The 144,179-nt window shown below is 43.6% G+C and overlaps 1 protein-coding gene across 8 annotated transcripts; it reads left to right on the top strand.

The window, feature by feature from the left end:
- Positions 1-24,458: 24,458 nt before the first annotated feature.
- LOC143930308 (protein transport protein Sec24C-like) lies at positions 24,459-123,028 on the top strand. 8 transcript variants are annotated; one of them, XM_077454544.1, is made up of 26 exons: positions 24,521-24,605; positions 25,650-25,704; positions 33,996-34,182; positions 34,787-34,876; positions 35,579-35,717; positions 42,622-42,791; positions 43,901-44,347; positions 51,176-51,327; positions 52,974-53,039; positions 72,512-72,623; positions 73,987-74,114; positions 79,910-80,048; positions 85,892-86,007; positions 86,275-86,399; positions 93,703-93,894; positions 95,330-95,423; positions 95,510-95,626; positions 96,097-96,267; positions 96,539-96,635; positions 97,230-97,375; positions 107,792-107,930; positions 111,273-111,391; positions 111,482-111,661; positions 111,900-112,091; positions 116,906-116,995; positions 120,575-123,028. In XM_077454544.1, the coding sequence occupies exons 2-26, from the start codon at positions 25,702-25,704 to the stop codon at positions 120,713-120,715; spliced, it is 3,552 nt and encodes a 1,183-aa protein (XP_077310670.1). In that variant the 5' UTR covers positions 24,521-24,605; positions 25,650-25,701; the 3' UTR covers positions 120,716-123,028. The 8 variants fall into 8 exon arrangements, with proteins under 8 accessions (XP_077310671.1, XP_077310670.1, XP_077310669.1 ...); XM_077454543.1 differs by having other exon boundaries at positions 52,971-53,039; XM_077454545.1 differs by lacking the exon at positions 25,650-25,704 and having other exon boundaries at positions 24,459-24,605; positions 52,971-53,039.
- Positions 123,029-144,179: the final 21,151 nt, after the last annotated feature.

Below are 144,179 nucleotides of genomic sequence, written 5' to 3'. Positions count from 1 at the left end.
CCTCTTCTCCTCCTGCTCCCTCTCCTTGCAGATTGTTTTAAATTTGTGGAAAAAGTGCCTTTACGTGCACTGGGTCAGTGGACCGCCCCGTCCCCCAAGCGAAGCCGAGCTGAGCCAAGCCCTTCAGTGGACCACCCCGCCCCCATAGCCAAGCTGAGCCCTTCGGTGAACCACCCAGCCCCCCGAGCCGAGCTGAGCCAAGCCCCTCAGTGGACCGCCCTGCTCCTATAGTAAAGCTGAGTCCTTCTGTGGACCGCCCAGGCCCCCAAGCCGAGTTGGGCTGAGCCCTTTGGTGGACCGCCCCTCTCCCCATGCTAAGCCATGCCCTTTAGTGGACTGCCCCACACCCTGAGCCGAGATGTGTAACAAACCATGCATCCTGGGGAGAGGAGGGAGAGCAGGTGGATTGACATAGGAGGGTGAATGACAGTGGCTGGATCAACACAGGAGCTTGCCTTGTTCCTGCCCATCGAAAATTACGGACCTGATGGGGACAAGAGCAAAGCTCCCTGGGCAAAGACATAGCACTGGACAGGCTGTCACTGAAGTCAGCCCACTGAGCCACCAGGAAACTCCCAGTAGTCCCGATGGCAAGTACATGCTTGGCCTGGACTGACACCTGTCTCAGCCTCTCTGCAAGCCACTGAGAGTCTAAGACAGCCTCTCTGCCCCCTCCACAGCTCAGAGATCCAATAAGAGTGGAGGGAGATGAGCAGAGAGTTGTAACTGACAGTCTACAGCTCTCTGTTCACAGAGCTGTGAAGACAAAGCAATCAGCAATGTTCGATCGCTCAGTTTTCAGGGCAGAGGCGCCAGGGGAAAGATGCTGCATCCACCTAGGTAAGTATGAATAGGGAAAAAAGCCCAAACCCATATTTCTCTTTTAAGAATATTAACCCTTAACTTTGCATATGTTTTGATACAATTGGAATGCATTTAGCTGATTTAAAATAAAAATTAATTTGGAGTTTAATACAACCCCAATTTCAAAAAAGCATCCCAACTTTTTTGAAAGTTGTATCATAGCACGAGGATCATAGCTCCATTTCCAGAACAGCATCAGAACTTGTGTTCATTAGTGTCGCTGAATTATGACTGATAATTTGAAGGGAATTTATGTCACATGTCATGCTATTTCAGGAACTATATCTTAAGAATTCATACTAGTATGCCAAGTGATAACATTTAAAAATCATAGCAGCATAGACTAAAATGGCATGGGTTTCATAATTCTACCTTATGGATGTGTGTTATATTTTCTTGTTCAATCTTTTCATTGTTTTCAATTCTAAAAACATATAGATAATAAACTATTTGGGATGCAAATTAGTGCAATCAGAAAGAGTATAATGGCATGAGACATCAAATTGTCTTTGAAGTATAAAACACCAATATAAAATTGGTAGAATTAAGAATATAAAGCATGTAAGGCAGGGGTCTCAAACTGGCAGCCCTCCAGATGCTGCAAAACTACAAGTCCCATGGGGCATTGCGAGGCTGAATGTTACAAGCATGGCTCCCACAGGCAGAGGCATGATGGGATTTGTAGTTTCGCAACAGCTGGAGGGCCGCCAGTTTGAGACCCCTGGTGTAAGGGATCAAGGAGGGGAGTTTAGGGAACAACATCAGGAGAGTAGTGATGGGAGAAAGGAAAAGTCACAAGTGGGGTGAGTGGCATGAAGTGATATTTAGTGGGTAGGGTAAGGTTGTTAACCAGCCTGCTCATCCCCCATAAAGCCAAGAGGTCTTCATCAAATCCCAGAAAGAGGAAGAAAGATGTCCAGGGAAGAACGGTGAAGAGGAATTTCTCCATTTTATCATTAAGTTTAGCGTCTGTTTTGTTCACGCAAGAGGACTGAATTTATCCTTGATATAATTTCCCCCAAGGAGAGAGTGGTTGTTTTCCTGGTCTTGGCAATTTCTGTTTTCTGCTTTGAGGGTATGCAGTATCAGTTTAAAACTACGTTTGATAATGCCAGGGGGTTTTAGATTCAGAAGAGCATGCTGGTCTAAAAAAGGGACTGGGGAGTTGGAGAATTTAATGATCATCTGGAAGACATCTTTCCAAAATTGGTCTACCCAGTGCCCAGGGACATTTCTGAAAGAAGCTCCCTTGTAGGCTGGAACCAGCAAGCTATTCGGACACATATACTGCATTCTTACACTGTCTTGAAAAAGTATTCATACACGTTGAAAATGTTACACATTTTGTCATGTTGCAACCAAAAAAGTAAATGTATTTTAATGGGATTTTTATGTGACAGACCAACACAAAGTGGCACATAATTGTGAAGTAGAAGGAACATGGTTTTCAAAATATTTTACAAATTAATATTTTAAAAGTGTGGCATGCATTTGTATTCAACTCCCCTGAGTCAATACTTTGTAGAACCACCTCTCTCTGCAATTACAGCTGGAAGTCTTTTGGGGTATGTCTCTATCAGCTTTGCACATCTAGGAAAGTGACATTTTTGCCCATTTTTCTTTGCAAAATAGCTCAAGCTCTGTCAGATTGGATGGAAAGCATTTGTGAACAGTAATTTTCAAGTCTTATCACAGATTCTTAATTGGATTTAGGTCTGGACTTTGACTGGGCCATTCTAACAAATGAATTTGCTTTCATCTAAACCATTCCATTGTAGCTGTATGTTTAGGGTCGTTGTCCTGCTGGAAGGTGAACCTCCACCCCAGTCTCAAGTCTTTTGTAGACTCTAAAGGTTTTCTTATAAGATTGCCCTGTATTTGGCTCCATCCATTTTCCCATCAACTTTGACTAGCTTCCCTGTCCCTGCCGAAGAAAAGCATCCACACAACATATTGCTGCCACCACCATGTTTTATGGTGGGGATGGTGTGTTCAGGGTGATGTGCAGTATTAGTTTTCCTCCAAGCATAGCATTTTGCTTTTAGGCCAAAAAGTTCAACTTTGGCCTCATCTGACCAGAGCACTTTTTTTCCCCGTTTGCTGCACCTGGCATCTCGCAAACGGGACTTCTTATGGCTTTCTTTCAACAATGACTTTCTTCTTGCCACTCTTCCATAAAGGCCAGATTTGTGGAGTGCATGACTAATAGTTGTCCCATGGACAGATTCTCCCACCTGAGCTGTGGACCTCTGCAGCTCCTCCAGAGTTACCATAGGCCTCATGGCTGCTTCTCTGATTAATGTTCTGCTTGTCAGGGCCTGTCAGTTTAGGTGGACGTCCATACTTTTTCCATTTTTGGATGATAGATTGAACAGTGCTCTGTGAGATGTTCAAAGCTTGGGATATTTTTTATAACCTTACCCTGCTTTAAACTTCTCCACAACTTTATCCCTGAACTGTCTGGTGTGTTCCTTGGTCTTCATGATGTTTGTTCACTAAGGTTCTCTAACAAACCTCGGGGAGCTTCACAGAATACCTGTATTTATACTGAGATTAAATTACACACAGGTGGACGCCATTTACTAATTAGTTGACTTCTGAAGGCCATTGATTCCATTACATTTTAGTTAGGGGTATCAGAGCAAAGGGGGCTGAATACAAATGCAAGCCACACTTTTCAGATTTTACTTTGGGGGGGGGGCAGTGGCATATGGCTTCAATGGTGGCAAACAGTACATAGCAAGTCTGTAACAACATAAAAAGTGAGCTCAGGAGATTTGAGGCAAAAGGCCCGTTAACTACAGGAGGAGTGGCCCGTAGTCTCCGCATCCCTCCAAAGGAGTGAGTAGTCATATGTACAAAGGTTCTTCGGCTTCCCTTCCAAGGGGAAGCTACAAGAAGATGGCTTTCCAGCTACACGTTGCTCCAATTCTGGCCCACAAACAGAATGCATCATGCTGTCCCTAAGCATGGGAGTTCTCATGCTTTTCTTGAGACTTCCCACCTACCTCTATATATGTAACTTTTTTCAAAGTGTCCCTTTCCTGGCAGGGGCAGAAGCTCTTCACTCAGTCAGCTCTAAATGGTGAGGCTCCCAAAATTAGCAAAGGGGGCATCTAGTGGGCAAACTGGGAACTTACACTAGGTATCTTACTCTTTGCTTCTAAAGACACTTCACTATAATCTCAGCGTTCTTCAACCTAGGGCTTCTGTGCTCCAAGGTTCATTCTCATCTTCTCAATGTTCTCCGGCCCAAGACCTCTATTTCCCAAGCTTTGTTCTCACCTCTCGCTTCACCCAACACTCACTCCTTCCTGAGACTCCATGGTCTGTCTGCCATGTACACTTTGCAATGGTAACCGTGTCCTCCATGTGGCTTCAGAAGTCCAAGCCTCAATTTCATCTATGGATCCAATTTTTATATACTTGTCTCCTAAACTCCAGAGGAATATTTTACTTTCAGGCATGTAAGCAGTGAAAATAACAAAGGCTGGATCCTGACTATGGCAGAACATATTCAGTGGGGTTTATTTTGAGTCTTGAAGCAATGCTTGGATGAAGCTGTTACTATGTGCTGCTTTAAGGAAAAATTTTTTTTTTTTACAAAAGGCAAATCTACTTTGCACTACAAGTGCACTGCAAGTGCACTTGGAAGTGCAGTTGCTGTAAATCTGAGGGGGACATGCAAGGAGAATAAAAAACAGAATTTTAGCTTGCACATGATTGGATGATAAAATCAGCAGAGCTTCCCCACCTTTCAGATCTACCCCTCACATTTACAGTGACTGCACTTCCAAGAGCACTTGCAGTGCAACAGCGCTGAAAGCTGAAAATTGTCCTGGGCAAGAAGGGGGTGAAAGCGCCCTGTATTGACGTGGTTAAAAAAGGGGGTAAGGAATGACTATTGACCCACCATGGCAGCGGGTCTAAGATAGATCCTCTCACATATAAATCTCAATAGGCATTAAAAGGACTGATGGCCACCAAGTACTATATGGAAAGGAGAAAATGTATAATATATATACTAGTTCAAAACGGGGTACCCCTATATCTTTACCTGAAGCATCCAATCTGTCAAATAAGCATCTACAAGAAGTTCTCCACGTGTGTGCATATGAATACACACACACACACACACACACACACACACACACACACACACACACACACACACATATATATATATATATATATATATATATATATTTCCTTAAAATTATATATGAGTCCACGTCAGGTAGGGCGAAAAACCATTGAATCCTATAAGAGATCATATATAGTGCATGAAGCCCCCAACCATATAGCCATAAGTTATAACCAGTGGTACTAGCATAGGGATTGACAAAGCTCACCTTATAATGAGTATCAATAAAGGCTGAAAGGCTTGTCCTGAAATGACTGCACAGGGGTCCACCAGATCCAAAAAGAGGGATCCCCTTGTTACAAAAAATTAACACGCTCCAAATAATCTATTAGTAGGTAACCAGTTATAGCGCACAACTGGGCATAAACTTACCACGCACAGAAGGGGAAAAAATATACCAAGACCGCAGCAACAGTCTATGTGCTGCACAGCCCCTATATATGTGTGTGGCAGTATCCTGACCGGCGACGCCCATCAGCCAATTGGCGTATGGCGTCACCGGGCCCGGCCCCAAAGGGCGCATGAGCGAAAACATCCAATCAGATCTTAACTGCCAAAATTAAATGTTCACAATAATGGATACCAGTTTGTCATGAAAAGGTCCACCCGTTGGTGGCGCTGTTGGTCTCTTGGATTGCAGTACCAGTGTCCACCAGCGGGTGTCCTCTAACACCCAGGGCCTGTAATAAGAGGACCTACCTCCTGGTGGCACTGTTGGATCCTTGGGCTGTAGTACCGGTGCCCCACCGGTTAATCATTGGTAGTCTTATAAATACCCGACAAGCCCTCACATGCTTGCCTTGGTATCGCTCTCTCCATGTGCCCTGACCTTGTTGTCTTACTTGGACCTTGAGCCTGCATCTACCGGACTTGATCCCTCCCGATCCTGAGCCCATCCTGGACCTGTCCCTCTTGTCTCCTGTTACCTATAGATCCCTGCTCTGCAGCCCATCCATCCATCCTCTCCCTCTTCTGCTGGTTTCCCATCCTTACCCATCTACTGATTCCCCGGTGTATGACCTCGGTCTGGCTTTTGTTTACGACTCTGGTATCTCCCATTTATTGTATATATTACTTGTTGTTTGTGGTTGGTAGTGCACTGTTTGTGGTTGGCAGTGCACTGTTTGTTGTTACTTTCTTGTCACTTATAATAAACACTATTGTTTTCTCACCTACATGCATTTTGGGTTTCCTCTGTGTAGTTCACACAGTCTGGTCTGCTAATTCCCTGATAGTATACCAAGGCCATCCCTGACCAGACGTGGCTGCATTATGGAACCATCCTGACCTGTTAGTCTGCCAATATGGATTTCAATGAAATCACTTATTATTCTTTGCTGGCAGAAGAGGATGGTGAATATTGTCGCCAGCTTCTAAAAAGGTGGACTAGTGACCAGCTGATGGAAACCATCCGATCAGCTCATTCCCTGGTGGATTAGGGCTACATGTCATTTAAGGATGTTCAGCCCTTAACCCAATTAGCCCTGTCATGTTATCCCGAAGGAAGTGATGATTTTTCTCCCCCCTTCAATTATGCCCAAGTGGAATCTCTAGTATGGTTGTTAGAGGATGGTCCAGCCTTTTTCATAGAACGTTATTCCTCTTGTTCACAGCAGGTTTTGTCTGATTGAATCCATTCAGTGCAATCTCTGGTTAGTCAGGCTGTGTGTAAATCAGCGTTTGTTCAACCTGAGCTACAGGCATGGTCACATCTCCTGCATTTAACTAAGCCACAACATTCCAGCCCTGTCATTAATCACCTGCCTTCCCAAGTATCTATCTCCCCATTGCCTATGGCAACCTCAGCTACAACCCAGTTTACTCCACTTCCTACCAAATACTATTATCCTGTCACCAAGTGTAGCACCGATCCTGCCTTCAATCCACCTGCCTCTTCTCCTCCACCTGTAACAATCCCACAAAACCCTCCTCCTGCCACTGTTCCTTGGTCTTCCTTTTGCCCGGATACTTTCTTTTCTTACAGCCCTGCACCTACATACAAAGCTGCAGTGGCTAAGCCAAAAAAGAAATGAAAGTTCTTGTCGACCCACCCAATCCTGCCAGTAACTCAACCCGCCTCCACACCAACCAACCCGTTCCAGCCTGCATGCATGCCAGTTGAACCCGATGGCCCACCTAAGCCTGACGTTCCAGCTACCCAGCCTGATGTCCCAGTTCCAGCTACCCAGCCTGACGTCCCAGTTCCAGCTACCCAGCCTGACGTCCCAGTTCCAGCTACCCAGCCTGACGTCCCAGTTCCAGCTACCCAGCCAGACGTCCCAGTTCCAGCTACCCAGCCAGACGTCCCAGTTCCAGCTACCCAGCCTGACGTCCTAGTGCCTGCCCTCCAGTCCAATATGCCAGCCTTCCATTCTGATGTCCTGCCGCCTGCCTTCCAGTCCAAAGTGCCAGCCTTCCAGTCTGATGTCCTGCTGCCTGCCTTCCAGTCCAACGTGCCAGCCTTCCAGTCTGATGTCCTGCTGCCTGCCTTCCAGTCCAACGTGCCAGCTTTCCAGTCTGATGTCCTGCTGCCTGCCTTTCCAGTCCAACGTGCCAGCCTTCCAGTCTGTTGTCCTGCTGCCTGCCTTCCAGTCCAATGTGTCAGCCTCCCAGCCTGCTGTGCCGGCTTCCCAGTGTGATGTGCCGGCTTCCCAGTGTGATGTGCCGCTTCCCAGTCTGATGTGCCGGCTTCCCAGTCTGATGTGCCGGCTTCCCAGTCTGATGTGTCTGCTTCCCAGCCTGATGTGCCGGCTTTCCCAGTCTAATGTGCCGGCTTCCCAGTCTGATGTGCCCGCTTCCCAGTCTGATGTGCCGGCTTCCAGGTCTAATGTGCCAGCCTTCCAGTTTGATGTCTCTGCTTCCCAGTCTGATGTGCCAGTCTTTCCATCTGATGTGCCAGCTTCTCAGCCTGGTGTGCCAGTCTTTCTGTCTGATGTGCCAGCTTCCCAGTTTGATGTGCCAGCTTCCCAGCCTGATGTGCCAGTCTTTCTGTCTGATGTGCCAGCTTCCCAGTCTGATGTGCCAGCCTTCCAGTTTGATGTCTCTGCTTCCCAGTCTGATGTGCCAGCCTTCCAGTTTGATGTCTCTGCCTCCCAGTCTGATGTGCCGGATTTCCAGTCTGATGTGCCAGCTTCCCAGCCTGATGTTTTGATATTGGTGTTCCAGTCTGAAATGCCGTGTCTCAGCCTGAAGTTTCGGTGCCCATTACCCAGTCTGCGGAGCCGGTGCCCATTACCCAGTCTGCGGAGCCGGTGTCCGTTACCTGGCCTGTAAAGTTTGTGCCCTTTATTCGGCTTGCCGGACCAGTGCCTGGTGTCCAGCTCGCTGAGCTGGGGCTTGTCACCCAGCCCGTTGGGTCGGGGCCTGTTACCCAGCTTGCTGAGCCGGTGCCTGTGATCCAGCTTGCCCTTATGGTACTTGCTGTTCGGCCTAAGGTCCTGGAGATTGCTGCCCAGCCCGACGGCCCGGAGATTGCTGCCCAGCCCGACGGCCCGGAGATTGCTGCCCAGCCCGACGGCCCGGAGATTGCTGCCCAGCCCGACGGCCCGGAGATTGCTGCCCAGCCCGACGGCCCGGAGATTGCTGCCCAGCCCGACGGCCCGGAGATTGCTGTCCAGCCCGACAACCCGGAGATTGCTGCCCACCTCGACGGCCCGGAGCCTCCTGTCTGCCCTGATGTGCACGCTGTCTGCCCTGATGTGCCCGCTGTCTGCCCTGATGTGCCCGCTGTCTGCCCTGATGTGCCCGCTGTCCGGTTTGACGTATCCACTACCCAGCTTGAAGTACCCAGTGCCCAGCTTGACGTGCCCTCATCCGTTGTGCGGTTTGAGGCCATTAACTTTGGACAATTACATCTAGTTTGAGCATCCGGAGGCCGCTCCTTTGAGGGGGGTACTGTCATGAAAAGGTCCACCCGTTCGTGGCGCTGTTGGTCTCTTGGATTGCAGTACCAGTGTCCACCAGTGGGTGTCGTCTAACACCCAGGACCTGTAATAAGAGGACCTACCTCCTGGTGGCACTGTTGGATCCTTGGGCTGTAGTACCGGTGTCCACCTGCGGGTGTACTCTGGCAGTGTGGAGCAGACAGCACCTTCTGCGCTCAGCTGTTATGTGAGGTTAATCATTGGTAGTCTTATAAATGCCCGGCAAGCCCTCACATGCTTGCTTGGTATCGCTCTCTCCATGTGCCCTGACCTTGTTGCCTTACTTGGACCTTGAGCCTGCATCTACCCGACCTGATCCCTCCCGATCCTGAGCCCATCCTGGACCTGTCCCTCTTGTCTCCTGTTACCTATAGATCCCTGCTCTGGAGCCCATCCATCCATCCTCTCCCTCTTCTGCTGGTTTCCCATCCTTACCCATCTACTGATTCCCTGATGTATGACCTCAGCCTGGCTTTTGTTTACGACTCTGGTATCTCCCATTTATTGTATATATTACTTGTTGTTTGTGGTTGGTAGTGCACTGTTGTTACTTTCTTGTCAGTTATAATAAACACTATTGTTTTCTCACCTACATGCGTTTTGGGTTTCCTCTGTGTAGTCCACACAGTCTGGTCTGCTAATTCCCTGATACAGTTGCAGATCAGAAATAGAAATCTGTGATATAATTGTATACCACATACACATCAGGTAGAGACCGTAGAATGGAAGGTGGAGTAAAGAAGTTTAAAGTGATCTCTGCTGGTTCGCTTTATTATAAAGATAAAAGAGCATGGCAGATAAAATGTAAAGGTTTCCTCAAAGAACAGTCTTGAAGACTCTATTATTATTAGTTACTATATTGTATACAGCAAGTAGTACAATTGTGACACGTGAATGGTCAATTTACCTGCAATAATAGGCACATACAGTAGAAATGAATGGTATCCAAACCCCAAAACTTAAAGATAATACAGTATTTTGCTGCAGATGTTCATGTAATGTCAAAAAGCAAGGTGTATCAACAGGCAATTCATTTCTTGGGGTGCCAATGTTTACTCAGTTTAGCTACAGCATTGCCACCCTTAATTGCACACTCATAAACTGGACAACTGTCAGGAAAGGGTTGTCCGCTAGTAAGATCCATTATTTGGCATGCAGTACTAAAGTCCACCAGCAGGTGTCTCTTGGCAGTTTGTAACTGTCAGGGGAGATTTTCCCTGTTGGTGTTATGTCACCATTGGGCCACAGTACTGGCATCTACCAGCGGATGGATCCTGGCAGTATGGAGCAGTAAACACTTTCTGCGCTCAGGTGTTATGTGAGGACAATTACTGGCAGTCTCAAAAATATTCTCACATGCTTGCCTTGGTATCTCTCGCTATGTGTCCTGACCTTGCTGCCTGTGCCTGACCTTGGGCCTGCATCTGACTCAACCCCTCCCAATCCCTGTCCCGAGCCCATCCTGGACCTGTCCCTCCTGCTTACCTTGGATCCCTGCTCTGCAGCCCATTCATCCACCCTCTCCCTGTCCTGTTGGTTTCCCGTCCTTACCCATCTGTTGATCTCCCTGTGTATGACCTCGGCCTGGCTTTTGTTTACGATTCCAGTATTTCCCATTTATTGTACATGTAGCACTGACTCCCGAAGGAGCGGCTGGTTTGATTTGGTACTGCACTCTGGTAATAACACCCCACTAACTTGGCTCTCTATCCCCTTGACACGGCTGTGGTGCAATACAATACAGTACAATATAATACAATGCAAGGTACCTGTATTATAACCTCAGGATTCACTGGCTCCACCTGCTGGGAGAAAACAGTATGTCACACAACTGGATGCTTAAGCAACAGTGTATTTTACTGCGAAAATATTCAAAGAGGTGATTACAGTAATTGCGCTGTCATCCCAACATAGGACGACAGTACAATGGGATTCAATATAAACAATATCAAACAATATACATATAGATAAATACCTGGGAGCTCCCCTTACTTTTTAAGCTATGCGTGAGACCTCACTTAAAGTACTTGGTCGTTGGTCTTCTTGTCTTCGCTAGCTAAAATAATACTTGTGATTTGTTATCCACAGATTAAAGTAGGTTAAGTTGAGGTAAAGGTGCTCCTGATATAACTTCAGTACTTATTCTACAGGATATCAGAGTAGGTAGGCCTCAAGCCTGCTCAGTGTCAGTTGCTCTGCTCCTCCTCCGTGGAACTATAAATCCCAGTGAGGCCTTTGTATGAGTCTAATTGCATATGAAAGTTAATAAACTGTGGGCCATGACCCGCTCACCAACTGGATCAGAGCTCCATGTAGTAGCTTTGGTCCGGTGACTGCAGCTTGCTTCTCCGTCAGCTGGGCCCGTCGCTCCGTTCTGCTCCTGTGGGTGAGCCCGGACCTCTGATGCTCAAACGAGTGTCTTTGGATCTCTCCAATCCGTTCACTGTCTCTTTGGTACCGTCAGATCACTCGCACAAATAAGCAAGATTTGCGTTCTTCAAAGGCTGAGGGCCCTGTGTCCGGGAGGACCTTCACACAGATCCTCACAGGCTGGTCATGTTAACCCAAGAGACCTAAAATGGCCGCTCAGGGTCCTTTTATGTCCTACCCAGCATGCACTGCCAGAGAAAGTGTTCATGGGTAGGTCATCAAGCCTCCTGGGTAAAAGGGTCAACCTTCTGATCAAAACAACAGTCACTTCCTGTATATGTCTTTTGTGTTTTCTTCAAAGCAATAAACATTTAAGTTCAGTACCAGTATTTGGCCACTAGATGGCGCCAAATACTAAGCCATAGAAATGTCCATAGCCTTTTGATTATTACATGGAAACACACATTAATAAACAAGCATGTCAGCGCTATATACAAATTATTGTATACACATTACTGGTCTCGTGGTTGGTAGTGCACTGTTTGTTTTCATTTACTTGTCACCTATCATAATAAACACCATTATTATCCACCTACATGTGTTTTGGGTTTCCACTGTGCATTTCCCTGACAACAACAGCCAGTCATTCCAATGCAATTGTGATGTTCAACTGATTCTGGAGTGCACACTCATCCAAAGGAAGTTCATACAAAGAGTCTACAGCCCTGGTGCCGAACACATGGTCCTTCAGCCTGCCATGTCCTGAACTGGGTCTGCCACCTGTTAGGCACTTGTAGGCAGATTTCAGAGTAAAGCACTGGGCACTGAAAGCATACCTGTGTTACTGTCAGGCAGCATAATCTCTGCCTGATAGTACAAATATTGTCCTGTCCGGATGGGGGAGAAAAAGAGAGCAGTCCAGGAACATGTGATTGGGTAAGAAAGCACTGACCAGTGACCACTAATGAAGGGGAAATGGAAATTAACAGCAGTGCCACTGACCACCATTGAAGGAAGGAGGGGGGTTAACAGCACTTCCATTGACATGCTAGTTTTATTTTTCAGTCACTGACACCAGTCAGTCAGTATTACAGCTGCTGACACCAATGCCGGGGGTTATTATTGTGTCATTGACGCAATCCTTTCGGCCACTGGTGCCAATGCTAAGGGTTATTATTAGTTGACCACCACTAAGTCTACAGGATGTTTTCTTTTGTGCACGTTTAGTTCTACTTTACATCTAAGTTTTTTCTACTTTACAGTGGTTTATAAAGCACCAAAACCAGAGACCTCCAGGTTACTCGACTTTCTAAAAAGGACTTTAGGAATCACCCCTGAGTTTCTCTCATTATAAGTTTGTTTTAAATATTGTAGATTTATATATTGATAGTATTTTTTTTTATTCCATGATTTTCAGAAGTAAACAAGGAAGAAATATTTAAGATGTCATGTGGTTTGTAGCATAAGTAAAATGAAGTGTGTGAAGCTTGAGACTAGGGATGTGCTCAGATGGGTTAGAACTAAAGTCTGAACACATTTGAGCACATCCCTATCCTGCCAGGAAGCTGTCACTGCACGCTGTCAACTGTAAGCAGTTAAGGCATTCCCCGCCCCACACGCATACAAGGTGTGTGTATACATGTGGCTGTGGGCAGGGAAATGCCTTGGCTTCTTATGATTAGCCCAGTACAGTGACAGCTTCCCAGCCAAACAGCACAGGTGGATTCGGACTAGGATGGGAACATGCCCAAGCTCATCACCGCTTGAGACAGGTACCATCTATATTTAAAGAAAAATCAGGGCCAAAGCTCTTCTAGGCCAGAGCAGCAAGCGGTGACTGACAATCACCAGCTCTCTGATCACAGAAGACTGAGAACTGATCAATCTGCGGTCTTTGATTGCTCAGTTCTAGGTCTTAAAAGTGGCCGGGGACATATGCAGCATCAGACTAATGCTGTATCCACATAAGTACGTACGTATGCATACCTCCCAACGTTTGAACTTCAGAATGAGGGACACTCAAGGTGGGGGGGGATACCTGCAGTGGATGTAGCGCGCCATGGCAAAATATGGGTCTGGCCCAAATCTTACCAGTTGGAGGAGCTTAAGGGGCATGGTTAAACAAAACAAAGCTTCCTTTTACCTATACAATATGCAGAGTGCAGGATTTAAGAGTACACTACATACAGAGTGCAGAGCTGAGGGGTACTCTACATACAGAGTGCATGGTTGAAGAGTGAGCTACATACAGAGTGCATGGTTGAAGAGTGAGTTACATACAGAGTATATGGTTGAAAAGTGAGCTACATACAGAGTGCATGGTTGAAGAGTGAGCTACATACAGAGTGTATGGTTGAAGAGTGAGCTACATACAGAGTGCATGATTGAAGAGTGTGTTACATACAGAGTGCAGGATTAAAGAATGTGTTGCATACAGAGTGCAGGATTAAAGAGACTGCTACATACAGAGTGCAGGGTTGAAAAGTGCGCTACATACAGAGCAAGGACACAGAGTCATAAAAAATAAACATAATGAACATAAAAAAAAAAAATAACAAAACAAAAAACTATTAAGCTTCGAGCATCGTAGCTTGGCGACCTGGGGTCACAGAGACCCCAAATTAAGGGGTATATAGGTAGCTGAAGTCCTATCCCACCGCTGCCCATTTGGGTCTCCTACAACCTATGATTCCGGAGAGACAGGGCTTCTTGCACAGCCTGTCATAAGCTACATATAGAGAAGCCAGTTTAAATACAAGCTGGCACACTCTGTTTGCAGTAGACTGAGAGGATGAGCTCACAGCGCCTCTCCTCACTTCCAGTACCATTGGCCCAAGCTGTCAAAAATGCTGCAGTGGAAGCACGCTTCTCACTGCACTGTCATAGAAGGGGGAATGTGTCTAAAAGACAAATGCTCCCTTCCAGCCAAGCCCTCCTAACTACAAGGAAAAAACATGGGTTTATGGGTATAAGATTTACCCACAATCCCATGTTTTTCTCAAACAGTTAAGAGGGAGAATGAGAATCTGCTGCTGTTGAAAAGGTACTGTTTTAATCGAGCTAAATTTTATATTTATATGCTATATGTTATAACATAATAATTTATTAAACAAAAGGAGTGAAACTTGCGCTTGGTAAAAAAATAAAATAATTGATATGGGAAAAATCAATTAAGAAAATAGCAGCTGAGCACAAAAAACCAGATACTAGGTCCAACAAACAGAAATATGAAAAACAGTGCAGCGCTTAATGTATAACACGTGACTGAATATAGTGAAACAATAAATCAGGGAAAGAAACTTTCAAAGATAATGTTTTCAAAAAGTAAAACATCAATGATAAACAATACACATGTGCATATTGTGCAATAAACAAAAAATGGGCTATTGAACCAAAAAAAGGGTAAAAAAAACAACTTTTAGAAGGACAAAAAATAATTGTTTAAACTACAGCTTAGTGCTGTGAAGCACAACCTAGTGATTAAGTGAGAAAAACAAACAACAAAATTGAAAAATAAATCAAAACAAATCCCATGCTTTGGATAAATGAAGTGATTTACAAGGCCCCATAAATGTGAAGATATAAGTTCATTAGATAGAACGTGAATGGAACTTTAAAGTTGAACGTGAATGAAGCTTTAAAATTGGTCCCAGGTGTCAGTGGTATAGGTGCTTGACCACGTAAATTCTTTCACTCTACAGTTTAAGTAAGTAGTAAAGGCTTACCAGAGCCACCTTTAGTGTGCGCAAATACGAACTCCCCAAATGTTGGGATCGGACAAGATCGTTCCTCCGACACTCCTCGTGTGGATGGATGACTCGAATCACCTTTCCGGATAGGAAGGTAAAGAATGACCCACACCTTCGGGTGTTCCTTGAACGTCGTCCGTTCCGGTCCGTTCGAGAAATGTTGGCGTGTCACCAAATGGATGAGAAAGGAAAAAACGCCCAATCGTGTAATAAAGTCTAAAACATATGTACTTTATTTTCCAACCAAATAGGCGTTGAAAGATACAAATGACTCAATGGAGTCGTATAAAATTGAACGAAAAAAATTGCTAGCAAAAATGTAAAATAAAGCAGATAAAATTAGCACGAGGTGTAGACGTATCTACCCGACGATCGTTTCGTCACAGATTGACGTCATCAGGGGTACGCCCACACCCTCGTGCTTAAGGTTTAAATAGCCTATGGGTGAGGTAGGGAGCCCTGCCATAGGTGCAGACCAAAACGTCCGTGCTTAATGGGATTAACCCACAAATGACCAGTCCCTTCGGAATGGTTACCACACATGGAAAAGAGGGAAAAGGGAAAAAACGGTCAACGACCAGTTAATTCAAATGAAGTTTGGGTACCATCATAACTAAATGGTGGGACTCAAATATACAATAGACTAGTAAAGGTGACCACTGAAAAAAGCAAACAATGAGTTCTGTGATAAATCACCTTTGTTTGACAAATGGCCAAATACAATAATGATGGCTGTCTCACTGTGTGTATGTCTCAAAAAGGGTAACCTGGTTCAAAAATATACGAAAAGTATATGTGTGCAATACATGCGTATAAATTACCATACAAAGAGATAGAGGAGAATGACCATAATATTGGGGCGGGGACCTAAACAGCATTAGCTGCCCTCCATCACCCTTAGTCCAGTTAAAGAAATACATGGATGAGACATAACCAACAGGTTTAGAAAGAACATTACAATCACTCTATTATCATAAATATAGTTTACATAAAAAATCATATAAACTACCTAGCAAACATTGCTACAAAAATACAAATAATAATAGTGAAAATGGTGTATGAGACCCAGACTGAATACAAAATCAGTACAGAAAAGGAAAAAGGGAATATTAAATCAACTATTGTTAATAAAACAATTAATGTCCCACTCGACGTTGAGCCCCCCAGGGATATGTGTCCCTAATTTGTGGATCCAGTTTGTTTCTGCCCTAGAAATAGTGCGCTTAGCGTTACTGCCGCGCCAGTGTGGGGTATATTTTTCTAAGGCCAGAAAGGTGGTGCCTCTTGGGTCCCGATTATGTTTAAGATCGTAATGTTTACTAACGTTGTGTTTGTCAAATCCTTTACAAATGTTAGTGATATGTTCCCCCAGGCGCACATGTAACATGCGTACTGTGCGTCCCACATACTCCAAACCACATGGACATCTAAGTAAGTACACAACGCACTTAGTGGTGCATGTGATAAATGTTCTTATGGGGTATGTAAGTCCATTGCTAGACGAGGTGAACTCAGTAAATCTCCTACCTCGTAGAGCATTTAGCTTACAAGCTCTACATTTCCCACAGGGGTAGAAGCCCTTCAAATCACCAAAAAAAGTGGGTCTAGTTGGGGGGTCCGGGACATTTGGAGCAATCATATTTCGCAAGTTAGTTGCACCCCTAAAGATCACATTTGGTCTATCAGGAAGTTCGGGGCCCAAGATTCGGTCATTTTTAATGACCGACCAATGTTTCTGTAAAATTCTTTTCACAGCCCAATGCTGGCTGGAAAACGTTGTAAGTAAAGAAACTCCATAGTTGTCCATGTTATCAATCCTGGGTGGTCTCTCAGCTAACAATGTTTGACGTTCCCTACTGTTGACCTCCATTATAATGGAGTCAAGGGACTCACTGTTGTAACCTTTAGCTAGGAATCTCTCTTTTAAGATTAGTGCCTCCTTAAGAAAATCATCATTAAAAGTGCAATTGCGTTTTAAGCGAAGAAACTGGCCCTTGGGGACCGCTGAGAGCCATGACCTATGATGGCAGGAGTCGAGTGGAATATAGCTATTCCTGTCAGTTTTCTTAAAAAACGTTGTGGTAGTTATATTATTATCCCGGATGGAAATATTCAAATCTAAAAATTGGATATTAATGGGGCTAGAGACATAGCTGAGAACTATCCCACGGTTGTTGTTGTTTAATTGGGACAGGAAGAGCTCTGCCGATGAACTGTCACCATCCCAGATAAACAAGATGTCATCGATGAACCTTTTCCAGGTGACTAGTTCCGGAGGTTTGTCACTAAACACTATATCCTCCTCCCACTTTGCCATGAAGAGATTGGCCATACTAGGAGCAAATTTTGCTCCCATGGCCACTCCCCTCACTTGCAAAAAATGGGTCCCATCGTGCCAAAAGTGGTTGTGCGTCATGGCAAACAAAAGTAATTCAAGAATATAGTTGCGCTGAGTCACCGAAATACTACCATCCTGGGCCAGAAAGTGATGAACCGCTTCATAGCCCAGTTGATGGGAGATAGCGGTGTACAGTGAAGCTACATCTGCGGTAACTAGGAGGTAGGTAGGTTTCCATTCAATCAATTGCAGAATGTTAATAACATGTTTGGTATCCCTCAAAAAGGATGGCGTGCCCATCACCAGTGGTTGCAGATATTTGTCAATGTATTTCCCTATACGCGAGGTTACAGAGTCAATTCCACTGATGATGGGCCGCCCTGGTGGATTTTCTAAAGATTTGTGTATCTTGGGTAGAGAGTACATAACCGGTAAACGCGGCGCCAAAGGTACCAGAAAGTCCCTTTCTTTTTTATTTAAAATACCCATATTGAACCCTTTCTCAACCAACTCCTTTAGTTCACCTTTGAACTGGGTGGTGGGGTCTAAAAGTAATGGAGAGTAGGTCTCAGAGTCTGACAGAATCCTAGTCATCTCGTTGGAATATGCGGTTTTGTCAAGTATTACAATGGCACCGCCTTTGTCCGCCGACCGAACTACTATGTCATTCCTGTTAAGCAATGAGTCTAACCCTGCCTTAAATTCCCGTGTGGGTTGAGCTGGTCTCAATTTCAAACTATTGAGATCCTTTAGTACCAGATCACGGAAAATATTGATGTTAGGTGCTGTATTACCAGGGGGATTGAACAAGGAGGCATTCGATAAACCAGAATGCATGATTGTTGAATCCCTAACTAATTGGCGGGAGGGGTTGCTCATGATATATCTCTTAATGTTCAACTTGCGTGTAAACTTTTGAATATCTATAAATGTCTGGAATTTATTTAGATTCTGAGGGGGCACAAACTTGAGACCCTTTCCGAGGGTCTGCAGTTCTTCATTAGATAACTTTTTATTACTTAAGTTAATAACACCACTAATATCTAAGTCCTTCTTCTTTTTGGTGTGAAGACGTTTCCCCCCTCTACAGCCTCTCTTGTGTCCCCGTTTCTCTTGTGTCCCCCCCGGGTGCCCTCCTGAAAACCCTGTTGGTAAAAGCTGCCAGCTGAGGGTTGACTATATGATGGCCGAAAACCACCCTGACCCCTAGGGGCTTCAGAATGCCCATTTCTGTCATCCCCAAGGGGGCCATATCTGTTAAAGGTCTCAACCCTATAATTAGATCCCAAATCTCTTACATCAGGAGGGGGTCTCCTATCCCTGCTGCCACCTCTACCTTGAGAGAGGGACTTGTTTCCCTGGGAAAAAGGTTTACCACCTCTGGATCGCCAGGGTGGAGGGGGCGCCATTGAAGTGGGATATTGGTGATGATTAAATGGAGTTAGACGATGATGATGATTAAAGTTACGTTTATCAACCCTTCCTCTGAAGGACTGGGGATATGGTTGTGATGATGGACCCATTACTCTTTCAGTGTATACTGGAGAGGCCTGGCTCGTGGGGCCCCAAAAAAGGTTAGAATCACCAACGCCGCCTCCTCTGATTCCCTCAATATGCCCAGGGGGGTGTAGACCTGGATCACCCATAGGGGGTGAGGGGGCCAAGTTCTCAGTAGAGACCTGCCATTTAAAGACAACATTGTCTTTATAATCTTTTTTGTCCCTATTGTATTTTTTCTTTTTCTTAGTTCTTTGTTCAGTTTCCTCTTTAGTCAGGATAGTCTTTAGGGATTCAGATCTTTGCATATACTCAGGATCATTTTTAAAGGGGACAAGCTTAGTTTTAATCAGACCAATCTCATAATCCAATGAGGCAAGTTTCCTCGATTTCTTAGCAATCAGAAATTTTAAAAACTGAACCCCTGCCTCATTGAAGTATTTAAACCATTCGGCTATTTCCGTGTCTTCCTTTTGTGGGTTAACCTCCCATCTCAAACTCCTGGGAACCATATTTTCCCTTACATATTCCTCCAGATAGGCTATATCCCATTTTGTGTGTAGTTCAGAAATGGTTAAATTCTTCAACCTCAAAAAACAACCGGACAGGTCATCCCTGGAATTCTCATTCCCATCAAAGACTCCTGTGGTGTCAATGACAGCTTGGGATCTATATTCAAAAACATCCATTGCGGATGAACCAGCAGCAAATTAGTGTATCGTATAACAGTAAAAAACAAAAGGAGTGAAACTTGCGCTTGGTAAAAAAATAAAATAATTGATATGGGAAAAATCAATTAAGAAAATAGCAGCTGAGCACAAAAAACCAGATACTAGGTCCAACAAACAGAAATATGAAAAACAGTGCAGCGCTTAATGTATAACACGTGACTGAATATAGTGAAACAATAAATCAGGGAAAGAAACTTTCAAAGATAATGGAACAACAAGGATAGTAAATGGATAAGGCAGGGTCAGGGCAACTAGCAGACAGGAACAACAGAGTACACGCCAAAGGTTCAGGGTCACAGGCCGACAGAGATAGTCGGGGACATGCCAAAAGGTCAGGAAACAGGAAGCCAAACACACAGTGAATACATAATGGTTGATCAGCACCACTGGCTTGCGGTGCACAGGTTAATATAGGGTTCCCTGATAGGACCTGGGGTGGAGCCATGCTTAGAGGAGAGGTTATAAAAACCACCAGGTGGAAGTGGCTGGCCTCTTAGTCTGAACACATGAGGAGAGGTAAGCAGAAAAAGGAATATTACTGCATAACCATGACACCCAGTTCATCTCTACCCTCACCATACCAATCGGTACAGTGTGAGAGGAGTGTGGGCTGGAGCTGTAGTGCCCACAGCACTGCGTTGTGCCCAATGCAGCCTCATCCATCCATCCGTACTCAGCCATCCCATCCATACTGACAGCCATCCATGCTCAGTCATGCCATCCATCCATTCTCAGCCATGCCATACATACTCATTCATTCATCCATACTCAGCCATCCATCCATGCTCAGGCATCCCATCCATACTCAGCCATGCCATCCATACTCAGCCACCCATCCACACTCAGCCATCCCATCCATACATAGCCATCCCATTCATACTCATACATCCATCCATGCTCAGCTATGCCATCCATACTCAGCCATCCATCCATGCACAGCCATGCCATCCATACTCAGCCTTCCATCCATGCTCAGCCATCCCATCCGTACTCATCAATGCTCAGCCATGCCATTCATCCTCAGCCATCCCATCCATACTCAGCCATTCAACCATGTTCAGCCATCCATCCATGCTCAGCCATCCCATCCATACTCAGCAATGCCATGCATGCTCAGCCATCCCATTCATACTCAGCCATCCCCATCCATGGGCAGCCATCTCCAGCCATGCGCAGCCCTCCCACCCATGCTCAGCTATCCCCATCCACGGCTGCGCTGTGTGTGTCTAAGGATGCACACAGCCTGGAAAGGGGAGTGTACATGCACGGGTGCCCTCTTTAGCAAGCCAGAAGCTATGGGGGCATCTGTACATTCATGCTCCCCTATCCAGAGGAAGAAGTAGCTGACAGTGCCAGCAGGGGACAGCCAAAGAGAAAGTAAGCAAACGCTAGGCAGGTATAACATCTTTTTTATTTTAAAGGAAAAAAATAACCTGTAATGTCACTTTAATGAGATTTTAACAGCTATAGCAGAATGATGGCTGGGCAGGGGTTTTATTGTTCCAAATGGATGTCATATGACGTCCTTCACAACAGGCTGCTCGTGCATGTGTTCGATGTGTTCCTCAATCTTGCTAAAGAGCCTATGGCATAGGCTCTTTATCGTGTGATCAGTTGTGTCCAATCACAGCTGATCACAGTGTAGATAGGAAATTATGGTTATCGGCATTCCTCTCCTCACACTGACAGCGCATGAGGAGAGGAGAGGAGAGCCCATAAGCAGCTTTCCTCACAGGGGAGATCTTCCCCATCGTAATGCCTGTCAGTGCCCAGCAGTGATGCTTACTAGCGCCCACCAGTGCTGCCAATCAGTGCTCATCAGTACCGCCTCATCAGTGCCGTCTATCAGTGCCAATCAGTGATGCCTTTCAGTGTCCATCAGTGTTGCCTTTTAGTGCCCATCAGTACCTCCTTATCAGTGCCCATCAGTGATGCCTCTGCATGCCCATCAGTACCTCCTACCTCCTCATCAGTACCGTCTATCAATGCCCATCGGTACCTCCTCATCAGTGCCACCTATCAGTGCTGCATAAAAGTGGCTCCTCATCAGTGCAGCCTATCAGTGCTTCATATTAGACTTGTGCACAACGGAAAATTTTGTTTCGTTTTGGTTCGTTATATATTTTTAAATATATATTTTGTTCTGTTATATTCGTTATGTTACATTAATACGTTTTGGGATAATTTCTGTAGTGTCAATATTCGTTATACTGACTCTCAATTCATTTGTTATATGCACTATAATTTCGTTCGTATTCACTGAAATTCGATATTTATGTATGTATATTTATTTGGGATAATGATTCGTAGTTTGGAAAGTCGTTTGTTTATTGATTCTTTTAACACACTCAATGACAATATCTCTTCTCAGCTCAAATTCAATACAACACCCTTCTCACTCAGTTCTCAGGAATGTACTTTGCCAGTAATCCAACCTCCAGCACAAAATGAATCAGCTGATTGGACTGTAAGATTTACTTTGAGTTGACCTTTGTTTCATTTGTTCTTTAACGAATTACCGAATCATGTCAAATTCATTTGTTATATCCGCTATAATTTCTTTCGTATTCATTGAAATTCTTTATTATTTTATTCGGACATTCGGATGCATCCAAATGTCCGAAAGATGCAAAATTTGGCCAAATTTTGATTAGTTACGAAAACGAATTACCCAAGCCTACTGCATATCAGTACCTCCTCATCAGTACCGTCTATCAGTGCCCATTAGTGCTGCCTTTTAGTGCCCATCAGTACCTCCTCATCAGTGCCGTCTATCAGTGCTCATCAGTACCTCCTCATCAGTACCGTCTATCAGTGCCCATCAGTGCTGCCTTTTAGTGCCCGTCAGTACTGCCTCATCAGTGCCCATCAGTGATGCCTCTTAGTGCCCATCAGTACCTCCTCATCAGTACCGTCTATCAGTGCCCATCAGTACCTCCTCATCAGTACCGTCTATCTGTGCCCATCAGTGCTGTCTTTTAGTGCCCATCAGTACCTCCTCATCAGTGCCCATCAGTGATGCCTCTCAGTGCCCATCAGTACCTCCTCATCAGTACCATCTATCAGTGCCCATTGGTACCTCCTCATCAGTGTCACCTATCAGTGCTGCATATCAATGGCTCCTCATTAGTGCAGCCTATCAATGCTGCATGTTACGCTTGTGCACAACGGAAAATTTTGTTTAGTTTCGGTTCGTTGTCATTCATACAATACATAATTTCGTTCTGTTATATGCGTTATGTTACGCTAATACGTTTTTGGATAATTTGTTATTTCTGTAGTGTCGGTATTCATTATACTGAATCTCGAATCATGTTGAATTAATTCGTTATATACGCTATAATTTTGTTCATATTCGCTGAAATTCAATATTTATGTATGCATATATATTTGTAATAATGATTCGTAGTTTGGAAAGTTGTTTGTTTATTGAATCTTTTAACACACTGAATGACAATATCTCTTCTCCTCGGCTCAAATACAATAGAACACCCTTCTCAATCAGTTCTCAGGAATGCACTTTGCCAGTAATCCAACCTCCAGCACAAAGTTAATCAGCTTGGACTGTAAGATTTACTTTGAGTTGACTGTTTCATTAAATCTTTAACAAATTACCAAATCATGTCAAATTCATTCGTTATATCCGCTATAGTTTCTTCCGTATTCATTGAAATTCGTTATTTTTTTATTCGGACATTCGGATACATCTGAATGTCCAAAAGATGCAAAATTTGGCCGAATTTCGATTTGTTATGAAACGAATTGCACAAGCCTACTGCATATCAGTACCTCCTCATCAGTACCGTCTATCAGTGCCCTTCAGTGCTGCCTTTTAGTGCCCATCAGTACATCCTCATCAGTGCCATCTATTAGTGCCCATCAGTGATGCCTCTCAGTGCCCATTGGTACCTCCTCATCAGTACCTCAGTGCCCATCGGTACCTCCTCATCAGTAACTCATCAGTGCCACCTATCAGTGCTACATATCAGTACCTCCTCATCAGTACCATCTATCAGTGCCCATTGGTACCTCCTCATCAGTACCGTCTATCAGTGCCCATCAGTACCTCCTCATCAGTACCGTCTATCAGTGCCCATCAGTACCTCCTCATCAGTAGCATCTATCAGTGGCCATCGGTACCTCCTCATCAGTACCGTCTATCAGTGGCCACCGGTACCTCCTCATCAGTACCGTCTATCAGTGGCCACCGGTACCTCCTCATCAGTACCGTCTATCAGTGGCCACCGGTACCTCCTAATCAGTATCGTCTATCAGTGCCCATCGGTACCTCCTCATCAGTACCGTCTATCAGTGCCCATCGGTACCTCCTCATCAGTACTGTCTAACAGTGCCCATCGGTACCTCCTCATCAGGTCCATCTATCAGTGGCCATCGGTACCTCCTCATCAGTGCCGCCAATCAGTGCCTCCTCATCAGTACAGCCTATCAGTGCTCGTCAATGGAGAAAAATTATTTATTTACAAATTTTGGAACAGAAACTAAGGAAAAATAAAAATAAGAAACTCAGCCGTGATTAAATACCACCAAAAGAAAGCTCTGTCTCAAAAAAATTATACAAATTTCATTAGGGTACAGTGTTGCATGACTGTGCAAATGTCATTCAAAGTGTGACAGCGCTAAAAGCTGAAAATTTGCCTGGGCAGGAGAGGCTAAAAGTGTTGTAGTGGTTGAAGTATTGAAGTGGTTGAAGTCCAAAATGAAAATGTTTATAGTTGCATAGACACTCCATGCCCATGACAAAGATGGCAGCACTTGTTCTCACGTTTCCCAGCTGAGTGCGTCCTCTGCACATGCTCACTGCTGCTCCTGAGGCCGCTCTCCCTGGTTGGGCGGAGTGTGGACGTGGCAGAGCCTGACAAGCCGAAGCTCTCCAGTGGGTGAGACAGAACGTCATTTCCGCTAGGAACTGGAGACGACGCTTGCTGGAAGCGGACAGGGAAGTGTGTGAAGAAGCCGGAACGGGAGGAGGTGAGCGGGGCTGAGAGGTGCAGTGTGGAGGGAGGTGAGGTGAGGGGAGAGGGACTCCGGCCTGGGGCTGGTACAGGAAGGGGGGGAGGGAGAGCGGAGGCCTTCCTAGTGCTTCATGCCATGGGATTGTGTCATTGCTCGAGTAGGGAGGCCACAGACCTACAATACATACAGGCCTGACATGACAGGTGTATGACCTGTGCCCTCATCGCCCGATCACTCCACTGACAAGTTTACTATACTTCGCATGTAACCTTCACCCCCTCCCACATCATCCCTGACAATGAATTACACTAGGGGGAGATGATCACATCGCCTGGTTATCCGGATTGTCGAATAGTCCCCATACATGTTACAATCTGTACCATCATTAGGTCGGGCATCCTATTACATAGTATTGGTAAATCAAAAGTTGATTGTGACATGTATAGTGACCCTTGACCCTATTTGGGATATTTACTAAACCCGGAGAGTGCCAACTCTGCTGCAGCTCTGCATAGAAACCAATCTGTTTCCACGTTTGTTTGTCAACGCTTAACTGAACAAGCTGAAGTTAGAAGCTGATTGGCTCCCAAGCACGGCTGCACTAGATTCTGAGTGCTCCTTGATTAGTAAACTCATCCCTTAGTCCCGGTTCACACTGCGGTGTGAATCTAATGCGATTAAACTGCAATTTCTGTTGTGACAGGTGCAAATCTAATGCGATTTCTGAGGGTACTGGGCATAGCTGGAGATAGCACTGCATCCCGCACTAAACTCGCCCAAAACCTGTTTTTTTTTTTTTTTTTTTATTATTTTAAACCAGATCAGAATCGGTGTGCACAGCCTTCCTCGGAAATAATGTTTTTATAGATGACATGCATATCTATGCTTTTCGGATCGCATCTGATTCACATAGAAATCGCATAAATGTGAACCGGCACTAAGGGTCATTTTGCACCTGACCATATCAACTTTTGATTTACTAAAACAAAACGTACTACAACATACTAAAAATGTCAAATAATGACCTACTCGGGGCTTTTTTTTTCTCTCAAACAATAGGTGCTGGAACTCAACTTCGGAGCCCCCCCCCACGCCCTCCAAATCACATCAAATGGTGGGTGTGGTCATATTTCACAAACAGTAGAAGGGTCTTAAGGCTGGGTTTACACTGCAGCGATGCGGGAATGCCGCGAATTCGCGGCGGGTTCCCGCATCGCTTACCTCCCGGCGGCAGTTCACACTGCCCTATGCGAACTGCTGGGAGTGTCAGTGAAACGTTAATGACACCCCCAGATCAGTTCGCATATCGCAGTGCGATCTGCAAACTCGGACAGGAATCGCATGGTGTGAACACCCATGCGATCCGATTCTGCTTCGGACCAAAAAAAGGGTCCTGTGCGAGTTTGGGGCGGGTGCGATGCAAATTCAGCCATACTATCTGTATGGCTGAACTCACATCACACAGAGATCGGATGTGATTTGCACTGCAGTGCGGTGCGAATCGCATCCGGTTCTCGTAGCCGCAGCAGTCTGAACCCAGCCTAAAGGGGCATTCAATTTCAGGATTGCAGTACACACAGAGTGCAGAGTTCGGGGGGGGGGGGGATTACACACAGAGTGCAGAGCTGTCACTTGTAAACACAGAAACCAGACTTCTGTGTTTACAAGTGATTGTGGTGAGCAGGGGCACCAAAGGGTCTGAGCCAGAGGTGGTGGAACTCAGTTCCACCTGGAAAAAAAAGCCCTGGACCTACCTAATCTATCCAATCAATCTGTGTCCAATTAGACAGAGGTCCTTGCATGACATTTTTGCTAGATCTAAAAGAGATTGTACAATCGGATTGTAATGTGTCTGTGGGGAGGTTTAGGCATAGCTTGCTTTATTGCCATCACCATGTTGTCCTGTCCGGGGGACTGGTTACTCCATTGTATTCTCCTGAGGTGTGATTATATTAACTATTTTGTCTTAGACTGCTTTCACACTGAAAGCACTGTCCAGCACTACAGCGGTGTGTTAGCGCTGTTTAAGCGTCGCTTTTTCGACCGCTAGCAGGCTGCTTTTAACCACAAAAAAGGTTAAAAACTCCCTTTTTGCAGCGCTTTCAAAACGCTTTTCAGGCACTTTGAAAGTGCTGCCCATTCATTTCACTGGGCAGGGTGTTTTGGGAGTGCTAAATACAAGCACCCAACCCACCCAAAGATGCTACTTGCAGGACTTGGTAATGCCCCGCAAATGCACCGCCTCGCCCCAATGTCAAAATTCACACTTCTATGGGAGGAAGTTTTTAGGCGCTCGGCAGAGGCAATTTAAAGTGCTAAAGCGACTGAAAACCGCCCCAGTGTGAAAGGGGTCTAATGCCGAGTACACACGATCAGAATTTTGGTCAGAAAAAGCTCTGATTGTTTTTCCAACGGGATTTCGCTCAAGCTTTCTTGCATACACACGGTCTCACCAAATTCTGACCGTCAAGAACGCGGGGACGTACAACGGGACTAGAAAAAGGAAGTTCAATACCCAGTAGCCATTTGCTTCCGTCTCCAAGTTGAATCTGAGCATGCGTGAGTTTTTGCGTGTCGGAATTGCATACACACGATCGGAATTTCCGATAGTTTTTCCATCAGAAAAATTGAGAACATGCTCTCAAATTTTTGCTGGCGGGAATTTGGCCAGCTAAATTCCGATGGAGCATACACACGGTCGCATTTTCCGATGAAAAGCTCTCATTGGTCTTTTGCTGGCCGAAATTCTGATCGCATGTACGCGGCATTAAAGTAATAACTAAAGGCAAACTATTTTTTTTTTTTCTTGTTTTGGATAGAGTGGAGATGGATTAGATTCCCTGTCAGGCTTCGCCCTCTTGGTCAGTCTTGCTTACCATTATCACTGAAAGGAAAAAAAATCCCAAACTTTGGGTTGTCACCAGAACAAGAATAGTGGGGAACCTTCAAATGGGGACACTAGTTCTGGTGATCCCCAGGGGGGTTTTCCTCACTTTGGAGGGATTTCCTGCCCTCTGTGTTGCATTGCGGTTACATCCCTCCTATTATCCACAATGAAAAAAATAATTCTGCCTTCAGTTCTACTGAATGGGGTGTCTGAGACCAACTTTACCTCAACTGGAGCTCAGCCCCATCAGCTTCTACACTTAACACTTTTAGGCTGTTTGGGGGGAAAAAAATGAAAGGCGGAGGTAGAAGTAGAACTGTTCTTTGTATAGAGTAAGGGAAGGTTATAAACCCCATCAGTGGTTGTTTTTTTAGTTTTTTTCACTTTCTGTCCCATAGCCAAACAGAAAGTGAGGGATTCCCTGGTTGTCACCAGAACTAGTGTCCCTATTGGAAGATTTCCCCACTGTTACTGTTCTGGCGACAACCCAGAATTAGATTTTTTTTTTTTTTCTTTTTCTTTTTTCTTTTACTATCACTTTTGATGATAATGGTAAACAAGACAAATAGAGAGAGTGAATCTCCTCAACAGGAAATCCGACAGCAAAAAATATTGATCTATGTTGTAATCCCTCTTCACTACATTCAAAAGTAAAAAGGATTTGCCTTTAGTTAAACTTTAATGGTTGCTAAGGACGCTGGCAGCGGTTATGATAGAATTAGTCTCAGGTAACTATTTATTTTATTTGGCCCCTTGCAGGCCTCATGCACACTGGACGTTACAATAACGCTATGAAAACGGCAGTAGCTTTGCAGCTTTTAACGTTTTTGCAATAGCGTTTTTTTTAGAGTTTTAGTGTTTAGCTTTTTTTTTTTCTTTTTTTTTTTTTTTTTTCGATAGATCAAAAATGTCAAACCCTGGTGAGCCACTTTTTTGAGCGTTTTTTTGATGTAAGAGCGTTTTTACCCCAGCCCAAAACTACTAATAGCCTATGTGTGCATGGACACATAGGATAACATGATGGGGCAGTTTATTGACTGTAGAAAAAAAATGTCTGAAGCCAAAAACAGCAGCTGTTAAAAACATCCAAAAACATCCAGCGTGCACGAGGCCTCGGTGAGGCGTACTGGAGTGTATGTCCATACAAGTGCCATCATGTTTACCTGCGTCGGGATATACAGGTGTTCTGTGCACCCCCCTGCCAGGTTTGCCTGTACAGGGATGCATGGAACACCTGTACACCCCACGCAGGTAAATATGGCCCTCAGATGAACACTGTAGTACACCCCATGTGAACAAGACCTTATTATGCAGGCTCTCTTGGGCTTACAGGACATTCTGTAGCTGGTAAAGAATAGAAATGTTTGTGTGCACCAGAAATGGTTTTTCTGGGCATTTCATAGGATGGAGAGTTGGCCATGGAGCTGTTGTATTGGCATTGCAATAGATCAGTAGCCAAGGGTACCAGGTAGTACAAAATGTTTTCATTGTCATAGAGCAGTTATGGCACCCCATATGTTTTTAAACTACATTTCCCTTGATGCTCCACTACACTGCAGAGTGCATGAGCATCATGGGAAATGTAGTTGTAAAACATCTGGGGTGCCAAGCTTCACCATCACTGTCATAGAGGGACTTGTGTCTTCCATGTCACAGATAGAATTTAGTTCTTTTCACCCCTTAGGCCTCATGTACACTGCTGTTGGTAAACTGACATTTAGGCGCAGTTGGGCATTTTGTTTTTCAGCTGCCCCTGAACTCTCCTCTATGTTCTGTTATAAGTACATGTACACGGGGTCGTTTCTAGGCAGTTGAGTTTAGAAGCTTTTTTTGGAACGCAAAAAAATGGGTTCAGACAGATGTTCAGAGGCATTTGAAACGCCAAATGCCTGTAACAGTGATTAACTCGCGTTTAGCAGCTTTTTTGTTGACAGATTTTTATTTTATTTTTTCATTTTACCCAAAAAAAATATATATATATATTTATTTATTTTTTATTTTTTTACAAACGCTTCTAGACGCAAACATGGCTAAATGCGTTTTTAGACACCGGTTTCTATCTGTTAAGTTAAATCGTTCAGGAGAGGTTGAACAACATCCCGTGTACATGAAGCCTTTGTCATAGGACTTCTTTGAGGTGTTGGACTCAAAACTATAGTAACGTTAGGCCAAAGCTTGAAGTAAAGAATGCTTTTATTGTAAGTTTTTTTTCTTTTTCTCCTCTTTATTAAACGCTTCATCTCTGGCTGATAGCAAGTTTCTTTTGATTGTGTGCTGATCCATGCATGCACAGCTCTGTGTACAATCACAGGTTACCATGGGTGCTGGGATAAACTATCTCCCATGAGCATGTGAGATTCTCATGGTCCTGGACTAGCCAATCAAGATGGTGGACACTGAATCCAAAAGCAGACTGTCAACAAGGGAGATGGTGGATGTTGTATTTACAGAATTGCAGCATTGAAATCGCGCTACTTCAGCTCGATTTCAAAGCCGCTGATCAGTATGATTTTGATGTGCCATTTCATTGTGACTTCATTTTAACAGAAGTCAATGCAAGTTATGGGCAGCACAGTGGCTAAGTGGTTGGTACTTCTGCAGGAAATCTCTCTAAGTGGATACATACAATATAAAATGTAACTTACAAGGTTTTAGCTATATTTATTTATTTTTTTGATTTTGGGTATTTGTTAATACTTAGAACAGACCTAGAAGTATTTTTTATATTTTTTTATGCTAACTGTATTCTTGCTAAAGCTGGCCATAAATGGATCGATGTTAAACAGGGACTAGCCACATTTCTTTTCTTTTGTACATAAGTCCATCTATCAATCTTGCACAACCAGCAGAAAATTAAAAAATGTTCTCTCGATCAGCGCCGCTGATAAATATATTGACAGCGGGGAAATCCCCCTGCTGTCAAAATAGGCTAAGCGGGAGGATTCCCCATTTCACACTGTAGCATTGGGGGAACCAGTGCGATTCCACGCCGGTTCCCGCATCACATCGCTCCCATAGGAAGTTCACACTGCCTTCCATGAACTGTTGGGGGGATGAATACAATGTTAATGACACCCCCCAGAATGGTTCAACATTTAAAACGTATGTATTCTGCTACATATTTTTGGTTAAAAAAAATCCCAATGCACGTATATTGGTTTGTGCAAAAGTTATTGCGTCTACAACCTATGGCATATTTTTTTTTTTTTTTTTTTTACTAGTAATGGCGATGATCAGCGACTTACTGTGGGAATACTGCGATATTGCGGCAGACTATTTGGAGTCTGACACTTTTTGGAGACCAGTGACAGTGGTCAATGCTAAAAAATATGCACTATCACTGTAGTAATGACACTGGCAGGGAAGGTGTTAAAGGGTTTAATGTGTGTCTAGCCTGTGTTTGTGTACTGTGGGAGGTATTCCCTTCTGACAGAATGGCAATCTGCCTTGTTTACATGGGCAGACTGTCGTTCTGCCTCTCTGCTGAATCATTGGCAGGTGCCGACAGACATAATCCGCTGTACCCACCGCTGGGCTTCCGCAGCGGGAGCAAGCCCATGGCGGCACGCATGTGCACCCTAGCCGAAAGAGCCGGATCATGTATATATGCAATCCGGCACACAGGTGCCACCCTGTAGCAGTAAAATTCTATCTGGTGGACCTGAAGAGGTTAGGCACATTTAGAATTTTTTTCTGCCAGAAAACTCCAATCAAAAACGCCAACCAGAAAGTTTTTTTTTTATAATTTATTTTTATTTTTTTCTGCCTCTTAGGCTCGGTTCACACCAGACGCGGCACGACTTGCCGCGCCGCGACCTGCCGCGACCTCAGCGGCTACTTGCAAAACGACTTCTGTATAGAAGTCAATGCAAGTCGCCCGAGGTCTGGTGCGGTGCGGCAAGTCGTGCGGCGTCTGGTGTGAACCGAGCCTAAGGCTCAGTTTACACTGCTGCAACTTCCTTCTGACTTGGATTCTATTTAGGAGCCTGTACAAATGTTGAAATCAGTCAGGCCTAAGTAGTGCAAGAACCTTTTCTAAAGTTGGAGCGACTTGTGTGGTATCAGTTAAGACAGCTCTCATAGGGAAACCTTGCATTTGACATGTTGCATTAGTGTAAACTGAGCCTAAACCCTGAGCTTAAAAAAATGCCTGTAATCATCCTAATGTGCATGGACACATAGGATAACATTGAGCTGCTTTTACAGGCAAAACACAAAAAAAACTCCTATAAAAGCAGCGTGTGCTTGGACCTTACTTGTGTGGATGGGGGAATTGTCATTGGGGTCAATTCACTAAGCGATAAATACCTTATACATTTTTTAGCTAAAATTCATATTAATAGCACTTAAAAATGTCAGTCTGGTTGCTGCGATTGTTGGGCGAAGCTTGTCGCTTCCGGATCTTTTTGGGCAACAAACACATTTTTCGTTGCCATTAAAAGCAGAACGTTTTGAAATTACGGCCAGAATCGCAGCGCAACTTTAAAAAAAGAAAATTTCCTGGCTGATAGCCTCCTGATTTAAATTCTTTGTAAGTTGGTGAGCCAGAAAAGAAATGTTAGAAGTCCTTATCAATCTATTTACAGTACTTATTGAAAACAGGATCAACATGACGACAACAAAGGAACACGCATTTTTCTAAAACAATGTCATTGTCAGCATTTGTAATTCCCTATTTACTATAGATTTCCTTTAAAATGGTTGTATGCCCCTTTAACACATTTTTACATACAGGTAAGCCTATAATAAGGTTTACCAGTAGGTAAAATGAATATCTTCTAAACCTGTACAGCTTTTAGGAGATATTCATCTTGCGTGCAGCCGCTGACATCAGTGGCGCATGCGCGTATTGTGTCGGAATAGTCATTGCCGCTCCGGCCACTCTCAGCGCTGGAGCCGCAAGCCCCAAAGAATCACTGAGGCAAAATGCCAGCTCCCTCGGTGGTACGGGGGCTTCGTTCTAAGGTAGGTTTTTCATAATGAGCTAGTGTGCGGTTCATATTGGCTCATTATGCCTTTTCCTTATAGGGTTTTTTTTATTTATTTATTTTTTCTTCTGGGTATACAACCTCTTTAAAGATTGATTCAGCTTATCCCCCTTATTTATGTGTAAAACTAAAGTAAGTTATTTTGCAGGAGCCAAAAGAGGGCGCCAAAGACAAAATCACAGAATTCTGGCACTGAAAACCACTGATATGCTTTCTGCAATTATTCCCTTGGTCATATAGGTACTGTGCTAGTAAGGACAGATGATCATGGACAGTTGTGTATCCTGCTAGACTGGTTCAGCCTTGAGTTAGCCAGCATTATGCTGTCAATGAATTGTTTTCACTTGTCTGAAAGCTGGAGTTCATATTTGTTTTTATTGATAAAATAGAGCAATAGTTGTAGTGTTCCAGTTCATAATGACTTTCTTTAGCCTTTGATTTTAGGGATAGGTTAACCTTTGCAAAAACAATTTTAATTATTATTTTTTTTTTCTTTCTTACAGTGACCCTGCAAAGCATTGCATATGCGATCAGCAGATTGTGAGTGCAATGCAGGGTTCTTGCAGACAGTCTGTGTAAATGATCTGCCTGTACATCATAGGAAGGAAGAATCATTGAATTACCACAGCGCTCAACAATGGAAATTAATTGAGAACTACAAACTGACAGCTGTAAAGGCTGTCGGTACTTGTAGTTTTCCCATTCACAGACCTCTGTGACAGAATGGAGGGGGCTGCTGCATATGTAACATGTTAGACCCAGAATATGGATATAGCATGCTATGAAAAGTGAACTTGTCCTGAAACTGGCTAATATATTAGCATTGCTGTGAATGTACATTGAGCATTACCTGGGAAATGGAGCTATCTAATCTGTTGGGAAAATGTCTGGGAGGTCCTAGTGTGTGGATGTATTAAATTACAAGCAGTAAGAAGGAACAAATCTTAGAGGTCTATTTTGAAAACTATTGAACTAAATGTGACTGTTTTCAAATAGATTAAAGTGGTTAAGAGAAATAAGGGATTCTTTTTTTATTTCAGTTTTATACTTGCCTGGTTGGATGCTACATCTATCCCCCGGCGCCTCTGCATGGAAAATTGAGCAATTGCACACTCCGTGAGCTGCAGATTGTCAGTCACAACTCTCTGCTCATCTCCCTCCACACTCATTGGCGCACTTAGCTGTGGAGGGGGGCAGAGAGGACCATCTCAGGCTCTCGGCGGCTTGCTGTGATGGTTGTCAGTCCAGGCACCTGGCGTATCCAGTCTTTATTGACGCGATGAGGTGCCTGGACTGACATCCGTGATGTCAGCAGAGAGCGGACTTCAGTCTGCTCTCTGCTGAAAACCGGTCACAGGAGTGCAAAACAATTTGATGGTTCAGCCATATGTTGACATGTATAATCAGCTTTAGAAGGCATATACGATTCTCATATGATTTTTTGTATTTTTTTTTTTTTTTTTTTTTTTTTTTTTTTAAATGAGCCATTTAAGTCTAAATAATGTCACCACTGCCTTTTTGTTTGTACAGGATCAGTCTGGGGATGTACACAAGATGAACGTAAACCAGCCACCTCATTTAGCTACCCCTTACATGCAGCCTCAGCCTGGAGGGTTTCAACAACCTGTCTATGGGGGTCAACCAATGCCAGGAGGTCCTCAGTACCCAGGATATAATGGGCCTGTACAAGGTTATCCACAACATATTCCTTCACAAGGTACTTCAATTGTGTATTGTTACATTTTTCCTTCTATGTGTATATTTATTTTGTAACGTCAAAATATTATAAATGTTATTCTTGCAGCAATCTGCACCACTTAAGTGGAACTTCACCCTAAAGGGGAAGTTCCGCTCTTCCCTGCACCCCTCCTCCTTTTACATTTTGGGAAGAGGGGAGATGGAACCTGATCTTGACAGGTCCCCACTTCCGGTCAGATTGTGTAGAGGAAGTTTGCCTCCTGGGCTTTGCACACCAGAAAACGCAATATGTTTTCACATGTGTGGAGATGTATTAAAAATGAATGAGCAGCGCATTTTTGCCCGCGAGTCGGAGAATGTGTATGATTTACATCCGTTCTTGGACCCGCTACAGTGTGAACCTAGCCTTATGCCCTGCTTTGTGTTTGCCATTCAGGACTGAATTTTCTGAAATGTTTGTCTGTTTCCTAAACATTTTTAAACAGTTTTTAGCTAAGAAAGTGTGGTATGGAGACAGTAATCAAAATATCCCTTTTTTTTTCCCCCCTAAGCTTTACTTTGTAACTTGTGGTATTTCCTTTCCTTAAGGCCTTTTCTGTCTTTTTTCCTTTTTGCATTTCCAGATTTCCCTTTGCATTCAGGATTCCCTCAAAAAGGGTCTCCTGATTCTTTCACCTCTGGCACTTCTTCTCCTGTTAACTCTCATTATATAGGTAACTGGAATACCTGTATTTGTTGTAGTGTATAGAATTAATCTGTAGAAAATGTATCTAACATATTTTTGCTCTTGGTATGTAATAATAAAGGCAACCTGGTATAAGACACCAGACTGCCATAAAAGTTCTACAAGTAGATTTTAAGTCCTTATGTTTCCATTATTCCATGTCTCCTTGTTACTTGCAAAGGCTGCTACTTCATGTATCTGAGCTTGTAAGGCCTCCTGCACACTGCTCAGTACAGTTTTTAGCTCAGTAAAAAAAAAATGTAACCCATTATTTGTAATGTGCCTATGTACACAGGCACGTAGGCAAGCACTGTGCATTCTTCAGTAAAAAAAAAATAGAAAAAATTGGCAGTAATTTTACATCTCGTGCATGCAAATTTCCATTTACATATTGTGCAGAACAAGAACATGAGAATAAGTTTTAATGCATGTGTGCACAAATTACACACGACCGTATATACACTAAAGTAGATGCTCAAATAGGAGTATCGTGCAAGAGTCCTAAAGGTTTCTTGCTTTGTATTTCTTGTAGAAATGTGTGGTTCTTATGGATCTCTAAAAGCACAGATTACTTTTAATATGAGTACTACTTTGTAGGCTCCAGAGGGATCACTCTCTTATTTTTAGTGTGTTGGTTAGTGTAAGGAACATTGCTTATAACTGACACTTAGCATGTTTTTATGTTTGCTAGGTCCTGTGAGATCTCCACCCACATCAGCGGCTCAGACTACAGCAGGAACATCGCTCCCTCAGGAGCAGCTGCAGTATAGTCATTTTGGTCAGAGTGACATGCAGAATGGACCAGCATCATTAAATAATCAGATGCAGAGGTATGCAAGCAATTTTGTTAGTTTTGTAAGCCAAGTAGAAAAGTGTGTGGGTTTTTTTTTTATTTCTCTAAAAACTTTGTCAAAAATGGTTATTGTTCTAATACTCTTCCGTTAAACCAGCTCTTATATCTGACACATGCTAGTTTGTGGGATCATGTTTGAGGACTAGCATTTCTAGACACTAAATCAACTCAAGGGCACATAGAAAACAATAGTCTTCCGTCTGACCAGTTCACACTGAACTACTGGACTGCAGTAGGTAGTCGAGCATGAAACCAAACGTAAAGTGCTGAGGTGGTAGCTACGGCGCTCGCCTACTTTTAATTGCACACCTGTGCCATATAAAGACCAATCTAAACAAAAATGTGTAACTGAATAAATGTGCCTGTCACCCAAAATGCTGAGGAGTTGTTTGCAAATTGCATGCAAAATACAAATAGAAAAAATGTATACAAATATGCAATATTAAAATATAAACATATATAATCGCTAGAAAATTGCAGTATTAGTGCATATGTGCATTCTGAGGACCAAGGTTTATACTATCAAAAAGTGCTGTGTGCTTATATTAGTGCAAAAAACATATTAATAAAGTACATTATGCTTTAACTTCCATCAAAAGCCTCCCAGAATGTAAAATCGCAAAAATGGAAACCTAAAATGCAAAGGAATTCAAAAAAGGAAAAGTCCAACAGCAGAAATTGGCATCAGAGAGTTCCTGTATAATCAGATCAAAGTGACAATGTGCTCAGTGCTTGGTGTATTCTGGATTGCAACCGGTGCGATTTCCATGCATAGGACAATATTCCGCACTCACCAGCTCCCCTGCTCCAATAGGGGTTAAATCGCCTCCACAGTGTGAGCCCCTGTGTCGCTATATAGAGCTGCTCCGGTTACCCTCCAGTTACTTCTCATTTCCTCATTGTGAATAGAAATAAAACATACATAGTTTAATCCGGTTTAAAATCCGAGATTTTATTGTGTGCAAAAGTTGCTACTCAAATAAATAAGAGAAAAAACAGCGCCTCTGTAATATGCCTTTAAAGCCTGTTTGTATTCACTGCCGCCGAGACGATGTCCAATGACGAAACGCGTAGGGAGTGGCCTATGGAGAACACTCTCTCACAAGGCGGCGGTGAATACAAACAGGCTTTAAAAGCATATTACAGAGGCGCTGTTTTTTCTCTTATTTATGTGAGTAGCAACTTTTGCACACAATAAAATCTCGGATCTTAAACCGGATTACACTATGTATGTTTTATTTCTATTCACAATGAGGAAATGAGAAGTAACTGAAGGGTAACCGGAGCAGCTCTATATAGCGACACGGGCTCACACTGTGGAGACGATTTAACCCCTATTGGGGCAGGGGAGCTGGTGAGTGCGGAATATTGTCCTATGCATGGAAATCGCATCGGTTGCAATCCAGAATACACCAAGCACTGAGCACATTGTCACTTTAATCTGATTATACAGGAACTCTCTGATGCCAATTTCTGCTGTTGGACTTTTCCTTTTTTGAATTCCTTTGCATTTTATGTTTCCATTTTTGCGATTTTACATTCTGGGGAGGCTTTTGATGGAAGTTAAAGCATAATGTACTTTATTAATGTTTTTTGCACTAATATAAGCACGCAGCACTTTTTGATAGTATAAACCTTGGTCCTCAGAATGCACATATGCACTAATACTGCAATTTTCTAGCGATTATATATGTTTATATTTTAATAATGCATATTTGTATACATTTTTTCCTTTTTTATATTTGTAATTTGCAAACAACAACTCAGCATTTTGGGTGACAGGCACATTTATTCAGTTACACATTTTTGTTTAGATTGGTCTTTATATGGCACAGGTGTGCAATTAAAAGTAGGCGAGCGCCGTAGCTACCACCTCAGCACTTTACGTTTTTTTCCAATCTGCCAGGTTGGTCACATATGGTAGTGGCAGCCCCCCTCCATTGTACATGTATATCTTTTCACATTTTTTTTTCATACATTTCTTACATCATTTTTGTTTACCCTTATACACTTTGTAAATATATTATTTCCAGCAATAATTTACCTTCCATGAAACCAAATTTTGATATTTCAATAAAAAAATTTAAAAACTAACCAGAGCCTTACATTGTAAAAATATGAAAGCACAATCCCTCCACTGTTGACAGACACTATAACTTGCGCACATGCTAAAACACATTGTTTTAGTGTGTGGCTGGTGTGAATATAGACGGAGATTACCGCTCCAACCTCCCAGATCCACAATAAAGTGCTCACCCTGATGGACTCGAGATTGAAGAGAAAAATAATTCCTGGATGGCTGCACATCTTGATGTGCGGCCATCCAGGATTTATTGTTCTCCTGGTGTGAATATAGTCTAAAAGACAGACAAAAGTAATCCATTTTCAGATGTTTACTATATTAAATGTTTTTTCTCTGCATACTTGCAGTCCTTTTTAGCAGTAAGGCTAGGTTTCCACTATCGAGCACGAAAGTCACTTTTATAAACTTCTGTTGGACTTTTCGCACATTAATGATTAAGTTTACAGATACCGTATATACTCGAGTATAGGTCGATCCGAATATAAGCCGAGGCCCCTAATTTACCACAAAAAAACTGGGAAAACGTATTGACTCGAGTATAAGCCAGGGGTGGGAAATGCAGCAGCTACTGTAAGTGGCAAAGAGGGTCAACAATGCCCATCTGCAGCTGCATGTCTCACTGTGTCTATTGCATGCCTCCCTGTGTCCTGTGCAGATCTGCCTACCTCACTGTGTCCTGTGCCTACCTCACTGTGTCCTGTGTATGCTTCCCTGTGTCCTGTGCAGATCTGCCTACCTCACTGTGTCCTGTGTATGCCTCCCTGTGTCCTGTGCAGATCTGCCTGCCTCACTGTGTCCTGTGCAGATCTGCCTGCCTCACTGTGTCCTGTGCAGATCTGCCTGCCTCACTGTGTCCTGTGTATGCCTCCCTGTGCTGATCTTCATCCTTTGTGTCCTGTGCATGCCTCCGTGTGCCCATCTGCAGCCACCGATCAGCGTGTCATAAAAACATACGGCGTCCATTCCAGTACTCAAAAGCCGCGCCTCCTCTTCGTCTGTGATAGGCAGAACACTCAATTTCCCAGCAGTCAGTTTTCAGCCTATCACAGACATCCGCTCATCCTCGTCTGAGGTATGAGGATGAGGGGATGTCCGTGATAGGCTGTCCGTGATAGGCTGAAAACTGACTGCTGGGAAATTGAGTGTTCTGCCTATCAGACGAGGAGGAGGCGCGGCTTTTAAATACTGGAATGGCCGCTGTATGTTTTTATGACACTCTGGCCACCGTCTGTCTACATGACATGCCTGATCAGGTAGGCAGACGGCGGTGACTCGAGTATAAGCCGAGGGGGGCACTTTCAGCCTTAAAAAAAAAAAAAAAAAAAGGGCTGAAAATCTCGGCTTATACTCGAGTATATACGGTAAACTTTTCTGCATATAGACTGTTCACATTTTTTGCTTGTTTTGTTTTTGAGCACAATCTAGGTGCTAAGGATTATATTGTTATAAATTTTTATAATTTTTTTAATTATTTTGGATAATGCTTTACAAAAAGGGTTTTCTATGTGCGTCTGCACGTTATTCACTGTATTGTTTGGTTATACTGTACTGTATAGTACTTACACGGTACACATAAGCACGTTTTGATTAGGGATTGAGCACTTTGGCATTTACTTACCGACTGACTCCAGGATTAATTGATCACTTAAAATTGGTATTTATTACCATATAATATTGGAGACAGTCAGTATATGTATTAACATAAACACTAACATATAGCGCACAGCACATGCACTTTTTGCGGATCTAGTGTGTTTCCTTCTCTTTACACCACTGTATGTTTGATACGCTCTAAAATACTTTTTTTTTTTTTTGCAACAGGCACACGCACGCTGTGTATATATTCTGTGTTTCTATTTATATCATTGCGCGTTTAATACCCTTATTCTCTGCAATAGACATACTAGCTCTATGTAGTTTAAATGAAAATACTCAGGGTACAAAAGTAGTATATATGCCCATATAATAGGTAGCACCACTGACCCCAATTTTAGTATAATCTTTTTTTAGGTAAAGCTCTGGTAGGGGAGGCTGCAACCAAGATTGCTGACCTAAGCGTGGCATTTTGCAAATAATTAAAAACATTGCACTTTCATGACATGTAGTGACTTGGCTTTAGGTGTTAATTTAGAACTGTAGGGGAAAAAGGGAAGGGTTATAACCAGTTCCATTGATTCGCATCCTGTCCCATTGCCAAAACAAAGAGGAAATCCCTGGAAATGAAGGGAGTCCATGGTTCCAGTAATCCATGTGCTTAGTCTGCTCTTCTCTTCAGCAAACTGTTTGCAGGCCTTCTTGTGCATCATCTTTAGAAGAGGCTTCCTTTTGGGATGACAGCCATGCAGACTAATTTTGATGCAGTGTGCAGCATATGGTCTGAGCACTGACAGGGTGACACATCCCCTCCCCCCCCAACCACTAGAGCAATGCTGGCAGCACTCGTACGTCTATTTCACAAAGACAACCTCTGGATATGACGCTGAGCATGTGCACTCAACTTCTTTGGGAGGTCTGTTCTGAGTGGAACCTGTTCTGACGTTGTATGGTCTTGGCCACCATGCTGCAACTCGGTTTCAGCGTCTTGGCAATCTTATAGCCTAGGCCATCTATATGTAGAGCAACAGATCCTCAGAGTTCTTTGCATGGGGTGCCATGTTGACCTGCCAGTGACCAGTATGAGAGAGTGAGAGCAATGACACTAAATTTAACACACCTGCTCTCCATTAACACCTGAGACATTGTAACACTAACTAGTCACATCACACCGGGGAGGGAAAATGGGGTGTACTCACTTTAGTTGCCAGCGGTTTAGACATTATTGGCTGTGTAAGTTATTTTGAGGGGACAGCAAATTTACACTGTTATACAAGCTGTACACTCACTACTTTACATTGTAGCAAAGTATCATTTCTTCAGTGTTGTCACAGTTAACGATATAATAAAATATATACAAAACTGTGAGGGGTGTATTCACTTCAGTGAGATACTGTATTTTGCTTTGCTAAAGAGCATTATATTTTATCAAGGTTTTATGGGTAAAGTTTCATTTTAGAATACTATGACCTAAATTTAAAGCGGAACTAAACCCATTAATATTACTGTTTCCTAAAGCAGTTACATTTTAAAGTGGAACTAAAGAGTTTAAACTTACCTTTCCAATAGTCTCTCGCTGGCATCCTCTTCAGTGTGCTGGTTTTCGGCCATCTTCAATGACCAGCATGGGATGATGTCACTCCTGCACATGTGCATGGCCTTGTCATTTTGGCACACAAGGATTGGACTGGCTGATGTGAGCTGCACATGTGCAGCCCAGTTCACATGCTGGGGATCGCTGTGAGCAGACAGGTAGGTGTGTTTCATTGCAGAAGAATCTTTTCCTGTCTCTTCTGCAATGAAAGGTCTACCTGCACACAGTAAATAACAGGAATTTTAATGCGTTTTGTGATTGTCACATTTTGCTTGTGCTTTCAAACCATCAAGTTGCAGGTGTCAAAACTGATCACATTTGAACAGAGGGCAAGATAGCAACTTCCTTGGCTGTAAAGGATATCGGGGCTTAGTTCCACTTTAATGGGGGAATTGGTAAAAGCATGTTGTAGACACTCTTTAGAATTCCCCTGCTCCTTTGCACTGAAATTGTTGTTTGTGTTTCCAACAGATATGTGTACTTAGAGAAGTTGTATCATACACAGCTCACTTCTTCCAGGCTTGTCCACAGTTCATGTAGGGTTCATGTAGTAAATTGGGGGATGGTGCCACCATAAAACCATAGCAAAAATGCATCTTCACCAACACACCTTGGAAAAGTTTATAATCCTGTCTTTTTATTCACATAAAGCAGAGGTCTCAAACTGGCGGCCCTCCAGCTGTTGCAAAACAAGTCCCATCATGCCTCTGCCTGTGGGAGCCATGCTTGTAACTGTCAGCCTTGCAATGCATCATGGGACTTGTAGTTTAGCAACAGCTGGAGGGCCGCCAGTTTGAGACCCCTGACATAAAGCAACAGGCATTACAGGTCAACATTTTGGAATCTTGCATGGTCCCCCCCTTTTTTTTTTTTTTTCAATCACGCTGCCATGGAAAGGGTATCCTATGAGGTCCTGAAAAGTTGACCTGTGATGCCTGTTGCTTTATGCGATGGTTGTTGCTTTGAACCCATGAGGTCTATCTTACTTTTGATTGACTGACAGCGCACAGCAGTTGGGTGGATGGAGACAGGTTCCCCTTCAGGTTTGCCTACAGTTTTGACTTTTTATTGCCCAAATATGGACAGTTTCCTAGTAGCCATGAGGCCCTGTGCCATGAAGCTGTCTAATTCGTGAGAGCTATATACGGTAGCACAAAATGCTCCATTCTGAGCACTGGTGTCTCTATGCGCATATCAGCTAATACTGCTAATATTTGTGGTGTTTATCAATCTGAGTAACTCTAAACCACGCCTCCAAACACATTTCATTACTTGGACTCCAGGGGTGCCAACTACTGACTCCAATTAGTTTATGTTGAAGAAATTGGTCTATGGGTTCACTTACTTTTTCCTCTGACATTGTGAATGTTTAATGGGTGCTTTCAGTAAAGACACAAGACATCCAGAATTGTGTGTTATCGACTTAATCACATTGTGTTTGTCTATTGTTGTGACTTAGATGAGGATCAGTTCACATTTTAAGAAATTTACAAATTACTGCAGAATTCCAGTTAATATCAAGGTGTTCACTTACGTATTCTTACTACTGTATGTTAGGAACTTATTTTAAGGTTATTGAAAATAAAACTTTGTGGTGTTTGTGATTTGCAGACCACCTATGACCCAAGCATACATGCAACAAGCAGGAGATCCACGACAAGCAGCTAGTGTTCAGCAATACCCTCCAACCTCCACTAATGCACAGCAACTAACCAACCAAATGATGGGAATGCACATTGGTGGGGTGCCAGCATCGGGTCCACAGCAATCAATACCATTTGGTAAGGCAGCTAATGGGAGTTGTTAATGTAATCTTATACGAATTGTGCAGTGGCATTTAATAGAATATACTAAAGGAAAAGTATAGTGTGTTTTCTAAATATGTATTTGCTTGTCATTGTAATAGTGACTTTTATAAGTTTTAATTATGAGTATATTACATTTTATATTTAGCATTATTCATTCTGCCACTACTGGTTTATCACTGATGTCTAAAGTGTTAGGCACTCTCACTTAAAGGAATTGTGTTGGCCGCCATTGTTGATCCTAACCCGAGAAGGCATGGTGTCCGACTGTCATGTTAATCCCCTGGCCTCACTGTGTTGACTCACTGACCTAGGACGAGGAGGTGTATCAGGAGCTTTGACCCATCATAATAGAAGTTTGGCAGCTGCCATTCTTTTTCTACTGAGCGTGCTTTTTGCTTCTGTAGGTCAACCCTCCTGACCTAGAATAAGCATGTGGGTGATTAGTGACTTAAAATATGGATTGAACCTTGAGAATAACTTTATATCTCGTCTTTCCTGTAGACGGGAAAGAATACAGGATTTATGTGCAATATATTACAGAAAGTATGTTGAACCAGAAGGTTTGGCTGTTTATTAAATTTTTTTTCCTAAAATGTTACTGCATAATTAGAGGAAGTAAACTTCCCTCTGTACCTATAGGTAAGCTGCCTTATAGGCTCATCTATAGGTACTGTAAATATCTCCTATGCTTGCACCGTTTAGGAGATATTTACTGTATACCACGCCGACTCCATCATTGGCGCATGCGCTCTGGAGGAAAGGCCACCCGTCTCATGACTGGCAGGTCCTGCGGCTCGGCCAGTCACACAGCCGAAGTCCGCAGACCCGGAAGGAAGACTGGTGAAGATGGATGCGGCCTCCAGCGGGGATGACGTGGGCTCTGTTTGCAGGTAAGTTGCACATTATGCCTTTTACTTTGCAGGTAAGAAAAAAAAATGGGCGGGAAGGAAGAGTTTACTTGCTCTTTAAGCAGTTGAAAAGTTGCAACAGTAAACCTTTTATATGCATTGCTTTAAAGAATGCTCATGATTACATTTTGTGTGCGTTTGTCCTAACTTTTGCAACCTGTTTTATTCCTATAGGCACGCAAAGTCCTCTTCCTCCACCCTCAGGATCGGGGAGTTATAACATGTATTCCAACAATCAGGTCCCCTCAGCTTTGAATTTGTCACAAGGAATGCCTCCCACCAGTATGCCACAAGCTCAGCCACCCCCTTCCCAACAATTTACTGGACCACCGTCTCAAGCACGCCTTTCTTCTCCACATGGTTTTCATCCTCAACCAACTGCTCCACCTTCAAATTATCCTCCCCCTGTTTCAAGCGCTCCACCACAAACCACATTGCAAGGTCCCCCGATACCAGGACAGCCACTTACTGGACCTCATTTAGCTCAACCAAATCATATATCTTTTAATCAGTCCCAGTCTGCTGTTCCTGGGGTTATGACAGGTCCTCCAATGTCTGGTCACCAGGGGCCCCCACCTGCAATGCCTACAGGCCAGGGAGGATTTCCGCTTCAGCAGAATGGTAAGAAGTTGTATATGTGGTAAAATAATGCTCTATTAATTTTAAGTGCATGAATGATTTGCCCCTGGCTTCCCCTCCTGTGCAGTTGGAATGAAAAACACATCAGACTCTAATATTGCTGGATTGCCAATCTTACAGTTTAAATGGCCGTACTGGAAAATGCAGCTTAGACAAGTTGCACAAGATATTTGCACACCTTTCAGTCCCTTTTCTAGTATCTGTTGTCTGTTTGTTTAGTACTTCATGAAAAGTGGTGTTTGAGCCTATTTGGTTTTTAACCAAAGCTCACTGGCTGTAAGGCAGAGAACGATGGCTATGCAATGCTGTCCGTATTCATTAAATTATGTTAAAGTAATTTCAGTAATTTGGTCTTGCATTTCCTTGTACAGTATGAGAAACAAAAACGTACCCAGTTTATATTCATTAATCTCACAGTTCAAGAAGGCTGTAGATGTCCTTTTGGTTACATAACTGAAAAGATTTGATCCATAAGTGTGCTTTATAGATATTTTATATATAGTTTGCTCTGCTAGAGGACTCAACCTTTAAGGCTCTATCAGTATGTTCTTTCCTTATTCCCTGCTAGATCTTCTAACACCTAGAGGGAAGCAGGGAGACTTGTTTATTGTATTGGCCTTCTCTAATTTATCTAAGGGAGCCTGTGAGAATATGTGGGAGTTTGCTTGGTCATTAAAGATGCAGCCACTGAGGCTGCCATCCATCTCCTAGATTTACTCGCAAATTAAACTACAGCCAAAGCACGTTTGGCTGTACTTCTCCTATGGATCACTCCTTTTTCTGTGACCACTCCTGCGACCCATTTTTTCTGCTGACAGCAGGCTGAAGCCTGTTGTCAGCTGATGTCCTAGAGCCAGTGCAGGTTGGGAAAAGGGCGTGACCATATGGTTGGGATCTCCTGCCCAGTGCTCCAGTGAGTGCAGGGGAGGACCAGCAGACAGTGGTGACTGACAACCAGCTCTCTGCTCATGGAGCACTGAAAACTGAGCAATCATCGGTGTTCGTTTGCTCAGTTCTCACACTTGGAGCCCGTGGGGGATAGATGCTGCCTTCATCTAGGAAAGTATGATTCCAGAAAAAAAAAGTATTTCTCTTAATCTAACCTTGACCCATCAGGTAAGCGTAAATTTTAACTCTTTGCTTTTTAAACCTTGTTTGCTATGACAGTCCCACATTACTATCCTTAAAGTGTTAACCTAAAAAATTGGATCCTGTCCCCTATAAGCATGCTATACAGCACAGTGCTGTGTAATTTGGCTCCTTCTAGCACCTAAAATACCTGACTGATCCTGCCTGGTTCTGCTCTCCCCCTGCAAACTGAACATTGTATAGCATGGCTGCTGAGCCCTGACACCGTGGTCCGTTTCACTAACCTCCATCATCCGCAGCCCTGCTCTCTGCTCTCCTGTGTCGTCCTTCCCCCCCCCCCCCCTCCCTGCCTGTCAGCTCTGTCCACTCCACGATCCTCCCCTCCCCCCTGTTCTCATAATACAACAACCTTTAAACAACCCTCCCTCTACTATGTTAAACAGTATCCCCAGTGTATTTGTTTTTTTGTTTTTAAATGCCGCACTCATGACTGGCTGTCTCTCTCTTCTTCTTGTCCTGGCTCACATCAGTGGGGGTTTCCCAGCCCAGCCCACTGGAGCCGTCGGCTCAAGAGAGGAGAGAGGCTGCCGTTCAAGTGAGTGCCGATTGGTGCTATAAAATAAGTTCTACAGCGACAGTTTAAAAAATAAAAATACACTTGGACATTGTTTACCATAGCAGAGGGGATTGTTGAAAGGTTTTTGCATGGCTTAACAACCTCTTTAGCTGTTCTCTTTTGAGAATGTTATTGAAAATACTCTTTATTTTTCAACCTGTACTTTCTCTACAGAACGTTAGGACTTTAAAGGCTAACTTTGCTTTTAAAGTGCATTCCTTTTTTAGGGATACAAAGCAACTTTGCAAATCTAGCCCATGATTCCTATGCTGAATTACTCTCATGTACTCGTCGGGGATCACAAACTGTTGGAAGTAGACAGCCCTTTTGTGCGCTTTTATGCATGTCTTCAGATAGAAGTGCATCAGAGTTCTGTGCTTTCCAGATTTGTCTCTCTAAAATCACACAATGTGGGATGGCATCCAGTAGTGAAGAGACTGAATTAGGCTTCATGTACACAGGACGTTTTTACAACCTCTCCTGAACGATTTAACTTGACAGATGGTAACCCACATTTAAAATGTCCATTTTGCTGTGCTTACTTGCCTCGTTTGCGTTTAGAAGTGTTTGGGGAAAAAAAAAAAGAATAATCATTTTTTTTGTTTAAATAGCCAAAAATGAAAAATTGCTGTAAACAAAACACGGCTAAACGCAAGTTACTGCATTTAGCCACGTTTAGAAGTGTTTGGTGCTTGAAATGGTTCTAAACTCAGCTACTTAACCCCCTTTTTTTTTTTTTTTTTTGCGTTTATTCTAAACTCAATTGCCTAGCCACTTGCCTACTGGGCACTTAAACCCCCCTCAGTCCCAGACCAATTTTCAGCTTTCAGCGCTGATGCACTTTGAATGACAATTGCGCGGGCATACAACACTGTACCCAAATGAAATTTTTATCATTTTTTTCCCACAAATAGAGCTTTCTTTTGGTGGTATTTAGTTACAGCTCGGAGTTTTATTTTTTGCTAAACAAACAAAAAAATAAATTAAATAAATCATGTTTTAATAGTTTGTTATAAAATTTTGCAAACGGGTCATTTTTCTCCTTCATTGAAGTGCGCTGATTAGGCGGCACTGATGGCTGCATTGGTGGGCACTGATGGCTGCATTGGTGGGCACTGATGGGCTGCATTGGTGGGCACTGATGGGCTGCATTGGTGGGCACTGATGGGCTGCATTGGTGGGCACTGATGGGCTGCATTGGTGGGCACTGATGGGCTGCATTGGTGGGCACTGATGGGCTGCATTGGTGGGCACTGATGGGCTGCATTGGTGGGCACTGATGGGCTGCATTGGTGGGCACTGATGGGCTGCATTGGTGGGCACTGATGGGCTGCATTGGTGGGCACTGATGGGCTGCATTGGTGGGCACTGCTGGGCTGCATTGGTGGGCACTGATGGGCTGCATTGGTGGGCACTGATGGGCTGCATTGGTGGGCACTGATGGGCTGCACTGGTGGGCACTGATGGGCTGCACTGGTGGGCACTGATGGGCTGCACTGGTGGGCACTGATGGGCTGCACTGGTGGGCACTGATGGGCTGCACTGGTGGGCACTGATGGGCTGCACTGGTGGGCACTGATGGGCTGCACTGATGGGCTGCACTGGTGGGCACTGCTGGGCTGCATTGGTGGGCACTGCTGGGCTGCATTGGTGGGCACTGCTGGGCTGCATTGGTGGGCACTGCTGGGCTGCATTGGTGGGCACTGCTGGGCTGCATTGGTGGGCACTGCTGGGCTGCATTGGTGGGCACTGCTGGGCTGCATTGGTGGGCACTGCTGGGCTGCATTGGTGGGCACTGATGGGCTGCATTGGTGGGCACTGATGGGCTGCATTGGTGGGCACTGATGGGCTGCATTGGTGGGCACTGATGGGCTGCATTGGTGGGCACTGATGGGCTGCACTGGTGGGCACTGATGGGCTGCACTGATGGGCTGCACTGGTGGGCACTGATAGGCATAGTTAAGGCGGCACCGATGGGCACAGATAAGGCGGCACTGATGGGCAAAGATGGGCACAGATAAGATGGCATGGATGGGTGGCACGGATGGGTGGCACGGATGGGTGGCACGGATGGGTGGCACGGATGGGTGGCACGGATGGGTGGCACGGATGGGTGGCACGGATGGGTGGCACGGATGGGTGGCACGGATGGGTGGCACGGATGGGTGGCACGGATGGGTGGCACGGATGGGTGGCACTGATAGGCGGCACTGATGGGCGGCACTGGGTCGCAGCACCTTTGAGGCAGATTGTGGGCACTGTGGGTGGCACTGCTGGATGGCACTGTGGGTGGCATTGTGGGTGGCACTGTAGGTGGCACTATGGGCACTGATGGGGGGCACTTTTATTCAGGATGGCACGGCGGTGGGCAGGTGGGCACTGGCAGGGGGCAGGTGGTCAGCTTTATTGCTGGCCGTGATCGGGACTGATGTCCCGATCACGGCCGCCGGTGATCGGCTTTTTTTTTCTCTCCTCGCGCTGTCAGCGCGAGGAGGAATAATAGCCGATTACCGGCTCCGTTCTATCACATGATCAGCTGTCATTGGCTGACAGCTGATCACGTGATAAGGGGTCGGGATCGACCCCTTGCACGGATCGGTGATCAGGCGAGTCTCACGGACTCGCCGATCACAGAGCGCGCCGCGCGCGCCCCTCAGGGGGCGCACAGGCCGCTCGTATCCGGGACGACGTCAATAGACGTAGTCCCGGAAATGTAGGTCCGCGCTAATGCCGTCATTTGGCAATAGCGCGGATCTGTAGTGGCTAGAAACGACTGGAAACGACTCTGCATAAATGTACTGATAAGATAACATAGAGGAGAGCTCAGGAGCAGTTGGAAAAAAAATGCCCAACTGCTCCTAAACGTCCGTTTAGAAGCAGCAATGTAAATGCAGACTTAAAGAGTTTATGCTTCTAAATCTAAAGTGTTTTTAGGTTTGACCTCGTATATGGTTTTGGAAAATTGCACAAGGTAATTTGTATAATGTATTGCCAGCCTTTATTTCACTCATTACACTTGCAGTGCAAATGCAGACAATTATTATATAACTAGAGCAGTCTTTGCATAAAGATTTTTTAATTTTTTTTTTTTGTTTTTTTTTCAAACCATCACAATAAAACAATATAACACTTGGAAGAAGAGTAAGAAGTCGCCAGCAAAGATGTTTCCACGATTTATTGTAACTATGTCCGTGTCACATTGGTCAATCGGCCATCAATTCAGGGCCTCACTGGTTCCTATTCTTTGGGTAGACTCAGGTGACAAGTAGTCCTTGTGTTGTCCTGAGCAAGGGGATCCTTTTGACACCTGGGTGATATAGGGCATCGTCTGTTGTTTTTCATTACAAGCACCCCTGAAGTTATTTGCAAAGGAAAGAATCCAAATAAAGTTCATCTTGTCATGTAAAAAGCAAAAATATCCAGCAACCAGACACAAGGGGGATAAGAAAAGAGATCATGGCTAAAATAGCCACAATTCAATAAAAGCCCAGCTGCAGACGGTCATTCTTGATACTTCCCTATACAAAGATACAAGTGATTTCACTGTTTACAAACATTATAAAACCACCACAAACCAAAAACTCCATAACATAAAATCTTAAAATTTCCCACGTTAATGTGAACAGATGGTAGGGAATACCTCCTAATTCTCTCTCCCACCCTCACAGGTAATGTGAGTAGGTGGTAGGGAATACCTCATAATTATCATAGGGATATACAACCACACACACCCAGCATATGGATATTGTAGAGAAGCCCCATAATAGCATGCTCCATCTCGGCATCCAGATGGAAACAACAAAAATGTACTCCGAGGTGTCACCTCAGTATAACTTGCCATTCCATTATATCACTCGTCAGTGAGGCCATTCACCGGGTATCTGGAAAGGACACATCATATCCACACAGAGGACATAAGTTGCATGACCCATCCCGGCATAATCTACCATTTCATAACTCATTTTATAAAGCCGCTCGCTGGCTATCGGGTAAAGCAATGTTTCTCAACTCCAGTCCAAGTACCCCAACAGGTCATGTTTTCAGGCTTTCCAATATTTTGCACAGTTGATTTGATCAGTTTCACTGCCATTGGGTTAAGGACACACTCCACATATAGGCAATCTCGCTCATAAAACTGAGTGAAAGTTCCCACTCAAAATTAACGCCATTTGGTATACGTTTTGTAGATAAAAAAAAAAATCTAATAGACCCAATCCATTTAACTATTGACGTTATGCTTTGTGCAGACATTGCCATCAGGACTGTGTAGCTCAATCTGTGACTTTAAAAAAAAATAAAAAAATCTTAGAACACTTCAATCCCCCGCAGTATAGCAGCTAGCATATCTAGCTAATCTTCTTGGCATAAGGGCAGGGAGGAATGGAGCAGGATTGTTGTGAGCAACTCTGTTACTATATAAAAGCATGTAGGATACTACATTGATGCTCAGTGTGTTATGCCTTGACTCTAAATGTCAGAGTTGGCCTGTCTGGAACTTAAAACTGTAAATTTTTTGTACTAAGACAGTCAGACTCTGCTCACTGAAGACTGAGATATGTGCGATCAGTGGTCTTTGATCGCTCATTTCTTTGTGTTGGATTCAGCAGAGGTCAGATGCAGTATTGGACCGATGCTACCTAGGTGAGTAAGTTAGTTTTTTTTTTTTTTTTTTTCCCATACCCGCTTCTTCAAAAAAATGTCAGACTCCACTTTTAGAAGTAGCAAGATTACATACAAAGAACAAATAGTTGTCACAAATGGGTGTTTTGATGAATATCATGTGACTTTTTTTTTTTTTTTTGTCAGGATTTTGAATTGTTTTTTTACTTTAAGTTAATTTTTGTTTAGGTTAGATTCATAACATATTGTGACAAACTGATTTTGTTCTTCTATTCTCTACATAGTTCCGTAATACAAACTTAATGTTCAAATCTTACGTAATTCATTGCTTATAGTACATAGTGGGCATCTGCATTTCTCAATGTTGGCTGCATGCATTGATTTAAATAAGTAAGCATTTGGCATTTCATGTTTGCATTATGCAGTTGTGATAGGATCGTACACACTTTATTAGTTGAAACCTAAACAGTGTGCCACTTTCACAGGTTCCTTTGGACAAGTTAGGGCTCCCCAGCCTGGATATCCAGCAACTTATCCTCAAGCTCCAAATTATGGAAGCCAGCCTGGTCCTCAGGGTCCTCCAGGTCCTCCCCCTCCTGCGCAGAAGAGGCTGGACCCAGATTCCATCCCTAGTCCTGTAAGTGTTCATTCCCATTTTTGAGACTTTGCACAGTAGATGCCAGCCATGAGTTTTGTATGACCTAATCACACAAATACAGCTATATACACTGATGAGTCGTTGCAATTATATGAAAAAGTAATGTGGTGTGAATTGTAATATAATTTGAACATTATTTTAAAGCAGAACATTTTTTTATATGCTTATACATAAACTGCATGCATGCTCACTTCCAAAACGTTGTGGCTTATCCAAAAAGTCTCCCAGATGCTGTGTAGGAGCTGGGATTCTCTTTGACCTATTTGCATTAGCTTTGCAAGCTTTGTAATCTAGAGGTCATAGCATTTCTACACCTCTCTCTTTGTATTTAAGTATGCTTCTATAATTGCATAAGAGGCCACTGCACAGAATGGTATAGTCCCCCTCCCAGTCTTGTCCTCTCTTCTCCCTTTGTCATTTGTTGACAACTGCATTTTTTTCTTAAAACGACTAACAAATGGCTTAACAAAAGAGCAGGAGAGAGGCATTTTAGAGTGAGGATGGATCTGCCCTGTTACGCATCCAATTCCTGGCAAAAATAATTATTAAAAAATTGTTCCTACAGAGAACTTCCTGTGAGGGAATGGTTACATAATTTCCCACAGATGGTAGCACCTCTTCATCACCTCCCATACTTGGCAAGATGACATATGAATAATAGGAAATATGGATTTTGCAAAAGATAATGCACATTTGCAGGTGTGCGTGCATGCACAATTTTAAAATTGCAATATCGGAATGTTTCTATAAAAAAAATATTTTTTTTAATTATGAGATTTATTTTGTGACAAATACAGAATAGATTTTTGTATTGAACTGTTGCTATCGATGTAAGGCTTCTTTTACATCATGTCTCCAAAATCACAAAGATATCAAGTGTGACTTTGGAGCATGACTTTAATCTGACTTTGCATTCACGAGACCAAAGTCGCATCAAAAGTCGGACCAAAGTAGTGCAGGAAGCTTTTCTGAAGTCGCAGCGACTTCTGTAGTGTCCGTAGGAACGGTTCTCATTGAATTTAACTTCCTGCAGCTTGGGGTCTCACACGTCGGATCCCAGGTTATAGAAATGTAAAAGGAGCTTTAGTCTTCCTTGAGTAAAGGAAAGGTGGAAATAAGTGAAGAACGTTTTATTGTTATACAGGATTTATATAGCGCCAACAGTTTTTGTGCAGAGCTTTACAACGTGAAGGCAGACAATACAGTTGCAATACAGTTCAATACAGGAGGCATCAGAGGGCCTTGCTCATTAGAGCTTACAATCTAAAATACAGTGTTTCATTTTCAGTGGTTGATCGCTCTGAATAGGTGAAATTTAGTTGCAGTGCATTTGATTCAGTGTGTGAACCAACTGCATTGCTCTTGCCTCTATACTGGTTTCTTTTTCCTGTGTTCTAGCCTCCCCTGATTGCACTGTAATTATTTTCCAAATTCTGTTACTATTCCTTTTGTGAGACAATTAAATGCATGCAATGCTTTTTTTTCTTCCTAGTTTAATAATAGAGGGTGGGGAATATAACACTGTACCCATTTTTTTTTTTTTCTAATTTGTTTTTCTAAAACATTCTCTTTTTGCTGTTTTGCGGCATTGCTTCTTGTTCTCAACTTTTTAAACAATAAAGCAGCTTAATGAACTGCCACCCCAGCAGAAATCGAGGCACAGGATAGACCCCGATGCAATTCCTAGTCCAGTAAGTGAATAGTGTGTCCTTTTTCCTTTCCTTATTCTGTATGTGATTGTGCTCTGCGCATGCTAATCACCTCACCAGTGCATGTAGCCTACCATTATCCTAATGACACTCATTCCACTATTCCCTTAGTGTGGTTATCTAGCTAGTAGTAAATAACCTGATCACTTTTCATGTCTGTGTACTACAAGTGGTGGGCAGGATGTTTTTTACTTTTTTTTTTTTTTTTTTTTCTCATCCTATTCTGGCAGCCAGTGATTTTAAGTCTGGTCTAGCTGTGTTGTGTTATAATGCTACCAATCTAAGACTGTCTGTCAGTGTATGGAAACTTTCTGGCACCCCCACATTTAAAACATTTTGTTATTGTCCATTAAGGGACACAGCAATTCTCTTAGCTGAGTTATACTGCTACGTGCAAGATGTTTGGGATACTATCAAAAGAAAAGTTGTTGTAAGCCAGCCTCCATATATACTTATCATGCCTCCCATTTTTTGCTAGTATCCTAGGGGGTTCAACGCCTTTTTTTTTTTTTTTTTCTTGGCGACTTCAAGTGAGACTTCTTGCTATTTCACGCCTTGAGCTGGTCTCTACATATAAAATACCCAGATTGGCAGCGCATCAGCACTAGCTTTGGAGGCCATACCCAGACCCTGTTGGCATGGAAGTGTGGGGCTAGCCTGAAACATGGGCTTTGCATTGTGGTGCTTTCCAGATGTGAGTGTATACTGTGTTCTTTAGCCACCAAGCACTTTCCAGGCACAGAGCAACAGCACAGCTCTAGGTTTAATCCCGTCTCTGAAGACTCAGTGTGTAGGGCCAGTCAGGCTGAAGTCCAAGGAGCAACCTTACTGTTGAACCATTTTATGCCTTTGAAATTTCCTGCCACTGTCAGTTTACCACAGCAAGGGTTTAGGCTGAGGATCTAGTGACCACCATCAGCACCTGTCGCCTGAGTTTGTGAATATTGAGTCCTTGCCTCACTTTGGGCCTAGATACAGTATTGCTTTGCAAATGCAACATGTCATTGCTAAGACACAAAGTGGATAGTTTAACTACTATGGGTGACCATACTTCCCTAGAGGTTCTGGGGGCATTTATCTGATATTCCTAGAAGAAACTGATGCTTACAGTCTAGAACCTGAGACCCTCTGGGCGAAACCGAGGTCTACATTATTCCTGTAGGGATCTCCATGTCCACTTTGGACTTCCTGTCTTGTCTGTGCTCAGTTACTGAAAAAAACTGTCTGCAGAGGCTCTAAGGATGCCCTGACACCATTCCTGAGTCTGCTTCTGAGACGCCTGAGCTCGAAAATAAAGTTGAGCCTGAGGGTCAAATCTTTATCTCTGATTCAGAATATGAGTCCCAACCATTCCTTAGAAATGACTGCTATACTGCGCAAACCTGCTGATGATTCTGATTCACAAGGGCTTGTCTAAAACTTTCTTGATGCAATGTATACTACCCTCCATCTGAGGGATAACTACATTTCCACTGGGACCCCTTTAGGGTTTGGGGCCCCCCTGACAGTGGGTCAGAGCTCTTATCTCCCCCCAAGAGAGACTTATAAATCAGTGGGGCTAGTTCTTGGGTTAGTGCAAATGTCGGGAGCCTTGTGCTTTAGTTGTGATGGCTTATTGCCTGTCTGCAAACTTGTCTCAAATGGGACTAATGTCCATACACCTGCATAGGGCACGCTGATTCTATGCCTGGAATGTCAATACTATGTTAAGGGAACATGGGGTTTGGGTGCACTTTGAGGGGCATTGTCTCATGGAACCCACTGTTGACAAAGTTCCTAGCAACGCCACCAAGCCCCAGCTTTTTCACTTTAGGGAGAGTTGGGAGTACAGGGAAGCAAAGTCATTTAGAGGAGTGAAAGTCTGAATTAAACTCTTCATTTAGCTGCTGCCCATCAGTCTTCTGATGAAGCAATTCCTTTAAAGGTGTATCTGTTCAAACCTATTTGAGTTCCCTGCACTTCTGGACCTCTGGTTCCTCTCTGGACAGGGACTTGCTTTCAAGGGTGATACCCCTCTCATTTCTCTCTCTAAAGGGGGGTGTTCTAGCCTTGAGTACTCTTGATCCCTTTTGTGGTATCTGCTACCCGCCAGTCCTTTTACTTTTTTTATGAGGTATCACCTAACCTATAAGGTCGACGAGACTGTCAATTCAGCATCCTTTAGAAGTACCTTCTCTAAGTTGTGGACCTTACGTACACCCTAGTGCCTTTTCTTGGCATTCCCCTCCTGGAACACTCGGGAAACCCTCCCTAAGGAGGGTCTGTTTTCTGGACCCTAGCAATCTGTGTCATTCTGCTGGATCTTGCACTAGCATGCCTCCTTTGGCGGTGGCATCTCTGAGATCTAATTTTGGTTTACCGATGTGCAAAGGGCTTTGGTGTAGGTGCTCACTGGATAAATCCCCCTTTTGCTCTTTACCTGTTACCCCTTTCTCCCCCTTGTGGCTGTCTAAGGATTGGTGTTACTATCATTTCCCCTTCTCTCGTTGAAATTTGGTTACCTTTTTTAGCCTTCCCTTTTGGTGTTGGGGTTCCTGGAGACATCCAGATGATCCTTTTGGATCAAGACATCCCAGATGCTACTTTGTAGTCTGACTGGGAACAAGGGGGTCTTTTCCATCTCACTGAGAATGCTTCTCTGATGTCTCCACACCCTGTAGGGGAATAGTGTAAATTCTGAGTTCTCCATGGGACTTGATAATCAGAAGTTGATCCTTTTGTCTGTGGCTGTTTTGCAACCATCTGGAACAATTCCTTTTTGGCTCCTTCCTAGTTTCCTACTCATTCTGGTGAAAGCTCCTGGAAATGAGTTGTAGATGCCAGGATGCAACGTGATTTCTTTCAAGGTGACTGATTCCTTGCAACTAGTTAGGCAGGTGTGCAATGTTATCAGCCAGTCCTTGGGTACATTCTAGATTTTTGGGAAAAATTTCTGCTTATCCTTTAAGTAGTATGTTTTGTGCACCAGCTGGGTTGTGAAACACCCTTGACCTGCCTTTCTTTGCATCTTTTTTTACAGGTTCCACTTGCTATTTTTACTTCCCCCCTTCAGGATGATTTTAAGTCTGATTCCCCTGCAGTTATATTCAGATTCAGTCTTGGTGGGTGGGGGTTTCTTTGTCCATCCATTTGGGTTATCTTATTTTTTCGGGGCACTACAACTTTGCTATCCTGCTGCAAGATTTTGTGTTTTGTTTTGTTTTCTTCCCGGCTGTAATTGCTGATTGGCCCTCAAGTGTTTGCTTGCAGGAGCTCATTTGCTCCTTCAGTCCAGTTTCCCCTTGGTGGTGGTTATCTTGCTCTGAAACATCAGGTGGATTTTCTGCTCTGTAGGAGGTTCTCCCCAGCTATCCTTGATTTGGGAGTTGCGCCTTCAGATACCTGACATTTTGGGTGTCCTGACTGTAATAGAATCCCGGTATCCCTTAATGGATGGTAAAAAGTTTATTTTAATTGTACAGGACACATGCATATGATATTCATAGGCCCTGTATGAACATCAAGCCTGTGGCCTGTATGGTAATCCAAGATAATGAATTTACAGGTAAGTCAAAATTTCTGCTTTCTTTTACTTACCATAAAATCTTTTTCTGGTAGTCTGAGGGACACTGGTGCCACCTCTGTTTTTGCTTTCTCACAAAACTGAGGCTTGCTAGGTAGAGTAGGAGATTGTACAAGGCCTAACTTTAAAACCTTTTTCTGTTTGCTAGTGTCCCAACCTCCTTTAAGAGTCAGTATAACTTGTAAATGAATTCTCTCAATGGATTACAAGAAAAAACTACAAAACGTGCAAGTGTGTTTTTTGAGTCAGCTGTTGCTGGTCTTTTTGGTCTAGGTTATTGTCTATTCATGTATTGTTTTCCTGCACATTTGATATGCACATCAGCAGATTCTCACTGATTTTAGTGCAATAGCATAGAGACTGACCGGCTTTGCGATGCTTTTCTTATTATGCAGCTGGTCCTGTTGCGGTGCATCTGATTTTGTATTGCAGGTGAAAAAGCAATACATGTTATGTTCGAAAGCGATGCAGATGAGCAGCACTCCTTTAAGGCTAGGTTCACATTGCAGCCATGCGGGAACGCCGCAAATCCGCGGCGGGTTCCCGCATCGCATACCTCCCGGCGGCAGTTCACACTGCCCTATGCGAACTGCTGGGAGTGTCAGTGAAACGTTAATGACACCCCCAGATCAGTTTGCATATTGCAGTGCAATCTGCAAACTCGGACAGGAATCGGATTGCATGGTGTGAACACCCATGCGATTCGATTCTGCTGTGGACCAAAAAAAGGGTCCTGTGCGAGTTTGGGCCCTGTGCGTTGCGAGTTCAGCCATACAGATAGTATGGCTGAACTCGCATCGCACAGAGATCAGATGTGATTTGCACTGCAGTGCGGTGCGAATCACATCCGATCTCGTACACCACAACAGTGTGAACCCAGCCTCAAATGGAAAAGGTTGGCTTTGACATGAATACGTGTCTACAAAATCCAATGTCTGATTCTTGTTTTTGTAGAATAATTTGCCTACCTCCTTGTAATGCATCCATTAAACTTTTTTAGGTTTCCAAAGTCTTGGCTGTTACCTTGCAGAATTTCTGCTTTATCAATAGTGAAGCAACACTTACATAGGGATGTTTGTTTTAGTTCTTACGTTGGTGCTTAAAGTGATTGTAAAGGTTATCATAAAAAAAAAAAAAAAAAAGTTTTTTACTTGTCTGCTCTGTGCAATGGTTTTGCACACAGCAGCCCTGGACCTCTTCTTTTTGCACCCCCCCCCCCCCCCGCTATTTTAGCACTCGAGCAAGCTCCTGTGAATGGACATTGTCCCAACTTGCCCCAGCCCCCCCCCCCCCACGCTTTCTCTCATCATTGGCTCACTGCCTGTAATTGGCACCAGTGGCTGCTTTCATGCACATTGCTGGTTCGAGATAGGGCTCAGGTAAGTGGAGGGGGAAGCTGCACCCAGAGCGTTTTTTACCTTATTGCAAAGAATGCATTAAAGTAACAAACCACCTGCTTTTAGAACCCCTTTAACCATGTGTAATATACAGGTGCACAATTAATAGATATAAAAAATATAAAAATTGCAATATGATTCAATACCCCCATCTTGATCTTAATCCAGCATTTCCACAATTTCATGTAAGGGTCCTTTCACACGGGGCGGATCAGTTCTGATCCGCCCCGTGGATGTCCGTTTGCTCAGCGGGGATCACTCCGCCGATCCCCGCTGAGCAGGGAGATGACAGCTCCGTCTCTGCACACTGCGCAGGGACGGACCTGTCACAGCGCCGCTCTGCCCTATGGGAGATCGGATGACGACGGACCGCAGTGCCCGTCGTCATCCGATCCGCAGACGGATGGAAAAATAGCTTTTTCCTCCGTCACACTTTTTCGGATCGGAGCGGGTCGGATGTCAGCGGACATGTCACCGCTGACATCCGACGCTCCATAGAGCTCTATGGAGCACCCGTTCAGGTCCGCCTGAAAAACTGACAGGCGGGCCTGAACGGGTCGTCAGTGTGAAAGGGGCCTAACAAGGGCAGAGCTGTCCAGCAAAGTTTATCACAACATTGCTCAGTGCTGAGATAAAAATAAACATTGTATCATTGTTTATTGTCTTTCGGTCTGCAAGTTAGGTCAGTTTAACCACTTAAAGTGGTTGTAAACCCTTACAAACCACTTTGACCTACAGGTAAGCCTAGATTAAGGCTTACCTGTAGGTCCAAGCAATATCTCCTAAACCTATATGGTTTAGGAGATATTTGCCCGAAAACGGGCACCGCTGTCTACGGCGCATGCGCCGTAGACAGCGGCGCGCAGGCACACTGAGCGCGGCAGTTCCAAGAATGGAGCTGCCGCATTTGTCGACTCCCGTGCGCATGCGCGGGAGTGACGGCTTCGCCGAATGACAGCGGCGGAGCTGCGAGACGCCACTCCCGTGCGCATGCGCGGGAGTGATGTCATCGCGGCTTCGCCGAATGACAGCGGCGGAGCTGCGAGATGGCACCAGCAAGATGGATGCGGCGGACTACAGGGGACAGCAGCGACTTCGCTGGCTCCTGTGTCAGGTAAGTGACACATAATGGGCTACTATGCGATGCATAGTAGTCCATTATGCTTTACCTTTGCAGGGAAAAAAAGAGGAAGTAAACTCATCAGGGTTTACTTCCTCTTTAAAGACAGTCTTTTTCTGAAACTTGTTGGTTACAAGGTAAAGTCAGTATTTTTTGCTAGTAAATTGGTTGAACTGGATGGACTTGTGTCTTTTTTCAACCTGACTAACTATGTACTATGTAAATTATGTAGAATATATATATTTTATGTCACATTGTATTTGTGCAGCGGTCTTAAAAACATAATTTTTGGGGGGGAATACATGTCGATGAATAAAAAAAAAAAACTAGACCAGCAAAATTAACCCAATTCTTAGATAATCGTGATCATCTGAGCAAACCGTGATTCTCATTTTATCCATAATTGTGCAGCTCTAGTGTGTGACAATCTTTACTGGAGACAAATAACACTATTTAGAGACAGAAACCCAAGCATTCACCCACTAATTCATGTTTTTGAATTTTGACCATATTTTACCCAATACATTATTTCTTATGATCATCTCTTCCATCTATTGGCCATTTTGCTAATTTGAGGTATTTCAGGAAAAATAGTGCATTATGGCAGTGGTCATCAACCCCTGTCCTCGGGACCCACTAACAGGCCAGGTTTGCAAGATAACTGAAATACATCACAGGTGATATCATTTTCTGCTCAGTGATTGCAGTATTCTAGTCTGCATCTCCCCAAGGTAATACATAAAACCTGGTCTGTTAGTGGGTCCTGAGGACAGGGTTGATGATCACAGCATTACGGCCATTAGATGGAGCTGACATTCGTAGGAAATCGTTGTATTAAGCAACATTTTGGTCAATATTTTGTGAGGACTGAATGAATGCTTGTGACATTCATCCAGGGATTTCTTTTTTGACGTAGACCCCAGTATGTTCAGCCTGTGCATGCAGCATCTGCCGGTCTAGCCTAGCGCTTTGACCAGAGTATTGCTATCTGCAACAGCTATCGCTATGGTAGAGACTTGTACACGCTGGCCAAACGTCCATAAAGAAGCGCATAGTAAGCCAGGTCCAAAATAAGTTAGTTACTAGCTTATTTTAGGATATTACAGGTTGCCAGTAGTTCAGCTTCATTTATGTATGCTCTGCTTTGGAAGGTTACTTAGTAGGTATTAGGAAAGCATGCTGAGCGCTCCCCTTCTCCTTTTATTTAGGTAAGGCTTAATGTACACGGGACAATTTAACCACTTCAGCCCCAGGCCATTTTGCTGGTCAAAGACCAGACCACTTTTTGCGGTTCGGCACTGCGTCTCTTTAACGGACAATTGCGTGGTCATGCGATGTGGCTCCTAAAGAAAATTGGCGTCCTTTTTTTCCCACAAATAGAGCTTTCTTTTGGTGGTATTTGATCGCCTCTGCGGTTTTTATTTTTTGCGCTATAAACAAAAATAGAGCAACAATTTTGAAAAGAAAGCATTATTTTTTACTTTTTGTTATAATATCCCCCAAAAATATATTAAAAAAACATTTTTTTTCCCTCAGTTTAGGCCGATACGTATTCTTCTACATATTTTTGGTTAAAAAAAAATCGCAATAAACGATTATTGATTTGGTTTGCGCAAAAGTTATAGCGTTTACAAAATAGGGGCGTTTTATGGCATTTTTATTTATTTTTTACTAGTAATGCCGGCGATCAGCGATTTATTTATTTTTATTGTGACTGCGACATTATGGCGGACACATCGGACATTTTTTACACGTTTTTGGGACCATTGTCATTTATACAGCAATCACTGCTACATAAATGCAGTGATTCCTGTATAAATGACACTGGCAGTGAAGGGGTTAACCAGTGGGTGGCAGTGTAGGGGTTAAGTGTTCCTAGGGGTGTGTTACTAACTGTGGGTTGCTGGGCTTTCATTTAGTGAACACTGATCTCTGCTCCAATCACATGGAGCAGAGATCAGCGTCACTAGTTGCCAGGCAGAATGGGGAAATGCGGTTAACAACGCATTTCTCCGTTTCAGCCGCCCCGCGAGACGATCACGGGTATGCCCGCGCCCCTCTCGCGATGGCAGGGCGGCAATAAAGATTGGACGTACCTGTACGCCAATATGCCTGCCCGTGCCATTCTGCCGACGTACATCGGCGTGCGCCGGTCGGGAACCGGTTAAAACCTCTCCTGAATGTTTACATGACGTGTTTGCGTTTTAGAAGCACATTTTTGACTATTTGGGGGGGGGGGATCTTAAAACCTCCTGTAAACGAAACGCTGCTAAACGCCAGTTTCTGTTTTTTACGCACGTTTACAAGCATTTAGCATTTCAAATGCCTCTGAACATCCATCCTGAACACATTTTCTTGCTTTTCAAAAAATACTTCTAACCTCAGCTGCCTGGAAACTACTATAAATGAACCTGTGTTAATGTACTGATAAGATAACATAAAGGAGTGTTAGGGGGGCAGCTGAAAAAAAAATCAACTGCTCTGAAACATCCATTTACCAGCAGCAGTGTACATGAAGCCCTTACAAGTAGAGGTCGACCGATATGGGTTTTTCTCTGGCCGATGCCGATATTTAGAAATCGGGGCGGCCGATGGCCGATATATGATGCCGATTTTTGCAGCCGATTTTTGTGGCCGATTTTTTTTATTTTTCCTTCATTAAATCTAACAGTTTAGGCGGCTGTGGAGGAGGTGGGGATACAGAGAGGCGGCTGTGGAGGTGGGGGGGTACAGAGAGGCTGCTGTGGAGGTGGGGGGCTACAGAGAGGCTGCTGTGGAGGAGGGGGGGTACAGAGAGGCGACTGTGGAGGAGGGGGGTACAGAGAGGCGACTGTGGAGGAGGGGGGTACAGAGAGGCGACTGTGGAGGAGGGGGGTACAGAGAGGCGACTGTGGAGGAGGGGGGGTACAGAGAGGCGACTGTGGAGGAGGGGGGGTACAGAGAGGCGACTGTGGAGGAGGGGGGGTACAGAGAGGCGACTGTGGAGGAGGGGGGGTACAGAGAGGCGACTGTGGAGGGGGGGTACAGAGAGGCGACTGTGGAGGGGGGGTACAGAGAGGCGACTGTGGAGGGGGGGTACAGAGAGGCGACTGTGGAGGGGGGGTACAGAGAGGCGACTGTGGAGGGGGGGTACAGAGAGGCGACTGTGGAGGGGGGGTACAGAGAGGCGACTGTGGAGGGGGGGTACAGAGAGGCGACTGTGGAGGGGGGGTACAGAGAGGCGACTGTGGAGGGGGGGTACTGAGAGGCGACTGTGGAGGGGGGGTACAGAGAGGCGACTGTGGAGGGGGGGTACAGAGAGGCGACTGTGGAGGGGGGGTACAGAGAGGCGACTGTGGAGGGGGGGTACAGAGAGGCGACTGTGGAGGGGGGTACTGAGAGGCGACTGTGGAGGGGGGGTACAGAGAGGCGACTGTGGAGGGGGGGTACAGAGAGGCGACTGTGGAGGGGGGGTACAGAGAGGCGACTGTGGAGGGGGGGTACAGAGAGGCGACTGTGGAGGGGGGGTACAGAGAGGCGACTGTGGAGGGGGGGTACAGAAAGGCGACTGTGGAGGGGGGGTACAGAAAGGCGACTGTGGAGGGGGGGGTACAGAAAGGCGACTGTGGAGGGGGGTACTGAGAGGTGAATGTAGAGGGGTGGTATATAGAGGTGACTGTGGAGGAGGATCATCCATTTTCTAAATGGCAGGTTTCACTTTAAAAGGATATTAATTTATACAGTAGCATACTCCATTTTTTTGACTCACCGTGCATACAAGCTGGCATCTATCTGTATGCACGTGACCCAATAGCATGCACCTAGCCCTGATGAGCTGACCAGCCAATCACAGTGAGATAGAAACAGGCTCCGCCTCCGCAGGGAAGGAAGAGGATCTTAGCTAGTGCTGGCTACGATCTCCTGCGGAGGCTTGTGATATGTTAATGATGTTCCTCTGCTACTGCCTGGGGAAGGGAGGGGCGGGGCAGTGCAGTGCCAGTGAAACTTTCTCCTTCCACCCTATAGTGGCCAGCCGCACGGGTGAAGGATGGAGGATCAATTGTACATGCTGCTGCAGCGGGGACACAGGTCTGTACTGCAGGCGGCCAAGTATAGTGTTACCCGCAAATCGGCGTGGTATGCACAATAATCGGCCGATGCCGATTTCTTAAAAACGGCCAAATATCGGCCGATATATCGGCCGACCGATATATCGGTCGACCTCTACTTACAAGTGTACATTTTATAGTGGTATACAAACATTACAAATTGACCTATGTAGTAAATCTAGTAATCTGTGCCTATAAAATAACTGCAACCCCCCCCGCAGAATACAATGAGCAAACCTCCACTCTTATTCATTCCTTTATGGAAAGTAATGTCGTTGTCCTGCTTTGCACAGGGACAGGAATAATAAATGCCTCTCAAGGTATACCAAACTTGAGGTGCTTCGTTTTGAATTGGAGAACTAGTAATTGTGTCTTGCAGGAAACTTGGGGTGGTGATAGAACTGCATAATGCATTTTGAGCCCTGTATTCATCTAGGGAGGTACATAAAGTCTACTAACAAAACCTTTGTGTGTACCCTAAATATATCCAATTTTAAATTGGGATTTATTTGCTGACCATCTAGGGTTTACATTCCTTATTTTGTTGTTTTTTATTTTTTATTTTGACAATCCCTATTAAACACATTCTATGAAATTGTTACTACTTATTAACAGTTCATGCTTTAGATTGGTGCTTATTACTGTCTTGTTGAAGAGTGACAGGAGTAGGATTTGGGGGTGAGGTAAAATATCTGGGTGGGGGATGGGGCAGATATCATGGGTGTTGCTGATTTGCGTTATTTTTTTTTTTTTTCTCAGCTTGTAAACAAACCTCATTAACCACTTACAGACCGGACCATTTTGCTGGTCAAAGACCAGACCACTTTTTGCGATTCGGCACTGCGTCTCTTTAACGGACAATTGTGCGGTCGTGCGACGTGGCTCCCAAACAAAATTGACGTCCTTTTTTTCCCACAAATAGAGCTTTCTTTTGGTGGTATTTGATCACCCCTGCGGTTTTTATTTTTTGCGCTATAAACAAAAATAGAGCGACAATTTTGAAAAAAACGCATTATTTTTAACTTTTTGTTATAATAAATATCCCCCAAAAATATATAAACATTTTTTTTCCCTCAGTTTAGGCTGATACGTATTCTTCTACATATTTTTGGTAAAAAAAATCGCAATAAGCGATTGATTGGTTTGCGCAAAAGTTATAGCGTTTACAAAATAGGGATAGTTTTATAGCATTTTTATTAATTTTTTATAATTTTTTTTTTTTTACTAGTAATGGCGGCGATCAGCGATTGTTATTGTGACTGCGACATTGTGGGGGACCAATCGGACATTTTTGACACATTTTTGGAACCATTGTCATTTATACAGTAATCACTGCTATATAAATGCAGTGATTCCTGTGTAAATGACACTGGCAGTGAAAGGGTTAACCAGTGGGTGGCAGTGTAGGGTTTAAGTGTTCCTAGGGGTGTGTTACTAACTGTGGGGGGGTTGGGCTTTCATTTAGTGAACACTGATCTCTGCTCCAATCACATGGAGCAGAGATCAGCGTCACTAGTTGCTAGGCAGAATGGAGAAATGCTGTTTACACGGCATTTCCTCCATTCAGCCGTCCCGTGAGACGATCGCAGGGATGCCCGCGGCGATCGAGTCCGCGGGATCCGCGACCGGATGTCGGGGCGGCATTGAATATTGGACATACCTGTACGCCAATATGCCTGCCCGTGCCATTCTGTCGACGTACATTGTCGTGCGCTGGTCGGGAACCGGTTAAGTAGCACTATATCTGTGCACATTAGTCACTCCTAAGAGCCTCAGACAAATATAGCCGTGAATTTCTAAGCAATGTTAGTGTGGTGTGCTAAATAACTATTAAATAGAATCTCTAGTGACATTTGAACTTCCCTAGTTCTGTAGTCTTCCCATCAGTGAAATGTGACCTTATTAACATTCAGATTTACACAATTGCTTTGGTTTTTACTGATGGCGGTGGAGTCAGCACTCTGTGTTCCATGTATAAATCGCTGCATGTGGCAGTTTAGGCACTACCTCCTATAAAGTGCTATGATAGTTGACCACCTGTCAGCATGTTGAAATGGGACTTGACCATAGGTGTGAAATCCTCAAATACACAAATGTGAATAGCACTTGGACCCCTTTCACACAGATGTCATCCATTCAGTCATGTTTTTTTTCAAAGGAAAAACAAATTCTGTTCACATCAGTTTTCAGTTCAGTTTACGTTAGTTTTTCATCTGCCGGTTGCCATCCTTACTAATCCTGACTCATCCCAGCTGTCAGTGGGGGATTCCAAATTGATGGCAGAATGTAAACAAAAGAGATTCGACAATAAAATATAAAATAAAAGTGCAGACCGGGGTCTGGTTTGGATTTGGGGTGGGACCTCCTGCCCAAATTTTTAAAAAAAAGACCTAAGGTCCTCCCCAAAGATCCAAAGCCCCTTTGGCCATACTTCTCCTGTGGGTCACGTGAGTACACTTAGTTTTGCACTCCTGTGACCCAGATTCAGCTAAAATCTGTCAGCTGAGATCACAGCCAGTCCATGATCTGCAGGGATCCCGACAAAATTGGAATCCACGCAGATGCCTGACCGGCAGCTGGCTCAGTCTCTCCAAGTATCACGTACCACTGAGAGCCTGAGCCAGCTGCCCCCACCTCTTCCTCAGCCCAGTACTTCAGTGAGCGCTGCAGGGACAGAAAAGTGACTGGAAGTGAGTATATAGGTTTTGTTATTTTCATTTGCCACAGTTCTTCTCTTTTAAAAATGTTCCATTTTCCCTCCTACCTATCCTGTCTAATCAGTATTTCCCTCTCTAAAATCTGGCCTGGTTACGTGATCCTGCATTTCCAGCTCCCCTGTGTCAGTGAGTGGCTACTGCAGGAGAGAGGAGGGAGTGCTGACAACTGGGCCATAGGAGCCTATGCCAACATCACGGCTCTTGGAAATCACAGCCATTGTGGAGAGCTCCATTACAGAGTTCTGCAGGATCATGTGACCAGACTGGAGTGGCTTGAAAATGGGTACTTTTTTTTTTTTTTTAATCTTGTTGGGAAAGGTAAGAGGATAGTTATAGTTCCACTTTACCTCCACTGTTCATCGCTGCATGGTGAAAATTAAGTCTATCCTTTTCAAACTGCGCGACATGGATAGGAAAGACGTGGAACCAGATTTAACCTTTTAATTTTTTCGAGTTTAGGTTGGAAGATTAGATCAGACACCAGACTACTTGAAATTGACATAACTCCTCTCTTCCTTTAGTTCGTTTTCTTTAAGCACTTAATGACCAGCCGCCGTCGTTATACGTCGGTACCTTGTGGAATACCGTTGTTATGGCAGCTGGTAGCTGATAGGGGTGCATAGCCCCCCCCCCCCCCGGTCATCTCCGCTGCTTAACTGAATCGTCGGTAGCTGTGGAAACTATCGGGTCCTCTCCCCTGTGAGACTGGATGCCGAGTGAGGGAAAGATGGGCTCCATAACATTGGATGACGGAAGCGACGCCAAACGTCACGTCTGCCCAATGGTCTTAAAGGGATATTTTTGCTTTTTTAAATTGCATTTCAATTGTTGTAAACCCTCGTGTTTTTTTCACCTTTAATGCATCCTATTCATTAAGGTGAAAAAACTTCTGACACTGACCGGCCCCCCAACCCCCTCACCTGAGCCCTTTGTTTCCTCGGAGATACGCTCTTCCTCTCTGCCCTGGGGTTCTTGGCTCTTGATTGGATAGATTGTTAGCAGCGCAGCCATTGGCTTCTGCTTCTGTCAATCAAATCCAAAGACGCGGGCGTCTGTGTCTATAGACACAAATGTTGGACTCGGGAGTGCGCCCACAAGGTAACCCCCCAGACCCCAGAAGATGAAGATTGGGGCCAAACGAAATGCACAGTGGAGGAAAGTATGATAGGTTTGTTGTTTAAAAAGAAAATGAGGGTTTACAAACCCTTTAAGTCTAAATGTGAGAGCTGAGGTCTTTTTGACCCCATATCTCACATTAGAGGTGTCCTATCATGCTTTTTTTCTATTACAAGGGATGTTTACATTCCTTGTAATAGGAATAAAAGTGACCCAAAAACTTTGTTTGTTTTATTACAGGACAGTGTAAGAAAAAAAAATTTAAAGCGCCCCGTCCTGCCGAGCTCGTGTACAGAAGCGAACGCATACATAAGTCGCGCCCGCTTATGAAAACAAACCGATTGTTAGCACGAGAACTAAACTGAAACAAAACTTAACTTTTTTTTTTTTAACTTTAAACTTCGCCAAATGGAGATTCATGAGGGCCAAAGTTTGTCACCATTCCACGAGTGAGCGCAATTTTGAAGCATGACATGTTGAGTATCAATTTACTCGGCGTAATATTATCTTTCACAATATAGAAAAAAATTTAGGTAACTTTTTACTGGTGTGTGTGTGTGTGTGTGTGTGCGTGTGTGTGTGTGTGTGTGTGTGTATGTGTATATATAATTTTATTTTTATTTAAAAAAGTGTATTTTTTTTGTAAGACCGCTGCGCAAATATGGTATGACAAAGTATTGCAGTGGCCACCATTTTATTCTCTAGGATGTCTGAAAAAACGTTTGGGGTAAGTAATTTTCTAGCAAAAAAATAATTAACTTGTAAACAACAAATCTCAAAAAGAGGCTTGGTCCTCAAGTGGTAAAAATGTGTTTTTCATTGCGATTACAAAAGCAACTGGTCAGATGATAGCTACCCTGTTATGATGCAGCTTAGCTTGGCTTGGCTATTAAGAGAACCATTAATATACAAGTTTTCTCATGATAAAATTGGGAGAGTCATTAAGATGCAGAATCCAAGCAATTGTGATTCAGGAATCTTTAGATCCTCTTCAGACAAATCTTTAGACATTCATTTGGGCAAATTGAACCTTTTCAATCAGCTACATTTTGCAGGATATTTGCCACTGCCAGGTTTTTACTGTTCTTATTAGGTAGAGCTATTTTCTGCATCAAGTGAGGCCAAAATTATTGTCAATCAAAATGCATTTGCCATATATTCCTTTCAGCTTTAATCGCATGCATAAAAATCCAACAGGCTAGTTGTATCTAAGTTGATCCATCTATTGGCTTGGGTAAAATCATCTTGCTCTTGCATAGAACAAAGTTTGGCCAGTACTTGCTGAACCAACAGAATTTTGATAAGTACATGGCCAGCTTTAAGTTAGTACACAATGGCTGGCTTCTGTCGGACATGCATGCTGGAAAACAAACAGCCGACCGGCTCCCAATCAGCACTCGCAGCCAATGACTGAGTGTGCTGACCAGAGTGTTCTGGAAGGTCGTCTCCCTGTCAGAATACAACAGCTCAGCGGGGTGAGATTGCGGTACTACCCTATTTCCCCGAAAATAAGACCTGTCGTGATTGTCGGTGATGGCTGCAATATAAGCCCTACCCCCCAAATAAGCCCTAGTTAAAGGTCCTTGTGGGTCTTATTTTCGGGGTAGGGCTTATTTTCTGGGAAATGGGGTAGGGCTTACTTGGGGGGTAGGGTTTATATTGCAGCCATCACTGACAATCACACTAGGTCTTATTTTCAGGGAAACGGGGTAACATTAGATTGTTAGTACAGCGGCTCCAACCGGAGCTGTCAGACTTTACTTTGCATTTTACTCACACTTGTAAATTACTAAATTCCTACATCTCCTGAAATAGATGCCTTAATTGGATTGTATGATGGGCAATACATTCTGGTTTAATAGGGGGATTTGTAGATTCCCATTTGCTGTAGGACAGATCTTTATTATAAATGCTCATTCATCCATTTAAAGGATTTCTGTCATCGGAGAAATATGTTCCTTGCTGATTTATTGTTCTGAAAAATTCTGTAGTTGCCTGGTTGTCAACCAAACCCACTGTCTCAAGTTCTTTGTGGCACTGAAGCCAAAGAAGTCTACAGCTAAAGACTTGCAAAGCTGACTTGACATGGCTTGATTTGACAGCGACTTAGAAAGTACTGAAGTATTGTTGCCTATAGGATGTGTCAGTTTCATCATATGAGGTCTAGAACGTCCTGTTTGGCCATATTTCCCCCATTGGTAGGTCCCTGTGTAGCATCCCACCTGTGTACTCTTAAGCCGACCTTACACGGGTTCCAATCTCAACCGGTTCAACAGAAACTGGCCATGATTCAAACGAATGGCCAGACTGAATGTACCAAGTTGATCGATCAACTTGGGTGCAACCAGCCTGCCGGATTCTCTTGCGATTATCACTGTCTTCTTCCGGTGGGGATGACTGCCCCTACCAGGAGAAGCCAATTGCTCAGCAGGAGGGATTCCCCTGTCGGTGCTGTCTGTGTTGATGGGAGAATCGTTCTATTTTCACACGAGTTTAATTTGGCAAGGAGGAGTGCATACCCCTTAAACAGTGCCCAAGCTACCCCTGGCAGTATATACTTTATTTCACAAAAGTGAGTACACACCTCACATTTTTGTAAATATTTTGTTATATCTCTTCATGTGACAACAATGTAAAGTAGTGCGTGTACAGCTTGTATAACAGTGTAAATTTGCTGTCCCCTCAAAATAACGCAACACACAGCCATTAATGTCTAAACCGCTGGCAACAAAAGTGAGTACACCTCTAAGTGAAAATGTCCACATTGGGCCCAAAGTTTCAATATTTTGTGTGACCACCATTATTTTCCAACACTGCCTTTAGGGCTGAAACAACTTATCGATTAATCAACAACTAATCGATTATTATTAATCGGCCAGTAACATAATGGGGTTAAAAAAAGAGCCTTTTTATAGTACAAATCACTACTGTAAATATTACTTTCACAGTTCTACAGTAAAAAAAATGAACCCCTTACAGTAGTGGTGATCTGCTTTTATTTTTTTTATTTTTTTTTTAACCCCATTATGTTACTAAACGTTTTAGACCTGGTTCATTTATATGATTAGACCCAGATGATTTCCTATGGGACACGTTCATGCAAAACTGTGCTTTTTCGGTTCAATATACTTCAATAGAGAAGCATGTAATGCATTTTTGCAGCAATTTGTGTTTTTTATTCTGCCCAACAACAAATTGGCCCAAAAAAATATGCAAAAACGAAAATCGCCGCAAAAATCAAAACTCATAGCAAAAAGCACAGCAGAAACAGATCAAACGCAAACTGCATAGGTGTCTACCAAGCCTTATGCTGGCCACACGGATCAATTTTTCAGACGAGAATATTCAGACGAAAAATCTTTGTACATTCACTGAATGAAAGAATGTTTGAAATTCTCACTTGTTTTTAACATTGTTTTTAAAATGAATGTAATTTCTGAATAAAAACCAAATACACTGTCTGAAAATTTCTTTGACCAAGCAGCTTTCTATTTCCAAATTTTCCCATCACTGTGGTTGAAAATTAACGTCAATTTGACCCCACTAACTATTAGAAAACAGAACGAATGTTCTTAAAATAATTTTTTTTTTTTTTTTTTTTTTTTTGAAGGAAGACTGTTTTTAAGTGATGATATTTACCAGATTCACCCTCTAATAGTATATACAGTATATCACTTCTGTCTGTTCTTCTCACAGTGGATTAGATATTTTTCTCCCTAACCATATAGTTGGCTCTTTATATTTACCACTGCGTATAGAAATATTTAAGAATAAAGTGCCTTTTTTTTTTAAATTTGATATAGTAACTAAATTATACACCACACTTTTTTCTTTTTTTTTTTTTAAGGTTATTAACCGATTAATCGAAACCATAATCGGCAAACGAATCGATTATGAAAACAAATGTTAGTTGCAGCCCTAACTGCCTTAACCCTCTTGTGCATGAAGTTCACCTCTTCCACGCCTCCATGACGCTATCACAGAGCTGGTGGATGTTGGAGACCTTGCGTTCCTCCACCGTTTTGAGGATGCCCCACAGATGCTCAATTGGATTTAGGTGTGGAGACATGCTTGACCATTCCATTACCTTTACTCCTCAGCTCCCTTAGCAAGGCAGTGATCATCTTGGAGGTGTGTTTGGGGTTGTTATCATGTTGGAATACTGCCTTGCGGGCCAGTCTCCAAGGGGAGGGGATCATGCCCTGCTTCATTATGTCACAGTACATGTTGTCATTCATGAACTGTAGTTCCCCAGTGCCGGTGTTCTGCTGAGAACTGTCCCTCCATCGGATAGTGTCCACCCCCTACTGCGCAGCCGCAGCGCTTCCGCAGTATGGAGTACAAGGAGATGCCGAAAGTCTCAGAAGATGAACAGCGCCTGCACACTTAATAGTACCTTGTGCCCTGACAGCAAATCTACCCGGTTATACAAGCTGTACACACACTACTGTCATTTCTTCAGTGTTGTCACATGAAAAGATATAATAAAATATTTACAAAAATGTGAGGGGTATATGCACTTTTGTGAGATACTGTATACCACACACGAAGAACTACTGCTTTATTTCATCCTAGCTCCATGAATGTCAGACAGGAAATAATAGCAATATTATTTACATTGTCCGATATCTCATCCAACACATATGTACTTAAAGTGGTGTTCCACCCTAAAGTGGAATTTCCACTTATCTGATTATTCCTCCCCCGCCACTTTTGGCACCTTTTGGGGGGGGGGGGGGAGAGAATGGGTACCTGTTTTTGACAGGTACCCTGTCCCCACTTATGTCTATCCTCACCACAGTGTGGTGCGTCAGAAATTCAGCCCCCTCCTCCTTCCCCTGCTGCTGGACCACAAGGCTTCACTGCTGGGTTCCCTTACCGGTGATGGCAGCAGCTCCTGACAGCCAATGGAAACATCAGCTGGGGTGCTGACATTTCTGGATTGCAGGACAGGTAAGTGTCCTAATATTAAAAGTCAGCAGCTACAGTATGTGTAGCTGCTGACTTTTAATTTTTGTAGGGTGTAAAGGGAAATAAGTTGATTAGAAATATAGTTGTTCCTTTTTAATTCACTGGACAAATAAGCTTAATTATATTCATTTTAAAATCATTATGTATTAAACCTGCATCTTTATATAAGTCTGTTAATAAAAGAATCGGGGCTACAATTAGGTTGCAGTTTTTATTTACAACTTTGCGATATTAAACTAATGACTGTTGTCTCATTTTGGGGACAATACTTTTTTTATTTTTTAATCAGTTTTCGTAAACATCTCCATTTTCTACTATACACAAACTGTGATCCAGCTATATATTAACATGTCACCGGCATATGTTTAAGTATTTGTTGTGCATGTGGTAAGTTCACATTTTTGTCTCGTAAACCAATCCGTGTTGAAGACCTAACGTTTCCGTGTATGGTGTATTATTAATTGCCTATCCTTTTTGTCATAGATCCAAGTAATAGAGGATGATAGAAACAACAGGGGTTCTGAACCTTTTGTCACTGGCCTGAGAGGACAAGTTCCACCACTTGTAACAACTAACTTCTTTGTCAAAGATCAAGGTACAGTGCTTAGGTGCTTGCTATTTATCTGCAAGATAATTTTACCTCCTCCTTTCCCTCTGATATTGTGGGTGTGGTAGTTTTGCTACAAACATTGCTAAGACATTCTAAATAATAAACAGAAAATTGCAATGTGAAAAGATGGACTTTGTTATTTTATTTTTATTGCTGCGCAAGTTCCTGTTTTTTTGTAGGGAAGGATTAGAAAAAAAATATAGATATATATAGATATAGATAGATAGATAGATATAGATATATATATAGATCCATTTACTTCCCATGTGGTAACTGGGGCTGAATGAGAAGAAAAATATTGCTGAGGGGGCTACAGATAACAGTTAATACAGAACAAATTCCCATGCATTGGAACTGTGCCCGCACTGCATGAGTTAACTGTTTATTTTGCCTAGGGCTGAACACAAAGCTTATACTCGCCCAATCCTTCGATCCTCCAGAAAACTGCACACTCCCCAACTTCCAGCGATGGACTGTTCCTACCATCCTCTCCCCTAGGCATAAACGAGCAATAAACATATGCCGTACAGGCAGAGCCCCACCACAAGGGAAAACTTTTTTTTTTTCTTTTTTTTTTCTTTTTTTTTTCTTTTTTTTTTTCCCCTAAGTTCTGCTTTTAAAGCTCCATTCTGGAAAGCTACAAAGTTCTCCCTTGCAGTTTGGCTGTGCCCACACTGCAATGTTTAATCGTTTAGTCTAATGGACCATGAAAAAGTTTTACTTGCCTAATCCTCCGCTCCCACAGGCTCCTCTGTGCTGCTAGATCAGTCCCCACAGCCTCTTTTGCCCTGCGCTCTAGAGATCTAAGGCCTTTTGACATAATTTAAGACTATGCAGTGACTATAGCCCTGTGTTGGAAGTGAGGATATCGAGTCACTTTCCACTGTCAGGGCAGAGGGTATCACTATTTGCCAGGTGAAAGGAGAATCAAGCAAATAAAAGATTAAACAAGCATTTAACCCCTTGCAATACAGGCGCAGTTCCACTGCAAGGAAAGACTTTAGTTTTCTGGAGTCCTTACTGAAATGTAGAACCCTTTGCCTGTGATGCCACTTTAAAAGTATAGGCGCATATTTTAGCTACATTGATATCTGTGAATCTGATTGTCTGTCTTGGCATGCACTTTTTACAGGAAGTAGCCTTTGGTTATGCATTTTTGATTTGCTTGTGTTTGTAACCCGTTTAGAAAAAAACTAGAATTGTAAACGAAATGCTGACACACGTAAGCAGCCTTTCTTATAGTTTATTTGCATTTTTTGGTTTTTTCTTCAATATTTATAGGAAGATAAAGGGGGAAACATCCTTGCGTTTTTGCTTAATTACACATTTCTTTCACTTTGCAATCTAGGAAATGCAAGTCCAAGGTATATCCGATGCTCATCATACAACTTTCCTGCCACCTCAGACATGGCAAAGCAGTCCCAGGTCCCACTTGCTGCTGTTATTAAACCACTGGCAACTCTGCCATCTGATGAGGTGGGTGAGCAGTTATAGATCTTTCTATCTAGCTACAGCCCAACTCAAGTCCGAACTTTTCTTTCTAGTTTTTGGATGGATCGTGAAGAGGGTTAAACACTTTTTTAAATTGCAGTCTGTGTCCCTCTTTGAAAGCTTTACTGAATGCGTCTTTTTTTTTTTTTTTTTTTTTTTTTAAATTGCGATTTGTGTCCCAGTTGTGGAAACCTTCTTCTCTTCCTGGGTATTAAAGCAGAACTTTACCCATAACTTAAATTTTTTTTTTATTCTTTTAGCAAGGGGGCGTATATTCCACATTTAATAATTAAGCTACCAAAATTAGTTTGTGCTGTTAATAATTGCTCAATCAGGCCTAGTATGCAGATTGCCATTGTTGGTTGTAGTGGCACAGAAGTGATCTGTGTGATAAAGTCTAGAATCTCCTTCCAGTAACTGGTAAGTGCTGGGCAGGTCCAGAAGATGTGTGAAGTCCCCAGCCATCCCACCACATCTCCAGCACCCGGGAGGGTAGTCGGGGTTCATTTTGTGTTATCTGTGGGGGGTAAAGTATGCTCGGTGAACAATCTTGAATTGGATCAGGCGTTCTCTCAGAGAGACCAGGGAGTTAAAAGGGAAATCCCAAACGTCTTCCCAGTCGTCGTTGTCAAGATCAGGGACCATTTAGTTCTTAGTATTTCCAACGCCGGGAGAGAGGTGATGGTTAGATGTGAGTACAATTGTGAGGTGGGCTTTTTTGCACAGTCAGACCTAAGGAGGTCCTCTAGTGAAGACTGACTCAGTTGAGGAGGGGAGTTAAAGAATTGGCAACCGAAGGCATGGGAGAGTTGATGGTATCAAAAAAAGTAGGACCGTGGTACATTAAAGTCAGAATTCAGTGCGGAGAGCAGGACTAGGGATTGGTTGGAAAAAAATATGTGACGCCGTTTTAATGTTAAATTTGGTCCAGGCATGGGGCTCAGGTAGTTTGTAGATGTGCTCTAGGGTTGGGTTTCGCCAGAGGGGCGCATTGGGTGAGATTGCCTGTTTTAGGGTATTTTTCAATTTTTAGACCTGACCCCCATGCATGCAAAGTGGTGCGCATGGAGGGAGTCGGTGGGTAGGGGGCCCAGGGGCCTCGAAAAAGTAGAAATTTGAGCGCCTCAAGAGATCCCAGCACCGCCATCTCAATCTGGGTGGCTGGGTTGGAGATGTCCGGATTAAGCCAGGCAGCCGTAACTAGTTGGGTGGCTAAATAGTACTTGTATAGATCTGGACATGCCAAGCCACCCCGAGAGATCGGGCGTATCAGTGTGGTCCAGCTGTATCTGGGGGACAGGGATCCCCACAGTTAAGAGGCGAGAAGGCGGTGTAAACGTGTGAAAAAAGATTTGGGCATCCACTGTGGAGAGTGGCAAAATAAGTATATGAACTTGGGTAATAATTTCATTTTAAATAAATTTAGATGTCCTATCAATGAAAGTGGCAATGATTCCCATGCCTTCAGTCGTTGCCGAGTCTCCTGAACTACCGGGGAGAAATTCAGGGGTAAGTAGTCTGAGGCCTGTCTGGAGACCACAACACCAATTGGAGGGGGATATTAGGAGGAGCTATGACATGGGCCGCTGAGTCTATGGGGAACCAGAGATTTTGTCCAGTTGACCCTGAGGCCCGCGACAGAGGAAAAGGAGTTAAGGATCTGTAGGGCTCCCTCAAGCGATGGCGCTGTATCATTGAGGAAAAGCAGGAGGTCGTCTGCGTAGAGGGCGACCCTCTCCTCTAGCCAGCCAATCCGCAGCCCCCTAACGCAGAGGGGAGGTGCGGAGGGCCTCTGCAAGTGGCTCCATTGCAATGGCAAATAGGGCCAGGAAGAGAGGCCAGCCTTACCGCGTACCTCTATACCCCCGCTTAATGGCTCAGGCGTGGTCACGGTAAAGGACCTTAATCCACTCAATGAAGATTAGAGGGAACCCCATTTGTCGGAGGATCTCCCAGAGAAAAGGCCACTCGACCGTGTCAAAGGCCTTTTCAATGTCGAGAGAGGCCACCACCCTTTACCCTTCATTAAGATACTGCGTGTGTATGTTAGTGAACAGGCGTCTCAAGTTTACGTCTGTTGCTCTATTGGCCATGAAACCAGTTTGGTCAGTCTCTATAACAGTGGGGAGTAGGGGCTGTGTAGTCTCATGGTCAGTAATTTGGTGAGAATCTTGAAATCGTATTAAGTAGGTCTATGGGTCTGTAGGAGGCACAGGATGTGGGGTCTTTGGGTGCTTTGTGGATGAGAATGACGTGGGCATGACTCATGGAAGCAGGAAGGGCACCATCAGCCAAACATTGGGTAAACAATTGAGCTAATTTGGGGGCCAGTAGGTCTCCATGAGTCTTGTAGAACTTGATGGGTATTCCATCCAGGCCTGGAGACCTTCCAGTAGGGAAGGACCTCATCTCTTTCAGTACCTCCTTCGGGGTAATTGGTCTCACTAGGGATTCTCTCTCTTCGTTAGCCAACCAAATGCCAAGGGGTCCAGCCAGGGTGCAAGGTCCCGTGGCTGGAAATCCGATGATAGTACTGAGGTATAGAGGGAGGTGTAGTATTTGCAGAACGCCTCCAGTACATCTGGCAGGGAAGAGACCGATTCTCCCGAAGGGGACACCACGCTGGGGATCACCGTCAAGGGTTTATCATGTTGGGCCAGCATCGCCAGTTGGCGACCATTCCGGTCTCCCTGCTCAAAGAACCATTTCCTATTCCTGTAAAGGTCTAGTCTAGTTACTTTGGGGAGGTGGAGCTGTAGCTCGCGTTTTGCTGTATTGAGGGAATCATAATGTGTATCCGAGGGGTCGGCAGTGTAGATGTCCGACTGAGTTTGCACAGCGGCCTGTAGGTCAGTAGTGACGGCAGCTTGCTCCCTCCAGATACCAGCAATAGAAGAGATATATTGCCCTCTGGTGAAAGCCCTGAAGGCGCCCCAGGTCACAGTCGTGGTGGAGGACCCTGTGTTAAGATCCCAAAATTGTGACAAACGTGGCGGAATGGTATTTGCCATGTCCGCATGGGAGATCCAATGGGTCCCCAGGTGCCAAAGGGACGAGGAACGAGAGTCCGGAGAACGGATGCTAAGAAATAGGGGGCAGTGGTCTGAATGTTCTCTGGGCAAGTAGGAAGTGTCCAGTATATCTGTCAGCATAGTCGGGTTGGTAAATGCAAGATCTATGCGGGCGGAGGTTTTGTGCGTATTGGAGAAGCAGGAGTATGCTCGGGTCATGGGATTCTTCCACCTCCATACCTCCGAAACTCCCAGTGCCTCTGCTCATGAGAGCAGATCAGTGGAAAATTGTTTAGGAGGGATGGGTCTGTCCAGGTCTGGGGCTAGGATGGCGTTAAAGTCACCCATGAGTAACAGTTTGGCCGGGCAGTATGGAGTGATTTTCTCTACAATGGTATTTAGGGTAGAGGAGGTGAACGGGGGAGGGATGTAAACCCCTACCACTATATATCTATTGGATACCCCAGACAGTAAACATTATTATCACGTATTTGCCCTGGGGGTCAGTGTGAACCTGTTCCATCACACAAGGGAAGGATTTACTGATTAATATGGTGACTTCTCTGGCATACGTGGATGTACACTACTGAAGTCGCTCCGACTTCAGAAAAGGTTCCTGTACTACTTCAATCCGACTTCTAGGCAACTTGTACCCATTGATTTCAATGGAAGTTGCCTCCAAGTCTGATCCCCTGTCTTAACTGAAGCAACTTTCCAGGAAGTAAAAATAGTTTTATAGGCAAACCCCTCCCTCCCACCGAGCTGATTATTATGTGATTGGCCACTGGTAAAGTCTCCTCTCCTGGAAGCAACTTCAAGTTGCCTTGTAAGTTGCCTCAAGTCGTGCTGTGATTCATACTCAAGTCGTGTCCAAGTTGCCTCCCAAAGTCACGCTCAAAGTCGTGTTGCCCCAAGGGCCGGTTCACACTGCAGGCGAGGTGACTCAGACTTGCCTCGCCGCGACCTCAGCGGCAACTTGCAGATGACTTCTGTATAGAAGTCAATGCAAGTCGCCCCGAGGTCGCCCAAAAGTAGTACAGGAACCTTTTTTCTGAGTCGGAGCGACTCGAGTCGCTCCTCTCAGAACGGTTCCATTGTACAGAACGGGGGCGACTTGCGAGGCGAGTCGTGTCGCCTCGCATCGCCCGCTGTGTGAACCGGCTCTAAGAGGCATGGAAGGCTCTCTGGATCCATGGTTTTCTCAATGCCAGAAGTTTGCTGCCCATGAGATGTGTTTCTTGCAGAATTATATGTGGGGAATGTAATTTAAGGTATTTGAAAAGTACCGCTCTCTTGAACTTGGAATTAAGTCCCCCGACATTCTAGGATAGTACACTGCAGGTGTGGGTGTCACGTCCCACCATTGTGTGGGGGTTTGGTGTGGGAAGAGAGGAGGGCCGAGACAGGTGCCTGTGTACATCTCAGGAGCAGCAAACACCCCGGGGACCCGTGCCAGATAGAATTGTGACCAATGGAAGACCAAAAAAACAAATGAACATAAACCTTTGCATAACTTATAAACAATGCCTGTAATGACACAGAGGTGTCAGACCTGCCCTCATCTGATGACATCCTGAAAAACTGGGGAGTGATCAGATCGGGCCTATACCAAGAACTTGCCAACAGTGAACCCTTTAAACTTTGGTTAGTATGGTCACGTTCTGGACCAAAAAGCAAAAATGGTTTTTTGCCATAACCGGCAGAAGTCCTCACTGGGACTTAAATAGGGGAGGGTGACTTGGTGGGAAATTGGGACAGATCCCCGTTTAGGGGTCGAAGACTAAAGTCTGCGTAAAGGCTGCTGGAGCTCCTCATACAGGAGGAGCAGGTCTCCCTTCCATTGGTAGGATGTAGAAGATTGGGTTAGGGCGTTGGCGAGGTGCAGCAGTGGAGAAGGCCGTAGGAGCCGAGAGTAAGTGATGTAGGACGTCAACAAGGGACTGAAAGGCTGACCGCCAGAGGAAGATGAGGTACTTAGCTGGTCTCGGTAGGATGAGTGTCCCCCCATGATTTCTAATGATAACCATTCATATTTGTGCGACTTCAAGTCGTACCGACTTCAAAGTAGTCCTTTTTTTTTTTTATGTTTTCTGTAGCTGCAAAATGGGCCAGCCTGAAGTCATCTAGACTTAATTTTCTTAAAGTTCCACTTGAAAAATGTTTTGTGGCATTTTATTGTATGTTAAGACACACACACACACACACACATGGTTACCTAGAAAGTGAGGAATTTTCTTGGTTATTATATATTGTGAAATCTGCAAGACCCCCTTTACATTCTGTTTCTTGTCTGTGTAGGTAGTTTTATCTGCATCTTTTAGCTGAAACAGAGCTGTGAAGAGGTGATGCGGCCTGTGCACATGAGTTCATCAAATGAAAATGCACTTTTTTGTTTTGAAGTGATCAGAATGTTATTTATGAACATTGAAAGCTACAACTGCTTGAAATGAATGTCGTTGAATTTGGGCTGCTTGAGTAATCCTGTATGTGTTTAATGTATAAAATATGCCTGGACGTGACAAATTATAATCCTGGGTGAGTGCAGGGAGCAGAGTATAGTGTGTTGTGGATGTTGCTGTGGACACCAGAGTAACATCATTATTCTGTATGGTACTTAGCCAGGGATATTATTACACTCTGTTTAGCACTTTGACACTGGGATGAGTTATTTCCATCACCGTTGTGGGAGAAAATAATTTTACAAAGTTTATTGACTTTTGCTTCATAGTTGTCTGAAAATGTAATTGATTCTCCCTTTACACTTTGTAGGCTCCCCCCTGTGTGGTTGATCATGGCGAGACTGGACCTATTCGCTGTAATAGATGTAAAGCTTACATGTGCCCTTCCATGCAGTTCATTGAGGGTGGGAGGAGGTTTCAGTGCTGCTTCTGCAGCTGTGTCACCGAAGGTGAGTTTCAAATGTTGCTAAAGGTCTCCAGGTTTTATAGCCCAGCAGTACAGCCTTGGCCAAAAGTTTTGAGAATGACACAAATATTTAATTTTCACAAAGTCTGCTGCTGCAGTGTTTTTAGATGGTTTTTGTCAGATGTTACTGTGGTATACTGAAGTATAATCACAAGCATTTGTCAAAGGTGTTTATTGACAATTGCATTAAGTTTATGACCCATCTTTTTCAAGACATCTGCAATTCACCCTGACATGCTGTAAATCAACTGCTGGGGCACATCCTGACTGATGGTAGCCCATTGTTGCATAATCAATGCTTGCAGTTTAAAATTAGTTTTTTTTTTTTTTTGTTTTTTTGTTCACCCACCTATTGAGGATTGACCACAAGTTCTCAATGGAATTAAGGTCTGTGGAGTTTCCTGGCCATGGATCCAAAATGTACATGTTTTGTTCCCCGAGCCACTTGGTTATCACCTTATGGCAAGATGCTCCATCATGTTGGAAAAGCCATTGTTCATCACCAAACTGTTCTTGGATGGTTGGGAGAAGTTACTCTCGTATAATGTTTTTGTACCATTCTTTATTCACTGCTGTATTCTTGGGTACAATTGTGAGTGAGCCCCCTCCCATGGCTGAGAAGCAACACCACACATGGTCTCGGGATGCTTTACTGTTGGCATGACAGGAGTGACCTCACCTTTTTGTCTGCGGACAAGGATTTGTCCACATGCCCCAAACTATCAGGGGATTCGTCAGAGAAAATTACTTTACCAAAGTCCTCAGCAGTCCAATCCATGTACCTTTTTGCAGAATATCAGTGAGTATATGCAAATTGCCATCATAAAAACTGAGGCAGCAGACTTTGTGAAAATTTATATTTGTTATTCTCAAAATCTTTGACCGCGGCTCTACTTTCTGATATACTTATGCTTTACGCCTAGAGCAAAAAATTATTATAGATTTTATTTTTATTTTTTTTCCATTTTCGGTAGTCTGTTAATGTGTATTGTTTAGAAAATAATAAAATCCCTCTCTAGGTTAACCACATACAGGTGCATCTCACAAAGATAATTTCAGTAATTCAAATCAAAAAGTGAAACTTTTATATAGATTCATTGCACACAGAGTCTTTGTTTTGATTTTGATGATTATGACTTCTAGATAGTGAAAGCCCCAAATTTAGTATCTCCAGAAAATTTTAATATTGTGAAAGTTCAATATTGTAGACTCATGGTGTCACACTAATTAACTCGAAACACATGTAAAGGTTTCCAGAGCTTTTAAATGGTCTCAGGTTACACAATCATGGGGGGGGGGGGGGGGGTGACTGCTGACTTGACGGTTGTCCAGAAGAGTCATTGACACAAGGAGGGTAAGTAACAAAAGGTCATTGCTAAGGAAGCTGGCTGTTCAGATTGCTGTATCCAAGCATATTAATGGAGTGGAAGGAAAAAGTGTGGTAGAAAAGTGCACAACGACAGGGATAACCAAAGCCTTTAGAGGATTGTGCAAAGAGCCTTTTTAGAATTTGTGGGAGATTCCCAAGGAGTGGACTTCGGCTGGTCAGAGCCTCATGAGCACACACACACGTGTCCAAGACATGGGCTACAACTGTCGCGTTCCTAGTGTCAAGCCACTCCTGAGCCAAAGACAATGTCAGAAGCTGGGCTAAGGAGAAAAGGACTGGACTGTTGCTCAGTGGTCCAAAGTCCTTTTTTCAGGTGAAAGTTAATTTTGCATTTCATTTAAAAATCAAGTTCCCGGTTCTAGAGGAAGAGTGGAGAGGCACAGAATCCAAGTTGGATAAGATGATGTATCCACAGTCAGTGATGTATTGGGGAGCCATGTCATCTGCTGGTGTTGGTCCACTGTGTTTTATCAAATCCGAAGTCGGTGCAGCCCGCTACCAGGAAATTCTAGAGCACTTAATGCTTCCCTCTGCTGACTAGCTTTATGAAGATACCAATTTCATTTTCCAGCAGGATTTGGCACCTGCCCACGCTGCTAAATGTACCAATACCTTGCTTTAATGATAATGGTATCACTGTGCTTGATTGGCCTGCAAACTCGCTTAACCTAAACTCCACAGAGAATCTGTGGGGTATTGTCAAGAGGAAAATTAGAAATGCCAGCCCCAACAATGCAGATGAGCTGAAGGCAACCTGGGCTTCCATAACACCTCAGCCGTGCCACGTGCTGATTGCCTCCATTCCACACCACATTGATGCAGAAATTCATCCAAAAGGACCCCCAACCAAGTATTGAGTGCATACTATACTGTACATGAACATACTTTTCAGTAAGCTAACACTTCTGTATTAAAAATCCTCTTTTTTTATTTTTTTATTGATCTTATGTAATCTAATTTTCTGATACTGAATTTTAGGTTTTCAATAGCTGTAAGCCATAATCAAAATTATAAAGAAATGCTTGAAATATATCGCTCTGCATGTAATGAATCTGTTTCACTTTTTTTTTGTTGAATTACGGAAGTTACCTTTTTAAAGATCTAGTTTGAAATGCGCCCCTGTACATTCCTAGCATTTTAGCAAATGGTTTTGTATATTCTTACTTTCTATTCCTAACAAAAATGTTCCACCACACTTTCCCAAACTGATTTCTAAATGAGAGCGCTCTCCACTAGCGGCACCTGGGCAAAAGGTCCCCCATAGATGTCCTGAATTCCATCCCTAATCTGCTATTTCAGCTGACATTCAAGGTGTAGGTGGCCCTGCAAGCACCACCTGGCTCAAAAGTCGAATTTTAAAGATGGACTGAGCCAGGTGGAAAATGAACAGCGACTGCATCCTATAATTCACATTTTCTTAAACTGATATTTTTTTTTTTGCGGTGGTGTGCAGGAACAAAAACCCATAAGTGCGTGTGAACACACAAAAAAAGTGCACTTAAGGGTGTGCTTTTTGTCCACCCCCCGAAGGAATAGGAAGTTACCCTTGACCCCTGGGGTGCAAGGTTCTTCGCATGGACAAGGTTTCGAACATGGTCTGCCTAACTAAAAGGCCTGTTGGACCCCTCTCCTCATGGTCAGCCAAAGCCGACCGTGTACAAGGTTGAGGGGCTCTCCCGAAGAGACTCCACAGATTTAGGGGAGGAAGGAACCTAATGGCCACACATCCTCTGCCTAGACTTCAGGGTAGTCCCAAGGACCCACACCCTACCATCCAGTGAAAATAACACACACACGTGACACACACACACGTGACACACACACACGTGACACACACACACGTGACACACACACACGTGACACACACACACACACGTGACACACACACACACACGTGACACACACACACACACGTGACACACACACACACACGTGACACACACACACACGTGACACACACACACACACGTGACACACACACACACACGTGACACACACACACACACGTGACACACACACACACACACGTGACACACACACACACACACGTGACACACACACACACGTGACACACACACACACGTGACACACACACACACGTGACACACACACACACACGTGACACACACACACGTGAGGAGAAAATAAATAGTTGGGCATGCAATGTGCACTGGCTAGGCCCTGAGGCCTGGTAGCAAAAATTGCCCTAGAATTGAACAAAAGGACTGGCACATAGAGGCGCAGTGCAGAAAGTTTTAGTGCTGTGACCATGTGCCTGTTCACAAGTATTACTAAGAGCACCCCTGGGGCAACCACTCCCAGGGGGCACAGACACCACAGACTCTCTGCCTTCCCAGCCCATGGCCAGACAAGTTAAACCCATTCAAATCAGGAGGCACTGGCCCCTCCAGTCTACCCTGGGAAAGTATTCCTGTGTGCCACATTCCGTGAGCTCCCCAGTTTGTTTCAGCTGGTACTAGCCTTCAGAGTCCTATTATACCAGATAACATGCTGTACAGACAGCCATTCTTACCAAAAGATTCTTATTGCAGTGGATGCCTAATATCTATTTTGTATCTTAGTGCTTCTGACAAAAGCAGTGAGCCAATCCCAAGTAGGAATTTAGACTTGGGGCTTTCTGTATACTATTGGTGTTCAGAACATTCTAGGCTGCAAAATTGCAAGGAAGCAACATTTCTTGACATTTGTAGAAAACTAGAACACCTGCAGTTGAAATTAGAGGTCGACCGATATGGGTTTTTCTCTGGCCGATGCCGATATTTAGAAATCATGGCGGCCGATTGCCGATATATGATGCCGATTTTTTTGGGCCGATATGTTAGGCCGATTTTATTTTATTTATTTTTAATCCCCCTTGATCTAACACACCTTTCCCACTGTGGCGTTTTAAGGCGCTTTTGGGCTAAAAATAGCGCCTGTAAAATGGCTCCCCTGCAGTCTGTGTGAAGACAGAGTGCTTTCACACTGAGGCGATGCGCTGGCAGGATCTTAAAAAAAAGTCCTGCAAGCAGCACGTTTGGAGTGGTGTATACCGCTCCTCCACCACTCCTGCCCATTGATATGAATGGGCACCACTGCCGAAGCGCATGCAATGCGATTTGGCAGCAGTGCTTCATGGGCGCATTTAACCTCTTCCTTGGCCGCTAGCTGGGTTATATGTGCCCCACTAGCAGCCAAATAGCACCGCTAAAATGATGGTAAAGAGCCGCTAAAACTTGCGTTTTACCATCAACGCCTGCCCGCTCCAGTGTGAAAGCGGCCTTCATACGTGATACAGAAAATTTCTTACACTTAAACATTTATTAAACAAAACAAACCTCCAATCAGTTTACTTGTATGTATGATTTAGATAAAAAAAAATAAATAAATATATATATATATATATATATATATATATATATATATTAAATAAAAACAGGTAGTCAAAACTTTTGGACAAAAAAAAAATGGGCTAACTTTACTGTTTTTTTTTATTTTATTTTTTAAATGGTGTATTTTTTTCCCAAAAAAATGCATTTGAAAGACCTCTGTGCAAATGCCGTGTGACATAAAATATTGCAACAACCGCTATTTTATTCCCTAGGATCTCTGCTAAAAAAATATATATCATTTTTGGGGGGGTCTAAGTGATTTTCTGGCAGAAAATACAGGATTTTTACTTGTAAGCAACAAGTGTCAGAAAAGATTTAGTCTTTAAATGGTTAAACTGAGAACTTCTACACACTGAGATGACTTCATTCATTGAAGTGTAAACATTGTATCATTTAGTTCTTTTCTTGGCAGCCTGCCCAGAGAGGAGGAAAGGGTTGCTATGACGACTCAGTCAACTTAGACTGACTTATATACAGAAGTCATTTCAAAGTCCCGCTGTAGTTCTAAATCGGCTTTTTATCAGCACAAATTGGCCGATGCCGATTATTTAAAAAACGGCAAATATCGGCCGATATATCGGTCGACCTCTAGTTGAAATGGATGATTTTTATAGTTGAAGTTTAGGAAAAACAAACGTACCAACACTGTCAGGATGTTCGAGGACAAATCTATTGCATATAACTGAGTATACTTTATCCTGGATTATTGATAGTGCGAGTTCAATAAGGTTGTCGTTGCTTTTTTTTTTTTTTTTTTTTTCTAGGTAGGTTAATATTTAGTGAGCATGAAAATGGTCATTAGACCAACTGTAGTAAGGCAATGTAGTTCACTATAGGGAAAAATGCATTCCTGTGTGGAGCATTGAAATGGCTATATGGTGTTACTTTCTGACCATTTATTAAGATTAGGTTTGTGTAAGTAAAATGATACCCATTTTTTTTTTTTTTTTTTTTTTTTAGGGGTAGTTATGGTCACTTGTACTAATATACAGTTTATTTTGTTCTGTGACATATCCCTCCTTTTTTGTTTTCTTTTTGTGCCAGTGCCCCCACACTACTTCCAACACTTGGACCACACAGGCAAAAGGGTGGATTGCTATGATAGGCCTGAACTGTCTATGGGAAGTTATGAGTTCACTGCAACTGTTGACTACTGCAAGGTAAAGCCATTTTAGATGTTTAGAGAACCAAGTTGTCTTCTACCTATTCACAGTATCTGCTGGAAGTTATGAGAGAAGAATAATGTAGTCTTTCACTGGCTCAGTATTCAAATCGGGTTCTCTCTGCACTGCACTGCACGTGTTCTTGTGTGTTTTCTACTTTGGCAAATTGCTGTGTTCTGCGCCATATACTGTAAAGAAACAGATTTTCATTTTTAATGTCGACGTGACTTAATGAAAAATGTTTTTTTTTTTTTATGCCCACAGAATAACAAATGCCCAAATCCTCCGGCTTTTATTTTTATGATTGACGTGTCATATAATGCTGTAAAGAGTGGGTTGGTAGCATTGGTGTGTGAGGAGCTGAAGCAACTAATTGACTACCTACCCAGGTGAGTTGAAAATGCAGAGTAGTTTAGTATTCATAGGGCACACATACAAAAGTTACTTATGTTAAAGTGTTTCAGTCCTCAGCTGGAAAATGTTACTGCTTGTTTTGTGTTGGGAACCATTTCTTCATCCATTGTTTTACTTGATAACATAAAGTAGAACTGAAAATTCCATAGCATGATGACCACCTTTGTTTATGTGGGTATTGTCTGATCTGCTATTGTGTCCTGCATTTTCCAAATCATCCTTCAGGTTTTGCATGAAAACGGTACACTCTGTCGACATTAACCACTTGCCGACCGATACGCACCGATATACGTCGGCACAATGGCAGCGATTGACATACCTGTATGTCCCCTTTAAGAGTCGTTAATATCGTGCCCGTGGAACCGGCGGACATAAATAAAAAATTTAATAAATTGCGATTTCTTTTTTTTTTTTTTTTTCTAAAAATATGTAGAAGAATACATATCTGCCTAAACTGAGGGAAAAAATAGGTTTTTATATATATATTTTTGGGGGATATTTATTATAGCAAAAAGTAAAAGTAAAAAGCAATGCGTGTTTGTTTATAGCGCAAAAAATAAAAACCGCAAAGGTGATCAAATACCACCAAAAGAAAGCTCTATTTGTGGGGGGGGGGAAACGTCAATTGTGTTTGGGTGCAACGTCGCACAACTATGCAGTTGTCAAAGCAACGCAGTGTAGAATCGCAAAACACTTACCTGTCCAGGGATCCAGCGCTGTCCTCGCCTGAGCCAATTCTTTAATCTGCTTTAAGTCCAGGTGCCAGTAACTCAACTAAGCAAAACCAGCAGTAAAGCCGTCAGGCTTTAAAGCCAGTTTCTCTCTGCTCATGTGTGAGACATGCTGCGCTTTGAACGGTCCTGTAGTCTTCTATGAACTACTAACCCCCATCCACCATTGACTTGTTTGTAGTTTAAATCAGGAGAGCAGTCTAGGATGACAACCCTGCTCCTTCATAGATACAGTAGTATGATGGTAAGCTGTCTGTGTGTTACTGGCACGATGACCAGATAAAAATAAATGAAACCAAGCCTGAAAAAAGAAAACCATTACATCCACCTCATCTAAGTATTGGTAAGCTGCAATATAACATGTTGATTCTTGGGCTTAGATACTCTATAAGCTTTGCAATCTGTAAAAGCATATCTGCATATAGTGACAGTTTTTCTATAGTGGTCCCAAGAATTTCTAAATAAAGGGCGCTCTGATATGCAAATATTGACTTCAGTTTTGCAATCCAAATTTGACCCGCCTTTAAAAAGCACAACATAACTTTTATACTGTAAATACGACTTAACAACCGGGGTGTCTGGCGCTACCTATTTATCAGAAAAGAATAGTAATTCTAAATACTTAAAAAGAAATGTATTTTAGAGGAAAAACTCAAAAAATGCCAGCAGGTCCAATAACACACCGACCTATTTCACAACTAGTAGTCTCATATATCCAATTACTACCACATGAAGATAATTGCTCCTTATCAAATGAAAGCCACAGTACAGTCCTTTAGAACCCACTAACTTCAATACAGTACAAGAAAAAACAAGTGACCTCTGCCAGAATCGTATCCAATCGCATGGATTGACCTATTGCGATTCAGACACGATTATGGCAAGTGTAATTTTATCTAATATATTTTTAACCGTGTTCGAAAACTCTATAATTTACCAGAAAAAATTATAAATAAATCCTGTGAAGAAAAACTGAATGGCAAAGAAAGTGATACTTAATGCGACCATAACCTTAAAATCGCATGAGTATTAGAATGTGATTTATCCAACAACTTATCAGCTAAATTAGTAAATAAATCTAATATGAAAGTGCAAAATATCTTGAAAAAAGTATAAAGTGCATTAAAAGTACAGGTGAAAAATCAAGAAACAAATGTAAAATATATTGCACAACCAATACCCAAGGTGAGTTGCAAGACCTAAAAAATATATATATATATATATATATATATATATATATATATATATATATATATATATATATATATATATATATATATATATATATATATATATATATATATAAAAAGTGAAACTAAAAATAAAAAAAAGAATATAAAATAAAAATAAAGAAAAAAATAAAAATAATAAATAAAAATGAAAAAACAACAAGAATTAAGTAATTAAAAACCCCCCAAAACCATGTGATGATATAATGTCCAATTGTCCAAAAAAATCTTCAATAATATAAGTCCAACAATAAATGTTCATGAAGTGACTTTAGTGCTTGTTGTGCAATCTTCAAAGTGACTTCCGTGCTCCCCCACAAGGTGCCCCACTCACCAGAAGAATACACCCCTGCAGGGGTAATTCGCCTTTAAACCAAATCTGAAGAAATCCAGCTCCTTGGCCCGTATATTGTATAATCATTCGTATCCAGAAGGAAATTCCATTTATATCCTCATAAGAAAGAAATTATAATCTCCATAGTGTAATCCGTATATAAAAAAACATTTATTTCCACAAAAAATAAAAAACAAAATTTATATGATAAAAAGGAATGGTAGTCAATATGGAAACACAGTCCACCAAAAATTCTACTTCACGTAGACTCCGTGGGTTATTGATCCATTTCTTAGATATCATATATCATATCCACCGTAGGCGACCCGGAAATGACGTAGTAAGCGTAACTCCGTCTAACGCGTTTCGTCATTGACGTCTTCAGTGGCTGAAGACGTCAATGACGAAACGCGTTCGACGGAGTTAAGCTTACTACGTCATTTCCGGGTCGCCTACGGTGGATGGAACGCAGTTGGAGCGCACGCTGCGTATCCACCGAGCGGTACCCGCTGTTTGCTTGAGATTTGCGCTATAAGGGCTCTACCCTAGGGGGACTTATAAATATTATAGATGTTTATATAAACAGAACTGATCCAGGGATATCGCTCATCAACATCATTTCCATTGGAGCGATTTACTTTACTCAGGATCGTTTGTTTCCCTGGGACAGAGAGTCATTAGCGTGTTTTTTAAGTTTGTTTTTTATTATATATACATTTATTATCCTGTTTTTTTCGGGGTTGATATCTAAGAAATGGATCAATAACCCACGGAGTCTACGTGAAGTAGAATTTTTGGTGGACTGTGTTTCCATATTGACTACCATTCCTTTTTATCATATAAATTTTGTTTTTTATTTTTTGTGGAAATAAATGTTTTTTTATATACGGATTACACTATGGAGATTATAATTTCTTTCTTATGAGGATATAAATGGAATTTCCTTCTGGATACGAATGATTATACAATATACGGGCCAAGGAGCTGGATTTCTTCAGATTTGGTTTAAAGGCGAATTACCCCTGCAGGGGTGTATTCTTCTGGTGAGTGGGGCACCTTGTGGGGGAGCACGGAAGTCACTTTGAAGATTGCACAACAAGCACTAAAGTCACTTCATGAACATTTATTGTTGGACTTATATTATTGAAGATTTTTTTGGACAATTGGACATTATATCATCACATGGTTTTGGGGGGTTTTTAATTACTTAATTCTTGTTGTTTTTTCATTTTTATTTATTATTTTTATTTTTTTCTTTATTTTTATTTTATATTCTTTTTTTTATTTTTAGTTTCACTTTTTATATATATATATATATATATATATATATATATATATATATATATATATATATATATATATATATATATATATATATATATATATATATATATATATATATATATATATATATATATAATATTTTTTAGGTCTTGCAACTCACCTTGGGTATTGGTTGTGCAATATATTTTACATTTGTTTCTTGATTTTTCACCTGTACTTTTAATGCACTTTATACTTTTTTCAAGATATTTTGCACTTTCATATTAGATTTATTTACTAATTTAGCTGATAAGTTGTTGGATAAATCACATTCTAATACTCATGCGATTTTTAAGGTTATGGTCGCATTAAGTATCACTTTCTTTGCCATTCAGTTTTTCTTCACAGGATTTATTTATAGTTTTTTCTGGTAAATTATAGAGTTTTCGAGCACGGTTAAAAATATATTAGATAAAATGACACTTGCCATAATCGTGTCTGAATCGCAATAGGTCAATCCATGCAATTGGATACGATTCTGGCAGAGGTCACTTGTTTTTTCTTGTACTGTATTGAAGTTAGTGGGTTCTAAAGGACTGTACTGTGGCTTTCATTTGATAAGGAGCAATTATCTTCATGTGGTAGTAATTGGATATATGAGACTACTAGTTGTGAAATAGGTCGGTGTGTTATTGGACCTGCTGGCATTTTTTGAGTTTTTCCTCTAAAATACATTTCTTTTTAAGTATTTAGAATTACTATTCTTTTCTGATAAATGGGTAGCGCCAGACACCCCGGTTGTTAAGTCGTATTTATTGTTGTAGAAACCCCGATTGGGGATTTTCTTTTTGTGGGGGGGCTGCAACCTATAAATATACATATATACACTTTTTTGAGCCCACCGCCTGGTTTTGTCTATCCTACACCCAGAGTTGATTAGCGCGGTTTCTTCAACCTTTACAATAACTTTTATACTGCACTAAACGAACGCCATAAAATTATAGTATAGTCCAAAACACTGATCAGTTGCAAAAATGTATGACAGCCTAGGAGTCCTGTTACTTCCACAGATTCAATGGGTATTGAAGAAACAAAAAAGCATGCAAGACCCTAGCTCGTAAATCCTATTTATTGGAATCCAAAACATGCACAATCAATGCATAGACATTTAGATGAATGTAATAGGCCATCCCAATAGTAATTGGTAAAGCCAAATGGAGCCCTGTAATCCCTAGTGAACCGGTCAGGATCCACCCTGCACAAGTAGGCTGAATGGTGTTGAGGACCCTCCCGTATGTGTGCAGTCTGACTAATAAACCGAAAGAACATGTGAGAGGTTAATAATGCAACCCCTACCTCTCAGTGGTGACTGAAACGCAGCTAAGACTGAGCAGTTGCTGGGGCTAACAACATAAGTGGCTAGAATAAAAACTAAAGTCACTCTCCACATTGAGAGAAGCTAGCCACCACACAACATTACAGAGAGGGGGACCATTGCCATGCCGATGTGTTTCAGGGGCATGTCCCCTTTTTATCAAGTCTGTGCCATGACTAAACTGGCTCCTATATATCACCACTTTGTCTTTTGACTTATTCACCTCATATTGGGCATACCGTGTCTACTACTCATCCAATTCTCCATTTTAAGAACATATTCGATGTATACAGTATAGTTCATTAAATCCAGAAATAAACTATACAATGTATATACCGTACTTTATATTCCTGCAAAAAAAAAGTAAGCAACCATAGTTTAAAAAAAAAAAAAAAATGCATATTCACAACACATCGTGACATGCACAATAAAATCTATATAAATCTGTTGCAGCTACTGTGGCAAATAAAGACAAACATTGTTGCACAAAAAAAGTGGTAGGAAATAAAAAAAATATATAATGATTATTATGAAAATGTTATGAAAAAGGCTACAGGAATATTGTATGAGAGCTATATTATCGTACTGATCTTCAGCTCCTCATTTAAACCCCTTGAATGAGGAGCAGGTGATCAGTATGCTCTATTTAACACTCCTATAGCGATGGATAGATATATATATATCTATCTATTATAATATATATATTTTTTTTTTTATTCCATACCACTGTTTTGCACAACAATGTTTCTTTTTATTTGCCACAGTAGCTGTTAAATGTAAAATGTTTTTTTTTTTTTGTTTTTTATTACAGATTTTATTGTGTAGATCACTTTTTTTTTTTTCTAGTATTATAAGAATACCTTTTTTTGTATACATTGCATAGTTTGCTTATTTCTTGTTTTATGAAATATATATCCAATATCTTCTTAGGATTATTGGCTGTGTAGTAGACACAAATCACAAAGCAACGTTTATATATAGGAGCCAGTTTTGTCATTCCATAGGCTTAATAAAGGGAGGAAATGCCCCCCCGAAACATGTCACGGCAACTATCTAGCCCTCTGTAGTCCCGTGCGGTGGCCAGCTTCTCTCCATGAGGGGAGCAGCTTCTGTTTTCACTCTAGCTACCCTACCAGTGGCCAACCCCAGCACCTTTTGTGTAGCTGTGTTTCAGACACTCTTCAGTCACCACTGAGAGGCAAAGAATGCACTATTAACTTCTCACAGGCTCTGCCAGCTTAACAGTCGGCTTGGACAGGCACAGGAACACCCTTGGCCCCATTCAGCTAGTTTATCGGTCTACTCGTGCAGGAGGGGTCCTGATCGGTTCACTGGGGATTGCAAGGCTCCATTTGGCTTCACCTATTACTATTGAGATGGCCTATTACACTCATCTAAATGTGAGTACATTTTATTGTTTTGAATTCCATTAAAAATGATTTACTGCACTACGATTTAATACTTTCTCTTTTTTGTTTCTTCAAACTTGGCCCATCTCCTGCATAACATTGTTGGCCAGTGAGTCTGCCCATCACATCAATTGGTCAATAGTGAGGCATAGGATGGAGTGGCGCCAGTGTGAAAATCCTGGATGCAGTTGATTTGCATACTACAGTTTCTTGGTTTCAGCGCCCCTCGGTTGCGCAAAAATTTACTTGGGGTGCCTGCTGTTGCTTAGGTGTGACAAATGACACATCTTAATTTCACCAAATGCATATATTTCTGAAGGTGCAGACAACAAATCAAGATCTGGCAAACCCAACATATTTTTAGATGTCATAGTAACTGCAGGAAAATGAACACAGGAAGTCCTGAAAATATAGATATGCACATAAAGAAAAATACTAATTGCTGAATTATAAGCTTTGGATGTGTGGCGGCAGTGTGTGAATTTTCTCTTTTGAAGCAAATATGAATGTGCACTATCCCTCCCTTCTAGATTGTAAGCTCTTATGAGCAGGGCCCTCTGATCTCTCCTATATTAAATTGTATTGTAACTGTACTGTCTGCCCTCATGTTGTAGCTGCGCAAGCTGTTGGCGCTATATAAATCCTGTATAATAATTCTTTTAAGTTAGTATAGTGGCCACATTTATCATTGATGCTTGTGTTTTCTATGAACGGAAGCGGGATTGGACAATAATTGTGAATTCCCCTTTTGGCAAATTGAAAAATAAGTGTGGTTTTCTATACTGTTGATTAGTTCTCATCTTTTATTACCAGTTTGTGCTTAGTTAGACATTTTACCAGATGACTGAAATAGTTCATACAGTATACAAGCACATTTGACATGGAAATTTTACATGTATTCTTTTCTTTTCTTTTTTTTTTTTTCTTTTTTTTTCAGGGAAGGAAACATGGAAGACTCAGTAATACGAGTGGGCTTTGTAACCTATAACAAAGTGCTCCATTTCTATAATGTGAAAAGCTCCTTGGCCCAGCCACAAATGATGGTGGTATCAGATGTTGCTGATATGTTTGTCCCTTTGCTGGATGGCTTCCTTGTAAATGTAAATGAATCCAGGGCGGTCATCACTAGGTAATAAACACTTCACATATTTATTAAAGTTGATTTTAGTTTGAAAAAAATGCTGGCAGTTTTAAAAGCCAATAGTACATTATTCGCCATTATACTTGATGCAGCAGGTTATTAGTGTTCCATTCAGTTATGGCTACTTTGCACACTCTTGCAAACGTATATCCCTGTTTTTTATGCCAGCAAGAGAAAGGCACGCACACATTTCAGATCATAAATTTCTGCTGACTTCAATCTGTTTGAATTGCTAGAAAACCATCACCTCGTTGAGGATTACAACACTAGGGTGCCACATAAATACCTACCTCTTTCGTTGCATGACATATCCTTTATAAAGACAGATTTTACTTATTTGGATTAGCTGACTTTTTTAAGTGCACTTGTGCCCAGACTATGGACATTTTAAACTATTCACTTTACTTTCTTATTCATTGAGGAATACAGGAAGTCTTTTCGGTTCCATTTCCCTCCACAGTAGGATTAACAAAAACTGTCAGTCCAGGATGACCCCTCCCAGCATGCCTCTGTGTTTTTTGCTAGTGGCCTAGGAGGATGGGGGCCTTTCTTAGTTCTGCTATGTGTATACCCAGTGAAGTGAACAGCCTCAGATGATACACAGGGATGAAACAAATCTCCCTGTGTGTAATGTGCCGATAAATATGTTTTTTTTTTTTTTTTTTTTTTTTTCAATAAAACTTTATATCACATGGGGTACAAAAAGAAGTCTCCTATGTAACATAAACACTTTGACAGGTTCTAGTTTTTTAGACTTCATGGGTCTTTTAAACCCTTGATGGCTCACCTGCCTTCCGTTGGAGCTAATGGAGCGCAAATTGTACTCCATTAGCTTTTTTCCTGGCAGCAGTGGCCGTGGAAATTGACAAGAGACCAGAAGTCTATTTATACACGTTTATTCCAGGCTTTTGCAGCTAGGGAAGACCAAAGAACGAATATTTGCTGGTCTCTCAGCCCTCATCCAAAATGCTGGTTTCAGGCCCGCAGGTGAAACATTAGAGGCTGAGTAGAATAGCTGAGGGGGGTTTATGGGGAGGGGTAACATTAATGTTTTTATGCTGCACTGGAGTATGACAACTGATAGCCGACTGCCTTGGGCATCAACTTGCCTTTCTTTCCACTTTTATTTCCTTGTAGAAAGCTTTCTTGTAGTTAACAAAGACCAATACATTTTGTCTCTTTTCTTTGTTGTGGAGTTATTGTCTTTGTATAACATGGACTTTACATTTCTTAGCCATTCTCTCAAAGGAAAGTGACAATGATTTTGGTTATTTCTGGGAACAGGTGGTGTTTGCATTTGGTTACGGTTCCTTCACATTCAGCATAAGCCATTCATTTTTGGTGGAGTACATTTAGGAGCTTATGTGTTGACTGAATTTTCAATGCAAAATTACAATTTATTTATGTTTTTTATCTCTATTAGTTTGCTTGACCAGATTCCAGAACTGTTTGCTGACACAAGAGAAACTGAGACTGTTTTTGGCCCAGTCATCCAGGCTGGTTTAGAAGCACTGAAGGTATGATTTGTCAGTTTGCTTGAAACCTTCTGTTAGAAAATTCCAGTCCTGCAAAAACTTGTAGCATTTATGTGTTTTCTGTTTAGTCTGCTGACTGTGCTGGGAAGCTCTTTCTTTTCCACACTACTCTCCCTATTGCTGAGGCCCCAGGGAAGGTCAAGAACAGGGATGATAAGAAACTCCTCAATACAGATAAGGAAAAGGTAATGTTTATTGAAACATTTCATGTACATTATTTTTAATTTTAAGTATTGAATGGAAGTATATTGACAAATGCCCTTGTGAAATTTCCTAGATTTCTCTAGTGTGTGTGTGTGTGTGTGTGTGTGTGTGTGTGTGTGTGTGTGTGTGTGTGTGTGTATATGTGTATATATATAATGTCCTCTCCTCTTGGGAGAACACAATAGCTCTGCTTGAGGGAAATCCGTGGTTGCAGGAAAGACAATCTCATAATCTATGACCTGCCTAAGCTTGCACTACTACCAAACTGCCTATTTGGTTCTGTAAAATTCAAATCGATTAAATTGGTGAGGCAAGCACCAGTATCTGACGTTTCTGTATAATATGTACAAATCACTTAAGGGATAACATCCGACCTTTGTAAACCTCCTGTAATTTCTTTTTTTTTACTGCCTAGTGAAAATGGAACTATGCCTTCTGTCTTTTTCTGCAGAGCTTATTCCAACCTCAGACAACTTTCTATAACAACCTGGCCAAGGATTGCGTTGCTCAGGGCTGCTGTGTGGATCTATTCCTGTTTCCAAATCAGTTTGTGGATGTGGCCACACTTGGTGTTGTTCCTTTCCAGACTGGGGGTTCAGTTTACAAGTATACTTTCTTCCAGGTAGCTATTTAAATATGCACACGTGTAATTATCTGCTTTTATCAGTCTTGGGTGCATTTATCATTTGCCTCTTCTATACTGTATATCTAAAAATTATTTGTCTTGTATAGTGTTGCTGGCATACAGGCATTCATGGCGTTGTTAGAAGACAAAATAGAGCTGTATTATCACACTATGTACCTTGTACAAAATCACTAGCTATTAATTTCTGTTATTGATTGAACCTTATTTGACTAGAACTGCAGTAATGTTTTGATCTTTTCTCTGGCAGATTGAGACTGACAGAGAGCGATTCCTAAACGATCTGCGCCGGGATGTACGGAAAGACATAGGATTTGATGCAGTCATGAGGGTCAGGACTAGCACAGGTGAGTACTTTGGTTAGCACGTTAAATTTATTTAATTGTGTTACCAGAATTTTACACCAGAATGAGGACTTCCTTTTTAGATCACAATGTAGGTAAAGAGAATTTCAAAATGTAGGACTTTTTTATATACTATGTTGGTATCTTGTTTTGTGACTGCTTTAACAAGCCTTAGACCCCTTTCACACCAGGGCGTTTTGCAGGCGCTATAGCGTTAGAAATGGCACCTGCAATCTGCCCTAAAGAAGCTGCACCATTGTATGTAGAGTGAAAGCCCGAGGGCTTTCACACTACAGTGGTGCACTGGCAGGACGTCAGGGAAAAGTCCTGTCAGCAGCTTCTTTGGAGCGGTGTGTTAACCGCTCCTCCACCGCTGCTCCCCATTGAAATCAATGGGGTAGCACTGTAAAACCGCCGGCAAAACGCAGCTATTGCAGCCTATTGCTGGCGGTTTTAACCCTTGGCCGCTAGCGGGGCTCAAAGCGCCGCAAATCCGGTGGTAAAACGCCGCTAAAAATAGTGCCGTTTTACCGCCCACACTTAGAGGTGTAAACTTTTACCCAAACAAGCACTATAGTTTTGTTTTTTTCTTTTCAGGCATTCGTGCAACTGACTTCTTTGGTGCTTTCTACATGAGTAACACCACTGATGTAGAGCTGGCTGGGCTGGACTGTGATAAAACCATAACTGTGGAGTTCAAGCATGATGACAAACTGAATGAAGACACAGGAGCCCTTCTTCAGGTACAATTCAGTAATTTTGCCTTCTATAGCTGGAGTTGCTTGTCTACACAAATGTGTATCTAACACACATAGTGATTTCTAGTAATGAAACCGACTTGTTGCTGTGAAAAGACACTCTTAAGGATTTTCAGTAGTAAAATACCAGGTTTGCACATACAACAGCTTATGGTTTACAGTGCAATTTTTTATGTTACAGCCTTATTCCAAAATGGATTAAATGCATTATTTTCCTCAAAATTTTACAAACAATACCCCATAATGACAACGTGAAAGAAGTGTGTTTTAAAACCACATTATAAAAAACGAAAATACTTTGTTGAAAGCACCTTTGGCACCAATTACAGCGTCAAGACTTTTTGAGTATGATGCTAAAAGTTTGACACACCTATTTTTGGGCAGTTTCTCCCAGTCCTCTTTGCAGAACCTCTCAAACTTAATCAGGTTGGATGGGGAGCGTCGATGCACAGCCGTTTTTGGATCTCTCTAGAGATGTTCAAGCGGGTTCAAGTCTGGGCTCTGGCTCGGCCACTCAAGGACATTCACAGAGTTCTTAGCCACTCCTTTGTTATCTTGGCTATGTGCTTAGGGTCGTTGTCCTGTTGGAAGATGAACCTTCACCCAAGTCTGAGGTCAAGGTTTTCAGCAAGGATGTATCTGTACATTGCTGCATTCATCTTTCCCTCGATCTTGACTAGTCTCCCAGTTCATGCCACTGAAAACACCCTCAGAGAATGATGCTGCAACCACCATTCTACACTGTAAGTATGATATTGGCCATGAGATGAGCGGTGCTCGGTCTCCTCCAGACATGCCGCTTGCCATTCACGCAAAAGAGTTCAATCTTTGTTTCATTAGACCAGAGAGTTTTTTGTTTCTCATGGTCAGTCCTTCAGGTGCCTTTTGGTAAACTCCATGTGCTCTCTCATTTTGGCCTTTTCTGAGGCATGGCTTTTGTCTGGCCACTCTACCATACAGGCCTGATTGGTGGAGTGCTGCAGAGATGGTTATTCTTCTGGAAGGTTCTCCCATCTCCACAGAGGTATGCTGGAGCTCTGTCATAGTGACTATCAGGTTCTTGTTCACCTCCCTGACTAAGACTTCTCTGCCGATTTCTCAGTTTGGCCAGACGGCCGGCTCTAGGAAGAGTCCTGGTGGTTCCAAACTTCTTCCATTTATGGATGATGGATGCTACTGTGCTCATTGGGACCTTAAATGCTGCAGACTTTTTTTCTGTGCCTTGATATAATCGTGTATCGAAGGTCTACGGACAATTCCTTGGACTTCATGGCTTGGTTTGTGCTCTGACATGCACTGTCAACTGTGGGACCTTATAAAGACAGGTGTGTGCCTTTCCAAATCATGTCCAATCAACTGAATGTACCACAGGTGGACTCCAATCACGTTGTAGAAATATCTCAAGGTTAATGAGCGGAAACAGGAAGCACCTGAGCTCAATTTTGAGTGTCATGGCAAAGGCTGTGAACTTGTGTACATTATTTTATTTTTTTGTTCTATTAAATTTGCAAAGATTTCAAACTTATTTCGTGTTGTCATTGTGGAGTATTGTTTGTAGAATTTTGTGGAAAATAATGAATTGAATCCATTTTGGAATAAGCCTGTAACATACCAAAATGTAGAAAGTGAATACTTTCCGGATGCGCTGTATCTGTGCTAAGCCTGCTGCAGCTGTGCTTACTTTTTGGCCTGCAGACACACCGCATTGAAACTTCCCCCTGCACGCTGGCCATTTTGACCGGTTATAAGCACCTGTAATAAAGTGATACTAAAGAAAAATTGGGGGAAAAAAAAAACAAACATATTATACTTGCCTGCTCTGTGGCCCCTCCTCCTCCTTCTTGGTTCCCCTGCCAGTGCTCTTGGCTCCTTCCTCTCACCACGTGCCCCAATAGCAAGTTGCTTGCTATGGGAGTAGTTTTGCATGCTCACTACCAAACCCAGCTCTGTGTCTGTTGATGCACAAAACGGGGCCCTGCCCCTGCACCCTCCTCGCTGCACTGTCTGTGATTGACAGCAGCGACGGCAATGAGGAGGGAGAGAGTGGGGTGAGAACAGCTGCTTTCGTGCACATCGCTGATGTCTGGTAAATATTGGGGGGCTAGGAAGAGCACCACACAGGGTGTTTTTTTTTTCCTTCATGCATAGAATGCATGAAGGTAAAAATCCTTCAGCCTTTGCAACCACTTTTAAGTATACAGATTAGAAGTGGCCTGGCCATTCAGAATCCAGCTTTCTTGTGATATGTAGACATAATGTCATAAGCCCCTGCTTCTTGTAATTATTTTGTTTCCTAACAAATTATAGGGGTGGGCTGTAGTCTTTAGAGGCAAAGAGCAACCATATCCGTTTTTTGATTTTTTTGTGCCCCTCAGGGTGTCTACACCTTGATCATTTTGTGCTTTCCGTTCTGGTTGCAACTGATTTTGCCAGATTTGCTGGTATAAAGATGGTAAGCAGGGGCAGCATGCTGATCTTTTTTGTTGGTCATCTTCTCTCTATATGGACTCCCTTCATCCTGCCCTTAAAGTGATTGTAAATGATCACCTTGTAAAACAACCCATTCAGTTTAAAATGGAAATGAAAGGCAAAACATTTTGTGCATAGATATAAAAAAAAATTATAAATACTTTTTTTTATTTTATTTATATCACATTCCTACTGTTCCCAGCTGCATAAGATCTGTGGGGAGGAGAAGCAACAGTACACTGATCTTCCCAGTGAATAGCTGTGCAGGCAGGGCATGTGAGGACAAGTCTGATCATTGGGGTAGAGCAGGCTGAGTTCCCAGCATAGCTAGAGAACTGACTGTGGTGTGGGTTTTCCTGCTTAACCACTTAAGCCCAGGACCAATTTGCAGCCAAAGGACGCTTTTTGCAATTCGACACTGCGTCGCTTTAACTGACAATTGCTTAGTCGTGCGACGTGGCTCCCAAACAAAATTGGCGTCCTTTTTTTCCCACAAATAGAGATTTCTTTTGGTGGTATTTGATCACCTCTGCGGTTTTTATTTTTTGCGCTATAAACAAAAATAGAGCGTTTAGGCCGATGCGTATTCTTCTACATATTTTTGGTAAAAAAATCGCAATTAGCGATTATTGATTTGTTTGCGCTAAAGTTATAGCGTTTACAAAATTAGGGGATAGTTTTATTTTATTTTTTTCAAATTTTATGTTTTATTCGAAGGGTAGGAAAATATGGAGCAAAACAGAACATGTAGGTAATACGATGAACCAATAGGCGTACAAAATAAATCAATGCAATAACAAATGGTCCCTACAACATGCGCATATGGGACTTCAATCTACGGAACAGAAAAACAAAAGCATCTAACCTCTCGGGCCTATCTTAGCCACTCCTTCCATAACTCCACCGTAAAGAGCCTATCCCAACATGGCAACCCCAGTTCATATTGTAAAGACCAAATACCCTTACCAAGATTGATCCAAAAGCACTAATCAGCACCATAAATCCCACCCAGTTTTCAAAATTATATATAAAGAAGATGTTTTGGACGTGGAGGAAACTCTAACGTTCCCTCCAGGCCCAAACCCTTAAACAAAAAAAAGAAACCAAAAAGTGTTAAAGAGAGAAACAAGAAATAGCTAGAAAATTAAACACAAGGATAGATGGGGTATAAGGTATATAAGGGGGGGGAGGGAGGGGAAACAAAATAAGGAATGGGGTCCAAGGGGTCCCTGGAGGCAGACCTGTCCTTTTATATCAAACATCAAATGCCTGACTCCAAGATCTCCGAGGTATCAAGTACGTTCTATCAGTGATTCATACCCGAGGAGTATACTCCACCATTCGGGGCATCCTCATCCAAAAGGGTCCTGCCCTCTCTTGAACATATGAATATATTCCATTTTGACCATGTCTTAATGAATTGCTCGTTCTGTCCCCTGTATGTCAGAATTAAGTCTTCCATTCTCTTAATCTCCTCTACCCTTCTCAACCACATACCAATTGTCGGTGGGTGGGTATTCTTCCAACGCAGTGGAATACATGCTTTGGCGGCATCCAATAGATGCCGAAGCAGGGAGGTCTGATATTTCTTGCGAGGCATATTCGTGGCATGGAGGAGGTAAGAGGCAGGCCCCACCGGAAAAGGAGTATCAGAAAATTTTGAGATTGTTTCCCCAACTGTCTTCCAGAACCGCTCCAGAAATGGGCAGGACCAGAAGACATGGAGAATCGTACCCTCTTCCCTCCGACATCTCCAACATCTGTCTGACTCTGTCGGAAAAAAACGGTGTAGCTTCGCCGGGGTATTATACCATCTGGTTAAAATTTTAAAATTGGTCTCCTGTGTTTTTGAGCAAATGGAGGATTTGTGTGTAAAATATAGGATATTTTGTTTTTGGCGTATCGAAAAACTACACCGCATATCCCTCTCCCAGGCTTCCAAACAGCTCGGACCCCTATCATCCGGTGCCTTGGTCAATATGTGATATGTGACGGATAAGACATGAGACGTGGCACCACCTTCCGAACAGAAAACTTCAAAAGAGGTCAAACTTCGATTGTAACTGTCGGGGGGCGGCAGGGACCTCAAAAAATGATTCAATTGAGTTGCTTTCCAAAAATCTAATTTGTACAGGCCCTCCGGATCCATTAGATCAGTGGTAGTTACCCATTTACCCCCCTCAAAAAAATGGGACGCCTGGTAAATCCCAGATGTCCTAAGAGAACGAAACGCTAGCTCCGTAACCCCGGGGGCAAACTCCGGGGTCCCTAGAATTGGGCGAAGTGGAGAAGTCTCCGATACAAGCCCCGCACTCACGAAGAGAGACGCACAGATACGTGAGGTTATTCCTATGAGAGGATGGTTTTTCACCCTATTTGGTAATCTACTGTAGCACCAGGGAGCCCTATTCAGTGCCACCCCCGTTTTGGCTTGTTCCAGCTGGGTCCACAATTTGATATCATAGTGTCTATTCCAGTCTATCAGTCTAGTCAGATGGGCGGCCTGATAATAGCTACGAAGATCTGGAATCGCTAAACCTCCCTGCTGTTTCGGTCGGGTCAATTGTCGGTAGTTAAGTCTCGGTCGTTTGTGAGCCCAAATAAAGTTAGATAATAACCTCCTGATCTGTAAAAAGTAGTGAGAGGGAATATTGACCGGCAATGCTTGCAGAAGATAAAGAAACTTAGGCAAAATGCACATCTTAATATTGTTGCATCTGCCCAGCCAAGAGTGCAGGCCATTATTCCATTTAACCAGTAGGGCACAAATTGTCGACAGTAATGGAGGGAAGTTCAAAGTATAAACTTGAGATATAGTTGGCGGAATATACGTTCCCAGATATTTCAGGGCCAAGGAGGTCCATTTGAATTTAAAATCCTGATGAAGCCTTCCTATAAGACCCTGAGAAAGACCTATGCCCATTGCTTCAGATTTATGGAAATTAATCTTCATATTGGAGATGACACCATACTCCCTGAATTCCTGCATCAAATTGGGGAGAGACATCGTTAGGTTAGTCAGGGAAAATAGCATGTCATCTGCATATGCAGCAATTTTGTATTGCCTATCTCCCACTGAGATCCCCATAATGTTGGGATTGGCTCGCACCTTACATAAAAAAGGCTCCAGCGACAGGGCGAAAAGGAGAGGGGACAACGGGCATCCCTGGCGAGTGCCATTATGTATTTCAAACGGTTCGGACAGAACTCCATTAACCCGTACCCGAGCTGTTGGCTTAGAGTAAATAGAGCCTATCCAATTCAATAGCCTCTCGCCAAAGCCTACATACCGCAAAACATAAGTCATAAATCCCCAATTCACCCTGTCGAAGGCCTTCTCCGCGTCTGTCCCCAGAAAAACACAAGGGGTCTTAATGTCGTTAACTATATGTAGGAGGTTAAGCACCCTAACCGTATTATCTCGTGCTTCCCTGGTGGGCACAAAGCCCACCTGGTCTAGATGAATCAGTGACGGGAGAAGGCCTTGTATTCTGGATGCCAATAATTTCGTAAATATCTTAAGGTCCGTGTTAAGTAGTGAGATTGGTCTATAACTACTACACTGTGAAGGATCCTTTCCCTCCTTAGGGATTACCGTAATGTGAGCAAGCAGGGATTCACTTGGGAATACCTGAGTTGTCCCCAGCGAATTGAAGAATTTAAGCATAAAATTCCCCAACACCGGTAGTAGCGTTTTATAGTATAGGGCCGTAAGCCCGTCTGGTCCCGGGGCCTTCCCTGTCTTTGCCATCCCTACCGCCGCCTGTAACTCCTGCTGGGTAACCGGTACATCTAATGCCCTTCTTACCTCCTCTGACAGTTTGGGCATATCGGAGGCGGACAGATAATCTTCAATATGAGTGTGAGAGAGCTCGGGGGTCTGTATGTTATATAAAGACCTATAAAATTCTTTGAATTCCCCCGCTATTTCCCGCGGGAGGGTGACTTTCTGGTTATGGAGGGTCTTAATATGGGGGATGTAACTCGCAAGCGCTTGATCTTTTAACGTTTGAGCTAGGATTCTACCGCACTTATTGCCAGACTCGTATGAAATTCGTCTGCATTTTTGTAATGCTGCCTTGGCTTGAGATTGCATTAGATCGGTAATTTTATTCCGCAGAAGTTTAATTTCCGTTTCACCTGCTATAGTCTGAATATGCTTATGCCTAGCCTCGGCTAGGTGTAGGTCACTCAATAATGTTTTCACCCGTGCCATACATATCTTTTTGATACGCGACCCATGCTTGATCAGAACCCCCCGAATAACCGCCTTATGTGCCTCCCACACTATTCCTGGACTACTGTCAGAGGTGTCGTTAATAACAAAATATTGATCTACTTCCCTAACTACATCCTGGAGCACCTCCTTATCCTGCAACAAGCTTTCATTCAACTTCCACGTCCGTGTCTTGGCGGTAACACCGTCCATTAGGGAATAAGATATTAAAATGGGGGCATGGTCTGACCACGTGATTGGTTCAATAGATGCGTCTCTAAGAGCATGCAAATAGTCGTGAGGGATAAAAAAATAATCAATTCTTGAATACTGTCTGAGGCATAGAATAGAATGTATAATCTCTCTCTGACGGGTGAATCAACCTCCATGCATCTATCAGCTGTGCCCTATGTATAGAACATGCAATGCGATGTCTAACACTTGGGGTGATAGAAGAGTGTCCAGAGGATGTGTCCTCCGTAGGTATCAATGGTATATTAAAATCTCCTCCTACTATCAATTGGCCTGTAATGAACATCTGTAGAGTAGTCAGCATCTTGGAAATAAAATAATCTTGACTAGAGTTAGGTGCGTACATGTTCGCAAACGTCACGGCTACTCCCCCAATTGTGCCCTTAAGGAACAGAGATCTACCTTCCTTATCCATTTTTACTTCTGAACAATTCCAGGGAACATGTCGAGCAATTAAAATAGAAACACCTCTGGACTTAGAAGTCTCATTGGTGCAATGATACACAGTCGGATAGAAGTTACTCCGCAAAAAAGGCAGGCTCCCACTTCGGAAATGAGTCTCTTGGATCAAAGCTAGGTCTACCTTAAGCCGGCGCAGATCCTGAAGGAGCATACGCCTTTTTTCCGGGACATTTAACCCCCTCGCATTCAGGGAGAGAATCTTGACTGCCTCCATGGCCCCCCGGAGGAAGTCCCCGATCAGGGACCTTAGTGAGGAAAAAAAAAAAAAAATAGAAATAGAGAAAAAATAATTAGCTGATCCTCAGATGAAGGACAGCACAATACTAAATTTGCAGCACAATAGTGCTATTACGCCCATCAGCGAAAGCCGATGATCGGGCGCAGTCCTATGTGGGGTTGTGGAGGGCAATGACCAACAGGTAAGCAACCCGTCCTCCCCCTCCCCAGCCTTAGACTAGTAGTAATAAATTAACTGTATCGACAGCCACGATAACAAGATTATTTAACACAAAAAATAATATGAGTATAAGTATAAATTCCTTACAAATAATATACCACCGCTTACTTTGTAGCATTGTTTATAAACACTGAGCCAAGTGTCGCTAAAAATGCCAAAGTGATCCCATCACCCCCAAAATACTCCTACGGTAATTTTAACCTAATTTTAACCAACCACCTCCCCATCTTCCCCCGCCCCTTATCAATAAACATGACCAAAAAACTTCCCCTCTCACCCATACATCCGTAGGCTAACCCCCTTCTGAATCAAAACAAGCAACAAAGTCTCTTTTTCCTCTGAGTTAGGGGAGCCTACCGTCAATGAGAAGGGGGGGGGGGCACCGGATAGTCTGAACAAAGCCCCCCTGTACAGTCCGACCCCCCGGATTACTGTAATCGTAAAAGATCTCAGTACAACTAAGTGCACCATTAGTAAGTGTCCGAGGCAGTTGACCAGCACAGAGGAGATCCGCAAAACAAAGATGGGCAGAGGAGGGGAAGCAACAGCACCCCCCCAAAAAACAAAAAACAAAACAAAAACCCAAACAAAAACAAAAACAAAACCCATCGCAACCCAATAATAATAATAATAATAATTAATCACAGCATAGAAACGAAGGGGTGGGGGGGGAGGGGGGGGGGAAGGATGGGAGTATAATCATCGGTGGAATAATAGGTATAGGAATATAATAATCTAGGGATACGGGAACTCCACAACACTGGACAGTCAGATTCTACATCCATTATAGTCCTGGCAGGTTGCAGTTATAACTGTAACTCACGTGACTCCTCTGCCGGCCGTTACCGCGATCAGCTCCTTGCCAGGTCCAGGTCTTGGCGCTGGGATAGATGAGAGCGTGAAGTAGCCGATCCCTGACGAAAAAATCGATGTGGGATAACCTCCAACCAGTCAGAGACCGGTATCGGGTCGGCCCCCACAAAGGAAAAAAATGCTGGCAATTCTGCGATGGAATGTAGAGTAAAAGAACCATTGTCTCTCCGAAATGTAACCGCTAGGGGGTAGCCCCAGCGATAAGTGCACCCCTGTCTTCTTGCCAATTCTAACACAGGTCGCAGCAATGCCCTCCTAGTTATAGGATAGTTATAGGATAGTTTTATAGCATGTTTATAATTTTTTTTTTTTTTATACTAGTAATGGCGGTGATCGGCGATTTTTTTTTTTTATTTTTTTTTTATTTATTTTTTTTATTGTGACTGCGACATTATGGCAGACAATTCGGACATTTTTTACACATTTTTGGAACAATTGTCATTTTACACAGCAATCAGTGCTATTTAAATGCACTGATTCCTGTGTAAATGACACTGGCAGCGAAGGAGTTAACCACTAGGGGGCAGTGTAAGTGTTATGTATGAAGTTATGTGTTTTTTTTTTAATTGTAGTGGGCGTGGCCTGGCATGTGACATCACTGATCGTCATTCCCTATAAAAGGGAAGAGACGATCGGTGACAGCCACACAGGGAAGCTCGGGGAGAGATTTGTTTACACAGACCTCTCCTCGTTCTTCAGCTCTGTGACCCATTCGCGGGACACCAGCGGCAATCGGGTCCGCTGGTCCCACGGCCACGGAGCACAGGATCGGGTCGGGAGCGCGCCAACTGCGGCGCACTCCTGACCCAAGGCTGGGCACTTGAAAATCAACGTACAGGTACGTGCTTGTGCCCAGCCATGCCATTCTGCCGACGTGCATCGGCGTGAGGCGGTCCTTAAGTGGTTAATGTGGTCAGTTTTTAATAGGAAAGCAGAGGGACTGGCAGGAAAACCAAGGATTTCACACAAAGGAAGCAATACAAAGAGACCAGTATATGTTTTTATACAAGTATATGGCACAACAGGCACATATCAAGAATATGAAATATTGGCATAAAAAAAACTCTAAGCGGGCTACCTGTTACTACACAACTCAAGATGAGTGGCTTTCTCTGTTATCTGCATTTACGTCTGCTTCTGCCTCTAGCTAACTTTCAGTGGCTTGTTTATCTATACAATACTAGTGTGGGTAGGGGATCACTGGAATACATCCGTCTTTCATTCTGCATTCCTTCTTGCAAGTAGGATTTATGTGGGGCTACCAGGTAGGTTTGTTGATACTTTTCTTGGTCGTTTTCAACCTCTTATCCACTTCAGCCTGTGCTAGTCTTGCTGAGGATTTGATATAAGGCCCTGCTTGAACTAGAAAAACACTGGCTTGCCTTCCTGCATGCCCAGATTCGAGATCATTTAACTATGAAGATCCAGTCAGTTAAAGGGGTGATATCTATCATGGCAGACTGCTGCATATATTAAAAGCCTATATGAAGACCGATGACATTGAGTGTCCCCTTTTAAATTGCTCTGTTTTAGGTCTGCGCTTTTATTCTACGGTTATGGTTCTTATCTATCAGCTTTAGAAAAAAAATTCTGTATTTTGTCAACCTAAATGATGATTTTCTTGGCATAAACGTGTCTTTTTTTTTTTTTTTTTTTTCCTTTTTTCTTCCAGTGTGCTATCTTGTATACCAGCTGTGGAGGGCAGCGTAGACTTCGCGTACATAACATGGCATTGAACTGCTGCACACAACTAGCAGACTTGTATCGAAATTGTGAAACGGACACGCTGATCAACTATTTTGCCAAGTTTGGTGAGTGCTATGTGTGTTTTATATACACATTTAGGCATTGTATAGTAGACCACAAAAAACTTAGTGGCAGAATACATTTTCTTAAAGACTTTACATATTACTGGGTGTTACCACTTTATCTGTTGCATTCTCCATAAATGAAATTAAATAAATACCACCCACTTGTAATTGCTATGGCAGATGGCCAGACTTGAAAGTCAGGTAAAGAGCTTTACCTGAGAAACATTGCGAAACCTCAAGAACCTTTAGGTAGTTTAAAGCGCAATTCCAGAGCCAAATATTTATTTTTCGTTTAGCTTTGGATACAGTGGGAACATGTTCAAGACTGTCAAGTGTTTTATTTCTGTCTAACTTCATTGGGGAGATTTTACTCTCTATCTCGGTTACTCCTGTGCACATTAATGCTCCATTCACACTAATGCATTTTCTGATGCTTTTTGCAGAAATGCAGGGTATTTTTTTTAACATGGATTCCTATGGACGTTCAAATCAATGCATTTTTCTGCCGCTTTGATTTTGGAAAGGGCCGGGGGACCTTTTTCCCACAAAATGCACTGTTTTGCATGTAATAGACTTCAATGGGCCCACATCTAAAATGCAAGTACTGCGTTTTTACAACGCTTTTACTGCGATTTGTTTTTTGCGATGTGAGTTTTTCTTGTTTTTTTTTTTTAACATTCACTGTATATATAGCTGGTTTCTAAGGAGCGAGCTGGGAAGCCAGCCACAGCGCCTTTAATTGAAGAATTATCAGCTGTCTGCGGGCCTCCCCAATGACAGCTGAATAAAAAATAAAAAAATTTGCTGACTAAAAATATTTATGGAAAAAATAAAAAAATTTATGGAAAAAAACAGTGTCAGGTTCCCCCAAAATCCATAAGACCCTTATCCGAGCATGCCGGCACCCTATAAAATGTATCTGCATCAATTGGTAGTTTTGGCAATAGCAACTGTATACGTTCAGATGTACTTTATGCACATCTTATCTTGAACAGATTTGATATACATTTAACCACTTAACAACCGCCCATAGCCGATTAATGGCTTCAGGGCGGTTGTTTAACTCTGAGAGGCTGTTAATTAACGGCCTCCCAGAATTCTGCTGAATTCGCACACGAGAGCATCCGTGTCCACAGGACCCGGCGCATCACAGATCACGGTAAACGGCCGCTCATTGCCGCCGTTTACCACGTGATCGCTCCGTCAAATGACGCTGCCATACCCCGCCAGTACGCTGCCATACCCCGCCAGTACGCTGCCATACCCCGCCAGTATGCTGCCATACCCCGCCAGTATGCTGCCATACCCCGCCAGTATGCTGCCATACCCCGCCAGTACGCTGCCATACCCCGCCAGTACGCTGCCATACCCCGCCAGTACGCTGCCATACCCCGCCAGTACGCTGCCATACCCCGCCATAAATTGCCATACCCCGCCATAAATTGCCATACCCCGCCATAAATTGCCATACCCCGCCATAAATTGCCATACCCCGCCATAAATTGCCATACCCCGCCATACTTGGAGATACCCTGCCATAGATGCGGCAATAATTCTAGCCCTAGACCTCCTCTGTAACTCAAAACATGTAACCAGTAAAAAAAAATTAAAGCGTCGCCTATGGGGATTTTTAAGTAGCGACGTTTGGCGCCATTCCACGGGCATGTGCAATTAGTGACATGTTAGGTATCTGTTTACTCAGCATAACTTCATCTTTCACTTTATGCAAAAATTGGGCTAACTTTACTGTTTTGTTTTTTTTTAAACACAAAACAGTTTTTCCCCCCAAAAAACGCGTTCGAAAAATTGCTGCGCAAATACCGTGAGAGATAAAAATTTGCAACGACCACAATTGTGTTCTCTAGGGTCTTTGCTAAAAAAAAAATATATAATGTTTTGGGGTTCTCTGTAATTTTCTAGCAAATAAATGATGATTTTTACATGTAGGAGAGAAATGTCAGAATTGTCCTGGGTGCTCCAGAACGCCTGATGGCGCTCCCTGCATGTTGGGCCTCTGTATGTGGCCACACTGTGTAAAAATCTCACACATGTGGTATCGCCGTACTCGGGAGTAATAGCAGAATGTGTTTTGGGGTGTAATTTGTGGTATGCATATGCTGTGTGTGAGAAATAAACTGATAATATGACAATTTTGTGGGGGGAAAAAAGGAAAAAAAATCTTGATTTTGCAAAGAATTGTGGGAAAAAATGACAACTTCAAAAAACTCATCATGCCTCTTACTAAATACCTTGGAATGTCTTCTTTCCAAAAAGGGGTCATTTGGGGGGTATTTGTAATTTTATGGCATGTTAGGGTCTCAAGAATTGAAATAGGCCGTCAGTACTTCAGGTGTGATCAATTTTCAGATATTGGCACCACAGCTTGTGGACTCTATAACTTTCACAAAGACCAAATAATATCCACCAATTTGTACTTATTTTTACCAAAGATATGCGGTAGTATAAATTTTGGCCAAAATTTATGAAGAAAAATTACTAATCTGCTAAATTTTATAACAGAAACGAAGAAAAATTCATTTTTTTTACAGAACTTTCGGTCTTTTTTTTCTTTTATAGCACAAAAAATAAAAAACCGAGAGGTGATTAAATACCACCAAAAGAAAGCTCCATTTGTGTGAAAAAGACAACATTTTCATATGGGTACAGTGTTGCATGACTGAGTAATTGTCATTCAAAATGTGAGAGCACCGAAAGCTGAAAATTAGTCTGGTTCTTAAGGGTGTTTAAGTGCCCAGTGGTCAAGTGGTTAATACAGCACATAAATACAAGGGATATTTAATGCTGATATTGTGTTTGCTTGGTTTTTGTGTTCTTATTGAAATTTCTTAAAGACAAAGTTCACCTTTTGGGAAAAAATAATAAATGCACATATTATCTGCAAAAAATAATTCCACCCCCCTCAAGGAGCCTGCAAAGCATTGCACCCACAGTCAGTGGATACCAGTGCAATGTCTGGCTCCTGTAGACATGTCCTACAGCTTTCAGCCCATACCTCTGTACGGACAGTTTGTTAAAAGCTGCAGGGCTTGTGAATGAACTAGGGAAAATGCTCATCAGTGCCCTTGCAGCTCATTAAGACCTTCAAGCTGTCTGCTGCAGTGGAAGACCGGACTTGTAATTTTCCTTGTTCAAATTGCTGTGAACAAATGAATGATGCAGCTGTGCGGTTGCAGTGTTTTTAAAATGTGACAATGTTGTGGGGAGAAGAAACCCTGCCTGCTGACATGGGGTGGGGAGACCATGTGCTGGAGCATGTTACACCCTAAATATGGTCTGAATGGTGACCTTATCCTTTAATTTGCCTTTTTGTTGATTTTTCAGCTTTCCGTGGAGTCTTAAATAACCCAACAAAGACTGTTAGAGACTCCCTGATAAATCAGTGCGCTCAAATTCTCGCATGCTATCGCAAGAACTGTGCAAGCCCCTCTTCTGCTGGCCAGGTATTGTCTGCAATGCAGTATGCTTATAATATGTCCTGAAAATCATACTTCCAGTCAAAGCATGTTCTGATCTGTTTACTTTTTTACCAGCTGATCCTTCCAGAATGCATGAAGCTGCTTCCTGTCTACCTGAACTGTGTACTGAAAAGTGACGTGTTGCAACCTGGTCCTGACGTGACCATTGATGACCGGGCATACGTGCGACAGCTTATTTCCTCCATGGATGTTGCAGATTCAAATGTATTTTTCTATCCTAGGCTCCTGACGTTTGTAAGTTTTATTCCTGTATCTTCTTTAGTGGCTTTTTATTCACTGACGTAGCAACATTGCAAAATACATGGAATTGTATTTTTTAACCTTTTGTGGCATTTATTTTTTCTTTTTTCAAACTGGTCAGATGACGTGTTAGTGTAATCTAAAATTTGCCTTTTGGCATATATGGCTTGCTTACTTTTTTGTTTTGTTTTTTGTTTCAGTATTTAATCTTTACTCTTTTTCTTTTGTGCAGACCAAAGTGGATCCTACCAGTGATTCCCTGCCTGTAGCTATCCGTGCCTCAGAAGAAAGGCTTTCTAAGGGTGAAATATATCTGCTTGAAAATGGTGTGAACTTCTTTATATGGGTTGGTGCAAATGTGCAGCAGGCTCTCATCCAGAACCTATTTGGAGTGTCCTCATTCAGCCAGATAGACTCTAGTATGGTAAGTTTAGTCATTATTTAACAGGCTGTGGGCAGCTGAAGACATTTGAAAATCAGTAGCTTTCTCATCCAAAATTTTTTATTTTTTTTGTACTGTATAGTAAAGCCCCAGTACAGCCAAAACATTTATTTTGTATGTATTTGACAGAGTGGGGATTTTTTTGCTCCCATAAGAAAACCTCTTGAAAGACTCAAGCTAGCCACACGATTCAAATTTCAGGCACGGCACTCTCATCCATGTCCTGGCGATTTGCATTCTGTCTAAGAATGTTTCTTGCAAAAATATTTTTAAGTATTTATCACCCTCAGAGAGAGAGAGCAGCCCCAGTATACATTGACAGGCACACAGGGTCAGGGGGGGACCCATATGATCGTGGAGGAACTTTACAACCTATGACCAGTACCCTTGGATAGACGGGCAGGACCATAGCAAGTGGTAGACTGAGTCGCTTTGATCACCACACCTAGGACATGCAGGGCTTTGCTCTGGCTTATACCTGGAGAGGTGGCAGGGTGTTAGATCGGACCTATGGAGGGCATAGAGGTGGGTGAGGCAATCAGATAGCTTAGGAGACACACATTTACAGGTAGTTGGGGCCTCCTCCCAGTCCTCATCCGTCACATCCAGGTCAGCTTCCAGGGGGACTTCAGCTGGTAGGCAAAAGCGGTGGCCATAGGTAACATGAGGCAATTATAGAATTGGGAAATTAGTCTTTTAGTCCAACCTGTGATGTCTATCGAGAGTATGATTTTAAGGTTGGGTATGGAGTCACGGAATTGAGTATTAAGCACATGCCTGAGTTGGAGGTAGCCAAAGAACTTATGGTTGGGTATAGCAAAACGGTCCTTTAGTGTTTAAAATGATTTAACCAACCCATTAGCGATGTGTGACAGGTATATGACCCCTTTGTCAATCTACAGACCATGGTCAGGGATGGATGACGGCTCAGACAGGTGTGGATTGTCCCACAGTGACGTATGGGAGCCTTGCTATAATGCATGACCAGCTGGCAAATCTTGCAGTGATCAAATAGCGTATGAGTCCTATTGCCCATGTGAGACATTCCGCAGGTACCACAGAGTAGGATCTGAAATGACTGAACAACCATGCGAGGAGTCTGGGAGCATACTAGGGTGAAGTATCTTTCTTTGTCATCTTCACTGAGGTAAAAGAAATGGGAACGTTGAGAAGCAATGTAGTATAGGGATAGGTCTGGTAGTGCGGTGACACTCAGATCGGTTGGACACTTCAGAGCTCGCCATGACAGTTTGATGGGAGGACCCACAGATAAATGTGTTAAGAATAGATTTAAATATGCGTGGTGGGATGTAGAGTGGGGCTTGCCAGAAAATGTAAAGTAATTTGGGGAGGAGGATCATTTTTACTAGGTTGATTCGTCCCATAACCCCAAGGGGGAGACGGGACCATGGCTGTGTTTTTTAGGATTTCATATAAGGGTTCAATGTTAAGTCCTATGTAGTCCATTAGAGATCGGGAGACTTGAACTCCCAGGTATTTAAAGTGGTTGTAAACCCTTACAAACCACTTTGACCTACAGGTAAACCTAGATAAAGGCTTACCTGTAGGTCCAAGCAATATCTCCTAAACCTATATGGTTTAGGAGATATTTGCCCGAAAACGTAGACAGCGGCGCGCAGGCGCACTGAGCGCGGCATTTCCAAGAATGGAGCTGCCGCGCGTATCGACTCCTGTGCGCATGCGTGGGAGTGATGTCATCGCGGCTTCGCCGAATGACAGCGGCAGAGCTACGAGACCCCACCAACAAGATGGATGCGGCGGACTACAGGGGACAGCGGCGACTTCGCTGGCTCCTGTGTCAGGTAAGTGACGCATAATGGGCTACTATGCGATGCATAGTAGTCCATTATGCTTTGCCTTTGCAGGGAATGAAAGAGGAAGTAAACTCATCAGGGTTTACTTCCTCTTTAAGCTTGCTGGCCCCTGACCAAGGGGAGTTCAGCTCACTCTGCTGTGGGGGCACCTAAATCTAGTGGTAGAATTTGGACAGGCGAATACCCCAAAGCGTTTAATGAGCTGTAGAGCAGCCTGAAGTGATGGGCCTGCATCTTTCAAATACAGGAGCATGGCATCAGTGAACAGGCTGACTATGTATGCTCAAACGAGAGAACACATACAAAACAATTTAACACATTACATCACTTCTGAAGTTGATTTGTCGTACGAGAATGTGCATATGTTGAGTAACTTTGACTTTTAATATGAGACTAGCATGCAACAAAAATTTGTCCGATAATCTGATCGTGTGTTCCAGGCTTTAGTTCTGACAACATTTTGCGTTCTCGTGAGAACAGAGATAGAGGGGAAAACTTCCATTATCTGACCCGCTGAAGGTTAGGGTTTTCCTCACATTAAAGAGATTTCCTTTCCCTTCCTATTATGTAAAAACAGTAAAACCGAACAGTAAGTGAAAGGAGATTAGAGTTAATATCTGATTGAACCTCCTTTTGGCGGCAGTGTTTTCGGTAGCTCTGGACCAGACCTGCACAGCGTTAAGCAGGAATTTTTGACCATTCCTCTTTACAAAACCATTTCAGCTCCGCAAAAGGAGAATTTTCCTATTCTGAAGCCAGTTTGTGGTAGGATTTATTTCTATGCTTGGGGTCATTTTCCTGCTGCATCACCCAACTTCTGATAAAATTCAGCCGGCAGACAGACAGCCTGACATTATCCCGTAGGACAGGGGTGTCGAACTCTATTTCATTGTGGGCCATATCGGCATGATTGCCCTCACATGGGCAAGTTGTGTCTGTAAGAGTAGATGTCCAGAGCATCCATCACCCTTAAATCAGTTGTCCAAGAGCCCTCCCACCAACAAGTCGAGTCGCCTGCACGCCCTTACATCACAGTATATATCTTGTGGTGCTGCTTGGAAGAAACTGGAGGCATTGCTGGAAAGCAGAAAGTACGAGGTCTGGAGCAGGACCAGAGGAGGGCTAGAGCTCTTCTGCAGCTTGCAGGAGAGGTGCGAGGGCCACATGACATGGCCTGGAGGGCCAGATTTGGCTCACAGGCCTTGTGTTTGACACATGTGCTGTAGGATATATTTTGGTTAATTTTCGAATTCATTTTCTCCTTGTTTTGCAAGTGGTGCAGGCCCAGAGGCAGCAAAGAAAGCCCAAAATGATGTTCTCTCCGCCATACTTCATCATTGGGTTGATTTGATGCCGGTAATCTGCTCTTTTTGCACCATGCAGAGAGTATTTTTCTTGAACAATTCAACTTTTGATTCAACAGTCCACAAAACATTTTCCCCGTACCATTGCGGTTTGTGAAGGTGCTCTTTGGCAAACTTCAGGTACGCAGTAATGTTTTTTTGGAGAGCATGGCTACCTCTGTGGTGTTCTGCCATGAACACCCTGCCTGCTCAAAGACTTACATATGGTATTCTAATGAACAGGGATGTTTGCTGATTCCAGTGATGTCTTCAAGCCTTTAGCTGTTACTCTTGGGTTCTTCTTATCCCTCATTGAGGATTTGTGTTGTGCCTTGGAGTCTTATTGGCTGGGCGCCCACTTCTTGGAAGAGTAACCACAGTACCAAACTGTCTCCATATATAGACGATTTGTCTAACTGTTGACTGATGGAAGCCTTTGCGTCCCTTTCCAGCTTTATGCACATAGTCTTGATCATATGTCCTCGGAGAGCTCCTTTTTCTGACGGAGGGTTTGCTTTACCTGATGCAATCTTAATGTTTGAGTGTCCTTTTTATCAATTAAAGTAGCTTTAAACCACTCTTTCCCCCCCCCCCTCCATTTGGCTTTCATTGAGGTAATTCGTCTGTGGGTTCAATTAATTTTTCTCCATCAATTTGCATGTGTTTTGGGTGTGTTCAATAAAGACGCAAGAAATTTAAATTGTGTGTTATCAGATTTAGCACATTGTGTTTGTCTATTGTTGTGACCACTTGGATTTTATGGCAAATTATGGCAGAAAACCAGTTAATTCCAAGAGGTTCACATACTTTGTCTTGCCACTGTATAACAAAAATCGGCATATAATAAAAACAAGAATTCTATCCAGGCAGCGACCGCTTCACTCTGATAACCACAACCTGGATTGTGTGTCCAGCAGGTCTTCCAGGTTTATGTATTATAATTATATGCTCCTTTACAACAGTTTAGAGAAATTCTTTCCCTGTTGAGATAATACTGTGGCAAGTATTTCCTAGAAAAATAATGAATTCTACATTGACATTAAATATAGAAAATCTAAAAGCATTAAACCCCTTTTTTTTTATTTTGCGATGTGTAGATGACAATAGAGCAGTTTAAACAATGAATAGAATCCAATTTGATTTGCAAACAATATTAGCATAATTTTTGTGAATAGTAAAAAACATAAGTCGTACTTTTTAGGGTCGGTTCACACAATGCCTGTGCAAATCACATCGCATGCAAAATGCACTCCATTTGCGATCTGTAGCAGGTGTCTATAGAAAGTTAACGACACCCCAAAAGCAGGTCACAAACGCAGTGCTTTTGTACCATGCGATCTGGTTATAGTGCGTTTTCGAAAGCAGTACATGCACTACTTTGCGGTGTAATTTTAGCCAATTCAAAATGAATCTGCTAAAATTGCACTGCACAGAACCGCATGTGAATGGCACAGGAGTGCACAGTGCATTCCTGTGCAATTCATTTGTGGGAATGGTGTGAACTGGCCCTAAATATTTTCTTGATATGCATATATGGACATTTTGTATTAAGCCAAAGCTGCTGGGTTTTATACATACTAAAATGTTTTTTTTTTTTTTTTTGTTTTTCTCTTGACAGAGTGCATTACCTGTGTTGGATAATCCAGTCTCAAATAAAATGCATGCAATTATCACAACGTTCAGAGCCCAGAGGCCAAGATATATGAAGGTAAAAAATGTTTTTTTTTATTCCACGGTTTTCTGTCTGTACACAGGGGCCCAGTTGTGTTCATTTTTATGCTTTGTATGATTACAAACTGTATGAGGTACAAAATGTTATAACAGATACTTTACGAAGCTAGGCAAAAAAGAACATGTCAGGTTAGACATAAGATCTGTCATTACTTTAAAATCATACTAAAGCTTTGTGTTTTTTTTTTTTTTGTTTCTAAAATAGCGAACATGTCATACTTGCCTGCTCTGTGCTATGGTTTTGCACTCAGCTCTCCGATCCTCTTCTTTTCGTGTCGCCTGCCAGTGCTCCTGGCTCCTTCCCCTCTAGCAGTGCCTCCAGAGAAAGTCACTTGCCCTGGGAACACTGCTACGTGCTCGCTCCAAAGCCACTGCTCTATGCGTCCATAAGGACTCCCGCTGCTGTCTCCGCCAATCAGGAGGGAGAGTCCCCATCCAGCCAAGGCTATCGTGAACATCACTGAATTGAAGGGGGCTCAGCTAAAGATATGGGGGGAGGGGGTTGGCCATACGCACAGGTTTTGTACCTTTTTAAAAAACCTTCAGCCTTTAGAACCACTTTGATGTGCACAAATATAGGTAGGGACCACCTTGCTTTTTATGCCCTAAATGGTCTAAGTGGTGGGCCGGACCAATCCAACCGTGTCAGTTGGTCTTGCATCATGTAAACAGTCTGTGCTGCTTTGATTAGCATTGACAGTGAGGCTGTGGAGCCACTGACAGTCAAAGCTGTTGTCTGTCCTGTGAGGATAAGCTGTAGGCACATTCTTTTTTTTTTTTTTTTTTTCTGAGTTTGTCTGGAGAGGTGGGCACATGCGGTGGCAACTCTGCATAGGGTAGACTGAGTTAGTTGCCACTGCTGAGGTGGATGGGGAGGTCACAGGCAGGATCAACTGTTTCTTTAAAATTTTGATTCATAAAAAAAACACAATACAGTGGTCTAAAGTTGCAATCTTCATTGTTAGTCAGCCTCATTACTTTTTCCCTTTTTGGTAAGGCACATAGACAGTGTTGACAGGGGATTCCCTCCCACCAAACTATTGTATTCTCCAGGCTTGGGATGCCAGTGATTATTGCTAGCAGCTATACAAACAATAATACTATGTCAAATCCGGCAGGCTGCTCGTATCCAAGTTGTTCGCTCTTAAAGGGTTTGTAAACGTCCATCAAGGTGAAAAAACACCTGGCAGTCACTTACCTGAGCCCTTCATCTCTTCAGTGGGGTCACACTGTCCATCTCTCTATGGATGATTGGATAGATTGATAGCAGCACAGCCATTGGCTCCCGCTTCTGTGAATCAAATCCAGTGACGCCGCGGCAGGCAGACTCTGGCATTCGGGTCTGTGGACGCAAATGTTGGACTCAGGAGCGCACCGCAAGGTAACCCCCCTCGGGAGAGTGCTTCTCCTAGGGGGGTTATCTGATGTGGGGAGGAGCTGCGAGAGTCACCGGGGGAATCCAGAAGAGGATGTTCGGGGCCACTCTGTGCAAAATGAGCTTCACAGTGGTGGTAAGTTTGTTATTTAAAAAAAAATAAAAATCCTTTACAATCACTTTAAATACATTCAGCCTGAACATACATGGTTGCAATCTTGGCTGGTTGAGCAGGATTCGAACAGTCTATGGGCGAGCCTTAGTCACTAACCTGGTAGAGGTGTCCTGACACATTACTGTCTGCTGTGGCACATAAACCTTAAAGTGGTTGTAAACCCACTTGCCAAAAAGAAAAAACGAACACCTGCAAGACATACTAGAAAACTAGCTCATTATGAATTACTTACCTGCAATCGAAGCCCCTGTAATGGTCCTCGTTCACCGCTCTGGCGGCTGACAATGCAGGTTCCATCACTGTGATTGGCCGGAGCCACGATAATGTCAATCCCACGCGTGCGCTGCCAGTAATGGCACAGGCTAACTGAAGCAACGGCACGTACATGCTATTGCTTCAGTGCGCTTATGCTGATGACCACAGCACATGCAAATGCAGGAGATATCCAGGGCTTACCTGTAGCAAAAAGTGGTTGTAAAGGGTTTACAACCACTTTATGCCACTCTAACCTGTATACACCATCAGCACTGCCTCCTATTGTATCCCCCCTCTGTGATGATTTATAAAAATAAATTCTGCAAATGCCTAATTTCATTGCTGAGATTGCAATCATGACTGGCCAGCTTTCTCCTTTCCTCCTCTGAGATGCATTGGGCCGGGCTGATATTCCTCTGCTGATGTCAGCCTGGAAGGGAGGAGAGGTGGAGAGAGCTGGCTGGTGATTGCACTTTCGGCTCTTAAATTGGGTATTTACAGCATTTATATAACATTCACAGAGGGGGACACTGTAATAGGAGGCAGTGCTGGTGGTGTATACAGGTTAGTGTTATGAGAGCAGTAGGAAAGGGGAAAGGAGGACACAGGAGCAGATAGCAGGCTGCTGGTGACAGAGGCACGTAAACTGACAAGGGTGTCTGGTCTCAGCAGCCATGATACACTGTAGTCAGTTTACGTAGGGGTGGGGAGAAACTGGCAGGATCAGCCAGGTTTTTTAGGTGTTAGTGTGCCAAATGACCCAGGACAAGCACTATGACATAGAACATGCTTTAAAGGAGCAGGATCCAATTTTTTTTTTTTTCTTGGGTGGGTGGTTGGTTAAACGCTTTAAAGTATGCCTATCACCAGAGGAATGTGGCATTGTCATTTCCCACCATCTTATGAAAATGTCAGTAGTTTAGCTCGCTGTCACGGGCTACTGGGTCATACACCCAGAACAAGCATGCAAGAGTGTAGGAGAAAAGTCAGAAAACCCTTTGTAGCTATTCTTATTCCAGGTCAGTGGCTTAAAAAGCATTGAAGCCTAAGCAACTAGCTGTTAACGAAGGAAGACGGCAACAGCTGTCTATAGAGCGCTCTCATTCACTATGAAGAAAAATGTATTCTGTTAAAGGAGAAATACAGGCAAAGCTTTTTTTGGCCATACTTCTCCTATGGGTCACAGGAGTGCAGGTTGTTCTGCACTTCTGTGACCCATTTTTCAGCCAACAGTGGGCTAGAGCCAGCTGTCGGCTAACATCACTCAACCAGTCCAGGCTCGGGATAGATCCTCACTATATGGTCGGAATCCACCCAGAGGCTGGGACCATAATCTGGCTCAGCCTCTAGGCAATCCGCTGAGAGCCTGAGCCAGCCCCTCCCACAGTCCAGCGCTCCAGTGAGCCGATTACTGACAGTCACAGCTCTGCTCAGAGTGGATGGGGAGAATTGAGCGAGCAGCCATGTTTGATCGCTCAGTCCTCACTGCAGAGCCGGTGGGGGACAGATGCAGCACCGGGTCGATGCTGCATTCACCTAGGTGAGTATAATTGTTATTTTGAAATTCTGAACTGTAAGCTGAAAATATACCTGAACTGTTTTTATGCAAACTGAGGAGAAAGGGAAAACTAAAAGCGCTTGGCATTATTCATATTGTCTATTTAAAAATAGATGAGAAATGCTCTTTTTATGCCTTTAATTTATATCAATCTGTACCTTCTTCTTTTTTTTTTTTTTTTTTTTTTTTTTAGTTGCTCGTTGTGAAACAGGACGACAAGCTTGAGATGTTCTTCAAACACTTGCTGGTTGAAGATAAAAACCTGAATGGAGGAGCTTCATATGTAGACTTCCTCTGTCATATGCACAAGGAGATCCGACAACTTCTTAGTTAGAGATAGAAGAGTTGGTGGTTATCGCCTCCAGTGACATTTAAAATATTTTGCTAACCACCTTGGTCTTTTAACTATGCTACTACAACCAGGACACCCAGAAGTGAAGGACCGTTATGTTTTCTTTCTGATTGCCCCTTGTCTTTATTTCACATAATTCTTCTTTCAAAACCCCCTTGTGCCCCACATCCTTCCCCTTCTAAAGACGAAGATAATATTTATGGATTAACTGAATGTTGCCCCTCTTTGACCAAATTGTCTGCACTGAGGAGCACAAAGCTGTTTTGGTTGGGATGAATGTAGAGATGCCTGCTCAGAAGAGAGGTTAAATACAGTACACTGGTTATTACCTATTTGCGTTGGTCTGCCTTTCAGAAAAAATAAGAAAATTTTATGAGAACACATATGAACTGACTTGGACAGTATGTGAAGAGATCGAATATCCATTGTTTCATAAAACATTCTTTTTAGACAAATACGGTTTTTTTTTTTTTTTTTTTTTTTTTTTTTTTTTGAAGCACCTGGAAATGTTTTGGGTGTCCGTTTTTTTGTTTTATTAAACTTTGTCATTGAAGCAAACAATAAAACCCATAAGGCCATACTGTTCAGATATAAGCATGGTTATGGTCAATGATTTCGAGCCTAGCAGAGTGATCTAGCCCCTTTAAATAATGGCTTCTGGCAATACTTTATTTTTCTATAAATTAATTAAATCATCCATCTTTAATGCTCTCTTAGAGTTGACATTATTTGTCTTGTGTGAAGTTGGTTTACAGATATGATTTGGTGCATTCATTTAAATTTATCTTTCTATGTCCGGTTTTTTAATGCTGCTGTTCAGGCTGGACATAAAGTATAGAAACATAGGTAAAATAGTATAGACTTAAATAAGCAAAGGTGTAGACTTCGCAACTTACTTGGAGGACAGGCTTGGTTTATTGCCCAACTCCAGACAAAAGAATTTCCTATGTTTTGGACAAAGTAGGGAAGGGTTAGAAACAGTCAGCTGCCTGTGCCCTCATTTGCAATATCTAGGCCTCATGCTCACTGGGCATTTGGACAGCTCTTCTGAATCCCTTTATCCTGGCAGGACAAAAGCGGGGTTTAAAAACGCACCTATGTTTTTCAAACGCTTTTAGAAGAGGCAAAAAAAGTGTCTGAGGCTTGTAAAAAAAATTATTTTTTTTTTAAGCTGCACTTATCTTAACCTGATCTTTCCAGCTACGAGAATGAACTCAGCAGCTCCTGCCGCTGTCTCGGGTCCTCATTGAATAGATTGATAGCAGCAGCAGCCATTGGCTCTTGCTGCTGTCAATCAAATCCAGTGACATCGAAGTCGGGGCTGAGTCCTGCTGTTTGTCAATAGACGCAGCAGCAGGACTCGAGCACGCCCGCATGGGTGCCCTGTTGGAATGCGGGTCTCTGAGGGGGCACTCGATGCTGGGAGGAGCGCTGCTGAGGGACCCCAGAAGAGGAAGCTCGGGGCCACTTTGTGCAAAACCCTTGGACAGAGGAGGTAAGTGTAACATGTTTTAAAAAAAAAAAAAAACCTTCACAACCCCTTTTAAGGATAACTTGGACACACTGGTCATGACTCCAGCATAGCTTTTTCAATAAAGCAATGCAAAGGGAAATTGCTGTATGTTGAATATATTGGCCCATTGCAGCATCAATTTTTTCTTAAAATCTGACTGCAGAATATTACTGCTGCGTGCTTAGTATGTGTTAATATGCTTTGCATACTGCATTTTCCAGCACTGAAAAGGCAGCTAGTAGTGTAACAGCAAGTTTGTTTTTATTAGGCCTTCTTTCTTGCTTTTTTTTTTTTTTTTTTTTTTTTTTGGGGGGGGGGGGGGGGGTTCTCTTGGCAATATAATTCTGATTTTGTGCATTTTTGTTTTAGTATTTTATCAAATCAGAAAATAAGACAGAAGGGAACTGCTCCAGGTTTTAGCCTTCTCCATAAAAATGGTTGTAGCTAATTAGGACACTGGTATGTCAACCAGCCTTAAGAACTTTGCATTCCATGCCCTGGTTCTTTTCTCAGAAGCTGTCCTGCATGTTCCGCTCTGCAAAAGTGAAGGACAATGATCTCTGAGAGCAGAGCTGCAGCCTCAGATGGAGACCCTTCACAGCAAGACTCCCTGTTTTCCAGTGGAGAGTTATTCCTTGTAGGAGACTGTCAGTATTTTCTCTAATAACAAGCATTGATGCCTCTCAAGCACTTCAAAATTGTAGACTTTTACATCTTACTGCTTCATATTTGCTGTGCTGATTTTATGAGGGAACCAATATAAATTATATACATACATTAAACCTTTTTTTTGTGTGTGTGTGTTTTGCTAATGCTTCTACGTTTGAACAGAAATAAAATCTAGCGATTTTTATATTCCTCTGCCCTTGCTGTAAATGCGATAAATGCTTTTGGGTCCTGGATTAATTACATTTTGTGTTTGCAGTAACAAAGTGCATTTAGCACAAAGCTGCATTCCCCTGCATTTGTATAGCGAATGGTTATGCTTGTGGAGATTCTGTATCTGGAAACGCTAAAGTAAATATTCTGTACCACCAAAAGTATGTGGACACTCCTCCAAAATAAGTAAAGGGTACTGTTAATGATACAAAGACATGTTGAACGATTATGGGCTTTCATGCTTGGGCAACGGTTTTGGGGAAGCCATGTTCTGCTCCAGCAGAAGAGGGCAATGATTTGATGAGTTTAGTGTGGAGGAACTTGAGTGGCACAAAGCTTTGATCTCTGTCGCCTATTGAATACCTTTGAGATAATTTGGAACTCTAATTCTGAGCCAAGTTTTCTTATCCAAGATTGGTATCTGACTTCACGAATGCTCTTTTTGTCTGAGTGGAACAAATTCATGCAGACATATCTTGTGGAAATACATTTCAGAAGAGTAGAATCTGCTGTAGATACAAGTGAGAAGGGAGGGGGTAATGTCATAAATACCCATGGATTTGGAGTGGGAACTGTAATGAGTTTATACAACTTTGATGGTCAAGAGTCTGCAAACCTTTGGCCCCATAGTGTACGCAGGTGGTCATTTTAGATCTTTCTGAAAACTCTGGCTATTTGGGTGCTATGTAGTTCAATTGGAAGATTTTTTTTTTCCCCCAATCATCTTTCAGAACAGCACCTGAAGAGAGCGTAGTTTGGCCCATTTTCCCAGAAAATGTTGCAACCCTCAAGCTTTAAATGCAGGATACTTCAACCAAGGTCTCAGTTATTGTTTCCTCCATGATGTAATGGCTGCATGGCAACCAGGGTGGTGCTACATTCTCTCAAGGTACTGGGAGGTGCTATTGCCATACCTTGTTGTTTTTCTTTATGGCAGCCATCCCAGCACCAAACACCAACAGGTTACTGGACTTCCAGAGCTTTCTCTTCTTTCCAGCTTGGTGACAGTAATGGCTGGCTGGAGGTCTGGGGCTAAGAGGACCAGTCAATGTGTCGTCTTAAGGTTGTCGGCAGTTTCCAGGCTTCAACTCGTCCTGGGTGGCGGGTGACCTACTCATAGATTTAGGCTGGGTATTGGAAATCCCAAAAATCGATCAAGTTAACCATGGGTGCAGGTTTTCCCTGGTCATCTAGTATACTGGGGTTCTCTCTGCGATGTACTAGTGCTTCCTTTGCTATGTTGGGGACTTTCTAACTTCCATTCATTGGAGGACACAGGTGGATCTTCAGATCGTGACAAATTGGTTATTTCACCACCTGCAAGTGTAGGACGCTAGGTGCAACAGAAAAAAAAGAACACCCTAGGGGAGACCCCAGCTGGTGGCCAAACCCCCTATCTGTAACATCCTTTTCAGTTTCTTCCTAGCTCTTGGGACCTACCATTGGTGGAGAGGCTTGGGGGGGATTTGATTTCTTCATGGACATGTGACACCTTGCATCTCATTCAAGAGGGATAGGCTGGTATTGATGTTGTGACTACAGGTTCCATAATGACTTGCTACAGTCTGAGTAGTCTTCTTTGGGTGGGTGCATCATATCGCTTGTAGAGGTTTTCCCTTGCCTGTGACTCTTCTCATGAGACCATACAGTCAGTTACTGTACTTGTACTACATGTGTGGATGAAGTGCTGGTGGAAGAGTTTAACTGCTGGGCTTAGGCTGTATTTTTACTGAGTGATTTCAGGTGGGTTATTGCAGTTTTTGCCATTTTGTGGTGGTGTTGTCTACCAGATCCTGGAGGGGTGGTGGTCCTTCCTGAGCGCAAACACAGATGGATGCTTCCTGCTCGAGTACCCCTGCCGTTTTCCTGAGGGTGTTGTGACTTGCTCTCCTATGAAGGCAGGTCGCTGCCTGTCTGCACACCTATCGGTTCCTCTGTAGCCATGACCCACACAAGGATTACCCTTCCATTCTGTGCAAGTTGTGGGGTGTCTGGGGCTTCCTGCCTTTCTGATTCTCTGCACTGCCTGCCAAACTTCCCCAGTACTGAAAGCCTCTGCTCTGGCCAGGCCCCCTTGGAACAATTTTTCTGCAGCTATGGAGGGTTCTGTACCCCGCATGAAGAGGGCCCTATTGCAGAAGCTGCATAAAAAACGCACTCCTTTTTGTCCAAAGGTTTAGATCAGGGATCTGCAATTAGCGGACCTCCAGCAGTTGCAAAACTATAAGTCCCATCATGCCTCTGCCTCTGGGTGTCATGCTTGTGACTGTCAGTCTTTCTATGCCTCGTGGGATTTGTAGTTTTGCAACAGCTGGAGGTCTGCTAATTGCATATCCCTGGTTTAGATGATGAATGCACTTCACCTTTGGGTCCGGGAGACCTAGAGGAGAAGAGCATTCCCCATCCGACAGCTATGTTGGCACATGAGCGCAGGTTTTGGCTCTCATTAAGGCTGTATAAATATTGAAGAGTCCTCTTCTGTGTCAGGGGATTCCATGGTCTATTTCAGGACTCCTAAGCTTAGGGGGGGCCTCTAAGATTGTAAGCCATTCACCTTGTCTAAATGCTTCACTGTACCTTTTGAGGGGGCATTTGTCAAGCAGTGGTCAATTCCCCTATTTCCAGACTAAGGCTACTAGTATTCCAGTTGAGGGTTCTCCCTTTTTCAGGCACTCATCGGATGTTCCATGTATGCTGTTACCAGAGCCTTAATTTGCCCAGCCTACCTTGGTTTCCCAGACTGAGTGGGTAAAATTATTATGCATGGTTTGGCTTCAGAACAGGTCTCCCTTGCCTGTGTTGACCTGGCAGATCAACTGGTTCAGGGCCTACAATATCTTGTAATGTGGCTTTGGATTCTGGCCAGCTGGTCTCTAACCCATCTGTTTTTGGATGTTGTAGGGCTAGTCTGCGGATCTGATGTTCAAGAAAGAGACTGACTGAAATGTCCTTTGTCAGTGGTCATCTCTTTGGATGAAATTACAGACGGTCCCCATGTTACAAACATCCGACTTGCAAACGTCTACTACTTACAAACGGAGGGAGACAACAGGAAGTGAGAGGAAATCTACCCCAAGGAAGGGAAACTCATGCCTGTAATCGTTATGGGAAAACGGTGTCGTCACGGAAGCTTTATCACCAATCCTTGTTTCCAGAACAACCCAAAATTTTCAAAATCTAATTGTCATAGGGACAGAAAGTGGGATACTATGCTATACTATACTTAACCGGTTCCCGACTGGCGCACACCGATGTACGTCGGCAGAATTGCCCTGGCGGGCAAATGGGCATACCTGTACGTCCCTTTAAATTTGCCTCCCTGCCATCGCGAGCGCGGCGCGCTCGCGTGCCGGTCGGGACCCCCATGAGTCCGGTCGTGGGTCCCGCGGACTCGATCGCAGTGGGCATACCCGCGATCGTCTCACAGGGCAGCTGAACGGAGAAATGCCATTGTAAACAGCATCTCCCCGTTCTGCCTAGCAACTAGTGACGCTGATCTCTGCTCCATGTGATTGGAGCAGAGATCAGTGTTCACTAAATGAAAGCCCAGGCCCCCACAGTTAGTAACACACCCCTAGGAACACTTAACCCCTACACTGCCACCCACTGGTTAACTCCTTCACTGCCAGTGTCATTTACACAGGAATCACTGCATTTATATAGCAGTGATTGCTGTATAAATGACAATGGTCCCAAAAATGTCTGATGTGTCCGCCATAATGTCAGTCACAATAAAAATCGCTGATCGCTGCCATTACTAGTAAAAAAAAAAAAAAAAAAATTAATAAAAATGCCATAAAACTATCCCCTGTTTTGTAAACGTTATAACTTTTGTGCAAACCAATCAATCGCTTATTGTGATTTTTTTTTTTTTTTACCAAAAATATGTAGAATATGTATCGGCCTAAACTGAGGGAAAACATTTTTTTATATATTTTTGGGGGATATTTATAACAAAATAAAAAATAATGCGTTTTTTTTTCAAAATTGTCGCTCTATTTTTGTTTATAGCGCAAAAAATAAAAACCGCAGGGGTGATCAAATACCACCAAAAAGAGCTCTATTTGTGGGAAAAAAAATACGTCAATTTTGTTTGGGAGCCACGTCGCATGACCGTGCAATTGTCAGTTAAAGAGGAAGTAAATCCTGATGAGTTTACTTCCTCTTTCATTCCCTGCAAAGGTAAAGCATAATGGACTACTATGCATCGCATAGTAGCCCATTATGTGTCACTTACCTGACACAGGAGCCAGCGATGTCACCGCTGTCCCCTGTAATCCGGCGCATCCATCTTCTCGGTGGGGTCTCGCAGCTCCGCCGCTGTCATTCGGCGAAGCCGCAATGATGTCACTCCCATGCATGCGCACGGGAGCCGAGACGCGCGGCATCTTCGTCATCGACGCCACGCTCAATGCGCCTGCGCGCCGTAGACAGCGGTGCCAGTCTTTGGGCAAATATCTCCTAAACCATATAGGTTTGGGAGATATTTCTTGGACCTACAGGTAAGCCTTAATCTAGGCTTACCTGTAGGTCAAAGTGGTTTGTAAGGGTTTACAACCACTTTAAAGCGACGCAGTGCCGAATCGCAAAAAGTGGTCTGGTCTTTGACCAGCAAAATGGTCTGGGGCTGAAGTGGTTAAAAAATTTTACTTGTTCTGACTTACAAACAAATAAATTTTAAGAACAAACCTATCTTGTTTTTAACCCAGGGACCGCCTGTATTAAGTGCCTCACAGGTGATGGTACCCTCCTTCTTCTTTTTTTTTTTCTTTCCTCCCCTTCATGGCCAATGTCTTTTCATTATAGCGCTGCATGGAAGCACTGGGATTTTATGGTATCCACCTTTGAATTGGCTACTTTTGCTCCTTTCACTCTGAACGTTGAATTTGTCCTATACCCTGAGAGTTCCATTGTGGTGTTGAACTGGACAAGATCTGCTTACATGTCATACTTGTTTTTGTCCCCAGGATTATCATGACGGACACCAGACATAGGGGTTGGAGTGAATTTCTGAGCCCTCTGTTCAGAGTTGTTGGGCACCACAGCAATGGATTCTTTTAATCGATATCCTGGAGTTTTGAGCTTTTTGCTTATTAATTTACCGCACCTTGCTTCTAACCAGTCCTTGTTTCCAAATTCAATTGGACAATGTCTCGGTTACTGCTGATGGGAATCATTAGGAGGGTACAAGGAATGTTACAGTGTTGATAGAGGTAGAGTCTATCTTGCTCTATGTGGCTTTTATTGTCCTAGTGATCTGTCTCTGTAGTGTATATTCCCATGATGGAAAAACAGGCATATAGCTTTTCTATGCAGGCGTATGGACCTAGGTGAACTGTCCCTACATCAGGAAGTGTATGTATGCACCTATTTGGCATTGCAGAATATCTGATATGGATTTATTAGTTAACCAGTTCAATGAGAAGCTAGACACTTTTGTCTTCGAGAACATGGGAGCCTGCAGATGTCCTCAGCGCTGTGAGATATGCTCTTTCTCCACTAAAACAATTAGTTTAGTTCAGTTGAAACCCAGGGATAGGGGCATTTCAGGTTCAGTGATCCTGACCATTAAAGTGTTTTTCCATTTTGGTTAGCGTCAGAGAATGTAATAACCCCTGTCAGTTTTTATTTTTTCTTGCCATCTGTGACCCATGGGGGAGATTTCCCTTCATTTCCTGTCCCATAGCCAAAGCAGAAAGTGAGAGGAAATCTCTCCAAACTGAGGGAGTTTGGAGTGTCCCCATTAAAGATGTTCCGATGTGAACCCAAAAGTTGTTTTCTTTTACGTTTGACAATAACTGTTTAACACGGGGGGGGGGGCACAAACGGCAATTAAAACTGGTATTCTAATCCCTCTCAATTCTATCCAAAACTTAAAATAAAAAAAAAATAAAAAAGCTTTGCCTGTAGTTGCACTATAAAGCTTGCAAATCTACTACTCACAAGGTTTATCATCAAACATGGAAGACTTCTTTTCATTAGTGATGTTTCCTTTTAGTTTGGGTAGAACACCTGGCCTGTACTACCGTCTACCATCAAAGGTCAGGTGTTTCCCTTGCCCATTCTTTTTCATTTTACTGCTGCTGCTTGTGTAGGTGGGATGTGTACTGCGCTGATCCCTGGTGGCTAGCCTCTCCTGTCCATCTCATATGATGTAAGCACCGGAGATGGATAGGAGATGAGGACTTGTGGGGATCAGGGCGGTACATTTCCCACTCACACAAGCAGGAGCAACAGTAAAATGCTCCACTGTGGGGTTCTTTCTGAAACAGCTGGGGGAAAGGTAGAGGGGGAGGGGGAGTTTCCATTTTGGTTTGTATATCTAGCTCTATGACCACAAGCACGAACAGGTAAGATCTGTGACGGCAGCCTCCCTGCGCTGTTCTGGTTGAGGAAATGTTCTTTATCACTAGATTAATGTGCCATGAAAACGGCCCTGCCTTACATCCTAGTGACCTCTGTGCGCTGCCCCGCCTCCTACTGATCTCTGTACACTTGCGGTATTCAGCAGACTCCTCAATGATGTTTCCAGAATATTGCAAAATGTGTTTGCAGTGCAATTGGTGGTTATCCCTGTATACAGTGGAAGATCTGTTGGGTTGTGGCACAAAAGAGACTGTACGGTTGTAGCTAAACAGGTACATTTATAAAATCAATGTACAATACATTCTTGGCTGTGTCCTTATGATAAATCTTCTTGTGTTTTTAAAATAGTTACATACAGAATGCTTTGTATAGAAAATTGTAGGCACTAAATATATGCCGTTAACAAATTAGGTTTACAATGTGCTTGTAGAATTTTATTTTAGCCATTTCAGCCCTGGAAGGTTTTACCTGCTTCCTGACCAGGCCATTTTTTGCGATACGGCACTGTTTAATTTACAATTGCACGGTCGTGAGGAGCTGTACCCAAATAAAACTGTTGTCCTAATTTTTTATTTTTTTTTCAATAAATAGAGCTTTCTTTTGGTGGTAATCACCTCTGCCTTTTTTTTTTTTTTTCTTTTGCCCTATAAACAGAAAAAATAAAATAAAAATCAGCAATTTTGAATAAAAAACACCATTCCTTACTTTCTGCTATAAAACATTACCAATATTTTATTTTTTTTATTGTTTTTGAAAAATCAAATTTCTTCATCTGTTTAGGCCAATATATATTCTGCTACATATTTTTGGTTAAAAATAAAAAAAGTCCCAAAAAGCATTTGGTTTGTGCAAAACTTATTGCGTCTACAAACTATGGGTTAATTTATGGCATTTTTATTTTTACTATTGATGGTGATAATCGGTGATTATTAGCGGACTGCGACATAGGGTCAGATTTGTCTGCCACAAAGTGACACTTTTTGGGGCCAGTGACACCAATACAGTGATTGGTGCTAAAAAAAAAAAAGCACTGATACCTGTATAAGTGACATTGACACGGAAGAGGTTAAATGTGTCATAGGGAGGTGCTAATTATATGGCGAAGTGTTACACTGGAGGAAAACAGAAATCTGCATTTCCTCACTTACAGATCAGCAGCGTGCTTTTTCTTTTTTTTTTTTTTTTTATTATTATTATTATTAAACTTTGGCAAATTCATGATACAATTTATTGTCTTTGGGGCACCAGGACTCCGAGCTGTGGTGGCTGCATTGGGTTAATTTTTTTTTTTAAGGCTTTCGTTGCCTTTTTTTTTTTTTTTTTTTTACTCATCTAGTGATCCAGCGAATCCATCCTCAATTATTTTTCAACCGAACAAGCTCTCTTGAAGATGTAGAGAGAAGAGACAAACCATTTAACACTGCTAGGGGTGCTTACCATGATCAGCTTTCATTTATTTATGTAAAACTTTTATCCCAAAAGGAAAACATAAGTTGCTGTAACTGTTTATAAAGTGTGAGCTGAAGTTTAGCTTCAATTTGTAATGTATCTAAACCTGCTATTACATCTAACACTCCTCCCCCCACACTGACAATGCTGCCATTCAAAGATGGGTTCCTGCCTCCAGAGTGTAGGTTCTCCAATACAGGAGATGAGTTACTTTTTTGTTTTGTTTTAGGCCCTCCCTGCCCATTACCAGCCCCTTTGGGGTCTTGTACGGATATTAAGGGGCACCCCGTACCCATATTAAAAAAAAAAGGAAATACGTGTGGCCCCCAGGCCCTATATACTCAGAACAGCAGTATACAGACGGTGCAAACAAGACAGGGACTGTGTAGATTTGTTGTGTTAAGTTGAATCTGTTTGTAATTTTCAACTGGTACATTTTTAAAGTGTAGCTCCAGTCAAAAAAACAATTTTAAGCTTTTTGGAAAACATAGGGAAGGGTTATCACCCCTGTATAATTTGTTTTGCCGTCCGTCTTTTTTCATCTCACTTGCTGTTGTCTCCTTCCGTTTGCAAGTAGGAGATGTTTGTAAGTTGGATGTTTGAAAGTAGGGGCCTGCCCTATATGCTCTGCAGAAATGGCGGAACAAGGTGTTGGTTTTGCCACAACATTGTAAGCCCTGAAAGTGACTCTTGGTGGGCGCTGGAGTGCCCTGCTGTGAACGATTATATCAAGAATTGTAATTACATGCCATTGTTGAACAGTGGTACAAAAATTGACCTTTGGTGGTTGTGGTGCTGGTGCCACAACACTATAAGTCCTCACAATTACTCTGGGTGGGCACAGGAACGGGCCCTCCTGTGAAATATTATATCAAGAATTGTAATTACATGTCCCTGTTAAGCAGGGGCAGAAAAATTGGGCCTTAGGCACTGGTTCTGGTGCCACGACACTGCAACCTCTCTCATATACTCTAGTTTTATTGCAGGAATTAGCCCTGCTGCAAAGCATTGCATCAAAAATTGTAATTAAACGCCCCTGTTAAACAGGGGCAGAAAAATTGGGTCTTAGGCACTGGTGCCACGACACTGCAACCTCTCCCATATACTCTAGTTTTAGTGCAGGAATTAGCCCTGCTGCAAAGCATTGCATCAAAAATTGTAATTAAACGCCCCTGTTAAACAGGGGCAGAAAAATTGGGCTGATGGCATCACCCAGAACCAAAAATGTTCTTCCAACATATCAGCGGAGGAGGAAGAGGATAGCAATCAACATAACAGGACAGTCACTCAGCATCAGCATAGGCAGTCTTGAAGGGATGTGATATTTAAAAAAAAATTATTCGGTTACATCAGCTTCAGGTGCTTGGTAGCTGTGGGTAATCCAAGACTGATTCATCTTGATGAAGGTCAGTCGATCAACTGATTCGGTGGACAGGCGCACCCTGTGATCGGTAACAAAGCCACCAGCAGCACTGAAGGTGCGTTACGAAAGAACACTGGATGCAGGACAGGCCAGTAGCTCAATTGCATACTGTGCAAGCTCTGGCCAGTGATCCATCCTCAAGGATTTTCGGTGGGAAAGGTGTCCAAGTCTGACCTTGCCCCTAGGTATTCCTGCACCATGTAAATCAGACGCTGGCGATGGTTGCTGGAACCGATCATACCTTGGGGCTGCGGACTAAAAAATTGTCTGAAAGCATCGGTCAGACGGCCACCTTCTCCACCGCTCCTTCTGACCGATGCCTCAGCAACACCTTGTCCAGGACCAGGAGTTTGTAACCTCCCAGTCTCTGGGAACGCGTTGCACAGACCTTTCTGCAAGGCCTCCCAGAGATGTCTCATCCTCTGCTCCCTCTGCGACGGCAAGATAAAGTCGGCAACCTTACCCTTGTACCATGGATCAAGGAGAGTGGCCAGCCAGTAATGGTCCCTCTCCTTGTTCCGAAGAATATGAGGATCCGTCCGCAGGCTTTGCAGGATCAGGGAGGCCATGCCGTGTAGGTTAGCTGAGGTATTCGGTCCGGCGTCCGCTGGGTCACTAAGGACAACATGATCTGCAGCTACCTCCTCCCAGCCACGTACAAGTCCACGGGTTTCTTGGGACTGTAAATCATCCCTACAAGACTGCTGCTGATGCTGAGTGCCAGCCTCCACCTCCATGCTGACACAATCATCATCCTCTTCCTGTGTGATGGGTGGCACAGCAGGAACACTGTCTGGATAAGGGGGGCCTTGAGAGGCAAGGAAGTCCTCCTCTTCCTGCCTCTGTTCTGCCTCAAGTGCCCTGTCCATTATTCCACGCAGCCTATGCTCCAAGAGGTGGACAAGAGGTACAGTGCCACTGATGCATGCACTGTCACTGCTCACCATCCCTGTGGCCTCCTCAAACGGTGACAGGACAGTGCATGCATCCCTGATCATGCCCCGCTGGCGTGGTGAGAAAAAAACCGAGCTCCCCTGACCCAGTCCTGGTGCCGTAGTCGCACAGGTACTCATTGATGCCTCTCTGCTGCGTGTGCAGCCGCTGTAGCATGGCCAACGTTGAGTTCCACCCGGTGGGCATGCACATATAAGGCGGTTCTTGCGCAGGTTCAACTCCTTTTGGAGCTCAGCCAGCCGAGCACAGGCATTAAATGATCGGCGGAAATGCACACAGACTTTCCTGGCCTGCTTCAGGACATCCTGTAAGACCGGGTACCTGCCCAAGAACCGCTGAACCACCAGGTTAAGGACGTGAGCCACACAGGGCACATGGGTCAGTTGTCCCTGTCGTAGGGTGGAGAGGAGGTTGGTGCCATTGTCGCAAACCACCATTCCTGGCTTAAGCTGGCATGGCGTCAACCACCTCTCGGCCTGCCCCTGCAGAGCTGACAAAACATCTGCCCCAGTGTGGCTCCTGTCCCCCAAACAAACTAGCGCAAGCACGGCATGGCATCGTTTTGCCTGCGTACTTGCATAGCCCCTGGAACGCCTACGGAGCACCGCTGATTCTGAGGACAGAGCACTGGAAGAGGCCATGGAGGAAGAAGAAGAGTAGGGGGTGGAGGAGAGAGGTGTGTCACAACCAATAGTAGCATTTTGGAGGCGTGGTGGCGGAACAACCTCCAACACTACTGCACCTTGTCCTGCATCCTTCCCAGCTGCCAGAAGAGTGACCCAATGGGCCGTGAAAGACAGGTAACGTCCCTGTCCATGCCTGCTGGACCATGAGTCAGTGGTAATATGCACCTTACCACTGACCGCCCTGTCCAGCGAGGCAAGGACATTGCCTTCCACATGCCGGTAGAGAGCCCGAATCACCTTCCGTGAGAAAAAGTGGTGTTTGGGGACCTGCCACTGAGGAACCGCACATTGTACAAACTCACGGAAGGGGGCCAAGTCTACCAACTGAAAAGGCAGCAGTTGAAGTGCTAGCAATTTAGCCAAGCTAGCATTCAACCGCTGGGCATGTGGATGGCTGGGAGTGAACTTCTTTCGCCGGTCCAGCAGCTGGGCCAGGGACATTTGCCTGCTATAATCGGACGTGGGTGTACTGCTAGCAGAGTGCCCGGAAGCACTTGGCTGTGACACACCTAATTCTACACCTTCATTCCTCTCAGAGCAGGTTTCAGAGAGGACTGAAGGTCTAGTTTGGTTGGAGATCCCAGCTGATGGGGAGCAAGGAGAGGTCCGCTTTGTTCTTTGGTGTGGGTCTTTGAGGTGCGCTTGCAAACGAGTTGCATGGCTGGTCAAGCATGTGGTGCCCAAGCGGCTGTTTTGGCCACATGAGATACGCTTGAGACATATGTTGCAAATAGCAGCGGTGCGATCTGATGCACTCGTCTCAAAAAAGGCCCACACCAAAGAACTTTTAGAATAACGCGCAGAGGCAGTGCCCTGCACAGGCGGAGCTCTGCGGTGTGATTCAGTCGGTGTGCTGCCCCTAAGCTGGCCCCCGGAGGGCATCCTGCCTTGTTGGACATGTGCCTCCTCCTCCTCCTCCTCTCTCCTACCAGGCACCCACGTGGAGTCAGTGCCCTCATCATCCCCTCCCTCTTCATCGCTGGAGCAAACCTGGCAGTATGCTGCAGCTTGTGGAACATGACTGCCAGATTGCTGTCCTTCTTGAGCATCCCCTCTTTCTGCATTCACGCTACTGCCTTCCTCTAGCTGAGTATCATCATCAGAGCCTACAAAACACTGGGCATCCTCCTGGAGCATGTACCCAACACTGTGCTCAAAGAGTTCAGGAGACTCCTCAGGAGGACGTGGTGGGTCTAGGGAAGGAGTCACTGATGATGACATTGAGAGGAGGGAAGACGATGCGTTGGCAGCTGCTTTGCTAGTACCCTGAGCCTGGGTGAGAGAGGATGAGGAGGATGAAGAGGGCTTGGTTATCCACTCTACCAAGTCATTGGCATGTTGAGGCTCAACATGTCCAGCTGCCGAAAAGGACAAGCGTGTCCCATGGCCACGTGCTGATGATGACGATGCACCGCGTCCACGACCAGCACTGTTGTCTCTAGACACAGAGCCTGCTTGCCCTCTTTTATTGGCTCACGCCTGTCTGCCTCTCCTTGCTGGCCTTCCAGACATGGTAATGGCCTGAAGGGAGTTGGGAAAACCAGCAATTGCGTAGTGTATATTGTGCTGGAGGCACACACAACAATCACTAACTCCTGCAGATGGCAGAGGTCTCAATTAGAGAAGAGCTATGTAGGTGGATATAACGGTGTATACTGGGTTCAGAGCACGCAGACAGCACGCACAATCTCCTACAACTGACTGCAAGCTCTATTTAAAATGAGCAAGATAGCTAGCTATATAGATGGATATAGCAGTGTATACTGGGTTCAGAGCACGCAGACAGCACGCACAATCTCCTACCACTGACTGCAAGCTCTATTTAAAACGAGCAAGATAGCTAGCTATATAGATGGATATAGCGGCGTATACTGGGTTCAGAGCACGCAGACAGCATGCACAATCTCCTACCACTGACTGCAAGCTCTATTTAAAATGAGCAAGATAGTTAGCTATATAGGTGGATATAGCGGTGTATACTGGGTTCAGAGCACGCAGACAGCATGCACAATCTCCTACCACTGACTGCAAGCTCTATTTAAAACTAGCAAGATAGCTAGCTATATAGATGGATATAGCGGTGTATACTGGGTTCAGAGCACGCAGACAGCACGCACAATCTCCTACCACTGACTGCAAGCTCTATTTAAAACGAGCAAGATAGTTAGCTATATAGGTGGATATAGCCGTGTATACTGGGTTCAGGGCACGCAGACAGCACGCACAATCTTCTACCACTGACTGCAAGCTCTATTAAAAAAGAGAAATATAGCTAGCTATATAGGTGGATATAGCGGTGTATACTGCGGTCAGGGCACGCAGACAACAACCATTACAGAAGAGCAAGAACGAAAAATCGGCTGATAACGATCAGTGTATACTGTGTTGAAGGTACACAGAACACCCACTAACTCCTACAGACGCCAACACACTACACAAGGCCGCTGCGCTGGCGGACTTATATAGTGTTGGGCGTGTACTACACAGCCTGAGATATGATTGGCCACAGGCATCCTGCCTGTGGCCAATCATGGCTCTCCTCGCTGCCGGCGCTGTGATTGGCCAAGCATGCGGGGTCACAGTGCATGCTTGGCCAATCATGAGCCAGCAATGCACTGCGATGGCGCAGTGCATTGTGGGCCGTGAGCACCACACGAATTGGGCGCGAACGGCCCATAACGTTCAGAATTCGCCGAACGGGCGAACAGCCAATGTTCGAGTCGAACGTATGTTCGACTCGAACACAAAGCTCATCCCTATTCCTGCCCTACTTCTGGCGATTTCGGGTGCAACTTGCATAGACATCTGTGCATGAAGCCGAACAGATATCTTCAAAGTCACACCGACATGCGGCTTTGAAAATGTACAATTTCATATGAAGTTGCACAATTTCAAAGCCTCATTCAATGTGGACAAGTCCTTAAACCTGCATGTTTTTTTCAATGCTACTCCTTTTTTTTTTTGTACTGGCTTTTCAAAATGAAAAATTGCAATTATTTATAGGTTGTATGGGAGTTGTAGAAGCACACGTCATAAGCTATCTAAGATGTAAAAGAGGGACAATTTTTAGCACCGACTATGGAGACAAATGTCATGACTGAGCTTTGCCAAAATGCACCTTGAAAAAAAGGGAAAAAGGTGTTCTGATCACCATTCCTACAGTAGAGCATGGAGGTGGTAATATCCTGTTATGGGGATGTTTCTCTGCAGCAGGGACTGTAGAACTTGTCAGGATAGAAGGTAAAATGGATGGGGCAAAGTACCATCAAATTCTTGAGGAAAATCTGCTACCCACTGCCAGAAAGTTGTCAATGGGAAAAAGTTTTACCTTCCAACATGACAATGACCCAAGCACACAGAGAAAATGACCACACAGTGGTTGAAGGAAGAAAAAGGCGAATGTCCTTTTCATGTCCAGACTTAAACCCCATTGAAAATCCGTGGAATAACTTGAAGACTGCAGTAAAGATCACCATTAAATTTAACTGAACTTGAGCAGTTCTGCAAAGAAGAGTGGGCAAATATTGCGGAGTCTAGATGTGCAAAGTTAGAGACATACCCCAACAGACTAAAGGCTGTAATTAAAGCAAAAGGTGGTTTGACACAATACTAACATAAGGGGGTGATCCCGTTTCCAACTGAGTGATTCTGTTTTTGAACTTTTTATTTTTTTCTGACATGTTGGTGTTACATCTTTTACCTGGTCATTATAAGTTGCACTGGGTAAATGCAGCTGGATAAAACAAAAACTAGGTCTGTCTTCATTTCAGGCTATGAAGCAACAAAATGTGATGATTTTAAAGGGGGGAGTGATTCTTTTCTATACCCATTGTACATACTGCGCTTTCGTCCTCTGCCCGTACTAACTCCCCTTATACCCTCCACGTTTCTCCTGTGCTTCCTGCACAACATCATACCCTCCATACTACTTCTCTACACATCCTGCTTGCTTTCATACCCTCCATACTCCTCTTCTGCACACACTCATCACTGCCATACCCTCCACATTCCTCTCCTGTACATACTGCTTGCTGCCATACCCTCCATACTCCTGCTTGCTTTCATACCCTCCATACCCCTCTTCTTCACATACTCCTCACTGTCATACCCTCCACATTCTTCTGTACATATTGCTTGCTGCCATACCCTCCATACTCCTTCTCTACACATCCTGCTTGCTTTCATACCGTCCATACTCGTCTTCTGCACATACTCCTCACTGTCATACCCACCACATTTCTCTCCTGTACATACTGCTAGCTGCCATACCCTCTGTACTCCTCTCCTGTACATACTGTATTGCCCAATGTCATACTCTCCACACTCTTCTCCTGTACATACTGTCCACTGTCATACACTCCACACTTCTCTCTTGTAAATACTGCCCACTGTCATACTCTCCAGTCTCCACTCACCTCTCATGTACATACTGCCCATTGTCATACCCTCCACATTCCTTTCTTAAAGGTACTGTCCACTGTCATACCCTCCACACTTTTCTCTAGTACATAGTGCTTCATTTTTACACATGTAATGTTTTGTTACCATTCTTTAGTGTGCTGAATGATTGTTCATGTAATTGGGGCCAGTTCACATTAGGAATCGCACAGGAATGCATAGCTGTTACTACCAGTGTTTTTTTGTTATTTGTTTTCTTTTGTTTTCCTTTAACTACTTGCCGCCCGCACTATACAAAAGACGGCTACAGCGCGGGCCTTAAAGCGGGATTCCACCCTAAAGTGGAACCTCCGCTGATCGGATCCCTCCCCCCCTCCGGTGTCACAATTGACACCTTTCAGGGGGGAGGGGGGTGGAGATACCTGTCAAAGACAGGTATTTTCACCCACTTCCGGGCATAGACTCCCGTGGGAGTCTACGTCATTTCCTGCCCTGCCGCGCTGTCTGTTGGGACACACACGGGTCCCAGTGACAGCGCAGAGATTTCCTATTGCGCGGCGTGGCTCGCGCATGCGCAGTAGGGAACCGGGAAGTGAAGCCGATTCGCTTCACTTCCTGATTCCCTCACCTAGAATGGTGGCGACAGCAGCCGAGAGCCGAGCGATCGATCGGCCTCGGCTGCCGGCATCGCTGGAACCCGGGACAGGTGAATGTCCATTTATTAAAAGTCAGCAGCTGTAGTATTTATAGCTGCTGGCTTTTAATATTTTTTTTTTGGTGGAATCCCTCTTTAATTGCGGGAGGGCATCCACGGACGTTCTCCTGAGCAAACGCTGTCTGCGCATCCCTGCAGGTCGCGCACAGCGCGCTCTGTGATTACTGATCAAAGTAAGGGGTCGATTCCGGCCCCTTGCCACGTGATCAGCTGTCAGCCAATGACAGTTGATCACGTGATGTAAACAGAAGCTCAGTAATTGGGTTGTTTTCTCTTATATTCACCGACCGACGCAGCTCCTCTCTGTAACTAAATAGGTTGTTTAGCCTGCCATTAGGAGAACTAGGCAAAATTGTTACACAGTACACAGAACTTTTAGTCCCGCCCCAGGGGGGCGGACCCTGTGCTAACAACCCTACCCGCTGCTCCCAGCAGATTCAGTTTTTATTTTGCCTGGTAAGAAGAATGACCTAGGAACCCTGCGGGCCCTTTTGGTCCATGTTTTTGCTGCAGGTTTGAGTTTTTTTGTGCAAGATGAAAGATCCTGGGATCTTCTATCAACTGCCGGCTGGGTGACAGGCTGGTTAATGATTATCCTTGTAGTCTCCCCAGTCCGGCCATCGAGCGTGTGCAGGCCACAGCTAAGGCTTAGCAGGCCACCACATGCCTCAGCTCCAGAGGTGGTCGGTGAGTTTCAATGCTCAAGGGTATACATATGACCGGGCCACTGATGTCTAGATCACAGTATACCGGGCCAACAGCTACCCTGTAACTGCGCAGGAGTAGGTCTGTGATGGAATGTCTTCCAGGTCTTCAGGACTGGTAAGTACGGCTCTCCCTACTTCGGTGGGGTGAGCAGCTGGGCATTCCCTGGGGGGTCAATTCGGGGGGGCCACCTTACCTCCTTATCTTCTCTCCCTAGTCCCTATTTCCCCTCTGAGGGGGGTGGCTGCATGTGCTGCGGGCGGTGTGTTTGTGGGGAGTTTGCTGGGTCTCTCACCTGTGGGGCTGGGGGCAGCTAGCGTTGGTCCTGGTCCTGGTCTGGGGGGGTGTTCTGGCTGTAGGCAGGCAGCATTGTTCTGGGTTTGTGCTGTCACCGCATGGCGCTGTCCAGCGGCCATCTTGACTGTGGGAAAGGCAAGTTCCCCTTGTGAGCCTCAGCAGTCATCTTCTATGGGATTCTACTATTAGTTGCATTGACGGCCATTTTCCTGAAGCCCGAGCGCTCTTTTCACAGCAATTCTCTTGTGACAGCTTTACATGTGCTCTCATGGGCTGTTTCCTGTGTCCACTGTGTGTACAGGGTGCTGGAGCTCTGCAGAACGTTTCACCGCTATTATAGACAGCTGCTGCCGATACAGTTTTCTCCACTCTGCATCTGGGTAACCTCCTAGGGACTACAGGCACAGCTAGTGGCATTCACAGAACACCCCAGGGTGGTGAGTCTGGCGCCAAGTACCCCCCCCCACACACACATGGCGGCAGCAGGAGGGTGGGACCTTCAATGTCCTAAGTCCCCTTGCAGGTGGCAGACAGGCTAGGGTTAGCATGGCTTCAGAAACTGGTGTTTCTTCCCCCGAAATCCAGGCTATAGCAACCGGGTCACCTGCGGATAGCGTGGTGCGCATGGACACCCTGCCGGCGGTCTTTAACTCTTTTGTTGCTAAGATAGAGGCGGCGCATGGAAGGAAAAGTGCACGTAAGAGGCCCCTGCCCCCCCTTCCCCATCCTCTGGGGAGAGCTCTGATGCAGACTCGGGCCCTGCTGCGGCTGGTGACCCCTGGCCTGACCTATCAGACGTGGCTGACCAGGACCGTTCGGACAGTTAGGATGATTCCCCGTCCGGGTCTGGGCGTGACAAAGCGCTTGTTGGAGCACTTATCACAGCTGTGCGTGATACCCTGAAGATTCAGGAGCCAGCAGATCCCTCTACTGATGTACTGGTCCCCTTTGGGTCCCACAAGCCAGCAGGTTCACCTAAGGTGTTCCCGTATTTGACTAATTTTGACAAATTCATCTACAGTGAATGGGGTCGCCCGCAACAGACCTTTTCGGTTCCCAAAAACTTGGCGGTGCGTTACCCCTTTGAGGAAAGCCTTCTCAAAAAATGGTCGGCTCCTCTGGTCGTGGACCCCCCAGTGTCCAGGTTAAAAAAAGCAACCACGATCCCGGTTGAGGGGACTCCTGCATTCAAGGATCCCACGGACAGGAAGGCCAAGGCAGTGGCTTGTTTCTTGTTTACGGTTGTGTGGTCAGCTGTGCGACCAGTACTGGCATCCGCACTGGTGTCACAGACACTGACGGAGTGGGCAAAACTTTTGCACCGCGAATTGGGAGAGCAACAGGCCTCCCCTCCATGTGTGGAACTAGCAAACCAACTAGTGCAAAGCCTTAAGTATGTTTGTGACGCGGCCCTGGATACTCTCTCTCTGTTATCCAGGGCTTCAGTGTCAGCTGTGGTGCTGAGGTGCCTGATTTGGCTAAAATGCTGGTCTGCTGACCAGGCATCCAAGAAAGCCCTGACGGATCTTCCCTTCCTTGGCAACTGGCTCTTTGGAGCTTCTTTGGATGACATTATTAAAAATGCCATGGGTGGTAAGAGTACACTACTCCCACAGGCCAGGAAGGCTAAGGAGCCATGCCGTAGGCAAGGGCCCTCCTTTTCCGCTCACAAACGGCTTTTTCGTCCGCCCTGTGCTTCGGCAAAACGTCCCCAGCCTGACAGGATGTCCACGGACGGCCAGAAGCTTCCTGTAACCGCAAACTTAACAAGCCTGCGAACAAAAGAGCTACCGCATGAAGGTTTGCCCCCACCCGCATATCGGGTGGGGGGGTCATCTTCAGGAGTTTGCAGCCCGGTGGACCTCCCGGTAATCTGACCAATGGGTCTGCGATCTGATTTCCAATGGCTACAAGATAGAGTTTCTCTCTTGGCCGCCAACCAGATTCTTCCCTTCCAGCATACCCGCGTCCCCGGTTTGCCGGGAGGCCCTGCTAGGGGCAGTAAGGGACTTGCTGAATTAGTGGGTGATTGTACCAGTTCCGGAATCGGAACGCTTCCAGGGGTTCTACTCAAATCTGTTTGTGGTTCCCAAGAAGGAAGGGGTACATCCAATCCTGGACTTAAAAGCCCTCAATCACTTTGTAAAGGTACAGAGGTTCAGAATGGAATCGGTTCGCTCAGTAGTCGCTGCACTCCATCAAGGGGACTTCCTGGCGTCCTTGGACATCCAGGATGCTTACCTGCACATACCCATTAGCCTTCGGTATCAAAAATTTCTGCGTTTGGCAGTAGCGGAAGCCCACTACCACTTTGTGGCTCTTCCTTTTGGCCTGGCATCAGCCCCCCAAGTCTTTACCAAAGTACTGGCTCCAGTATTGGCGTTGCTGAGGCAGCGCGGGATCGCGATTGTTGGTTACCTAGACGATCTTCTCCTGAAGAATTAGAGGAGGATGTGGCGATCACCATGCAGACCCTGCAAGAATTTGGGTGGCTGTTGAACCTAAAGAAGTCGGTGGTTGTACCAACTCAGCGTCTGGAGTACCTGGGGTTACTGTTGGTCCTGGACTCCAGGGAAGCAAGGGTTTTTCTCCCCTCCGACAAATTGCTGACTCTCAGATCTGCAGTCAATCTACTGATGAACCGCAAGTGGTCGTCGCTCCGCTTTTGCATGCGAGTACTGGGACTCATCGTGGCCTCCTTCGAGGCAGTACCTTATGTCCAGATCCACACCAGAGTCCTGCAGAAGGAGATATTGACAAAATGGGACAAATCTCCATTGTCCCTGGAGAGCCAGGTGAGTCAACCAGTCCGGGACTCCCTGATCTGGTGGTTGAGGTCCCTGGTGATTCAGTCCAGAAAATCGTTCCTTCCTCTGAACTGGACGGTGATCACTACGGACACCGATCTGTCCGGCTGGGGTGGAGTGATGGGGATTCAGTCAGCTCAGGGCCTCTGGTCACGGGAGGAATCCTAAACGATCTGCGCCGGGATGTACGGAAAGACATAGGATTTGATGCAGTCATGAGGGTCAGGACTAGCACAGGTGAGTACTTTGGTTAGCACGTTAAATTTATTTAATTGTGTTACCAGAATTTTACACCAGAATGAGGACTTCCTTTTTAGATCACAATGTAGGTAAAGAGAATTTCAAAATGTAGGACTTTTTTATATACTATGTTGGTATCTTGTTTTGTGACTGCTTTAACAAGCCTTAGACCCCTTTCACACCAGGGCGTTTTGCAGGCGCTATAGCGTTAGAAATGGCGCCTGCAATCTGCCCTAAAGAAGCTGCACCATTGTATGTAGAGTGAAAGCCCGAGGGCTTTCACACTACAGTGGTGCACTGGCAGGACGTCAGGGAAAAGTCCTGTCAGCAGCTTCTTTGGAGCGGTGTGTTAACCGCTCCTCCACCGCTGCTCCCCATTGAAATCAATGGGGTAGCACTGTAAAACCGCCGGCAAAACGCAGCTATTGCAGCCTATTGCTGGCGGTTTTAACCCTTGGCCGCTAGCGGGGCTCAAAGCGCCGCAAATCCGGTGGTAAAACGCCGCTAAAAATAGTGCCGTTTTACCGCCCACACTTAGAGGTGTAAACTTTTACCCAAACAAGCACTATAGTTTTGTTTTTTTCTTTTCAGGCATTCGTGCAACTGACTTCTTTGGTGCTTTCTACATGAGTAACACCACTGATGTAGAGCTGGCTGGGCTGGACTGTGATAAAACCATAACTGTGGAGTTCAAGCATGATGACAAACTGAATGAAGACACAGGAGCCCTTCTTCAGGTACAATTCAGTAATTTTGCCTTCTATAGCTGGAGTTGCTTGTCTACACAAATGTGTATCTAACACACATAGTGATTTCTAGTAATGAAACCGACTTGTTGCTGTGAAAAGACACTCTTAAGGATTTTCAGTAGTAAAATACCAGGTTTGCACATACAACAGCTTATGGTTTACAGTGCAATTTTTTATGTTACAGCCTTATTCCAAAATGGATTAAATGCATTATTTTCCTCAAAATTTTACAAACAATACCCCATAATGACAACGTGAAAGAAGT

This window comes from Lithobates pipiens, unplaced genomic scaffold (assembly GCF_037356315.1).
Source record: "Lithobates pipiens isolate NorthernLeopardFrog02 unplaced genomic scaffold, aLitPip1_a1.2 Scaffold_25, whole genome shotgun sequence".
NCBI classification, from domain to species: Eukaryota; Metazoa; Chordata; class Amphibia; order Anura; family Ranidae; genus Lithobates; species Lithobates pipiens.
Note: the sequence above shows the minus strand (reverse complement) of the source record. Positions and strands in the feature narration are given on the sequence as shown.

What these genes read in the sequence shown, in the direction of transcription:
- LOC143930308 (XM_077454543.1), top strand. An exon ending in CTGCAGCTGTGTCACCGAAG is followed by an intron (nt 80,049 to 85,891) that starts GTGAGTTTCAAA and finishes TTTTTGTGCCAG; the next exon opens with TGCCCCCACACTACTTCCAA. An exon ending in ACACAGGAGCCCTTCTTCAG is followed by an intron (nt 97,376 to 107,791) that starts GTACAATTCAGT and finishes TTTTTCTTCCAG; the next exon opens with TGTGCTATCTTGTATACCAG.